The sequence below is a fragment of the Wyeomyia smithii genome, chromosome 2 (assembly GCF_029784165.1).
Source record: "Wyeomyia smithii strain HCP4-BCI-WySm-NY-G18 chromosome 2, ASM2978416v1, whole genome shotgun sequence".
Classification (NCBI taxonomy): domain Eukaryota; kingdom Metazoa; phylum Arthropoda; class Insecta; order Diptera; family Culicidae; genus Wyeomyia; species Wyeomyia smithii.
This window is the reverse complement of record NC_073695.1, coordinates 57468425-57584865: the sequence shown is the minus strand read 5'-3', so window position 1 is coordinate 57584865 and position 116441 is coordinate 57468425. Positions and strand designations below refer to the sequence as shown.

Sequence of the window (116441 nt, the reverse complement as noted above, 5' to 3'; positions counted from 1 at the left end):
AATTGTTTGTCACTCTCCAATTTTAACATGGGGCAAACATGGGCAAACAACAACCATGATGTCAAATAAATTTGACCATTATGTCAGAAGGTCAAATATTTGACCATTAGACAAAGAGTGTACTACAGGCTTTAGTGTACCGGCCAAATTCTCAGAGTTAGAAAAAAGACAGTTTACATTCCATTTCCACAGACATTTGAGACTCTCGATGAAACCTTCAGTTGCATATTCTGAAATAGTATCTTTTCTATGCACCAGGGGCGACTCGTGGCTTTTGAATCTGCCTGTTCAACTTCAAATTCTGAAAATCGCAATTTGAGGAAGCAATCACAATCATGTCCGCGTAATCACGCAAGTCATTCTAGTCGTTACTATTTCAAAGTGAAACTAAAAACCAATAAAATATTGATATAAATTTGCGTCTGGAATATATTTTTTGCCCGACGCCCCCGTGTGCAATGCACAGGTTGCACCTATGGACGAGTCGCCCCTGCTATGCACTTGATGCATGAGCTTCCTTTCCAAAATTAGAAAAATTGCTACGTGCTATTCTGATAGACATTTCGGACATTCGATGCAATCCTAATCCGTTCAGAGATGCCAGATGTTTTTGAAAAATGTCTGCAACTACTCGAAAAACCGGAAAAATGTGTTCGAAACCCAACAAACAATTTTGTTGTATAACAGCTTGTTAAGCTATAGTTCAGCCAAAATCCACTGAATAATAGCTTATTAAGCTGTGAATCAACAAAATTGTTTGCCGGGAATCTGAAAAAATCTATCCGTGATCCGAAAAATTTCGCTCGCGCAGGCAAAAGTTTGTGAAAATCTGCACACATTTTAAGGAAATCTGCGCAAATATAAGAAGACTCTGATAAAAATCTGCAGAAACCGTGGATTTCGTTACGGGGTTTGTTATTGAATAATGCCAAATAATAATTTATTTCCAATCTCAGCTATTTCTTTTTTATTTTTATACACGGTTCTAAGAGTTGACACTATATTGCGAACAATAAAAAATAGTAGGAGGGTGATATCCAAGACACGACCGCATAGTTGACGTAGGACTACAATAATTTTATATTGTTATTTTGAATCTATGTTCGATTTGAGCTTGTTTTACTTTTGTAGTTTCCTTGATTTATTTAAACCAATTTAAGCTCAACATCCTCCAAAAGGAAGGTATTTTGGTTCGGGTGGTAATATCAAGTATCTAGGTCGTCAGCCCAAATTCATCAAGCGACACCTCAAACGACTTGGAACTGAAACTAGTTCATTGGTGGCCATTTCTACTGTTAAGGTCGTCTTTGATCATTTAAAAAGTCAAAAAAGTCATGAAAAAAGAACCGTTCATGATTGGCATGGTTTGATTTTGGCAACAGAAAAAAATCTGGAGTGTTGCCAAAATCGAACGGGGTCTGTATTTTGACTATTTCTTTGCAGCACTCTATCTTAGAAGAAAAAATATTCTCTTTAACATTCACAATGGTCCAAAAACCAAAATTAGGGGGAAACTTGGGTCTAGAGCTCTATAGCAATGTGAATAGAGAAAAACTTTTTTTACAAAGTTACTTAAAACAATTGAAAAATACAAATGCTAATGCCGGAACTCTAATATCATGATGAAATGTATTTGGTTTTCCTCTACACCGCCACCGCGGGATGCAACTAGTATTGTCATATTGGACTTAATTCATTTAGCTAGTAAAATATAATCATCAGTACAGCTCGTTTAACTACCTATTCAAAGAACTGTAGGCGCATTTTGGTTTTCTATTGTCTTTTAAATACCCCATAATCAGTTATTTAAATAAATCTGAAAAAAGCAGAGTGTATAGTTGAAAAATTAACAACGCATTTTGTTTTCCCCGGTGGCGCCCGAAAAATCATATTAAATTCGGATATTTGCTGCTATACGAAACAAGAAGAAGAAGAAGACAATTCAAACGGCAATTCGATTGTGTTCCACGCCCCACTGTGCGTCAACAGCGGCAATGTAGGTTTCACTTGGCTTGACTGCACAAAAATGAATATCGAGTTTTTTTGCACTGATAGACGACGAGTAACCAGCGCTCTGTTCATACATTGCTCGGTGCAGTACTGTTGCCTATGTCATCATATTCTCTTTCAAGACATCAGTTTTATTAAAATTAACATATTTGTTTACAGCAGAACGTAATACTGTCTGATAGTGGAGGTGGTTACGAACTTTCCGAAAAAGCTTCACCTTCAAGACATCAAAATAGTCTAGGCTCATAGAAGCTAACATTAGTTGACCTATTGGGACGGGGAGATTCTGTCAAATTTTTTTTTGCCACTGCTATAGAGGATATCACAGCAGGCAGTTGGTGTCTATTCATGAAGTCTGTGCCAGGCGTGCTCGCATCTGATTGGTACATTGTTGGTAAAAATTCGACCTTGAAACTTTTATTAAATTTTCACTGTTTAACAATGAAGTGATAATGAAAATTGAAGAATCACAAAATTGTCCATCATTTTATCAATCCAACGACATATTGATTAATGTGATCCATCATGTGGTTACATCAGTATAACCGTTTGAAATCTTTCATTCCGACGTTACATCTTGGTTTTATTTTACGCGGAATGTATCTCGATATAGTGCGGTCCTACGTCAAAATTGGTGGGCGAATTTTGGGTACTCGGATAAAGTGGGTGAATTATGGGGTTGTTACCCTATAGGGTAGATGATCCAATAGTTGTGGTAGCACCAATAGTTGCGGCATCGCTTTTAAATTCATCGTTTAAACTATTTAGAACCGAATTGCTTATGCTACATGTCGAAGAAATAATAGATTAAACATAAGTACATATGTTACTACACCAATATATACTGTAAATTCCAAATTACTGAAGAATACTGTATTTTTCAGAAAGTTACCCGGAAGGCACCACTCACTACTCATTTTCTAATTTTGTCCACGAAGGTTTTAAGATATGTGTGTGATTTTAGTACGATTATTACTCATATATAACTATTTTCCCAGATAAAAGTTTATTATGGAAACTGTTTCACAGGTGAAGTTCGTTAATAGATGATCATATTATTTATAAATTACTTCCTCCACTATTGGATCACAGGATACACTATACTCTTATAGTTGCGGTATGTTTCGCAATTCTGATTTACGTTTATCAGAACATATGTCTGTGGGACTACTTGTGTATATTAGGGACAAGCAGGTACTAGGAGACATACATAAATGATGTAACTTATTACTGTTCAATTTTTGAACCCCACCTTCCCCTGCCACCGTGTATTTACCGATACGCTCTCACCCCTAAAATGCTATATTACTTATGTATGACCTCTTAATCGATGCTTACCCACTGCTTTTGGTCTTGTAATTCTTTTAACGAGCCTTTCACTGCTTCAGTCGCTCTTTTAGTAAACACTAACGTCGAAAATGTAGGCGCAAACATGGTACGAAGCAGAAATAATAGACTCTAACTTCCAGTGTTGAGAAGTCACTATTTGTGAAAAAAAAAATCTTCTGAAAATTTCAAAATGAGCGCCATTGGTCTTTCTCTTCTTCTTTTCAATTTCAGCCCTTTTCAAATGTTAGTCTAAAGACATTTTATAAAAAGTATGCAAAATTTGTTTTATTTTAATATAACCTACATACTCTCATTGAATTTTGCCAACATCTGACCAAATTGGCGCAAAATCCGTCTCTTAGTTAACTTCGTGCATTTTTGTATTTACTTGCAAACCGACTTGTCAACCTATTAAAAACAATATGATAAATAGTAAAACAATCAGAAACCACTTCAAGCGAGGCAAATACCTTCATATAACCAAGCAAACACGAATGTTTTATATACCGCAATTACAGGAACACCCATTCACAACTATAGGAACTCTACCGCAACTATTGGAACAAAAGCGTGCATCATATTTTAGGTAATTTAAACCCTCAAAGCGGGTTCAAAGTCAATTTTAAGGTGCAAAATTATCAAATAGAACCCATTTCAACAGAAAATAGTGAAACGGACCAGCCAGATTCGTTTTTCTTAGCCAAAACATGGCTAAACATGCATAACTCGTGCTTAGCTCCTCCACTATTGGGTCATTTACCCTAGTCACTGTATATTTTACTAGTCTGGTGGAGTGGATTTGAGAATTATCTCGCGAAATTCGACCACGAAGTTTCATCTTAATTGGCCCTGATACAAGTAAAAAAGATTTTTAAGCAGAAATGACAGATGTCTTTGAAAATAGGGTGTTTTAGGGGTATGTATATTATTTTTTCTTTTGATAAGAAATTTTAAAAGAAATACATATTCTTCTGACTTTTCTTAATTTAAACAGCAAAACTATTGAAAAAAATCGATTTCGAATTCTAACAACTGTAAGTGGTTTTAAGACATACCCTACCGTCAAGAAATCATGACACAGGGAGGCCAGGTCATTTTTCAAATATCTTCACACTCCACAAAACAATGTCTTTATGCATAGGAAATCTCTAAACCCGGTCCCCGTTGAATGTTTACAAAACTTCCAGTGACACATTAAATCGAGTGCAATTAATCAACCGATTATTAGGCTTCCACTTATTCACACGCGTTCAAATGTTCTCAATATTATAAGGCATGTCTTCACATCTGGCATCCCTGTAGCAGAAATGTCACTTTGCTTACTATCAGGGTTATATTCCCCAAAAGCCAGCAACAGCAATGTCACTCTGTGCACTACTTGCCAGTTAGTGAAAATTTTGAACAAATATAATTTTTCAATTTTAAAATCAAAGAAAATTCGTAGAGATCTTAGACAAATTACGTAATGCCTACTGAAAGGTCGGTTACCGATTAGTATAAGAAAAAGCAGGTATTTTTTCAAATTAAAACCCCCTATTGTCTCCAACTGCTCGAAAAACCGGAAAAATCTGCTTGAAAAATTTTGCTCACGCAGGCAAAAGTTTTCAAAAATCTGCACACATTTTGAGAAAGTCTGCGTAAATATATGGAGATTCTGACAAAAATCAGCAGAAACTATTAAATCTGCAAATATCTGCCAGTCCCTTGGGCTGTCCGCATCTAGGCGAACTCTCATCACCGACAAACTGATATGAATCCTTGAACAAAAATGTACGATTATTCTGCTCAAAAATTCAAATCTAAATACGTTATAACACTAGCGCCACACATACTTGGGTTCGCGCAACAACTCTACCGTACTACAGATGATCAGAGATGCCAGATGGGAAGGCTTGTCTTTATTTGGAAGACATTTGAGCTCGTATGAAAACGTGAAAGCCTAATAGTCAGCGGATTAGTTGAGCACAATTTAGTGTGTTTACTATGATGTTTGGTAACTGTAGAAATTTCAGTAGAGATGTGTTCACATATTAATAATGTGTGATGACATGTTTCATGATGCGTGATGACATTTGAAAAAATGACCTGGCATCCCTGTATATAACTGATCAGCATTCCGTCATATCAATCGTCACGTCGGTTGACAGCCAATTTTGACATAAGCGATCGCTGCATTTTAAAATGACGGTTTTGGATTTTTGATCAAATTTCAGAATCTAGTTTCATGTCAGTTTGTCGGTGCTCTCATATGTAATTGTCAAAATGTGTGTGATGACAAAAGCAAAAAAATTTCTTTCCTTATTTTTCTTATGCAAAAACCAAACAAATATCAGCAGCTTCGTAGTCGCGAATTATTCACAGTACACTAAAGTCGCTTTTTACGCGGGGGATACGTGCCGCGGAAAAGAAAACCGCGTAAATTTCGAAATCCGCGTGAACCGCGTGAATTCCGAAATCGTGAAAATAACGCGTAAAAAGCGACCGTAGTGTACATACATATTAAATAACATACAGTCAGGTTTTTTTACGCGGGTTTTCGAATTACCGCGGTTGGGGTCCTAAAGTTGTAAACGGTTTTCTGATTTTTATATATCAGCTGGAAAAGTGCAATTTTCTGAGCAAAACGTGATTTTTAAAAAACGTTTATCATTTTCCTTTGATTTTTAAATGAAGGATAAAAATCTACTCGAAATGCCTTAAATGACAGTTCTCTCATATACCGTATACATGCGCGAAACGTCATCTAAGACCTTTCGAGCAGTTTTTTTATTCTTCATTTAAAAATCGAAGGAAACGATAAACGTTTTTTGAAAATCACGTTTTGCTCAGAAAACGCGGCTTTTTCAAATGATATATAAAAACTGGCATAGCTTTAGGACCCAATTCAACAAAAAAAAAACCGCGACTTCTACGTGGTATGTATCTCCCGCGTAAAAAAACCTGACAGTAAAGCAAAATTCCCAACAAATGGTCGAATTCGGTAATTTTCTGGAAAGTTTAAAATCACCTATGGCGAAAGTCTTAAAAGGGGTTAGTAATGAAAGGTTAGTAGCAAAATGCTGAAACCCGAAAGGCTGAAAAGTATGCATCATAACGAAAAGCTTAATGCACAAAAGGCTGAAACCCCAAAAGGCTGAATGAACGGAAGGCTGAAACATGAAAAGCTGAAACCATTGTAACTTGAATTATAATCGTTGAAAAATTCGGACACATGGATAGCAAATCTTTATAAGCTGACAGAGTTCAATGTTTGTTTTTAAATAGTTTATTTGACACGGCACGATACAATTTATGTTTAACTGAGCCAAGTACATTTTTATTTTAAATTCTAAATTAGCAGGGAAAAGAGGGAGGCCTTTTTTTTATTCTCGCGGCCGACTACGAGCTAGTGGGGATTTAAGGTGAGAGGAGGGGTGTTACAATTTTGTTTTTAACTATACAGAATGTATTCATTTGTACGTGGCTAACCAGTGATGTTCTGTTTGAGCAGTTTTGGTCTGAGGTGTCTGCGTAAACATAGAGATGCCGAGTCTTCGTTTTAGTGTCTCCAGCCGGGTGTATCATTCTCTTTCAGTTTGTGACAGAAATTGTATTCTAGCAAATAGATAAAAGAAATCAAATTTTAATGCCAGCATTTTTTATAAACCCGTATAGCTGTGTCATGTACTGGAGATCACCGCTTCCCAGAATGTCTCTAACGGGTACGTTCGGTTGTTTTCCTCGGGCCCGAAGGGAATCTATAAGCTCAGACCTAGCACCACAGTATTCGGTACACGACCAAACAACATGCTCGATGTCATGGTAGCCATCGCCACAAACGCAGTGATTACTGTCTACAAGCCCTATACGAAAGAGATGCGTGTTTAACGTATAGTGATTGGACATTAGTCTGGACATCACGCGAATGAAGTCCCGACCTACATCCAACCCCTTGAACCATGCTTTCGTCGATACCTTAGGAAAAATGGAATGCAGCCACCGTCTCAGTTCATCTGAGTTCCATGATGATTGCCAACTGTTGAGTGTTCTCTGACGCAAAATGCTATAAAATTTATCATAAGCAATTGGTCTTACATAAATATCGCCATCAATAGCACCCACCTTAGCTAAAGCGTCAGCCTTTTCATTGCCCGGAATGGAACAATGAGAAGGGACCCACGCTAAGGTAACCCGGTAATTTTTATCTGTTAAAGCACTTAAAAACCGCCGTATTTTCCCCAGGAAATACGGGGTGTGCTTCACAGCCTTCATCGATCGCAGAGCCTCAATGGCACTGAGACTGTCTGTTAAGATGAAGTAGTGGTCAATGGGCAGGGTTTCGATGATCCCAAGAGAGTACTGAATGGCAGCAAGTTCTGCGACGTACACGGAAGCAGGAGCATCGAGTTGTAGGAGGCGGTAAAATTTTCGTGGAAAACACCGAAGCCAGTGGACTCATCTAGATTAGATCCGTCAGTGTAAAACCTTTTATCATAACTAACATGTTTAAACTTATTGGAAAACATTTTAGGGATCTCTTGGGGTCGCAATTGATCTGGGATACCAGAAATGTCTTGTTTCATGGTGGTGTCGAAGAATATAGCATTATTAGAAGTATCTAAAAGTGCGACATTGGAGGAATCGTATGAAGAAGGATTAATATCTTGAGCCATATGTCAAAATATAAAGTCATAAATCTGGATGGAGATTGAAGTTCGACCAACCGCTCGAAATTTTCAATTACTAATGGGTTCATAACTGTGCATCGAATTAGCAACCGGTAAGAGAGATTCCAAAAACGATGTTTCAATGGAAGAATACCCGCTAGCACTTCAAGACTCATCGTATGGGTCGACTGCATGCAACCTAAGGCAATACGCAAATAACGATATTGTATTCGTTCCAGTTTGATCAAATGTGTGTTTGCTGCGGAGCGGAAGCAGAAACACCCGTACACAATTACAGACAATATCGTTGTTTGGTAAAGCCTTAGAAGGTCTCCTGGGTGGGCTCCCCACCAGGTTCCGGTAATCGTACGAAGAAAATTAATCCTCTGTTGGCATTTTCGTGTCAGATACCTAATATGGCAAGCCCAGGTGCATTTAGAGTCGAACCAGACCCCGAGATATTGAGCGACTAAAACCTGAGTGATTGTTTTACCCGTTAATAGGAGCTGCAGCTGAGCTGGGATATGCTTCCTAGAAAAAACGACCAGCTTAGTTTTCTCCGGAGAGAATTCGATACCCAGATTAAGAGCCCATTCAGACAAATTGTCTAAGGTATCTTGCAATGGTCCTTGCAGATCGTTAGCCTCGCTTCCAGTAATGGATACAACGCTATCGTCTGCAAGTTGCCGTAGCGTGCATGAATTTGCAAGACAGTTATCGATGTCATTGACGTAAAAATTATATAAGAGAGGGCTTAAACATGAGCCCTGGGGAAGGCCCATGTAACTAATTCGGGAAGTTGTCGAATCGCCATGTGAGAAATACATTTGCTTTTCTGACAACAAATTGAGCAAAAAGTTATTCAAATTTGGTGAAAGTCCCTGCGAATGAAGTTTCAGGCTTAAAACTTCTACAGAGACAGAGTCAAAAGCCCCCTTAATATCCAAGAACGCAGAAGCCATTTGCTCTTTTCGAGCAAATGCGAGTTGAATTTCAGTAGAAAGCAACGCTAGGCAATCGTTCGTCCCTTTGCCCCGGCGAAAGCCAAATTGAGTATCTGAAAGTAAACCATTTGTTTCGACCCATTTGTCTAACCGTAAGAGGATCATTTTCTCCATTTATTTCCGGAGGCAAGAGAGCATCGCAATCGGCCTATATGAATTGTGATCAGAGGCAGGTTTCCCGGGTTTCCGAATAGCAATGACTTTTACCCCCCTCCAGTCATGCGGAACAATATTTAGCTCAAGAAACTTGTTGAACAAATTCAACAAGCGTCTTTTTGCAGAGTCGGGTAGATTCTTCAACAGGTTGAATTTAATTCTATCTAACCCTGGAGCCTTATTGTTGCACGACAGGAGAGCCATTGAAAATTCCAACATCGAAAATGGGGGCTCTTCCGTAGTTACTAAAAACGCGTCGCGAAAGGTTTTCTGTTCCGGTACAGAGTCCGGACAGACCTTTTTGGCAAAATCGAGTATCCAGCGATCTGAATACTCCTCACTCTCATTCGAAACGTCACGGTTCCGCATGCGCTTGGCGGTATCCCAAAGAGTGCTCATCGCTGTTTCCCTCGACAACGCGTTTACGAACCGCCGCCAGTATCCACGTTTTTTCGCCTTTACTAAGCTCTTCATCTGCCTGCCCAGTGCCTCGTACTTTCGAAGTAGGTTGACAGTGCCGTACTCGCGGTTGTCCTTATACGCCGCGGACCTTCGCGCGTACAGCTCAGAGCACTCTTTGTCCCACCATTTGTTGGGAGGGCGCTGTCTAATCGTTACCCCGGGTATCGGTTTCGTCTGAGCTTGAGTCGCGGCGTCGATTATCAAGCCAGCTAAGAACGCGTATTCTTCCTCCGGAGGAAGTTCCTCGTGAGTCTCGATAGATTCCGCAATAATAGACTCATATCGCTTCCAATCAATATTACGTGTAAGGTCGTAGGAAATATTGATTGAGTTCGGGGGAGTTGAACCATTAGCAATTGATATAACGATTGGAAGATGATCACTACCGTGGGGATCGTTGATTACTTTCCACTGGCAATCTAACGCTAGTGATGTCGAGCAGAGGAATAGGTCAAGCACGCTTTCACGTGCTGGAGGATTAGGTACATGTGTCGCTTCCCCAGTATTCAAAACTGTCATATTGAAGTCGTCGATCAAGTTACAGATTAAAGAAGATCGGTTGTCGTCGTACAGCGACCCCCATAGCGAACAGTGAGAGTTAAAATCTCCCAAAATCAAAAAAGGTGCGGGAAGCAATTCTGCTATATCAAGGAGTTGCTTCTGTTCAATCCGCGCGGATGCGGGAATATATAACGAAACAAGGCAAAGGTCTTTTCCATTCATATTCGTTTGAATGGCAACAACTTCAATATTCGAGATCGAGGGGAGCTCGATTCTGAAAAAAGAATAGCACTTTTTGATCCCTAAAAGTACCCTTCACCGTGTGAGTCTCGATCTCGACGAATGATGTTGAAATCGTGGAAATTAAGTTGGTCATTTGAATTGAGAAAAGTTTCACAGAGCGCGAACGCATCACAATTGTATGTGTTTATCAAATGTGAAAATAAGTCGAATTTGGGGATGATACTTCTGCAGTTTCACTGTAACACAGTGACAAAATTCCTAATCTCTTTCGACGTATTAGTCATCGAAAGATACGATAGCTGAAATGAGGGGCCAAGTTGCTGTGAGTTGCTTCAAAAAGGTTTTCACTGTAGGGAGAAGGGCAAGAAGAATGTTTTGAAGGGGATCTGGCATGTTGAAAGTTTTAAATATCCAGTCCACAATATCAGAGAATTTTATGAACCCTGTTTCTTTTATGTCTTCTGATCGAGAAATGGGTGCACGAGGGGTTTTTGGTGCCCCAGGAAGCGGTGGGTACTCCTGGTTTGATTTGAAATTAAAACCGGGTGGTACTTGCTTCGGTTTTTCTTCACCGCTTCCTTTTTGTGTTGTCTTATTGGTCATTCCGCTAGGGGTTATCTTACGACCTTTGCGAGAAAGATTAGGAGAGTTGAGCATTCTCCTCTTCCTAGATCCCTCTGGCAAGGCATAAGAACACCCTTCGACGGGATCGTCAGATGTACCCTCATCGGTTGGCAAAAAGGAAAAGATGTTTCCTGTCGAGGGTGGCTCAGCCCTCTTAAGCATTTCTGCAAAAGAGCGCTTTGATCGTACCTTAAGGGAACGCTTAATTTTTTCCTCGCGCTGTTTGTACGCGGGACACGCCGAAAGGTCATGCCGAATTCCCTTGAAGTAAAGACACTTTTCAGTATCCTTACTGCAAGCGGTCTCAGCATGATTGCCTTCGCACTTGCTGCAGCGTGCCTTGTTGCAGCAGTAGGTGGCTGTATGACCTAACTGCTTGCAGTTTTGGCAATGCATGACCCGCGGTACGAACAGGCGTACAGGCAGACGAACCCTGTCCAAAGAGATGTAGTTCGGCAGTGCGGATCCGGCGAATGTTACACGGAAGGAGTCCGAAGGGAGGAATTTCTTCTTCCCTTCTTCGATGGATACTGAATGCAATTGCTTGACATCCAGTATCTTTACCTCTTGAATCAGGGGGTTCTTGAAGCAGCCAACCCCGTGACGCAAAATGTCATCGACCGTGAGGCTTCCTTCGGTAACCACACCGTCGATCTCCACGTCCTTGGCAGGAATGTACGCGCGGTACTCCCTTGTAAAGAGCTCGTAGCTAGCAATTTCGTTTGCTTGCTTCAAGCTACTCACGACAACTCGCAGTTTGTTCGGCCTCACCTTCGTAATCTCGGTTACGGCCGAAAACTGTTTTGCCAGGTCTTTGCTTATTTGAATTATATTCAAAGGTTTAGAGTTCAATGTTTGAGTATTAATTGGTTTGTGCAATGGAAAATTAAATTTCGGCTGCGGGGCAGAACCCCCCCTCCCCTACCGCAGAAATCACCTCTGTATAGGTTCGTTCGTTTTCCTAGGTCTACTGAATCGTAGGGGTGATCCCCAGCATACATCTCAGACAATAAAGTCGGCCGTAGGCCGCGAGTGTTATTTTTAGAAATGAACTTTGTGAATTTCAGCCTTTCGTGTTTTTCAGCCTTATGTAGCTTTCAGCCTTTCGTGTTTTCTGTGAAGAACGATGTACACCCCTGCAATGTTGTTACAGTGTCATTCCGTCAGTTTCAACCTTTTAAGTTTAAGCCTTTCGTAGTAGATCCCTTAAAAGTACCACCATAAACGGTTGAAACATTTTGTTAAATTTTTTATATCATCTTAAAGATCTGCATTTTCTAAGTAAATGTGATTTAAAAAATATATTCTGTCGTTGTCCTTCGCTTTTTAAATCACGATTTAAAACTGCTCGAAATTTGCTCGAAATCGCTACAATGACATTCACCCATATACCAACTGTCATTGTCATTCACCTTTGAAACATCAAGTGGTACGGTTGATTTATGTTGGGATCTTGTAAAGAGTGCATATAATTAGAGATTATTAAAAATAGAGGAGAATATCTTTGAGGCGATTTGATTATCAAGGTGTGGAGTACAAAAATATATCGTGATCTGAAGAACAATGAGTGCAAGTGGCAGTGCCTCGGATGAGGCACCGATGGATTTTGAAAACGGGGAACATTCCAGAAGTTATGAGGATAAAAAGCAAAATGGCGGAACCAAAGTTCTAGTGAACAAACTCAATCTTGGCACGCGTCAACAGAAGAATGTGTATATAAACTACAAATACAAAGAAAGTGATGAAGGCCCATACAAAGTCATAGTAGAGAAAAATGCACAAGACAATGACAAATACCAAGGAATTAATAAAATTTCAATCGGATTGATCCTGAAGCAAAATGGCTTTACTAAAGCGATAGTGGATATTAAAAAAACAGCTAGAGCGAAAGTGCTAGTGTATCTTACAGACTGGGAAGAAGCTAATAGAATGACTACATGCCAGAATTTGACGCTCAAACGATACAAAGCATACATACCAAAAGGATTTGTAACGGTGAAAGGAGTTGTACAAGAAATACCAGAAGATATTGATACCCAAGAGCTACAGAGCGACATAGAAACAAACAGAGAAATAGTAGAAATTTTCCGAATGAAAAGATGGGTTACGGAGGGAACGGAAAGAGTACAAATACCAACAAACAAACTAGGAGTTATATTCAGATGCAACAAACTGCCGACTCACGTGAAGATATTTGCGGTCGATATGAAAGTAATACCCTACATTACAAGAGCAATTATGTGCCACAAAGGTTCTAAGGTTTGGGCATTTAGCAGCTGACTGTAAAGGAAAAAAACGATGTCCGAATTGTGGAGATGGTCACGAAACCGTGGAATGCGAGAATGAAATGAAATGCGCGAATTGTAAAGGACCCCACAAGGCAACAGACCAGAACTGTCCAACACGAGCAAAACAAACAGAAAAAAAAACAATTAATGGCTACCAGGAATCTGACGTATTTTGAGGCACAACAAGAAACCCGAGTCCCAACGAACAACCAATACAGTATATTAGAACATGCGGACGAGTTCATGACAATAAAAGAAAGTTACCTAGAGGCATTAAAAAAAGGAACACAGGCACAGAAACCAAAAACACTAAGTATAAATACAGGCACAGGCAGCAAATTAGGAAAAGGGAAACAAAATCAATTGGCAAAAGAACATACGAAAACAATCAATCACGACGACACTCAAAAAAATAAAAAGCAGGAGAAAGGAGAAAGCAGCGATTTTTTCACTGCACCAACAAAAAAGCGTAAAGCAGGAACAGAAAATGGTAATGAAACAATAAGCTTGCAGCAACACCTTGAGCTGAGACAAAAATGGAACAACAAAATAAACGAACTGGTGGCACAAAGAGAGTCATACAAACAAACGAATCAGGAAGTGTTTAATGAATTGACAAATGCGCTTAAACAAAATAATGACGCAGGATATGCCAATTTAATAAACAAGCTGAAAAACATGGCACTAAACCTAGGCTATTTCCAGCGGACCGATGTAGAATCCGCTTGTAGTGAAAACATTCAAGTTAATACAAAATAATATACAGAGTCTACAGAAAAACAAAGTTGAATTATCTAACGAATTACATAATGGCAAATATGACGCAGCCATACTTTCCGAAGTTTGGACTGATCCCGATAAAATAAAAACACTGAATATTTCAGGATATCACAAAATAATACAACCTCGAGATACCGAAGTTGGGGGAGGAGTCGGTATTTATCTTAAGGATATCTACAATTACCAAAGACTAACGCTGTCTACGACAAACATGTTTGAAGTAGTAGGAATAAAAGTAAGCGATATCGGTTTACATATCATTTCAATATACATAAATCCTAGGATCACAGCAGGTGAACTCACTAATAGATTGATACTGATGAAGGAAACAAAATTATTTCAAATCGTTCTGATTGGCGGAGATTTCAACGGTCATAACGAAATATGGAGATGTGAAACAACAAACAATAAAGGTAAAATAATTCAAGAGACACTTTTAGATTCTAATTTAATCATCATGAACAACGGGGCGAAAACATACAGACCAGTATCAATGATTCAACGACCAAGTGCCATTGACCTAACTTTGTGCAGCACTTCATTATACAGTAACGCAGAATGGAAAGTCCACGATCAACCACTAGGTGGTTCTGCTCATCTGATCATCAGTGTTAAATTAACAACAATAAATAAAAAGTTAGACCGTATCAAGATTGATTAGATCGTATTGTTTCATCCCTGAATATCATTGGAGCGACAAACTTACTGAGCTGTACGAGAGGAAAAAAACTTTGAGGAAACAATTTAACCGTTCATCTAACCTCAGTAATTTAACTGAAGTCAAAAAGGCAGAAGCCATCTTCCAGAGAGAAAAAAAATGGCAATAAGAGAAAAGCTAGCTGAAATTACAAAAGACATTGACCCAAGAAATTCTAAAAAAAATTGGAGACTGGTAAGAAGCCTTAAGTATCGACACGAAGACAAACCAAACAACAATATTATAACAACAACTCAGGAAAATGCACTTCAATTCCTACAGGAAAATCTAGGTGCACAAATAACAACACCTGAACCAATTACCGATGTAACCAGAAAATCGACCCGAACACTTTTAACACTTGAACAATGGACCAGCATGCTTCAAGGAAAAAAAAGCACTCTGCACCTGGCACAGATAGAATCACATATGAGATGTTGAGACTACTAAAAACCATTCCAAAATTAAAATTATAGAAGAACTCAACGAAATTTTTAGTTCAGGACACTTACCAAAACATCTTTAAGAGATAAAGATACTTCCAGTATTGAAGCATGACCGGGACCCAAACGATATTACGGCATATCGACCTATTGCGATGTTGCCTACATTAACCAAATCAATCAATAATGGTGTACTCAACATAGTTAAGCAGCAATTAAAAAGGAATAAACTATTACCAGAATTATCCTTCGGGTTCCAATCTGGAAAATCCACCGAAGATTGCCTAGAATACGCGACGAACTATATAATGAAGAGCAAAAGAGAAAATAAGAATTGCATAGGAATATTTTTCGACTTTTCGAACGCGTTCAACACCGTGAACATTGACAAATTAAGAGCGATAATGACAACAATGAACTTCTCGGAAGACGTGTTACAGTGGGTCCAAAACTTTTTGACCAACAGAAAAATAATTATTCAAACTGAACGTGGAACGGTTAATATGCTGACATCGAAAGGACTACCTCAAGGTGACATATTGTCACCAACACTTTTTAATATATATACTACCGAAAAAGAGGACACAATAACACTTCAATTTGCAGACGATTTTTTAAAAATTGTCACTGGGAAAACCGAAGAAGAAGCTATAGAGAAGGCCCAAGCGGAAATAAATAAATTTGCAGATAAGGCAGGAACATTAGAACTACAATTAAACGAAGCTAAAACCAAGGCCATGATTTTTAATACCAAGGACAAAGACTTAAATCTTAAAATCGGAAATCAGACCATTGAAACTGTAAGGAGCTATAAATATCTAGGCATTATAGTGGACAAGACCTTGAGTTTCGGTTCACAAGTCAGAACAATGAAACAAAAAGTCGGAGAACGACAGAAAATGCTTAAGATCGTTAGCAGTATGAAAAAAGGAGCAACACCGAAAGTTATGGTACTGTTTCACAAAGCGCTATACGGGATCAGCAGCGTATGGAAACATATCAAAATCGTATAATGAGCAACTCGAAATATCCAACAGACAATGCCAACGTATAGCCACAGGCTGATCAAAAACAACACCGATTAATACATTAGCAGCATTGAGCAACGAACCACTACTCTGTTACAAAAGAATTTATAAAGCGAAAAAAAGAATAATGAAACATCTGATTAAAAGAGATGCAGTCAGTAAACAATTACTTAAACTAGAACCAGCAAATTCATCACCAGACAGAATGTATACCTTCATAGAGAAAACATTTTTGGAAAACTCAGAAGAAATTTTGAAAGTATATGTAAATATTACAAACGACTTAAAAAAACACAAGATAGAAATAAACCCTACAATACAAGGAATAACCATAAACAAAACAAAAATGGATAAAACAACCATGTACTGTATCGGAGCTGAGCTACTGCACACCGAGTACAATGGATGGAGGCACGTTTACACAGATGCTTCCAAAACACAGGATTCTTGTGGAATAAGAGTTTACGAAGAAAGTACATCACTGGAAATCAGCCTAAAACTAGCGGAACAATGCAGCATCATGACAGCGGAACTACTGGCCATTTGGATGGCTGTAAAAGAAATAAAAGGTATGGAACCACACAAAACCGTTATTCTAACGGACTCACAAGCAGCCTGCTGGCATCTCGAAAACTTTAACAACCTCGAAGACATTGACCAGCTAACGTCAGAAATAGGAAAGATACTTACTGATACTGAAACGGTAGTCCAATGGATCCCAGCACACGTTGGATTGCCTGGTAATGAAATTAGAGACACAACAGAACATGCCTTATTAAAATGTATAAAATACAGTCACATAAGAAATTACTTTGATTGGGAACAATTTGAAAGTATACAAGAAATTGTTGGCGACTTACAAGAAGAAAAACTGAAACAAATACTAAAATTTGTCAGAATGGCAAGATTAGAATTGTAACAATAGTAACGGCACTTCGTTACACTACGAACAGCTGGCGGATATTGGCCCTGACACAAGTAAAAGAGATTTTTAAGGCTGTTCGCACCTACGCGAATTCTCATATGCAATTGTCAATTTATGTGTGAAAACAAAAGCAAAAATATTTCCCTCCTTCACTTTCACAAGTAAAAACCAAATCAATATCAACAGAGTCGTCAGGGCCAATAAGATTTAACTCTTGAGCCATAAACGTCATACCTGAAAAAAAAAACTGTCATTGTAGCGATTTAGAGCGAGTTTTTATTCTTCGTTTGAAAATCGAAGGATAATGATTTAAAGTTTAAAAAATCACGTTTTGCTCAGAAAATTAAACTCTTTCAGATGATATATAAAAATCGAAAATCCGTGAATAGCTGAACAACCCAATTTCACTATTCAGATCCATTCCATACACCAGGAAAACAATCTTTTTAGTAGCTTAACCTGTTTTGAAAAATATTTAACTGATATATGTTTTATTTTCTTGCATCCTTACTTATGATGTTTGACACTAGAAGCCAAATTTTGATATTCGTATTTAAACTCTTACGCGGATGGTACCATTTGGTGCCATCGTATTGGTTCATTACCCTAAAGGCAAAAAGAAACCGTCAAAATGTTCCTTAGTTTGGTACCCCAGCTCCGGGACCGCCCGGTTGTACACCACCACCGCCACTGCCAACCATTCCACCGTAACCCGGCTGTTGTCCACCAGCTCCCATTTGCATCGGTGAATGCATCATCGGATTCGGGCTGGATCCAACTTGAGCACCAACCGGCGATGGTGCAATTTGACCTCCCATTTGTCCTGGACCTGCACCTGGCGGCATTCCGCCCATCGGACCGATCTGCAAACAAGTAGAATTACACTGACGTGCGAAAGTCTCTTGGGAAAAAGCAGTCTACAATACCTGATTAGGCATCTGCCCTGGAGGAGGTTGTTCATTGGGAAGAGTTAGGTTCATAAGCAAATCACGAACAGATGGGAAGAGGGAACATTCACCAGGTTGAAGCACCGAACAATCGACGAATCGTCGAAGATGTGCACTGACAGCACTTGTCAGTTGTTGCGTGACCTGTTCGCGTCGTTCAGCCAGCTGTGTATGGTTAAGTGTCATGTCGTATACCATCGGAAGCAGCATCGTGACTGTATCCTTCCAATCCATATTCGGCAGGTAAGGTACACGAGAGATTTGGATGAAAAACAGAATCTTCTGTCGATGACACAAGATCGTGGTGGTTCCGACCGGTACAATCGGAGTTGCTGACGGAGGCATACGCAGAATGAACTGCACATTCCATTTGTTTCCTTGGCCAAGCTCAGGTAGCAAGTCTAGTCGCATGATTTGAATAAAATCTTTCAACACTTGGGCAGGAAGATTTACCATGCGAGTGAAGCTGGTGACAACGGCCGGACGATAAGGAGGAGCGGCGACACGTTGGTCGAAAAATTGCTCGAGAATCTGGAGATCTTCCGGTGTCCATTGGTATGCTGGTTTGTTATCCATGGGACCCAACGGAGCGAGAGATATTTTCATGTGCAATGATTGCATATGGTTGGGATTCAAGAACACCTGATACTGCAAGTAGTCCGCTTTAAATAGGACGACTCCCGGTTCGTTAGACGTTATAGCTGTAAGCTGTATGAAAGGTAATAGTGAATTACAATTCTACTGATACTAGAGATAGATTTTAAAGCTAAACCTTACATTTTCTTCTTGATGGATAATTCTCTGTAGCTGGCGACGCATGAATACTGAACCGAGAAATCGTTCCAACGGGCTAAGTTCTGGTCCAGGAACTTCCTTCTGCGGATGAACAGTTGCCCGACAGAGCGTATCTAATGCTTCATGTGTTAAGAGCGTTGGTATAGCACCAGCCCATGAGCGTGCCGGCAGAACGCGAGACGTGTTGTGATGAGTTGCTAAAAAGGCAAAAGATTTGGCATTAGTTTGATAGTTCAACAAACAAAAATAACCAAGAAACATACTTTGCGGTTTGTGATCCGGACTTTGTCCTGGGCGTGGTGAAGGTCTAGGCATTCCCGGAGACCCAGGCCAGTTAGATGCCGCCGGTGATAAAGCCGCGAATGGGCTTCCGTCGGTATGAGACTGCATGTATGGCATATTACTGGGTCCAGGAGAATGAGATGCCATTGGACTTGGTTGTGGATTCAACGGCGATGATGGCATCAAACCACCACTTGGCGACGGATGCGGCATGTGCGAGGCTGGTGGAGATGTCATATTGAAATTTGGGTGACTTTGGCTACCCTGACTACCACCGCTCATTCCTTGAGGATGTGGTGAAGCAGGCGTATGTGGATTTGAGCCTGATGGTGGGGTAAGTGGCGCAGCAAATCGTAGACCGGGATCACGAGGACTTTGCGGGCCGCGCATGCCACCGCCCAAGAAAGCGGACCCAACCGAAGCTGGTCCTCCGTGTGGATCTTCCATTGTGATTGGGGACGGTGGGTTGTCGTCTTCGGATTGCGAACGCCTTCGATAGACTGCGGATTCGTCAACATATTTCGACAAAAATCCTTTTAAGCCTTGGGTTGGAGTGAATTCTTCGACAACGTGGCTGCGATCGAAGCGACTATAGGCACCGTCTCGAATCGAACACAAGCCACTACCACGAAAACGAATCTCCAAACAATACACTCCTTGGAAGGAAATCCTGAGTAAAGTCGGTGATTGAGGGATAATACAAAACGATAGAACGGGTATCTTCGGCGACTGAAGAATTGCCAAATGCGGAATTATTGGTAGTTTGGCAATTGAGCTTAACGGTTGGTACGTTTCGTGCAACAGATGAACAATTTGAGCAAGATCGTAATTGTGGTTTAGGTGAGCTTGCAACTGATCACGCATCATCGAGTGGGCATTGATGGCACTGTTTCCTCCAGTGAACACCATTTTGAATTCTTTCGCTTCAATATCCCAGTAAATATTGACGTTAACCTCTTTGTTAGGACCGTATGCGAGAAGCAGACTAGTGTAGCTATAAGATTTGATAGTCACAATGTTATGCAGGTTATATTTGTCGTTCCGCATTTGTTCGCGGAAATCATGCACAAGTGTGTACAGATAGACGATTTTTGACCAATCGTTTAGTATCATATCTACAATACGGTCAACCGAATCTACCGGAAGCATGTCATATTGCAAATATACCGCTCTTCTCATTCCTTGCTCTCTATGATGAGTGCTCGGAAGTGGCGTGCCGTAGAATACCAGTTCAGTAGTCCAAAGTCGGGTCTGGTTACCTTTATTAATCTGAGCTCTCACAGACACCGAAAGTAATCGTCTAAGAAGCGCATTCCACACGTCTTTTTCGATTTTCGGTACGTTGATAACTTTTGGCTCAACCGGAGGCTTTTGATCTTGGCCATTGTTTTGAGCTTGGGCGTTATTGGCAGCTGCCGTTGTTGGGACAAGAGGTGGTTTCGGCTGTGGCAGCGTCAACAGTTTGAGCACTAACGACGTTGCATTGGCTTCGACTTGCAAGCCACCATGTGGTATTCTGCGTCGTGTAAGTTCTTTAGCTAGAGCCACAAATGGTAACTTTTCATCGCACATTGCCACTACGTGAGCCAACTCCGGAATAAAATACGCTGGATAAATTGTTTTCTGTTGTTTGCAAGGAGAACCGCCTTCTCCGCTCAATAATTTTCTTTTCATACCACCGGCTGCCTCGTCTACGTACGTGCCCGGACCATGGGTGGCAACAAATGTATCGAACTCGATTAACGATTGTACCTTGAGATACATTTTTGGAATTCCATCATGCTCAGCTGAAACGACTGCGGACGACGAAGAAGTAGCACCGGCTGTTGTACTTGACACACTCGGGGGTCCCCCAGACGGTACTGAACCAGGACCGGACTGACTGGAAGAACCCACAGTTCCACTATGCGAATGATCTGCATCTTGCGACTGGCTATCTTCAACTGATGAGGGTTTCACCAAAACTAGGAAAAAAGTGTACGTCATTTCATTGGGACAACCATCTCGCTCCTTCAATTCGACAATCTGTAAGCAACAGGAGACGTTATTCGTAAATCACAAATCACACATTATTAAACATTCTTACCAAAATAACATTCGAATGCCGATACAATTGAATATACACCTTGTGCGGATTGATTCGCTCGATCGGATGACCAGCGGGAAACACTAGTGGAAGCCGCTCTTGTGTTGTGGCTGGCAAATGCTGAAGAGTTTTCTCGCAGCGTCGCTGTGTAATCCAGAAGCGCAATTCCGAAATAAGATACTGCAGCTTACTGCGATCATTGTTCAGTGCCAGCTGCATTTCCGGCATGATCGGACAGTCTAGATGTTTAGGAACATGGCAGCGCAACATTCCAGTGTGCGTATCGACAGTAATGTAAATTTGTTCTGCACGTAGGCATGGATTCAGTACCGGAACCGTCAACATAGCGGGTGTACCTTGAATGTTATAATCGACGTCTTTAAGGAAGAGCTGTAATTCAGCTTTTAGATCACTCAAACGTGCGAGCGAACGAACATAAACAGTATGAACCAGAAGACGCTCCATCGAGAGTAGATCGGACCGTACAGCACGATCTGCGATGTCAGCCTCTTTGCTGCCAATCGAAGGAACATGTAATATAGCTAGCTGCTTTGTTGAATCACTTTGGTCAGTTTGAATCATCAGGCGATATCCGAGCTCCGACTTAGGATCCTTATTAGTCAGCTCACGCCAGTATGACACAGTCAGTTTTGTTCCAGGTATGTATTCATCAACATGAATATTATCATCTAAGCGGTCTCGCATCAATCGAAGTGTTTGGGTATATAGAACTTCCAGCTGCAGCGATTGGCAGAAATAATGCAGACAATTATAAACTTCTGCCAATGCATCGGGACTGTCGACAATGCGACCCTGAATTAACTGGTGTATATAATTTACTTGTAGCGTATGAACAAGTGCTTTGCCATCCCCGGTCTCTTTGTCTTCAACTAACACATCGATATCAAGCAAGCGCCAGGGTATATTCGGTCCGTCTCCCATTACGGTTAACGAAACTTCAAACTCGTGATCCACTTTGAAAGTAACTCGACCATTTTCAATCTTAAACTTCCGCAACTGTGGGAGCAAATTTCCTGTGACCAATCGATGTTGAATTACCTGATTCAGTCGTTGCAAAGTTTGTCTTTTCTCCAAAGGAGTAATCGGATCCGGTGGTACAATGCGCTCGCGTATAATCGATGGCAACCGCGAGTAGGTTCCTGTTGTTAAGATCTCTACCGCTGCTGGGATGTGAAAATTAGGCAGTCTGGCATTAACCAATGTTTCACGGGCCATACGGGACATCATGTCAGCCGTGTCGATAAACAGAAGCGACTGCTTATCTAGAAACCCCATGATTTTTGCCGATTTGTCGACTTTGGATGCTGAGTTGGCCCATTTTACCAAGGCTAATAAACGAATGAACAACTGCCGCGTACTAGCGGAAAAGTTGTAGATTTCAATCTTGCGTTCCATGTCCGTTTTGCGGGGCAGGCTAAAGTAAACGAAAAGGTTAATAATCAACTTTAACAAGGACATTATTGAATCGACTCACAGCTCCGCAAGTACCGTTAATTCATGATACGTTCGCTGGATGATAAAATCGATCAACCTTCCAAGGGGAATCAAATTTTGTCGTTGGGTCATTTCCTGTCCTGTAGGAATGAAGCTGGTCACAGCTCCACCCTGCTCAAGTGGTTGCGGTGCCATAGTGAAATCTTCTGCGTTGGAATTGTATCTGAATGACGCTTCCTGCGGATGCAAATGTAGGCAAGAAAGACAGCAAGTTTAGAATGTCTTTTTCTGTGCTAAACACTGTCGATGTCACAGATTTTATTCTATAGTACTGGCGCACACATTATACTACACAATTGACCACTATTAACTTTAGGGTTTGGATTGTAAAAACCTTTTTTTTAGGTAATTAGTGCTGCTTCACGCAAGTTGAGTAAAAACCATGGTAAAAACAACACAGTGGCATTTTCACTTTGAACCGGAGCTGCCAGATTATTTTTCGAGCATGACTTTCGGTCTGTTTTGATATGCACTGATAAAAATCGTTTGTATTTTAAATAATAGACACATAATAGTTCAATACTACACATAGATGGCGCTGTATTAAATGATACGTTTGATACAGGGGGATGGCAACATGCTATCTCTTTCTATGTTGAATGAGTGAAGAGTCTTCCCGACAAAAGTGAAAAGTATATGGAACTATTGCTGGGCGCCTGCCTCGGGGTTTTACTTTTAAACAAAGCCCCGATATGTTGCCTACTGTCAAACGTGTAGAGTTTAGATAGGGCTGCCATCCCCTTGGTTTAATATCAAAGATTCCATTATATTGTGCCTGGATTCATCTAGCTTGATTTTTCCATACTTCCTACATCGAGTGGCACGACTGTTTGTCTGTGGTAAGGCCTTGTTCACAGACAGACGTCCAAGCAAGAACAACATTGATCAAAATTTCCGTGTAAATTTTCAAAGTAAATTGCGTTATACTCGTACACTAGCGCCGCCTGGTGACCTTATCGCTACAATACATTTTTTTTCGCTGGTGCACGAGGCTGGCGGTACTGGTAGCGCTATCTGGTTACGGATTGCTACTACAAAAAACTTTACACAAGTTTGGAACTCAGCTTGGACGTCTGTCTGCGCCTTGTTCTTTGAAATAACTTCGCTGAAGACATTTAGTACATAAAATCAATTTTTCACAGTAAAATCTGAAGCGATCACGATTTTTCGAATTTAGACCACTGTGCATTGTAGGATTTTCAAAAATATTGTTTCACCAATTGTAAATGTCTTGATATATAAAACTTGGAATGTGTAGAAACTGTTTTGGAATTTATTTCATAAAATGGTGGTTGAAAAACGTGCTTTACAACAAGTATTTCGTCGCTTTTATATCAGTTTTTTGTACTGTACGACTTTCAAAAAAGCATTACTCAAAAGTGTACCGTTGACCAGAGATTTTGGACGTCATAACGAATCGAATGGTGTACTCAGATTGTTTGGTACATTTTTTTATAATAACGGTCTGAGGGAGCACCGTGATATTGATTCTTGAAGGGCATAAACAGGGCTTTTAGGCACACTATCAGGAACTGTGTTTACGCGTGCTTACATTTGATGTTTTTGAAGATCAAAATAAGGAAAATTCCGAATATTTTCTACGTGGCCTGCGGCAGACTATGCAGGGTTAAAATCAAATACTCTTCCGGTTTTAGGAAGCTTATATAATAAGCTCTCAATTGTGTGAAAACATATCATAACAGCTATAATGGAAAAATGTTCACAGCTATGATGGAAACATGTTCACAAAAACTGTTCTGCTACATTCTAGAAAGAGGTAACTTTAAAGGCGTTTTTCAACATGAACCGTTTCATATATCAAGATTTCATTGACAAATTATGAAAATACAGATCAAAAACTATAAAACCATGTGCTCAAAACTCTTTACATATGAATTTCGCATCTTGGTAATTTCGGCTACTCCTCTATATGGAGACAGTCTTATGTGCATTGGAAAGCAACATCTACCTAGTTGATTACTGAATACTTATAATGTTATACCCCGTTTACACTACACATATCAACTGATATCAGACGGTTCGTGCTATCGAGGCCATATCACCATCCATATCACCCGATATCCTATACAATGTCATCGGATATCACCTCGGCTATATGATATCGCGAATATCATGTTCGAAAATCAATAGAAACCAAATTTGCAGCAGTACGCAACACGGCGAAAAGACATTTGACGCAACCCTACAAATTTCTAAATTCGTGTTGCATGCGAAAAAGAAGAAAGGAAATATTTTTGCTCTTGTCATCCCGCACATTTGGACAATTGCATATCAGGGTTCGCGTTAGTGCGAGCCAACTAGCTGACATCTCTATTCTAATTATACATTGCTCTTGTTGTCTTGTTTTTGCTGCGACCTGTTTTTGTTTTCTTCTCTCTTTCATTACCAAAGCAAATGTCAAACCATATCATCTGACTGTAGTGTGAACACCGGAGGTGATATCCGATATCATCTGGCGGTATCAGGTGATATCCGGCGTAGTCTGAACAAGGCATTATTTACATACGAAATTCCGTTATAATCCGAATGAAAATTTTATTAGAAGTTGGTTTGTGTTACGTCCATCCCACTATGTTAACAAATTCAGCATTTGTTTGTAGTTCTATACCTATTATTCTGCAAGAGCGTCTACATGTATTTGGTTTCTTTTGTAGAATTTATTTGGCCAATACTTTCACATATTCCTTTTTTGGTTGATTAGACTTAAAACACATAATTTTTTTCGGACTTGAGACGGCCTTTTTAAACGGTCGGGGTGCAACCAAACCAAACTAAGCGCAAAATAACATTATTTTTAGTTATTTTATTAGTATCTTATCGCCAATTGTCCGTGTATTTGCTGCGATCTGCTAGAATGTTTTTGTTTTTCTACCACAGACAAACAGGCGTGCCTCTTCAAAGAAAAATCGTGAAAAATCTTTGACCTTGTTCGAAACGTTACACTTACGCGCTACTATGTGAGCTTACTGCCTACTAACTATTATAAAAACGTTTTTTTTGTCTTTGCTAATACATCAGTGGCATTATTGACGGTTCTTGTCTTTGTTATAGGCGTGCACGTTTGTTTATAGCGACACTAGTTGATATTACAGTCTACTAGACAAAACTTCAAGATATTCGTTATTTTTCTGGTCGAAGAAACCGTCATCGAGTGGTACATGTGTTTGTCTGTGATAATAACCATTATAAAGATAGATTTTTATTTGCACATCCACTGTTTTAAAATAGTGCTTGCACAGACTTTGACTTTGAAAAAATTTTCAATTAAATCATCGTTCGAATGATACCAGTACTTTACGATAGTAACACCAGCACCACCTGCTGTCGTGTTCGCCCTGCGTTGTGTATTTCGACATCAGCGCTAACGAACGTGCATGTGCCAAAATCGAAACTACAATATATGTATGAGATTACATGACAGCACCCCAGGCGGTGTTGTCGCGCGTAAACTATTATTAGATTGAAAATTTGAAATGAACGTTTATTGTGGCGATGGAGTTACTTTCCAATGTTACGTCTGTTAGTCTGTGGTGCTTGGTTTGGTTTGGCTGCATTCCGACTACTAGGTTTACTAGTTTTGTTATGATTTTATGAAAATGGCATTCTTTCAATTCTAGAAGGGAAAATATTTTTTTGCATTTTTACTTGTATATAACTAAGATCACACTTTTCAATATTATTATTAATAATCGTTTTTATCAAAATATCTAATTACTTTAATCTTTCTTCCATGTTGTTATGCGAATTCCTACTAGAAAAAAAGAACAGTTCAAGCAAACAATGCTTAGTTCTTTGGTTAACAAAAAAGAATTGAAACAAATCTAGAACAATATAGCACATAGTATAAAGAGTTCTAAATGGTATACGAAAATAAAATGTGTAACCTGCCGAAGTAGTTGCCGGATTGTAAAGTATTCTAAACCTTATCACTCTTCCACCAATGTGAAAATTTGTTGAACCGATAATATTACACGACAGAACCTAACTTATTCACAAAACCACAAAGCGTTAGCTTAATCTTCCGTAGCTTCCGCGACTTCTTCCGTAATTGAACTGGCCGTTTGTTCAATCTCGCTGAGTGGAGTCGTCATCAGGACCGAATATCGAATTTTCTTATTTTTGAAATAGCTATACGAGTTGTCGAATAGGACGGCATCTGAAAGTGAGCAATACGGCAGAGGATTAATTTTGGTAAAAGTTTTAAAAATAACCATCTACTTACATGTACATCCTGGTTGGCAAGTTATGAATCCTGACTCATCCACCTGGTGGGATGCCACTCGTTTCAGAGGAACCTCGATCTCACTTTCTTGAGTCTTTTTGTTGGTACATTTGATGCCGAACTTGATGTCATGGTCGAAGGTACGAAACTCCCACCTGAAAATAGTTATACCATGTTATTAACATTTTTGAAACAGAAAAAGAAGGTCATAAAATAGAATTATTTATTCTAATGCGCTTCACAAAAGATGTTTTTTCAGAACAGTTCAAAGCTGTCTGAAAGATCAATTGCTAGTATTATACTTGGCATTTAGAATAGATTCAACTTGTCGAAGCACCCTGTTGAACCTAGTTGAAGCATCAATAAAATTATTTGATTTATAAGCCGCTCACATACAAAAAGCACCGGTGCAGCGACGTTTCGGTACTCACTTCAAGAAGCAGCCCACATCCTCGCAGTCGAACGACAGCTTCAGCTTTCCACCTTTTCTTATTTCAGTCTCAGTGAAGGTTAAATTGTTGTTAAAACTATCCTCTTTGGAGGTGTACATTGACTCCGGTACTTTGCCACCCCAGCGGAGTTTACTTATGCATTTGGGGTTTCCATCCTCGTCCGTTTGTGTTCCTCCGAAATACTTGGGAATTTGGGATGCATCACAACGTTGCAGAATTGCAGGTAACCACTTGTTCTGGTCTGACTTATAGATTTTGATCTTGTCGATTGTGTATTCACCAAGGAACTTTTTCACCATGTTATACGCAAATGCGAAAACTTTCGGAGTGTTGATAATGTAACAGCACTTCAGAATTTCCGGATAGTTCGCTTCATACATTTTGATCAGCGAAATAACAACCTCACCAGCAGGTCTCCAGACGTACTGTTTTAGGTTGAAGTTATCCATATCGAAGATCACAACAACTTGTCGGCAGGCTGGATTGTTCATTTTTTTACTCTGTTCGAATGCCAACTTCATGTAGCCCTCCAATGCCTGGAGTGTCATACGAACTATGTCCGCTCGTGAAACTGTATGCAGTAGGCCCCAGATGTCGAAACCAGCGAAGGGGATGATAATAATGGGAGAACCATCCTTGTCAAAGCCAGACACTCCATGCGGTGTTAGATCCAGCAGTATCTGCGGTGTAGGCCATTTGTCGATTTCATCCGCATTCCAGCGTTCCCGAAACTTCATTGACTCACGCAGCATTTTTTCCGATGCCTCCGGGTTCCATGAGCGCGCTGTAGAAAACGAACGAAGGTTGTTATTTTGATATAGCATGCATGGAGAATGCCTATTTCGTGAATAAATTATTGTGATGCTTGTCTAGTCTTCCAGGTATAATCATAGAGATTAGATTGTAAACTCACTCGCGATACAATTAGTACCACGGATGTTCGATTTGGTATTCATATCGAGCGGAAAATTTGCACAATCACCCCGCTAGCTGAATGGTGATTGAAATTATTATAACACGTTCAGTTTCAACGCATCGGGTTAGTTCATTTTTTTGTTCGTTATTCAATAATAAAATAAAATTAAACTTATTCTGATGCACCAAGAGGGATAAAAATAGGTAAAAAAGGCCGAATAAATTTGAAATTCAGAGCCTTGAGAAGCGTACACTATTCGAATCAACTTGTCGAAATGAGCAATGCTTTTAGGTATAATAAATTAATTTTCGTTTATATTTACCTCGTAACCATCGCAGGAGATAATAGTCATCGTGTTCCGGTTTAAGTATATCTGCTACCTGCCTTCGGAACTGTAATGAAGAAAATGGAAAGCATTAGTTAAAGTCTGATATTGACGAAACAAATGAACGAAGGGGAGTTTCTTGAATAAATTTTTGTTTAATTTTCAAAAATGGGAAACCAATAATACTTTTTGTGTGATGAAAAAAAAATCAAGAAAGAAAATCAAAAAAAAGAAGCAGATCTAAACGGCCATCAGAGCACTTCAATTGTATGAACGGTTCTTGGACTAAACGAGGTTGAAGAGTCCGCTGCTTAGGACACTTTCGCTTAGTCTGCAAACAAAAATACACTTTAAAAAATGTTCTAATTTTATATTACAATTTTTGATTCAATGTGCTAAAAAATCACTATTTTAAGTATGGCAAGCTTTTTAAGGATGCCAAGAAGATCAAAAGTCAGAATCTGGTGCCATGACAGGTTCAAATCACGTGTTCAATATTATGAGATTAAATCGTTTGTGAAACCATCAGTTTATTTTTTACTAGGAGCGAAGGTTGAAGCCAGAATGAACAAAACTACAATTCGCTCTGACGGAGTTACGGTGCTGCCACCTTCAATTTGTTTACTCTGTGAGTGCAGAAGATAGGAATTTCTTCAAGAGTGAATGTGATAGCAAACATTTTAATATTTTTCCCTAAAATTCGCATACGGGCAGTTCAATGTGTGTGAAGGAGATGATTTAATTCCGTCAGGGAGAATACGATGCAACTGCTGTTGCTCTTTAGCCTGGTGTTGAAATAAACTAGACTTCACCCCTTTTCACTCTTATGTTACAAAACTCAATCAACAAATCATAGGTACTTAGAACAATTCCTCCCTGATCTCTTCACCCGAGCTAGAGTTCAGAGTCATTTGCTGCTAATTAATAGATACACCACCGCAATATACGCCTCTGCGGAATGGCACACTTAGGTACATTGATGCATGTTTAATCTTTTTTGTTTGTTAAAATTTTGCCCGCGACTCAGCTCCGATAAAGTCTTTTGTGGAATGGTGAATCAAACCAAATGAGTCAAAAAATCAAATCAAATAATGCTGCCTGAAAACACACGGTCTTGCATGTGCAATAACAAGACGTCGAGGTTCATGTGAGATTGCGTTTTCTTGAAGCATAACTCCTGTTAGGCACGAGCAGACTAAACGGTGTATTCAGCAAGCTGGTAATTATTGTCACATTAACCTTCGATTAGATATTGACATCGGTAATTGCATAGTCGCGTTTTATCGCTAGGCGTAGCTTTGTGAGAGGCGGAAAGTATGACTTAAACCATTTTGGAAAGTGAGTAGGAAATTGTTTTCGTTTGCTAAACGGAAATAAGGCGAGAATTTATTTCAATATTTTGGTGTAGTTTTGCACATTGTCCGATCTTTGAATGTGAATTTCATTAGGGGCCATCCACATTCCACGTGGACAGATTTTGACCCCCCTCCCCCCCTTATTAGTAGTCCCCTTCCGTGGACAACTGCCCATATAAATTCTAAAATTTGTGTATGGACCGTGGACATTACACACATCCCCCCCAGGCTGTCCACGTGGAATGTGGTTGGCCCCTTAGCACTGCAGAATCATAGGGTAGCGAACGGCTTTGGCAGAGGTTTACTTCAGCAGGTTTTCTGCCGAAACCGTTCGCTACCCTATATCCACATTGATTCTTTTAATCTTAGAATCGATAACATGGAGTTAGTTCTTAATGATCAAAGGTTCAGTGATTTAAATCACATTCCAAAAGACTTTTCTAACAAAAAACTAGCTGATAATCATACCATTTGAACTTGAACTTTACAGTAAATTCAACCTCCAGCGGCAACCTTGCCAGTTGACACTGAAATTGTTGTAGACATATAATTTTCCAATCAAAACTGGAAGGAAAAATTACACGATTCATAGGCACGTAGGCGCAGCTTACGATGAACGAAATTCCACCAGCAGCTGAATAGACTAAACCAGTTTTGTCGTCCGCAAAAAGGTCCGAAGCCGCAGACGGTGCTAAAACATTCGTGCAAGCGTCACTTGGCTTGTCGGTGGAAATTGACGTGCCGGTCGTGGCTGAGTCAGTCACTCAGTCACTGGGTAAACCACTTCGCTGCTCATTAGAAATCGCGGAGCATTGCCTTGCAACCGCGTACTGAGTGGATTCTTTGAAGATCGACTGCAGCAGGCTTTGAAACTCAGCTATTGGATGCAGTCCTTTACTCTAGTCGCGGAGAAAACGTGAATGCAAACTTCTGACATAAAAAATGTCTATAGTAGGACAACCTACAAATATCCCATATTTCTGTCAAGTAGTTTCGAAACAAGTTAAGTTCGCGATATGTTTCAATGTACATATTAATTTTTTGATCTGCATAAACAACTAGCGTCGATCAAAACAGTGGCATTCCATGGTGGTCTTGAATCATGAACGTGAAAGGAATAACAACTGCGTCTTGGTGGTCATAATGGAAAATAGATTCGAAGTAAAAAAACAAAGGCTATTTAAAAAAAAAAAAAAACAAAGGCTATTTATATTCACTTTCGAGGGGCGCATTCTATGAATGCTTAATCAAAATACAGGTTAGTGGAATAAAGTTCAGTTTGTTTTTACGATAATATCTAGTTTCCTCTCAACTTCCTTCCAAAATTAAGTCATGAGTCATCAGTCAGAGATTGGTTTGTAGCGTGACGACTAAACGACATACACTCAGGATGATTGCAAACGCCACGCTCGTTAGTTGTGGCAAACGAAATGAGCTCTTGACCTTCACCGTGTGCTCCGATATAAATATTCATTTTGTTTTAGTAACGCGGCACCCTACATAACCTCTCCTCTGCTTATTTATGTTTCATCAAACAACAAGTTTTGCGAATTGTTTGATAAACTTTTGAAATGGAATGTTTAATGTACCGTGCATACGTAATTCTGCGAAGTTAATGTTACTTTTACTATAGTGTGAAGTTTGTCAATCATACAACATCATTTCCACTTGTTGAAATTGATTTTCATATGGTTGATTTTTTTTATATTGATTTATCACACGTATCACAGATGGCAAGAATTCACCCAATATAGAAATACATATTCTACAGAAGAGATATGAGATATGTTAATGGGTACACATAACAAAAGTTTATGCAAATCTTCAAAGGTGGGTATAAAATAGGTACTTTAAACTTCGAATTGACATTGAAAACTTCGATAACATTGAAAAATAAATATATAGACACGAACATAACTGTCTCTTCAAACAACGGTTTCTATCGTAACCATTATTATCAGTAAACGGAATTTGGTTCCACCATTGCGTCAGAAAATAAAAATACCATGGATAAGGGTAAAGTAAACACCAAAAGTTAAGCTGCTTAATCTGTTTAAAGTATTAAAAAAATACATTATTTATTTCCCATTGACTACAGCAAATTATTACATCGGAAACCAATTTAAGTCTTCTGTTTGTTAAACGGCATTGCCAGAAGCTAAACCTACACTCAAAATAATTTTCACGTCATAATTACCGGAAAAGTTATGTGAATATTTTCCACTGTCATTTTCACGTAGATTCTACGTGATTGTCATTTGAGTTCATCATGATCTGGTGAAATGATTTATCCTATGAATCTTATACAGCAGACATATGCATTTTATGTGACTTTCACGTAGAATTCAACTACCGGTAAGATGGAAAGCATTCGATTATCTGCTAGCTACTACGATTGATACAACGTAAAATTTCCAAATTATGTTTCCCCACTTCTTAAGAGACGGCAGATAGTTTTTAGAAATTATAGAAATATGTTGCTTGATAAATCGCACGGCCATGCAAAATCGCCGATACGTAAATGAATCAAACGACATAAAAACGGATAAATATTACGACATTTGCCGGCGATAACTATTGTAAGCAGAAACTGTTTATGTATAGGAAACTCCTCGACCATTAACTAAATCTGTGTGAAACCTGTAAGCTCTAGGCTCGATGTCAAATTCGTACGGTTTTTCGAAAGCTCACTTATTGGCAAGTCGTCGAGAAATTCTATTTTATTGTCAGAGACTGAGTTAGACAACAGCTTCGCCATTTTGATTTCTGTGTATTTTCACATAGAGAGTTCACGCGATACTTCTTCTATGACATTCTGTTTGACGTTGCCAAGTTCACGTAGATACTACGTGATAAACATAGTATGCATGTGATTTTCACGTAGATGTTATGTTTGTCACATAAATCATGCAAAATGACAGAAAATGAATAAGTACAGGAAATTTCACGTAACAATAATGTGAAAAATATTTTGAGTGTAGATAAGCTCTCAATCTAACTAGTTATCAGAATCGAGTTAAAATTTGCTAGGTATCGTGCAAAAAAAACCGTGTAAAAAAACCGCGTTATTTGGAAAATCGTCGTAAAAAACCGCGTTATTTGGAAAAAAACCATGTAAAAAACAGCCTAATATAGTCCGTTACCGTTACTGTTACTTACTGTAACAATTTTACGCGAAAACGAACAATCGTGTAAAAAAATCGCGTTATTTGAGAAAACGACGTAAAAAAACGCGATATTTGGAAAATCGTTGTAAAAAAGAATCATGTAAAATAAAACCGTGTGAAAAAAGACTTGTATTTAATCTTAAACCCGAAACTGATGCAATTTTATAGTATCATAGGGGAACTGCTCCATTATTCATCTCATTAAGCCGATATTCACAAAGAATGCACGGATTAAACACCAAATTTTCACGAAATCATTGAACATACTTCCTTTCACTTGACCGTAGTAGAATATATAGCACTCATTTTTTGCTTCCGAACGGTTCGAAACTGCCGTAAAATAATCTACCACCTTTATTTCATTGGGCCGAACTTGAAGGTAATTTCAAGGGGCAATCTTCGTTGTTCGTTCACTGCTAGCTTACAATACCCAGAGTCTATGTTTATAATAAGAGTCCCGCAAAGATGAAACCAAAGGAACCAAATCAGTGTCAAACGAGGGTACCAATCGAGCAATAAAAATTAACAAGGTGATAATGTTAGGAGTGGATGAAAAGTGTTGTAATTGAGCGTAATGAAGAATATGTGTTTTTCCGAAGTTTTACATACACATTTTAATCCAACATTAAACCTGTACACTGGTTCACTTAAATTTAACAAAACATCTCCGGTGTAAATTTTTAAAACTGTGTACCTTGTGAATAATTTCAAAAAATGATATTCGCTTATGCATGGTGAAAAACAGAACTGTATAGTTCTTGGCAACAAACGGCACAAAAACTGTGTTGCCGAAACGATAGATTTTCTCTTCGCGCGACTCTATATACACATAGACTCTGACAATACCATCTTTCAATTCATCGCTCCTTCTGAAGGTAGATAAGCTCTTAATCTAACTGGTTATCAGAATCGAGTTAAAATTTACTAGGTATCGTGCAAAAAAAAAACCGTGTAAAAAAACCGCGTTATTTGGAAAATCGTCGTAAAAAACCGCGTTATTTGGAAAAACCATGTAAAAAACAGCCTATTATAGTCCGTTACCGTTACTGTTACTTACTGTAACAATTTTACGCGAAAACGAACAATCGTGTAAAAAAATCGCGTTATTTGAGAAAACGACGTAAAAAAACGCGATATTTGGAAAATCGTTGTAAAAAAGAATCATGTAAAATAAAACCGTGTAAAAAAACGTGTGAAAAAAGACTTTTATTTAATCTTAAACCCGAAACTGATGCAATTTTATAGTATCATAGGGGAACTGCTCCATTATTCATCTCATTAAGCCGATATTCACAAAGAATGCACGGATTAAACACCAAATTTCCACGAAATCATTGAACAAATAAGCTAAATATGCTTACTTACTCTTATGGAATCGTTAAGCATTGTATATTTAGTAAAATTAGCTAAATTTATCCTGAATTTTGTAAAACAAACCATTTTTCACAACGCTTCCATATCCATCTCAAAACTTGAATCACTGCTCAATTATTCATCTCACAATGCCCCTATATTCATCTTACTGTTAATCATGAATGAATAACATTATCATGAATGAACGTAGCCGCAGCCCGTCGTAGTAGGTTACCTAGATATCCGCTGCAGTTGTTTACGTGAAAAATTGGTAACCTAGGTAATCACTACAGTGCTGTAGATTTATGTCAATTATGTCGGAATAATTCAACATTTTCAGTATGATTTTTTCATATTAACAGAAACTGATTTGGCAACTCTCGATTTTCTTCAACGCAGTGAAAACAGATGAAAATACAAACAGTTGAAGTTTAGAAATTGCAGAAATTCATCTCATATATTTCTGATAATTCAAGCTTGTTTTAGGAAATTTGAGGTAAACATTTCAAAGATTAAAGTATTCTTAGTGTAGCGAGTGATTTTGTTTAGTGATTAAAATGAAAAGTGGTCCGCTAGTTATGAAAAAAACTTTGGTTGGCTGCAGAACGAGTCCCGTTGTAGCCGTATAGAACGAAGCGCGGATTTTGTTTTCTGGGGTAGGTGATTGAATTAAATGAGTTTTCGAGTGCTGATGCCCGACTATAATATCAAATTTAGTGCTTTTAAGTGAGTTTTTGAAGATTATACTTTATGAGGAATCTAATGTAAACTAAGAAGAATCCATTCCATGGATTAGCAGATTAGTTTAAGAAGAAAATATTCGTTTTTTCCTGTTTTCAATTGTGTTTACATGTTGAATGAGATGAATATACGGATTGAGATGAATAATGGAGCAGTTCCCCTATAAGGTTGCGAAAACAAACTCGTTTGAGATCAAAAGACATGAATTCACTAAAACGACGAACCTTTGCAGGAGAATGTAACAAAATGAAATTCGATCAGACATAATTGAATGACAGTTCGTCTTTGAAAGTGGTTCACTGCAGACGTGTTTCAGAGGTAGAGATTTCAAGTGATATCTAGTCTGAAACAAAAAGAGAGTGTTTAGGACAATAGATCGCTGTCTCGCTATTGTTAGCGCCCGATCTTGCTTTTGTGACGGAACAATAAAATGGAAACAAAAATGGTTCATGCAAGCAGTCTTAAGGTTATATTTGGGCCAATGTCGAAAATGCCAACGGATCGAGAGATTCTCGATTTCTTCCGGACACGAAACTGGACATGTGACATGCTGACTGCAATGTTCAGGGAACCAAAGGATTACGCGGTCTACGTAATGTTTCGTACCGAGGAAATAATGAAAACGGAGCTGTTTAAATGCCCACCTTCAGCTACTTTTGTGTGTGAAGGTCATCAGGAGACAAAGGTTACGTTTGCTGCAGCACGTGGTAATTTTAAGTACGTGCGTATTTTCGGTCTTCCGGTCGAGCTGGAAGACAAGCACGTGGCTACTGTCATGTCTAAGTTCGGTAAGATCCAGCACATGGTACGAGAAAGGTATGGAACGGACACTGGCTACCCTATCTTGAATGGCGTTCGCGGCGTCCATATTAATATGGAAACAGAGATCCCATCTCATGTCTACGTTCAACATTTTCCAGCTAAAGTGTATTATGACGGAATGTCAAGCAAATGTTTTGTGTGTGGCGGTACAGACCACGTGAAGGCAAACTGCCCTAAACGTGTATCTGTTAATGCACGGTTAAACCAAAATGGCGGTCAAGGTACTTATGCGGAAATTGTTGCTGACGGAGCGAGACAAGACGTTTTTCCTACTCTTCTCGACGTTGTAAAGGAATCATCAGGTGTCATTCAGGTGGAAGCTAAACCATCCGATGTAGTTGTAAATGACTCAACGAGTGAATTAGCTGGCCCAAGTAAACCGTTAACTGAGCAGGTTCTTCTCGAGCAGTCTTCGGGAGGTGAAAAGGTGAATACAGGGGCAGAAGTCCCTTCATCAACGGATATAGAACAAGATCCCAAATCGATGGATTTCGAGGAGATTAAATCTAAAAAACGATCAAGGAAACAGAAGAAAGAGACGACAACGGCTAATGAGCGATCCAACTCAACAACTTCTGATTCGGATAGCACTTCAGCGAACAAAGTGAGGATTAATGCACCAAGCGATGATTTAATTGTAGTGCAGGTAACGAGGTCTCGGTCTAAACAAAATAAACTATGAACTTTACATACAACATCGCAACCATCAACCTGAACAGTACTAATAATCTTATCTATAAGATGCTTTTGAAGGATTTTTTGCATAATCATGATGTGGACATTGCTTTCTTACAAGAAGTAGTGTACGAAGATTTTTCGTTTGTATCAAACTACAATAGTATTGTTAACATTAACTCTGATAAAACGGGAACTGCGTTTCTGCTGAAAAAGAATGTCGTTTACAAGCATCAAATATTAGACCTCTCTGGGCGTTTATTATCTGTTATAGTAAATGGTATTAATTTTGTGAATGTGTATGCATTTTCTGGTACAAACAAAAAAAAAGCAACGTGACGATCTTTTCCTCAATCAAATAGCTATTCATTTGTCAAAACCGAACTGCAAATTTTCAGTTCTTGGGGGTGATTTTAATTGCATTCTGAACAACGATGATTCTAATGGGGTGGTTAAGAACTTTTGTTATGGGTTGAGAGAATTAGTAAAACAACTACAGTTGAAAGACGTTTTAATGGGGTTGGGGAAAGCGAAATATACCTTTTTTCGTGGGGAAAGTGCATCTCGGTTGGATCGATTTTACGGCCCAGGAGCATTCATGGACTCAGTGCTTTGCGTTAAAAATATTGCAGTACCCTTTTCGGATCATCGAGCTGTCTTTTTGAAGCTTAAAATGGAAGAACATGAATTAAACAAGCGGGGTAGAGGTTATTGGAAAATCAATCCGACCGTGTTGCAACAGAACGAAGTGTCGGAACGTTTCAATATAGAGTATGCGCGACTGAAAACTAGACAAATTTATGCAGATAGAAACTCGTGGTGGAATTTTGCTTTCAAAGCCAAAGTGAGAAATTTTTACAAATCGGAAAGTTGGAAATTAAATCAAACTCAAGCAGCGGAGAAAAGTAAACTTTATTCGTCGCTTGAGGCTCTGATAACAAGAAAAATAACTGGAGAAAGTGTAGAAGATGGAATTGCAGTGGTCAAATCCAATCTGATGGAAATTGAGTAACTTAGAATACGAAACTATGAACAGAAAATTAAAGAAACCTCTCTTGCGGAAGGGGAACGACTGAGTCTTTTCCATGTAACAAAGAGAATCAATGCCAGAACATATGAAGATAACAATGATTATCCAAAAGAAATGCAGGATATTCCAAAAATGCTTAACAATATTTACAGTTATTATAGTAAACAATTTTCAAAAGAACCAGAAAATGATGTTATTGGACTTGATAATCCATTGAACAACATAGTTTTGTGTTTAGATGCAGATGATAGTGATACTTTAAAGGATCCTATTACTGCGGATGAAGCCTTCGCTACTCTGAAAAAATGCTCCAAGAAAAAATCTCCGGGTCCGGACGGACTCACGTATGAGTTTTATCTAGAACATTTCGACATTTTAAAAGACGATATGCTCACGGTATTCAACGGTTACCTTAGTGGTGTAATGATATATCCAAAAGAATTTAGTGAAGGTATTATTACTCTTATTCCAAAAAAAGGCAATCCAGCTTTATTTGAAAATCAACGTCCAATCAGCTTGCTAAACACGGATTACAAGCTGTTTACTAAAATTTTAGCAAACAGAATAACAAAAATAATCGACAAAATTATAGCTCCGGGTCAAAGTGCAATTGTAGAAGATAGAGGTTGTATAGATAACTTGAAGGATATAAGACGATTGATAACAAGAGCGATAGAATCCAAAAAAAATAAAGGTTTCCTGTTGAGTGTCGATTTCGAAAAAGCTTTCGATAAAGTGAATCACAATTGGTTGTGGAAAACCATGGATAAGTTCCAGTTTCCGCCAGAAATAACCAGGTGCATACGTATAATTTATATGCTAAAGCTACATCAAGAGTCCTTTTCAACGGATTTCTGACGCCGGAATTCGCTATCGGTTCATCAGTGAGACAGGGATGCCCACTAAGCATGCTCTTGTTTGCACTATATGTGGAACCGCTAATAAGATCTATTAGTAGTAGGTAGTAGCTGTGGTGTTCTTGTATATGGCCAGTTCATGAAAGTTGTTGCATACGCGGATGATTTGAACATTTTCATCAAAACGCAAGAAGAGTTTGATTTGGGGATGCAAATGAAAAGTCATCATTTTTGCGAATAAATAATATACATTCTGGTCCGCAGTTAGTTAAAGAAGTAACCGAAGTTAAGATTCTTGAAGTTTTCATTAGCAATTCGTGGAATAACATTATAGAGAACAATTTTAATAAAATTATTAGAGATATGAACTTCTTGTTCCAATGTCATCGAATGCGAAACCTAAATCTATTTCAGAAAACATGGCTCACGAACTCCTTTGTCCTTTCAAAGTTATGGTACGTTGCACAAGTTCTGCCACCAAAAAACAAACATCTTGCACAAATAAAGAAAGCTGTTGGTAAATTTCTGTGGAACGGTCAAATGTTCAAAATAACAAGAGATCAACTATACTTAGATCCCGGAAAAGGAGGATTGAGACTAATTGATCCTGAGTCTAAGTGTCAAGTGCTGTTTCTCAAGAACGTCTTATGGAAAAAAAATGAGGAAGTTAATGAATACGAGAAATATGTTTTGGATTACCGAAATAAAGCACAACTAACGCTTAATGCGAAGGAATGGTTGGAAAACGCAAACCGGATAAACGAAGAGTCTATTCTGAAAACCGCCAAAGCAATATACTGGAAGTTGATTGACGATAAACACATTACTGTTGGAGCAGAAAATCGATTTCCTGGAATCAGGTGGGATATTGTGTGGGACAGTTTAAACCAAAATTTTTTACTGTCGGCTGATAAATCAAGTGTTTATAAATTAGTGAACGATATTATTCCGAACAAAGAAAAACTAGTCGAATATAAAATTGGTAATGTAACCAATGCTGACTGTGAAACCTGTGGTGCTCCAGATAATAATTTACATAGAATTCGTGAATGTAAAAAATCAGACGAAATTAGAAAATGGGTTAAAAATATCATGCGAAAAAGGATGAAAACAGAATTTGAACATTTTGACCATTTACTTCAATGGATAATAAACGTCAAAAATCAGCAAAATTGCGCAATATTATGGCTGGGAATGCATACATTGGCATGGTGCATTTCAGGGGAAGCGAATGGTAGTTTATTCTGTTTCAAAAAATCGATAAGAGATGCGAGGTGGAATAATCGGAAAACTTTTAAAAAATGTTTTGGGATTTTCTTAAACTGTGGTTAAGAAAAGTTTTGATTGATTTTGTTAATGTAATGGAAGAGAAGACGAAAATGTTAGAATGTAAGTTAGATTAATGTAGGTTAGGAAAGTGTACAGAAAAAAATGAAAAAGTCTTTGTTATGTTGTAATACTGAAATGGGCAAATAAACGAACTATTTTTAATAAAAAAAAATGGTATGAAACCTGTTGTATGATTATTCAAATCCATGAAAAGGTGTCGCTAAGGCACACAGTAGATTGCATGGCATAGCTCAAAAAAGCTATAACCTGGTAATCTTTACGGCTGCCGGTAATTAAAGACCAACGAGTGAATCTTTAACGTATCTCGAAGGCCTAGCGGGCTTTGGCCGAAAAAGCAATTACACGGCAATCAGTATTAACAGCAGTTAGCACTTTTTACTATACTTTTGGCACAATGCGTACAATTTCATTCAACGGCTACCTGTGTTCAAATCAAAGTAACTGCATACCTACTACATTAGTACGGGTGTCAACTAAAATTTTGGATTTTTTTCTACTGCTGTCGAAAGAAGATAGATGGACTTACAAAAAAAAACTGATTAATTTCTCATTTTCAATATTTCTCATTTTTAACGAAAAACAAACATCTAAGAAAGGTCTGTAAACCGGTTTTTGACTCAGCTTTTTCATTATGCCGGAGCAAACGTGATGTATGGCCTTTACGTCGACTTTTCGAATGTATCTCTTGATTATACCAATTAACTGTGATTACACTAAGGCAGATTTGTTGGGTTGCGTATTATGGTTACAAGTGGGTTGAGAAATAGATTTTTTTTTTCGAACATTCGTTCTGGTTCACATCTTGATTAAAATCAGAAACAACTGAGTTTGAACTATGATTTAGATAAAAAGAACGAAGTCTTTTTATGTTCATTTCTTTGGCTGGTCTACCACAACTTTCCAGACATTATTATTGTTGAGGGCTTTGCTTTTCTCCTAGAAAGGTATACCAATCACTGGCAAAACCAAAGCCGCAAAAGTGGTCTAAGGGGCCAAATATCATATACCACGCGACTTCCTTCGACGAGCTGAGCATTTTTAGAATGTGTGTATATTAGGGAAAGAAATAATTAAATGTTAGCTCCTATGCACTTTTCGTGGTCCTTATGGGTCCTATAACAACTGTGTAACTTTTAGATTTTTAAAGTTTTCATACGATTTTATATAGGAAAATCCACTGTTTCCAAACTTATTCTCTAGACATGTCCAGTTGGCTCCTAAAAAAATATCGATACAAGATATTTGTAGGAAAATTTTCCTGGAAAAAACTCTTTTGTAGACCGTATGGTGCTACGATGCGTGTAAAAACGGTTATTCACCCCAAACTGATTGAATGTCTGAAGAACAGCCCACCATTTAATTTTACTGTACAATTCGCTTGTGCAATGCTGCTTGTTACGACTCCATTTTAAACTGCATAAACCAAAAAAAAAAAGTGACATAGGAAAAACTCACTCGACCTTTCATATACAGGTCGGACTGGATTATATATAGTCTCCGAGTTTTTTTACTTTATATAATCGAATTTTATGTATAATCGAATCAGAGAAAAAAAATGAATGGTTTGTTGTTTTCGAATAAATAAGAAGTATTTTAATTTTTGACTCATCCCCCTTAAAGTCAGAAAACACATTTCTTACAAAAAAAGATGTTTTTTGTAGTTATTCCTGATGTAATTGCAGTCAAATGTAAAGAAAAATGTTGATCAGTGTATATTGATCTGTCGACTCGTTTGTATTTAATTTCTTAAATTTAGAAAAAAAGAATCTTTTAAATTTTTTTTTGAAATTATTTTATTTAGGTAGGGGAAATGCTCCATTATTCATCTCATTAAGCCGATATTCACGAAGAATGCACGGATTAAACAACAAATTTTCATGAAATCATTGAACAAATAAACAAAATACGCTTACGTGCTCTTATAGAACCGTTCAGTATTGTATATTTAGTGAACTTAGCTAGATTTATCCTGAATTTTGTGAAACAAACCAACGCTTCCATATCCATCTCAAAACTTAAATCACTGCTCAATTATTCATCTCACGATGCCCCCATATTCATCACACTGCAGTGCACTGTTAATCATGAATGAATCACATTATCATGAATGAACGTAGCCGCAGCCCGTCGTAGTAGGTTACCTAGATATCCGCTGTAGTTGTTTGAATGCAAATATGGTAACCTAGGTAACCACAGCAGTCCTGTCCATTTATGTCAATTATGTCGGAATAATTCACCATTTGCAGCATGAATTGTTTGAACTTTTGATTTTCTTCAAGGCAGTGCAAACAGATGGAAATACATACAGTTGAAATTTAGGAATTGTAGAAATTCATCTCATATATTTCTGCTTATTCAAGCTGTTTTTTGGAAATTTGAGGTAAACATTTCAAAGTATTCTTAGTGTAGTGAGTCATTTTGTTGAGTGATTAAAATGAAAAATGGTTCGCTAGTGATGAGAAAAACTTTGGTTGGCTACTGAACGAGTCCCGTTGTAGCCGTACAGAAAAATGCGCGGATTTTGTTTCCTGAGGTAAGTGATTGAAATTAATGAGTTTTCGAGTGCAGATGCCTGACTATTATATCAAATTTAGAGCTTTTAAGTGAGTTTTTGAGGATTCTACTTTATGAGAAATCTAAAGTGAACTAAGAAGAATCCATTTCCATCCATTAGCAGATCGATTTAGAAAATATGCGTTTTTTTCTGTTTTCAATTGTGTTTTCATGTTGTATGAGATGAATATATAGGCTGAGATGAATAATGGAGCAGTTCCCCTATTTTTATTTCCTCTATTTTGAAGGTTTTTAAAAAAATATTAAAATTTTAAATTTTTTTAGATTTGTTTTCTATTTTTGCCTTTCTCCTAGAAAGGTATAGCAATCACTTGCAAAACCGAAAGTATAAAAGTGCTCCAAAGGGCCGAATGGCATATATCACTCGACTCACCCCGACGAGCTGAGCATTTTCTGTATGTGTGTGTGTATGTGTGTGTGTGTATGTGCAGATTTTTATTCTCATTCACTTTTCTCAGAGATGGCTGGACCGATTTTCATGAAATTAATTGCAAATGAAAGGTCTTGTTGCCCCATAAGACCCTATTGAATTTCATTGTAATCGGATTTTTAGTTTAGAGGTTATGTTTAAAAATGTGAAAATCATAAAACATTAATACCTCAGAAACTACAATACCGATTTGAACAAAATTGGTCTCTAAAGAACGGGCCTAGAAAACCCTTAAGTTTTGAATTTCATAAAGATTGAACTTGTGGTTGCAAAGTTATGAAAAGAAACGTGTTCTGAAGACTGTTTAATCTCACTCATGTTTCTCAGAGATGACTGTACCGATTTTTATAAAATCAGTGTCAAATGGAAGGTCTAATTGCCCCATAAGACTCTATTGATTTGTTTTGCAGTCGGACTATTACTTTGCCTGTTATGTTTAAAAATGTGAAATCCAGCTATGCAAAGGAACATATTCCGAAGACTACTTGGACTCACTCACTTTTCTCAGAGATGGCCGACCCGATTTCCACAAAATTAGTGTCAAATAAATGGTCTAGCTGCCTCAGAAGACCCTATTGAATTTTACTGTAATCGAACTGTAACTTCATTTGTAATGTGCCGACTTGTGAAAATCACGAAACTTCATTATCTCAGAAACTACACAACCGATTTGATTATTATCAGATGAGCGGGCTAGTTAAGGGTTAACTGATGAATTATGATTGAACACTTGGTTTCAAAGTTTGGTTGCCCTACACGTTCCCATTTCATTTGATTATAATCGAACTTAAGCAACCGTTATGTATTAAATTGTTAATAAAACAAAGAAAGTCTATTATCTCAAAGATTACATGACTTATTTGAACATAACTAGTGTCATAGGAACGAGGCATCTCTCAAACTTACAAATAACAAACTTCATAACAATTTGATATGTGGCTCAAAAGTTATGGAAAGAAGAGAAATTCAAAGACTATTTAAAACTATACCTGCTTTGATCAATATATGTGGCCTCAACATAATTTAAATGTGGTGTCGAACTATTTGAACGTTCCAAGTTCATTGATTCCTTGCGGTTTGTTTGAATTCTGCAAATGCACGACGTATCGGCCATAGGATATGATCAAAGTCAAAAGACAAATCGTTTGAAATTATTGGTTTTATCGAAATGACAACATCCTCGACTTTTGGCTTCTGTACATCGCCCTAATTCTAAATATATTCATATTGGGTGGTATTCGGCCATTTTCAGCAAATTTTCTGGCATCAATCTGACACCGGAAATACTCATATTGGGAGGCATTCAGTTATTTTGGTTGTTTTCCAGAAACTAACAGCGGTCGTCTTTAAATTCAAAATGGTGTCAAGGGTCAATGTTTGGATTCTATGCATCATTTCGATTACGGAAATATCCATGTTGAGTATTATTTGGTCATTTTCGGCTGTTTCCTATAAGTTGCCATTTAGCAATTCAAAATGGTACCTGAGTTCAATTGTTAGCTCATTGCATCATACTGGTTCCAGAGATACTCATACTGGATGGTATTTGGTTATTTTGGGTTGTTTTTCACAAACCGGAAGTCGTCATCTTGGATTTCGAAATGGTATTTAAGATAATTTCTGGCTTCTGAGCGTCATTCTGGTTGAAGAAACACTCACATTGGGTGTAATTCGATCATTTTCCGCTGTTTCCCAGGAACCGGAAGTCGCCAACCTAGAATCCAAAATAGGGTCTTCGAACGATTTCAGCTGCTGTGTATCATTCTAGATCCGGAGATACTCATGTTAGACGGAATTCGGCCATTTCTGGCTGTTTTCCAGAAACCACAAGTTGCCATCCTACAATACATAATGGTGTCTGGGGTCGATTTGTGGCTCCAGTGCATCATTACGATTCCGAAAATACCCCCCTTTTTGGGTGGTATTTGGTCGTTTGCCGCTGTTTTTCCGAAACCGGAAGTCGCCATCTTAGAACTCAAAATGGTATCTGTGGTCGAATTTAGCTCCTGTGTATCTTTCTTTATCCAGATATTATTATATTGGGTGGAAATCGTCCATTTTTGGCTGTTTTCCAGAAACCGGAAGTTGCTATCTTACAATCCAAAATGTTGCCTGAGGTCGATTATGGAACATATTTGTTACCACTAAAAACATTTACCTGCCAAATATGGTTCCATTTAGTTGATTAGTTCGCGCGATGTGCAGAAATTTGTGCATAAACATGTGCTTCCATAAGAGGGAGGGGCGTCGAACCATTATGGACATATTTATTACCCTTTAAAACATCCACATGCCAAATTCGGTTTCATTTGCTTGGTTTGTTCTTGAGTTGTGCAGAAATCTATGTTTCATTTGTATTGGACCCCTCCTTTCCAGAAGAGGGAGGGGTCTCAAACTATCATAGGAACCTTTATCGGGACCAAAAACCCCTACATAGAAATTTTCACGTCGATCGGTTTGGTAGTTTTCGAGCCTATATGGATCAAACAGACAGACAAACCGGACTGCATTTTTATATGTATAGATTACAACATCAATATTTTAGAACCTAAAGAGTGAATATACATTTATTGGATTGAAGCGTTCATGTAAATCTATTTTTACAAATAAAAGTTTGATTGAGAAAGGCTGGGTCTGACTGCTAGGTGGATTAATTTAGTTTTTTTTTTTTTATATTATCAAGCGCTACGTGTTTCATAGATGTTCTCTTACGACATACTAGCTCTAGATAAGTTATATTTGAAATAAAAAAAAATTTTTTTCTGCAATATATGATCGAGTCTGAAATTATATATTATCGAGTCCGACCTGTACATACAATAATTTCTTTCTGAGCATGTTTGTTGTGGAGTAAGAGAACACCAAAAAATCGTAGCGCTAGCCCCGGAATTGTCCCGTATACTAATACAGACGAACTTCGATATAAGGTACCCTCGTTACAAAGTACCTTCGATATAGCGTCACTTGATATAAGGTTTATGAATTTTTTATCAACAAACATCATAAAACCTATGAAAAGGTTGAAAATATTCTTAAGGTATGTTTGGCAGAATGATGTATTTTTCAAATATGTAAAAGTGTTCAGAATATTGTAGGTCTCTGAAACCACACCCAAAACAGTTGATTGGTATTTTTTGATTTTCAAACATTTAAGGAATGTGTGTATAGAACTATTTCTATGTGATCAATATTCAAGAGATAGAATCAAAGCGTCTTCAGCAAAAATTTTCTGCATAACATTACCTACAACTTTGCTAAAGACTTAACTTTGATTTCATAAGTTTTAAAAAAAATTAAATTCATTGCACTTTTAGGCAGATTAATCAAAAATCTATTTGCATCAAAAGTTTCTCCTCAAGATAAACAAAAACTTTGTCGAATACACTATAGCATTTAAATAGTATTTTCACACGCAAAAGGTCGACGATCACGTTTTTCACGTTTTAAACCAGTGTGCAAAGTGCAACTTTAGGCCACCCTTATGTGTAAAGAAAAGTAAGTTTAAACGGTCAATTTTAAATGCAATGTAGAAATGCAGATTCCGAAATCCTGAAGGACGAGGAAATTATTGAAAAAGTTGTCAACCCGTAAGCAGATATTCATGGTTCTTATACAGCGGACCAAAAATAAATAACAACGAAATAAAGAAAAAAAGAAGCAGTTTCAATCAAAAGTCTGTATGAATGTAAATAAATGTTGAAAAAAAATTAGTGATAATAACGTAACGGTTTGATTTTTTTCTTTTTTTTCTAGATGACATACTTTTTGGAAATAAACTATCACACGCGGCTAAAGGTCTCCTAAAAAGCAAAAAAACTATGTGTTTCAAATTGTACTTACACTTGTACAAGCTGATTAACACTCATAGTTGGATTCTATTTCCAAAATAAACTATACGTAGACAAATGACAACAAAATGAAGTATTTGAAGACCAATTGTTGAAAATGACTGTCAAATAAATGTTAAAAGTCACTGTCAAATAAACAGAATAGCATGAGCCGTTTCCGGTCCAATTCTGGATAAGTAGAGAAAGACAATCGTACATACCCAGACAACCAGAAGTCGCATAAGATTGCACGGATTACCTCGTATAAAGTTCTATGGCACATCGGTATCGTATGGCTGTATGAACAACGTATGTGTTTAATCGCATATGGTGTTATTTTGCGAACTTCTTGCGATGAGTGTAACATTCTCGCATAGTAATACACATAAACTCATATCATGCCTGTCCAAACTCGTAGTAAACTCACAAAGTGATGATTATACGTATAAAGCAAAAATCTCCAGTATCACGTCGTATTGCAAATAAATTTAGTCGCAAAAGCTATCATTTTGTATCACCGTTAATGACTAAGTTCATGAAAACAAGCCTAGATAACTAATAATCGCATATGATTGCACGGGTTACCTCGTATAAAGTTCTATGGTACATCACTATCGTATAGCTTATTGAGCAACCAAGTGTTTCATCGCATATGGTGTTATTTTGCGAACTTCTTGCGATGTAACATACGATGTAACATGTAACATACTCACACAGCAACACAGATATACTCATATAATGTATATTCAAACTTTTATTAATTCCACAAAGTGATGAATATAAGCGAAAACCAAAAGTCTCATGTTTAGTCGCAAAAGGCATCATTTTGTAACACCGTAAACAACTAAATTTATGATAACTAGATGCCGCTAAGTTTGCACAGCTTACATCGCACAAGATATTATGATAGATCCACAGACTAACAGACGTAACACTGGAACCTAGCTCCATCGCCGCAAAAAACGTTCATTTCAAAATTTCAATCGAATAACAGCCATCGCGCGAAAACGTCGTCTGGGGCGCTGTCATGCAATCTCATACATATTTTGTAGTTCCCCATTTGACACATGCAGTAACGCTGGCGCTGATGTCGAAATACATGACGCAGCGCGAACACGACAGCAGATGGTGCTAGTGTTACTAACGTAAAGTACTGCAATCATCCAAACGATGATTTTATTGAAAATTTGTTCGAAGTGTTATGTCTGTTAGTCTGTGATAGATCATTAGCTTGTATGAGCAATGTGAATGTTTCATCGCATATAACGTTGTTTTGCGGAATCTTTGCGACAAATAGGTAATAAACCCGGATTCAAAAACCAATTAACTTTTCCAATACTTGGTTAAACTCGCAGTAAATCCACACACTGACGAATATGCGCGAAAATCGAAAACCATCCGCATTACAGCGTATCACATATGTATAAATTTAGTCACTTCCCGCCGCTGCTGCTCTTCAAAAAATTAGCCACAGAAAACATCTGCGGACAACTCGGATCAATGATGCACTACTTAGCATAATATCTTTGTTGGAAACTTGCCTTTAATTGTTGTTGAAGGCAGTAAAATCACTCAATTTTGTTTAAACAAATGACACAGCTCATCGAGCGGCCATGACAATTCAACCGAAAAGTAAACAACGAACGTTCCCGCAGAAATTTACAAACTAACTCGCAATACGAGATCTAATTAGATTCATGCTTTACGATGTCTTTTGGTCATTTATACGATGAAACTAGAAAGTTATTACCAAAACTCAAAGATTTCCGACAGCGACACCACGGAGAAGAGGAAAGAATGATGCTTGACAATCTAAGAGTCCGAGGTTCGAGTCCGGATGGATACCCAAATATTACAGCATGTGTGCCCAAAGGAAAAAGAAAATAATTGTAAAAATTAAACACTGACATTTGTAATTTGCTATTCCTTGTAACGTGAATAGCAAGGGATAAATAATGCATAATTGCTACTCTGTTCGCTGTATTTTTTTTTATTTGAAGGTGATTTAATCGCACATTTTAATAAACAAATACGAAGGAATGCATAGCGAACATCGCATAAATATCTGAAATAATTTGCTAATGTTGACTTGTGATGTCGCATAAAGTAATAAAAGAACCCGTAGTGTATATTCATATATCGCTTATAGTTTCGTTTCAAATCGCAAATATGAGGTGGTAGAGTGACAATAAATAATGGAACAGCTCGTATAAGTTATCAAGCTTTAACAGTTAAAGTCGCATATATGAACTTTTTTCATCGTAAAAGTTTTTTGATATTTTGGGAATTCATGCATATCGCCTCCACTTTTGCGCGCATAAGCAACATTAGCAGCATCTTGTGCGATGTAACGATCACGTATAAATGCACGTACAATGCGATGACTGTTTGCATTATACGCGTAAATTGGTTGTCTGGGTAACTAAGTACCAAATTCATAAAAATAGTTTTTTCCAGTGACCAAAATTTATTTCTCGTTGTAAAGACAACCATACTGCCCAATCCAACTTATTTTGTTTTTGTTTGCCCTTCACTTTGTATCGTATTCACGCTTCCGTGTGAAATGCGCCTTTTACTTTCCATATTTTGTCGTAGTCGTAGTTGTAGTAGTAGCTCCCATTCAGTGTATAAATTGGATCGTGATATAAAAAAGGAATAAAAAAATACCGTCGATTCGGTAGTGCCGAGTCAGTTTGCTGTCCAGTTACGCCCTTGAAGACACACCGCGACTTTACATATACCTATATTGAAGAAGCGCGCGACCAAATCATTCGGAAGTTCAACTTTTTTGTCGTTTTTTTAAAGGCCAGCTTGATATTTTGGATATTTTTCACACCGTTGTAGCCGGCAAGGTTAAATGCTGGTTGGTAGCATGTCGACGTTTTTCTTTATGATACAATTGTGCAAGCACGCGGTAAGGTATATAAACTATTTTGACCGAGGTTTTCGCAGCTCTGGCAATTGTTTTTACAATTCGTATTGTTTGGTAAGAAATGCATATCCTATGCAGCCAATTAAATAGGTTGAAATACTTTTCCTAACTGTAAGATTACAATGTTGGTTAAGATGTCTTATTTGAAGAATTCATAACCCGAGAAATCATATCAATCAAGACAACCGAAAAAAGTCGAAGCACACAGGCTCTGCACAAACTCGCTATCTGGTAGAGACTAAAACCGGTTAAATTAGATCGGTTGATACAATGCTTTTACAATGTTTATGACTAATTGTCCTTAAAACTGGTTTGTATTAAGATCTAATCGTTTTTTATGTCGCTCAAAGTCACACGTTTCTATGTATACATTTGTTTTGTTCGCTCTTTGCTTTTCCCGAGATATTACATAAACATTAACACGCCCTTGAACTTGCACTGGTTGTGCATATCGCTGTTGAAACGCGTGCTAAGCTAGTTTACTACTTTAATCGATTTTGGTAACAAGTTTAAGGTGGATGTTAAGAGTGTATAACATCTTTGATGATCTTATTGTGAGTAGTTCGAAGAAAACTTTGTGCATATGCTAGTTTTTGGCCTTGTCGCATGCAATTAAACAGATAGCAAAAAAATAATCCACTATTACGGTGAAGGTAGAAAGATGAATATCGCTTAAAACATTCGCTTTGTTCAATCTCTGCTAATTTTGCATGCATCGCGCTTGCTCGCTTAGGTCAGCAATAATGTGCAGAGCCATTGAATGATGTTTTTCACACACAACTTGCTATGTCTATTGACTGTTCCTTCACTAGTGGGGAAATTCTGCACATGCATTTTCTACTGCAGATAAAGCAACGCCAGTTGTATGACCGTGACTGCGCGGTGTTTCTATAACCTCTCTATACATGTTTATAGAGCCCCTTCGAATGTACCTATTCGTGACACAAGTTACGTGTTTTGTTACTGTTACATTAGGAACATGATTTCAATACTAGTTACACGATTTGTTATCACAGATCTGGGGTATTTCTCAATATTAGGTGAATTCTATTCTTCTTAATTGTTTGCGACTCGCGTTTTTTAAAGCGAGAACAATTTTTGCATGATGAAAACAAGTTGCTGAGGTTTTTTGTTAAAGGGAGGTTTGTTAGTAGCTTAAGTATTTATTATAAATATTAGTAAATAATGAGTTTTTGTGGCCACAAATGGTGACTTTTAACACTGTTAGAAATGTGTAATTTTAATTGTTAGGATTTGTTTGCTTTCGCAATTAGGACTTATCATTCGTAGGGATTCGAACCTACTTGTCAAATAAGGGAAGTAAACCTACAACTAACTTGATTGCTAACTTATTGGCTATAAAGAGAGCTTATCGTAGCAATTGAGGATTGCATTGATTTTTAACGAAAATTGGTAATAATTCTATTTGACATTGTTTCAAATGTTTCAACATCAGTAAGTTTATGTAAATCAAGTGTACCAAAAAAAGTTTCAAAATCATTTTCAGAATTTTATTCTGAATCCTTTGGAGCGTTTTCTTCCCTGTTAAACAACAATTTGAACAGATTGGTACCAGATTTTTACCAGATTGGTAAAGAATTGCTGATCTAAAAATGTTTTTGTAAATCAAAAGTTTATTATTCAAACAAAGTTTAGAATTCCTGTTAATGAGCGGATATAAACATCTCGTATATTTGATGCACTTGGCTTGTATACTCTCAATGTGCTCTTTGAAAATAAGTTTTTTATCGTACTTAACCTTTCATCTTGACAACGTGATTATTGTTTGGCTTGAGGAAAGAAGCCCTAGTTTCATGAGGAAAAATTATCAATTGAGTTTGGAAGCAATAGGAGAGATTTCCACTTTTGCAAGTAGGAAGAGAAAATATCCAAAACTTCTCTGCAATGGACTGCATATGACACGAAGACTTCTTCCTTTCACGGAAATGCTTGTGTCATCGCAGAACAATGACTTTGGGCATCCTGGAGGTAAATCAGGAAGATCAGAAGTAAATATGTTGTACCGAACTGGACCTAAGACTAAAACTTGAGGCACACCTGCCCTGACGGGAAATCTATCTGATTTTGAATTCTGCAAAATTCGATCAGTTAGATAATTTTTTAGAATTTTGATTAGAATAATTGGAAAATTAAGAGTTAGCGATTTCGCAATCAAACCTTCATGCCAAACACTGTCGAAAGCTTTTTCTGTGTCTAAAAAAGAAAGCTTCAGTGGAATAAGCTTCAGGTTTGTTAGCTCGTATCATATTAGTAACTCTAGGAATTTATGAGTAGTGGAATGACCATGGCGAAATCCAAACTGTTCATCTACAAAAAATGAATTTTCATTGATGTGTGACATCATCCTGTTAAGAATAATTCTCTTAAACAGTTCACTTATTGAAGAAAGCAAACTGATTGGTCGATAACTTGAAACCTCAGCTGGGTTTTTATCCGGCTTTCAAATTGGAGTTATTTTGGCATTTTTCCATAACTCGGGAAAATATGCAATGTTGAAACAGCTATTGAACATTTTTACTAAAACTACTTTTGTGCTCTCAGGGAGATGTTTGATAAATATGTTAAAGATTCCATCGTCGCCAGGTGCTTTCATATTTTTGAAATTTTGATTTTGAAATTTGAAATAATTGATTTAATCATCTCATTCAAATTAGTTTATTAGTTTTTATTAAATTAGTGATGAAATTAAATCAAATTGACGTGTGACTTCATTTTCAATTGGACTCGCAAAATTCAAACTCGAATTATGAACACTCTCGAACTGCTGAGCAAGTCTTTGAGCCTTTTGTTCATTGGATACAAGAAAACGTTCACCAAAAAACTGGAATAGGCCTTGAAGGTTTCTTAAGAATATTCGACAAATCTAGCTAATTATTGAAATTATTTTTAATATGAGTTTTATTTCCTTCCCAATCAGCATTGTTATAATTAAAAACAGAGCTCTTAGGGTTAGAAATTGATTCACGTGATATAGAAAATGTTATTGGAAGATGGTCAGAATCACAGTCAGCATGTGTGATCAATTCACTACATGACTTTGATCTGTTAGTACCAAATCGATTGTTGATGGATTTCTTTCAGAAGAAAAACATGTAGGACTATTTGGAGACAAAATAGAATAGTATCCTGAGGAACAATCATTGAATAAAATTTTGCCATTGGAATTTTTTTGAGAATTATTCCATTGTCGATGTTTAGCGTTAAAATCGTCGATTATAAAAAAATTGAAAGATTTCTGGTAAGTTTTTTAAATCACCTTAAAAATATTTTTTGTGTTCGCGAGTGCATTGGAATGGTAAATATGCTACGGCAATAAATAAATTCCCAAGTTTAGTTCGAATTTCAATTCCAAAAGTTTCAATTACTTTTGTCTCAATATGGGGAGCATGATGTTTGATTCCGCGATGGATTACAATTGCAACTCCACCGCAAGAACCCTGAATTCTACCATATCTAGGAACCACGTAATTGGGATCATAGTTTAATTCAATGTCTGACTTCAAAAAAGTTTCAGTAATAATTGTAATGGGCACATTATTCACTGTTAAAAAAATTAGAAGCTCATTCTTATTGGCTTCCAATGAGCGACCATTCCAATTCCATTGTTCTCCTTGGAGAGCAGCTTGTCTGAGCGTCTGTTTCCCAGGTTAGGGGTGGCTCAAACAACGATTGATCTGGAGCGGACGGCTGAACTATGATATGCGGTGTCTCGTCAATTACACCCAAGACGGCAGCACCCGGACCCATCGCGAGACTAAGCATCGCAACCTCAGCAAGGTAATATGCTAAAATAAACATACTACGAACAATCCAGAGAATGATACGAATCGATACAATCGGTATAGACCTAGGCAAACGAAAAAGGACTACGGTTGGAAACTTGGCACTTGGAATGTTAAGACCCTACTCGAACCGGCACGCGCGGGTATCTCGGCCAAAGAGCTGCGGAAGGCGGAAGTGGTTTCGTGCAAATGAAGCCGTTTATGCGTATTGAGGATCAAGGGCAGATTCTTCAATTACAGTTTTATCAGCGTGTACGCGCTGACAATCGATAAAACTGACGACGTAAAGGAGGAGTTCTACGAGATCCTTAAGAAAACGTATGGAGAGTCCCCACAAACGACATAAAGATTGGCACAAGACGGACGAGAGGATTTTTTTTTGTCCCGTTATTGGTAGGAAAAGCCTTCATTTCACCACCAACGACAACGACTTGAGTTAAGTGAAATTCGCCACGGCCAGGGGAATCGCCATCTGTAGTACCCATTTTAAACGTCTGAACATTCGGATGCACACCTGGAGACACTCCAATGGAGAGGCCTGCTCCCAGATCGACCAAATGCGACGGCCGGCACTTTTCAGACGTCAGATGTGCGGTCCTTTCGAAGGCCAAACATCGACTTGGATCACTATCCCGTGGTAGGCAAAATTCGTGCCCGGTTGTCCTAAGTATTTAAATCGTGATCGACGAGAAATATACGTCTGGACATCCAGAAGATATCAGCGGAAGGAGATGCTGCAGAATACACTCGGCAAGTTGATAGACGAATCGATGAACCAGCTGGAGTGAACCTGAACGAGCAGTGGAAGCACATCCAGGATGTGATCAGCAAAACAGCGCAAGATGTTATATGCATGACAACGGAAACCACGCGTAGTGGGTGGTTCGATGCTGAGTGTCTAAAGGTGACGGAAGAGAAGAACCGAGCCTACGTCAACACGTAGGTAGCAGCTAATCGTGTGACGCGTCAGATGCGGGAGAAACACCGGAAAGCAAGGACTGCGGAAAAGAGGCTTTAGCGACGTAAGAAACGTCAGCACTACGACCGCGCCCTAACGAAGCTGGAGACTTGCTTCACCAGGCACGACACGAGGAGCTTCTATAGAACGATTAACCGGACCGTACCAGTACCTGTCATGTGTAATGACAGAGCGGGGGACCTGATTTCCGATGGTGGCCATGCGTTAGAAGCAACATTTCGAGGTGGTGTCGACTAGGAGAGTCGTTGAGGGAAACAGGATAGAAATTGGGGACGACGGACAAGCTATGGACCCACCAACATTGGACAAGGTGAAGAATACTTGCAAAGAGCTGAAAAACTACAAAGCCGCCGAAATTTTCAAAGTCGGGAGTGAGCGGCTATGTAGTGCAAATCACCATACTATCCTAAGGGTGTGGTCTGAGAAACAACTACCTACGGACTAGTTGGAAGGACTCATATTCCCTATATAGAAGAAGGACAGAGACTCGACTGTAGTAATTATCGAGGCATAACTCTCCTCAATTTCGCTTAAAAAATTCTCTCCCGTATCCTGTTCCAGTTACTGGGGCCGTTACAGGAAGCCTTTGTTGGATACCAATCAGGTTTTACAATGGACCAGATGTTCACCTTGAGGCAGATCCTCGAGTTTGGCAAACATTACTTGCAGATACATCATCTGTTTATAGACTTTAAGGCGGAGTACGATACAGTGAAACGCAACGAGCTGTGGCAAATTATGCTTGAACATGATTTTCCAAAAACCCAATTAAATTGCTACTTACGACTCTTGACGGTTTCACATCATGCGTCTGGACAGCGAACAAATTTTTGAACGCGTTTGTGCCGTTAGATGGTCTGAAGCAAGGTAACGGGCTCTCGATCTTGCTGTTTAACATATGTAGCTCTAGAACAGCGGTTCTCAACCTTTTTTTGTTCGCGTACCCCTTGGCGATATTTTTCATATCGGTTGTACCCCTGGCTTGGAACGTTTTCGCAGAGTGGGAGAGAGTAGTGGTAGATCATGTTGTGGTAGTCTTGTTTTAGGTTTCAAATTAAATTATGGTTTGTTTGATTGCTGCATTCATGTTTTACGAGCAAGATCTAAAAACAAACGAAGTATTTTAGAGAAAAATTGCGTACCCCCAGGGGTACGCGTACCCCAGGTTGAGAACCGCTGCTCTAGAAGATGCAATGCGAAGGGTAGGTGTGCAGAGGAGCGGCACCATCATTACGAAGCCTCACATGATTCTGGGCTTCGTTGACGACTTGATATCATTGGTGTTACCGTAGAGCTGTCGAGGAGGCCTTTACGGCTCTCAGAAGGGAAGCTGCGAGAAATTGAACTCACCATAAACAATACCAAAACGAAATACATGGTGGCTGGCAGAGAACGTGGTAGATCTTCGGGTTTTGATGCTGCGGTGGAGATGGATGGGATATGTTCTTAGGTGAGCCGAGAGGTAAGGAACGGATTGTGTCAGCGAATAGGGCTTATTACGAAAAACGATTGCGTAGCCGGCTTAGGCCCCGTAGCCTACAGAACCGTACAAAATTGACGCTCTACAAGACGGACTTTGATACTCCCGGTGGCGCTCCATGGACATGAATCGTGAACGAGGAAGGTAAAGCTTCCCAGAACAAAATTTTGTCTTGATTTTCGCTAAATTCATAAATTGATGAATTTTCACAGAAACTAATGATCTGGCAAAGAATTTGCAGCTGTGAACGGAAACACAAGGTTTTTAAACACAAACAAGATGATGAGCTCAACGGTATACAAGTAAGAGTGCCTCAAAAAGCGAGTTCTACTGTTTACTAGGGCACACTGAGGTCCTGGTAAATTTTGGCCGGATTTTGCAAGCTGCCAATACAGTTGAGAGGTAGTTCAATGGTAATTTCATTACAAAGGATATCAACTCATCCATTTGTCCCCAATTCCGCTCAATCGAAAAGTACTGGGTAAACAAGAGGAAAATGAAGAAAACTAAAAAAGTAATGTGGAATGCTCTACTGATGGCGAAAAATTGGAACAAACTAGCCGCTGAGGTGGGCCAGGTATATACAGAAAATGATGGTAAAAATTTCAAAGGAAGTTCGCGGTTTCGTTCGATATTTTTCTGATATATCTTTCTCAGAATGTACACTAGAAAGGTATTTTATACCTTTATTTTGACTAGCTCACAGATACCCTGAGGCCGAAGTTATATCAAAAGCAAAGCGACGCGAATGGCGTCTATTCTCACGTAAGGATAAATATCAACAATGAAAAATGACGCGCGTCAAAACACATCCCGAACTGTTTCGCCGCATTTCAATCCACTTCCGGCATAATATCGGCTTAAGTCAGATCAACTCCAAAACAGAGCTAATTTATTTGTTCCGAGTTTTAAATGGAGCACGCTTCAATTTAAAACGGAGGAGCTCTGCATCCGTAAGGTTTTAGAAAAGGCTTTGACAAGCGAGTGGTCATGGGTTAGAAATCTAGTAGGACTAGGCCATTCGATGTTAAAGGACTTAAGCATGAATTTATTCTCAGGCTCCTCGATTTATCCTTCATGCTAGTAGAATTCTACAATACTGATTTCCTTCTGCTAAAATAGCCCGAAGGACCCATAGTTGAAGGACACATAGTTGAATGGAATTAGATTGGTGGTACTTGGCAAAAGAAACGAGGCCGGTATAGTATCACAGTAAGCGTAAAAGTTTTTTACATAACGTTTATTTGACACGACACAATACATAAAATGTTTAACGGAGCCAGGTAAAAAGGGAAGAGTAGGACGATACACACAAGCACGAATAAATAAAAAGCATGTCACTTGGGGTTGGGGTGATAAAATGGACACCCTAAGCTATTTCCCAATTTCCTCCACAGTTTAACACTACAACTATGAGTCGATAGCGCACATTAACTGAGCCACTAAAGGTTAATACAAAAAAAGAAGAAGAAGAAGTGCTCAAATAAAGTTTTTTCGTAGTTTTCATGAGCATTTTCGAAAGTAGTTTTTTGGGGGTAAAATGGACACGTATAGGTAAAATGAACATAGGAAGGTGGTAATATGAACACCTTGGGCGTGAACATTAATGATCCCTTTACAGATAGTAAAATGTTGTTCCATAGTACGTAACACACTTATGCATTCACCAACAGTTCAATTTTAACCGTTTGTCATAGAATTAATAACAATATATGGCCTTATCCGCAAGAAACTGAGAAATGGCGGAAGCTTTTTTTACGGACATTCCGCATTCAACGGTACGTTTATCCGCGGTCATCTGTTTATCGGTCCGAGTTTACCTTTGCTTTTTTCTGATATAAACACGAAGCATCTAGATTTTTCAATGGACTCTAACACATTTTTTTCACCATCACCATGGGCTGTCCATTTTACCCGCACATACATATTATTGAAAATACCTAAATATATCCGGAAAATCATTTAAACAATTACTAACCTTACAGATATTTGCAGAAAAATCTCACAATTCCCTACTAGTGGTATTGCTTAAAATAGAAGTGTGGAATACAGCAGGCACTTGATTAATTTAATTAAATGATATTTATTTCTTCTTATATAGTTCCTTAACGTTATCTAATCAAAAATCCTCTTTATGAGCAAATGTGTTTACTGATAAACTAAGAAAAGGAAAGTTAAGATTTGTAGCGGGCTTTACTATTCTACTCATCTCTGCTCACCAGCACCGGACGATTGTAATGCTTGTAATCAGAGTGTATTAATAAATTTAAAAGTGTCATTGCACTTTCTATCAGATGCAATAAAGGTGTCACTCTAAGATTAGATATTGTGGCCTTATCAGTATATGTTTTGAGCTCCTAACATTATATGGCTTGATTTTACCAACACAACTACAACCAGTGAAGCTTATCTGTCTGGTATCACTTTATACCCTTCAAACGTACGATGGTTGCATCGTTGAGTCGAACTATTCAAGGACACTGACCAATCATGTCGATTATTGTCCCAGGGTCAACATTTTTTGTTCACAAATCTCAAATCAATCTGGATGCATGAAAGCTGTATTCATCACAGCAAAGATACACTATAGGCATGTTTGCGTTACAAATTATGAATATCACGCGGCGATTTTTTTACGCGGAGCATGTGTGTATATGCCATGTACGCAAAATAAAAAAAAATCAAATATTTCAATCTCACTGATGCACTTACCTTCATCAGAGCGAACCTCTCGTCATCCTGCAAAGCTGGTGTTGGAGCCATCGCTGATTCAATAATTTTCTAGCTCTGTATTTAACTTCTTCGTTGGTACTCTTCAGTCAGTAGCTTTCCGCAGGGGTAAATGGCCTAATGAAACAGCAGAAAATATGAAAGCTTTTGCTGATAATCGTGCAGCTTGCTCGCCGGCAATCGATTTACCTTCATATATTTGTTCAAACAATTAAGTGGGTCTTGTGTGAAACCGAAAACTGTTGCTCGATTATCAATTTTCTAGATTGTTGCTTGGTTGTAGATGTAATTTACTAAGCAATTGACAAGCACGACAAAGCTGTAATTCATTCGTAATCGGGAACCGTTTCCAGCTGAGATACCGTAAATCGATTGCTGATAGCGCGATAAACAGCTCCTGTAGTGCACCTCCGGTTTCAGTTTTGAATGTTTTGGAATTCAAATGTCATGGGGGTCGATAAGCTATCAGCAATGCAGACACAGTTGCTAAACTAAGCCGTATGTAACGAACTAACTTTTAGTCCGCAAGATTTGGTAACTCCGGAAAGAACACACACGCGCCTTAGCGCAATCAATCAACGAACCTTCACACCTGTTGTTGATGCTGCTGTCGGTGGTCGCTTCACGCGCATCGACCAGCCGGAAAACTGCGAATATTAATTAAACCGCACTGAAAACTCGACGAGTAATCGGAGCACTGTGTAAAGGAAGGTGTTGAGTAAAAAAGTGCAGTTAACCCCCTTAGAGGTTTCCTCAAATAAATAATGCTGGTAACAGAAAAGAGAAATTCCGGAACGTCACTCGCACCGTAGGTCGACCTTAATCTCACAACACTACTGTTTTAAATACACTTCGACACTTACTACCAAGTTCGGCCGCCGGAAAGTTGATTTACTGTTTTCATAAACAAAAAAATGAAAGCGCGAAGCAACAAAATCGTTACGTTTTTTTATCCACGTACGCGATGTTTTGACTCAAACCGCTCACGCGTTCATCACTACCTGTGAATAGCTCTAGACTGAATGCGTCAGGCGCAACTTGCGGAACTTGAGCCGTGCTGTGAGCTGCTAAAGGTACAAAAATCCAAGAGAGCCTCTCTGTAGTTTGTTTGAAACGTTCGTTTCCATGGATATCTCGTCGTTGATGTGCTATTTGATTCCAACATCTTTTTGTTAAAACACACACTTTTTTAGTACGATCTAAATTGTGGAAACAGAGCTCTTGTTAAAATTTCACACTTCTGATATCTGAAGATCGAATGCCATATATTATTTGATGTCGATCAACCCAGGATCTGGAAATCGAACAATAGGCAGCTATTTATGTGAGACCCATGAGTCCACTAATATTATTCGTTCATAGATTGTGCATAGGCTATCGCGCAACATGAAAGTGAATTTCACGCTTCAATGGCGATGTTTTATTACCTTAAAAGTGTTTTTCATTTGTTCAGTTGCGGATGGATAGTTCCGTAAGAGATTTGGTTTGGGGCTTTTACTCTAGAACGAATACTTCATACTTCACGAATTGAACGGCGTTTGGTTGGTTGTGATTAACTGTCATTGCTTTAGAATACTTTCTACAGATTCTTTTCATTTTTTTCTGTCACGCTAGCCGACATGTAAGCCGGAAAAAAGCAGCCGCTTAACGCCACTTGTAAGCGAGAGATTCAGGCAAACTAAGAAACTATAAGTGGCTTTGCGTTCGGGATAGACGAGTGTTGTCAATTGTTTTAGCTAATATTTATACTATATCTGAGAACGTTAAATACAATCGTACGCCGAGAGGCTTATGCAACTGCACAAATGAAACATATCGCAGGTGTATGGTGATAGCTTGAATCCTTGGTCCTGTTTACTTTTACATTAACACCTACTTATGTTGCTAATCGTTGTAAAGTCACTTTGTTTGATTTCTTTTTTGGTTCTGATTTGCATGATGAATCTTTTATTTTACTTTCTCGCAAATGTTCATTAGATATTTATTCATTTTATTCAACATTTATCCAATCAACATGAACAAGGCGCCGTACACAATAACGTAACGCTAAAAGTTTTGATTTCAGACCCCCTCCCCCCTTTGTAACGATAAATAACGTTCGACATGACTCCCTTCCCTAAAATTACGTAACGCTGATCAGCCTGACCCCCTCCGAAATTTTCAATTTCGAGCAAACATCACAGTTACGTAACTGTCTCCACTACCCCCCCCCCCCCCTCCCCCCTACGTAACAATAAGTAACGCTGACTTAAACCCCCTCCCCCCCTCATGCGTTACGTAATTTGTGTACGACGCCCAAGTTTCAATAATAAATGATCATCCATACATATTGGATACATTTACTTTGAAACATTTTGTTCACACTTGTTCAAACAAAATATGAATGGCGCGTCGTCAAATTTAGCGCATTAGGCAGGTTAGGTATAACATTACTGTTACGCCTCTAACTGATCATTTAAGTACAATACCAACTGAAGTATATGACTGGTGTAAAGTTCTAAATATGCTTACTTTGAATATTATTAGGTGCAGTTATTCCGATAAAGTTGAGCTTAGTTCTAAACCGTAATTGTCGAAATATTGCGGAAAAACTTTGTGAAAAATCTAGATAAACATTTCAAAAGGTCCTATCTGATTTCTTCGTTTTTTTTTCGTTTAGAAGGCTAGAATGATCCCTTCGAAGGAATTCCCTTCGATCAAAAAATCGATCAAAGCAGATAGGACCTTTTGAAATGTTTCTCTAGAAATATAAAATTTTAATCCATTCGTTGTTTTGCTTTCGTCTCGATTAGACGCAAATTGTTTATCTCCGTGTGAGTTCGCAAAATAACAATACACGAGTTATCGTACGGGTGTTTTTTTTTGTAGATTAGTTCTTGTGCTGCGCGATAACAATAGCCGGCAGTTTATCGGCAGAAACATCTTCTGCACACTGGTAGGGGCAGGCTACCCTGCCAGTGATCTGATACGCAGCTGATATATCAGCAAGAATAATTCTCCCGCACCGCTGTTACCCCGCTAGCAGCACGGACCACCATACGATTGAGCGAGTGGAAGTCAACTACAAGTGGCATCTACAAGGTCACGTGTAGGATACGGCCACTGTGTCACAACACGAAGCTGGATCGACATTGTTTGTTCTGCGGAGACGCTCGATTAATCCTACTATCAGCCGTGAGGTCGTGACTTAGACGTTCGGTGAAGTATTCACTTTAGAATTTTTATCATTATTATTAATAGTATTATTATTATTGTTATTATTATAATTTTTTATTATTATTATTATTATTATTATTATTATTATTATTATTATTATTATTATTATTATTATTATTATTATTATTATTATTATTATTATTATTATTATTATTATTATTATTATTATTATTATTATTATTATTATTATTATTATTATTATTATTATTATTATTATTATTATTATTATTATTATTATTATTATTATTATTATTATTATTATTATTATTATTATTATTATTATTATTACTATTGTTATTAGTATTACTGTTTTTTTTTTATTTTGATCCATTGTAGTTTGCAAAATTGTTTTTAAAATTTAATATCAACTACTTGATCCCCCCCACATTCGAATATTTATCGTTTGTGTGCGGTAGAGCGTAACGCTCCCGCAAAATGGACGACATGCAGGTGCAACTATTCCTGGATGTGGAAACAAATGGGGAAGAGATTGAGATCTCCCCCATCATTTCCCCTTTACCTTCCCCGCTACCTAGCCCCGTACCAAGGGTACCGGCAACACGAGTGAAAGCTTACCCAGATGCTTCGAAAGGTCCGTCCGTAGTTTACTTCAGGCCCATAAAGAAGCCTCTAAATATTATTCAAATCGGCAAGGACCTGGCATAACAGTTTTCGGACGTAACCGAAATTACAAAGGTTAGACCGAACAAACTGCGAGTTGTTGTAAGTAGCTTGAAGCAAGCAAACGCAATTGCTAGCTACTAGCTCTTCACGAGAGGGTACCGCGTGTACATCTCTGCCAAGGACGTGGAGATCGACGGTGTGGTTACCGAAGGAAGCCTCACGGTCGATGCAATTTGGCGTCACGGGGTTGGCTGCTTCAAGAACCCCCTAATTCAAGATGTAAAGATACTGGATGTCAAGCCATTACATTCAGTATCCATCGAAGAAGGGAAGAAGAAATTCTTCCCTTCGGATTCCTTCCGTGTAACATTCGCCGGATCCGCACTGCCGAACTACATCTCTTTGGACAGGGCTCGTCTGCCTGTACGCCTGTTCGTACCGCGGGTCATGCATTGCCAAAACTGCAAGCAGTTAGGTCATACAGCCACCTACTGCTGCAACAAGGCACGCTGCAGCAAGTGCGGAGGCAATCATGCTGAGACCGCTTGCAGTGAGGATACTGAAAAGTGTCTTTACTGCGAGGGAACTCGGCATGACCTTTCGGCGTGTCCCGCGTACAAACAGCGCGAGGAAAAAATTAAGCGTTCCCTCAAGGAACGATCAAAGCGCTCTTTCGCAGAAATGCTGAAGAGTACTGAGCCACCCTCGACAGGAAACATCTTTTCCTTTTTGCCAACCGATGAGGGTACATCTGACGATCCCGTCGAAGGGTGTTCTTATGCCATGCCAGAAGGATCTAGAAAGAGGAGAATGATCAACTCTCCTAATCTTTCTCGCAAAGGTCGCAAGATAACCCCTAGCGGAACGACCAATAAACCAACACAAAAAGGAAGCGGTGAAGAAAAACCGAAGCAAGTACCTCCCGGTTTTAATTTTAAATCAAACCAGGAGTACCCACCGCTTCCTGGGGCACCAAAAACCCCTCGTGCACCCATTTCTCGATCAGAAGATAGAAAAAAAACAAGGTTCATAAAATTTTCTGATATTGTGGACTGGATATTTAAAACATTCAACATACCAGATCCCCTACAAAATATTCTTCTTGCCCTTCTTCCTACAGTGAAAACCTTTTTGAAGCAACTAGCAGCAACTTGGCCCCTCATTTCAGCTATCATATCTTTCGATGACTAATACGGCGAAAGAGGTTAGGAATTTTATCACTGTATTACAGTGGAATTGCAGAAGTATCATCCCCAAATTCGATCTATTTTCTCATTTAATAAATACATACAATTGTGACACATTTGCGCTCTGTGAAACCTTTCTCAATTCAAACGATCAACTCAACTTCCACGATTTTAACATTATTCGTCGAGATCGAGACTCACACGGTGGAGGGGTACTTTTAGGGATTAAAAAGTGCTATTCCTTCTTCCGAATCGACCTCCCCTCGATCTCGCATATTGAAGTCGTTGCCATTCAAACGAATATGAATGCATAAGACCTATGCCATGTTTCGTTATATATCCCTCCATCCGCGCGGATTGAACAGAGGCATCTCACTGATATAGCAGAGTTGCTTCCCGCGCCTTTTTTGATATTGGGAGATTTAAATTCTCACTGTTCGCTATGGGGGTCGCTGTAAGACGACAACCGATCTTCTTTAATCTGTAACTTGATCGACGACTTCAATATAATAGTTTTGAATACTGGGGAAGCGACACGTGTACCTAATCCTCCAGCACGTGAAAGCGTGCTTGACCTATCCCTCTGCTCGACATCACTAGCGCTAGATTGCCAGTGGAAAGTAATCAACGATCCCCACGGTAGTGATCATCTTCCAATCGTTATATCAATTGCTAATGGTTCAACTCCCCCGAACCCAATCAATATTTCCTACGACCTTACACGTAATATTGATTGGAAGTGTTATGAGTCTATTATAGCGCAATCTATCGAGACTCACGAGAAACTTCCTCCGGAGGAAGAATACGCGTTCTTAGCTGGCTTGATAATCGACGCCGCGACTCAAGCTCAGACGAAACCGATACCCGGGGTAACGATTAGACAGCGCCCTCCCAACAAATGGTGGGACAAAGAGTGCTCTGAGCTGTACGCGCGAAGGTCCGCGGCGTATAAGGACTACCGGGAGTACGGCACTGTCAACCTGCTTCGAAAGTACGAGGCACTGGGCAGGCAGATGAAGAGCTTAGTAAAGGCGAAAAAACGCGGGTACTGGCGGCGGTTCGTAAACGCGTAGTCGAGGGAAACAGCGATGAGCACTCTTTGGGATACCGCCAGGCGCATGCGGAACCGTGACGTTTCGAGTGAAAGTGAGGAGTATTCAGATCGCTGGATACTCGATTTTGCCAAAAAGGTCTGTCCGGACTCTGTACCGAAACAGAAAACCTTTCGCGACGCGTTACTAGTAACTACGGAAGAGCCTCCATTTTCGATGTTGAAATTTTCAATGGCTCTCCTGTCGTGCAACAATAAGGCTCCAGGGTTAGCTGTCTCTGTAGAAGTTTTAAGCGCGAAACTTCATTCGCAGGAACTTTCACCAAATTTGAATAACTTTTTGCTCAATTTGTTGTCAGAAAAGCATATGTATTTCTCACATGGCGATTCGACAACTTCCCGAATTAGTTACATGGGCCTCCCCCAGGGCTCATGTTTGAGTCCTCTCTTATATAATTTTTACGTCAATGACATCGATGAATGTCTTGCAAATTCATGCACGCTAAGGCAACTTGCAGACGATAGCGTTGTATCCATTACTGGTAGCGAGGCTAGCGATCTGCAAGGACCATTGCAAGATACCTTAGACAATTTGTCTGAATGGGCTCTTAAGCTGGGTATCGAATTCTCTCCGGAGAAAACTGAGCTGGTCGTTTTTTCTAGGAAGCATAACCCAGCTCAGCTGCAGCTCCTACTAACGGGTAAAACGATCTCTCAGGTTTTAGTCGCTAAATATCTCGGGGTCTGGTTCGACTCTCAATGCACCTGGGCTTGTCATATTAGGTATCTGACACAAAAATGCCAACAGAGGACTAATTTTCTTCTTACGATTACCGGAACTTGGTGGGGTGCTCACCCAGGAGACCTTCTAAGGTTATACCAAACAACGATATTGTCAGTTCTTGAGTACGGCTGTTTCTGCTTTCGCTCCGCCGCGAACACACACATTATAAAATTAGAGAGAATACAATATCGTTGTTTGCGTATTGCCTTGGGTTGCATGCAGTCGACCCATACGATGAGTCTTGAAGTGTTAGCGGGTATTCTTCCGTTGAAACATCGTTTTTGGAATCTGTCTTACCGGTTGCTAATTCGATGCACAGTTATGAACCAATTAGTAATTGAAAATTTCGAGAGGTTGGTCGACCTTCAATCTCAATCCAGATTTATGACTTTATATTTTGACTATATGGCTCAAGATATTAATCCTTTTTCATACGATTCCTCCAATGTCGCACTTTTAGATACTTCTAATAATGCTATATTCTTCGACACCACCATGAAACAAGACATTTCTGGTATCCCGGATCAATTGCGACCCCAAGAGATCCCTAAGATTTTTTCCAATAAGTTTAAACATGTTAGTTATGATAAAAGGTTTTTCACTGACGGATCTAATCTAGATGAGTCCACTGGCTTCGGTGTTTTTCACGAAAATTTTACCACCTCCTACAAACTCGGTGCTCCTGCTTCCGTGTACGTCGCAGAACTTGCTGCTATTCAGTACTCTCTTGGAATCATCGAAACCCTACCCATAGACCACTACTTCATCTTCACAGATAGTCTCAGTGCCATTGAGGCTCTGCGATCAATGAAGCCTGTGAAGCACACCCCGTATTTCCTGGGGAAAATACGGCGGTTTTTAAGTGCTTTAACAGATAAAAATTACCGAGTTACCTTAGCGTGGGTCCCTTCTCATTGTTCCATTCCGGGCAATGAAAAGGCTGACGCTTTAGCTAAGGTGGGTGCTATTGATGGCGATATTTATGTAAGACCAATTGCTTATGATGAATTTTATAGCATTTTGCGTCAGAGAACACTCAACAGTTGGCAATCATCATGGAACTCAGATGAACTGGGACAGTGGCTACATTCCATTTTTCCTAAGGTATCGACGAAAGCATGGTTCAAGGGGTTGGATGTAGGTCGGGACTTCATTCGCGTGATGTCCAGACTTATGTCCAATCACTATACGTTAAACACGCATCTCTTTCGTATAGGGCTTGTAGACAGCAGAGCTGCGATTAATCCAAGCAACATGCTGACTATGACGAGAGAGAAAATAACATCGCACTCGTTTATTTCTCTCATGAATAGCCAGCAACCATCACAGTAAGCGTGGAGATCCGACAAGTGATTCAATATCTTGTCTCTTTTGTTGCCATTTTCGGGTTCTAATTGTCAATCGTCGTGAATATACAGAGTTTACTCGGAAATATCACTGCAATGCAAATCAAGGTGATTTTTGGAATATCAAAAATCGTTCCCGGAGCGTGATTATGTCAATGCCAGCTTGAAGTTTGTTGCATCTCTTTCGTATAGGGCTTGTAGACAGTAATCACTGCGTTTGTGGCGATGGCTACCATGACATCGAGCATGTTGTTTGGTCGTGTACCGGATACTGTGGTGTTAGGTCTGAGCTTATAGATTCCCTTCGGGCCCGAGGAAAACAACCGAACGTACCCGTTAGAGACATTCTGGGAAGCGGTGATCTCCAGTACATGACACAGCTATACGGGTTTATAAAAAATGCTGGCATTAAAATTTGATTTCTTCTATCTATTTGCTAGAATACAATTTCTGCCACAAACTGAAAGAGAATGATACACCCGGCTGGAGACACTAAAACGAAGACTCGGCATCTCTATGTTTACGCAGACACCTCAGACCAAAACTGCTCAAATAGAACATCACTGGTTAGCCACGTACAAATGAATACATTCTGTAATATAAAATAGTTAAAAACAAAATTGTAACACCCCTCCTCTCACCTTAAATCCCCACTAGCTCGTAGTCGGCCGCGAGAATAAAGTAAAGGCCTCCCTCTTTTCCCTGCTAATTTAGAATTTAAAAAAAAATGTACTTGGCTCAGTTAAACATAAATTGTATCGTGCCGTGTCAAATAAACTATTTAAACTCAAAATAAAATTTTAATTCTGTCAACCAACATTCCACCAAATCACTTTTAATATTCACTGAACTGCTCAAACTATGGAATAAATTTTTCATTATTTTACAATGTAAAATTTACATTAAAACCGTAATTATATCTTCCGGATTGAAAGTGAGGCTAAGGCGGATCCGTCCTCTTTCTAGCGCTGCTTCAAAAGTAAAAAAGGCACAGAGTTAATCCCATCAGCGATGTCTTACGAGGGCACAACGAGTAATGATGATGAAGTTTCAGTCGAACTTTTTGCAACTACAACTCCAACCCTCCAGCTATTTTTTCGGAACTGTTAAACTCCTTGCCATCGTTCGATATACACTTGCCACGTCCAACTTTCACCGCAGCCGAGGTTACCATCGCGCAGAAATATCTTGACACGTTAAAAGGCCCTAGTTCGGACAAACTGCCCCCTGTATTCATTCAGCGCTGCGCGGAAGTACTTGCATCACCACATGCATGCCACATCTTCAACCTGTCGTTATCAGAAGGTATATTCCCGGAGGTAATGAAAATGTCTGCTGTCACGCCCATTCACAAAGCCGGAAGTGCTCATAACGCCACTAACTACCGACCAATCTCGATTCTCTGTTGTCTCTCCAAAACGCTCGAGCTTCTAATTCACGATAAATTCTACGCAGCCGCTAAGCCCATAATATCCCAACACCTACACGGCTTTGTCAAAAATCGTTCTACTGCTACGAAACTCATGGCATACGCAAGTTTTCTTAACTCTAGTTTGGACAAACGCTGTCAAGTGGACGGTGTCTACGTAGACTTTGCCGAAGCTTTCGATAAGGTACCCCACGAGCTGACGCTGAAAAAGCTTGAGAAGCTGGGCTTCCCTAACTGGCTTAACTTGTGGTTGCGCTCCTACCTGCAGGACAGATCTGCTTTCGTGAAATATAAATCCGTAAAGTCAGGCCGGTTTCTAACACCGTCTGGTGTGCCGCAAGGTAGCCACCTTGGTCCTTTGAATTTCATTCTATTTGTGAACGACTTGACCAACCGCCTTGACTCTCATCATTATTAGATGGGGAAACTTTTGAATTAGTCGATCTGATGTATGCCGACGATTTGAAGATATAACGAGTAATCAGTTCTTCGATCGATTGTGCCGCTCTGCAGCAGGACATCGACATCGTTACAAGCTGGTCTATTCTGAACGGGATGGCGATAAACGGGACGAAGTGCAAGGTAATCTTTGCTTTGTTAGAATGCGGACGCAGTGGCGTTCGGAGTATAAAGCGAATGGTTTGAGTCAGGATCGTGTCCTGGATCGTGTTTCTTCAATGAACGACTTAGGAGTGATCATGAACAGCAAGCTCAGTTTTAACGAGCACATTGCAGCGACTACGAGTAAGGCTTTCGCTTTGCTCGGTTTCATGCGCCGACACACACGTGATTTCAGCTATACATCGCACTCAAAACGCTTTACTGCTCTATTTTTCGAAGTGTCCTCGAGTACGCTGTTCAAATTTGGGCTCCCTACCACGAAACCCAAATTGTTCGCATAGAGGGAATATAGCGATGTTTTCTCCGTTTCGCACTACGACGACTACCTTGGAACGACCCACAAAGATTACCGCCGTATGACCAGCGATGCCGTTTAATTAGATTAGAACCCTTGTACCAAAGACGGGCATACTTACAACAAATGTTTGCTTTCGGCGTGGTATGCACCATATTGACTGCCCGGATCTACTGCAACAGGTTAACTTCTGTGCGCCAGCGCGTCGATCACGCCAACGCTCGTTATTCCGTACAACTACGCACCGGACTGTATTCGAACAAAATCACCCACTGGAAAGATGTTTCGCCCTACTAAATAATATTAATGTGTTTGATTTGATTTGAATGTAACTAGACATCGTTTTAAAATAAGTGTTAGGTATTTAAAATAGGTAGGGATAAGTCAGTCTGTACAGCTTGGCCTAAAGACGTATTAATGAATAAATAAAAATATGTGTGCAAATATATGTTGCGGATTTGCATAGACGGTCACGTTCTCCAGTTTTTGGCTTACGCTTCATGGTTCATGCGTCTGCGCCAAACACCATTTGCTAGTTTGCCGCCAAGGATTGAAGTTTAGTACGGGTTTGCAGACTACAGGACCTCAGCTGGTTACGCAATCCGTAGAAGGCCCTGTTTGCAGCTGCTATCCGCCTTTTTATCTCACGGCTAACCTCGTTGTCACATGTCACTAGTGTACCCAGGCAAAAACATCATATCAAGAAGACTAGGAACTCTACCTGAGATTGAGAGACAGTTTTGGCAGCGCAGTCTTTCGATTAAAAGTGGAACTGACGGATGCTAGTGTGTGTGCTGGCGATGCGAATGCAAGCCGATCGCACAGGTTGGACCACCACATACGTCAACTTTGTCTTCGCAGCGATGCAAACTTTCACCTTTAATAGATGGAGTGTGCTGTTTGATTTGACGCTTGTCATTTGTATGGGATCGATCCAGAGATGCCAGTCTTCTTGATATGATGTTTTTGACCCAGGTAAATAAATTCGTCGACTACTTCAAAAGTTTTCCCATCTAACACCACCTCAGCACCAACATTCGTCGGACCAGCCACCATGTATTTCGTTTTGGCAGAGTTAATGATGAGTCCTACTCTCGCAGCTTCCCTCCTGAGAGGTCCAAGGCCTCTTCCACAGCTCTACGGTTGATTCCAATGATGTTGATAACGTCCGCAAAACCGAGAAGCATGTGAGACTTCCTAATGATGGTGCCGCTTCTTTGCACTCCATTTAACGTCACGAAGGAGTCCGATATCGCACCGGCTATCCTGACGCATAATATAGAGCCTTCAAGGGCACGCATCAGCCCAACTAGTTTTGTTGGGAAACCATGTTCGACCATAATTCGCCATAACTCATTTCTCTTTACTGTATCGTTCGCTGTCTTGAAGTCTACGAACAGATGGTGCGTCTGCAGGTTAAATTCTTAAAATTTATCGAGGATCTGACGCAGGGTAAACATTTGGTCCGTAGTCGAGCGTCCCCTTCGAAAATCACATAGGTAATCGCCAACAAAGGTCTCCGACAACGGTCTCAGTCTATGGAGAGAATTTTGTAAACGGTGTTGAGAAAGGTTATGTCCCGATAATTACTACAGTCCAGGCGGTGGCCTTTCTTATAGATTGGACATATGAGACCCTCCAACCAGTCCGAGGGCAGTTCTTCATCGGACCACACTCTCAGCATGATCCGGTGTAAAGCACGATACAGCTGTTTGCTCCCGACTTTAAAAAGTTCGGCTGGAATGCCGTCCTTACCAGCTGCCTTGCAATTCTTCAGCTCTTTCACTGCTTTCTTAACCTCGTCCATGGATGGTGAGTCCACAGCTTCGCCATCATCTTCAATCACCATCCTGCTCTTTTCGGCTACGCTGTTTTCTTCACCAATCAACACCACACTAAAGTGTTCCTTCCAACGCCTGGCCACTTCCGTTCTATCGGTAATCAGGTTCCCCTCCCTATCGTTGCACATAACAGGGGTCGGCACATTCCGGTTTCTGATTCCATTTATCTACTTGTAGAAGCTTCTCGCATCGTGCCTAGAGAAGCAACCTTCCGCCTCCGTAAGAATCCTCTCCCGATGCTGTCGTTTTTTCCGGCGATGCAGTCTTTTTTCAGCAGCTCTAGCTTCCCGGTATCTTCCTACGCTCTGACGAGTCACAGCCGTGGCTAACATGTGAACTCTGGCGCGGTTCTTTTAGTCCGTCGCTCGCTGGCACTCAGCGTCAAACCACTCATTGGACGTGGCTGTCGCAGATGTACCCAACACTTCTCCCGCTGTGGTGCTGATTCAACTGTGGATATGCCTCCACTGTTCATTCAGGCTACCTCCAACTTAATCCTCGATCCGCTCATCAACCTTCCGCAGGTACTTCGTAGCCACTTTGCCAGTTGATAGTCGCTGAATGTTCGACGGTATCCTCCTTGTCGTCCTAGATTTTAACACGTTTGACAACCCGGCGCGAATCTTGGATACCACGAGATAATGATCCGAGTCAACGTTTGGTACTCTAAACGACCTCACGTCTGTAACGTCTGAAAAGTGTCGACCATCAATCAGAACATGGACGATATCGGAGCAGGCCTTTCCATTTGGGTGTCTCCAGGTGTGCTTACGTATGTTCCGGTGTGCAAAATAAGTGCTACAGATAGCCATGCCTCTGGCTGCAGCGAAATCGACGAGCCTCAGGCCGTTGTCGTTCGTATAAGAGTGCAGGCTTTCTCTAACAATCACGGGGCGGAAGAAGTTCTCTTGCCCGACCTGCGCATCTGCATCCCCGATGACGATTTTGATGTCGTGTCCTGGGCACTGATTATACGTTTTTCCCAGGACCTCCTAGAACTTCTCCTTCTCTTCATCGGGTTTATCGTTGGTCGGTGCGTACACATTTATCAGGCTGTAGTTGAAAAATTTGGCCTTAATTCTCAACACGCATATACGGTCACTGATCGGCCTCCATCTAATGACACGCTTCATCTGTTTCCCTATGAGTACGAAACCGACTCCCCTTTCTGCTTTCACGCCGCCACTGTAGTAGATGCGGTACTTGAATGAAGTGCCCGCAATAGGATGTACTGCCCGGAATTCGCGTTCTCCCGTTTTCGGCCACCTCACTTCCTGTATAGCAGCAACCTCGACATTCACCTTTTGCAGCTCTCTCGTGCCGGTTCGAGTAGAGTTCTTACATTCCGAGTACCGAGTTTCCAATAATCGGTGTCCTTTTTCGTACGCCTAGGTCCATGCCGATCATTCCGTTCCGTATTTATATCTGGATTGTTCGTAGTATTTTACCTTCAGTATGCTGCCTTACTAGGGCTGTGATACCTAGTCTCGCGACGGTGCTGCCGTCTTAGCTATAGCTGTCGAGGCACCGCGTTTCGTAATTCAGACGCCCGCTCCGGGTCAGACGCTGTTGTACGCCGCCCCTAACGTGGGGATACAGCCGCGTACGATCCCCCTTCCCAGTCAGCATACGACCATAGTTTCCACCGGGGGTTGGTTACCCGATCTCCGCTAAGGTTACTTTTATCTCGGTTGGCACCTCGTGGAGGTTGGGATAGGAGTTGCTGGACAAAGATGAATGACCACAATGGGGTCTCAAGTGACACGTGCCCAGCCGTTTACCAACTGTTGCTCGTATCTATCGTGTGGTAAAATGATACCACATGGAAGAAGGGATAGGAGTTACTGGGCAGTATGTTCTGGACCACATTGGTTTCTTTTCAATGCCAACTAGTACGGGTTGTACTGCTGGTATCCTTTTACCATTTTGGTGCTTCATTACAAGTTTGTAATTCTGAATATGTAATAAAAATTATCTACATTCTAACATTCCTTCCTTATTGTAGGTTTCGTGCGGCACTCTGGCACAACTCCAAATTAATAGTTTCAAGAGGAATGAGGTTGAAAATTTGGTGTTTAAAATTAACTTTATCGTATTCAAGAAAACTATGAACTCGGTAAAATCTCTTTTTTACCATCTTTGGAGCATGCTTTTGATTTGAATTCCAAGGACACATCAGCTTATAACTCAGGTTTTTTTTTGTGAATTTTGAAACGAGTCTTTGTGAAATAGAACAACCATATTTGACATCGTTTGACTTCAAAATGGAAAACTTTTGAGTTGTGCCGACCAACGACATCCCCACCTGACTGTAAGGACGTGGCCGGTCTATAAAAAATCGGGTCATTGAATGATGCACAGTGAGAAGGAATTATCACTCCAAGTAGTTGTTTCAGTTGATTAAATGTGCATCTTGAGTGGCTCAGACCCATCACGGAGTAGCAACCATTGATATGTGCAGTCGGAACTAAGCTAAGCCTAGCTAAGCTAGGCTGAATATGTAATAAAAATTATATCATAATCCATTTAAAATTGTTAGTTAAAAGTCATGTCTGTGCAATTCCTAACATGAAAAATTCGTTTCAATCTGTAGCAAAAATATAAGATATTTTCTGCAGAGCAAAAAACAGGTTAAGCTTTCACACATTTCACAAAAATCGGATTATTTTACACCATTTATAATTTTTTGCACGAATTGGTAAAGTAGCTATGTTTCTTGATCATGGGTGAAGTGATACCTGATTGGACTATAGTAAACTGTTGGGTTCGCATTACCTAGTGGCGCACTGTCTGTAAAAGAGTGCTTATTTTTGAAATTCTTTTTATCAACGCACTTTTATCTAATCACAATGACGCGCCTGGGTTGAAGTTCGGCGTTGTTTCAACAACGAAAAAAAAAAGATTTGCTTAATCGAACGTACACAGCATTATTTCCAATAGTGGACTTTGAATGCGAATTGCGATTCTCACACAGTTGGTCACTTGTAACCTCGCAGCTCACTCGAAAGTTTAGCGCGTATTGGCCAGTACAGTCTTCTGCGGCGGGTAAGGACATGGCTCAGAAGAATAAAACGTTGAGCTTGCAGGAGCAAGTTGCTGTACTCGAGCAGAAGAATTGTTTGCTCGAAGCAAAGATAGTGGAATGTAAAAAATTGGTAAGTTTGGTGGTTTTAATAGAAGCGTAGTGGAAAGCTTGAATATCTAGTATCATATCGTTGCTTGTAGTAAGTAATTATAACACATAAAAATACACTTGAACGAATTTCAGAAAAGTCTATACTCGCAAAACCTTGACATGTTAGAAGCCAATTTAGATGCTCTACAGAATTTGTTATTAAAATGCAGAGATGAATTACTGGCCTACCGAGAACAATGCTTAGGTCAACGAGAAAACAATGATCCTGTGAACTCTGGTCTCGAACGTGAAACAGAAGCGCTCAAAGCTCAGCTAGAAACCTACAAGAACGACCTAGCCGTAGAACGAGTGGCGCACCAAGCGCTGCTAAAAGAAAATTATCAACTTGTCGGTTCACTGCAGCAACTACAGCAGCAGAATCCGAACCTGATCGTCGAAGCGTTGGATGGGTAAGGGCTAACCTAATGATTATCACGTTAATTTTTACAACTTCCTTCTCATACCGTTACAGCCACACGGAACAAAGCCAACATGGAACCAACAACAGCAGTTGCAACAAGGAGATGCTATCGCCTCTAACAGCTCGAGTAAGTCAGCATGACGAGCATTTAGAACGGTATACCTCCCACTGTTCACTTTGCAACATGGTGTTTATAGATTTTCAGTCTCTCGAAACCCACATCGATGATTGTCCGGCTTATTGACGGTTAATGAGATGGTTAAGTTGATGGAATAAAGTATATATTTATATAAAAAGCCGTTTAGACTAATTACCACATAAAAGTACCAATCAGGTGAAACGCTTTGCGACGGAACGCCCCTATCAAAATACAATGATCACCTAATTAAACAGTCACTACCACCATCGTGCTGGGTTAGTTCCATTTTTAGTTACTTCCTTATCAAGAAACGATAATGTCACGGATTATCAAAAACGTTGAGTAATAAATACTACGATTGCACTTTATTTATTTGAACAACTGAGCAAATAAATACATAGAAAAACAAAATGCACAAAGCGATAACGAACGCGCCCTCAACAAACTATTTTGAAATGGTTGATAGTACATAAAATAAATATTATAAACGACACGTTTTAATAGAACCGTCTTCTTTCCTTGCCTTTGAAATGGTCTCCTAAACAGAAGCGTGTCGAAACTAGTCCAATGGCAACTACAAATCTCTAAGAATATGACATGTTTCAATCCCTAAGTTTCGGATAACTTTGTAATAATATCAATCCCCATCGTCAATATTCACGTGATTACTGTCGGAGCGTTACGGCCGGTAAAGGTTGCTAGCTTGGAAATTTCGAGCGCAATATCAATCAGCGGTTTGAGCATTTGAGCGGCCTGCCCTAGGACGTTCTCCTTTTCATAGGAATCGATGTACAGTCGAACGGTGGCACCGGAACTACCGGTTCCGCTGAGACGCATTACAATACGACTGCCGTCGGTGAACACAATGCGAAGACCCTGAATCAAATCAAGGATTTAAAACCAAAATGTCTAGGAACATGGAATACAAATCATATTACCTGTTTCGTTGAAACCGATTTGTCAATCGGATCGTTATAACTGAAATTATCACCCAACTTGACTGTGTAACCCTTGCCTCCAGCTGAGAAATTCTTTCCGATAAAACTGGTATCGGTTATAGTCTGCTCCAGGGTAGCCATCATTTCGTTACACGGAGCCAAATCACACTCTTCATAATCGTAGCGAGTGAAATAATTTCTGCCGTAGCGTTTCCAATGTTCGACGCAAATTTCCTCCACACTCTTTCCCGTATTTTGCAGGACAGAGATCCACGCAAGTACAGCCCAGATACCATCTTTCTCGCGGATGTGATCAGATCCAGTACCGAAACTCTCCTCACCACACAGGCAAAGTCGTCCGGCATCCATCAGATTACCGAAATATTTCCAACCAGTCGGAACTTCGAATAGTTCCTTGTTAAGTGCTTTAGCCACCAGATCGACAGCGGATGCCGTTGGCATACTTCTCGCTAGTCCGGTAATTCCATTCTTTTTGAAGTATGGAATGCATTCGAGGTAGTGTGCGATAACGGCCAATGAATCACTTGGAGTTACGAAAAATGCATTTCTACCAATGATCATGTTACGATCACCGTCTCCGTCAAAAGCTGCTCCAATGTCATAGTCCCCAGCGCGGACGGTGTCGACTAAATCCTTGGCGTAAGTGAGATTCGGATCTGGATGCAGACCTCCAAAATCAGGCAGAGGAGTTGTGTGAACAACACCATTAGTGGAAGCACCTAAACAGTTGACGAAAATTTCGTTTACGTAGCTTCCGGTTACACCATTCATCGAGTCGATCCTCATTTTCAACGGCTGGCCATTTCTAGTTTTACCACTAACGTAGTCCTTCAGCTTGTCAAAATCGAAAATCTCCTTCATCAACCGTACGTAATCTGTGACGGAATCAATCACTTCTACGAAGAATGGTTTACCCCCAATTTCGTAATTATTTACACCAATTTTCGTAACATCGATAGCTAAACCTTCGGCAATTTTGTACTCTCGAATCTCTCCAGAAAGGGCATAAATCTTATTCGTAAACTGATCAGGTGCAGGTCCACCATTTTCGCAATTGAACTTAATACCAAAATCATTATCGAGGCCACCTGGATTGTGTGAGGCAGTCAGTACAATTCCTCCAAGTGCTTTATGACGACGTATCAAACTCGACACGGCCGGTGTTGATAGTATTCCATTCTGTCCCGCAAGAATGCGAGCCACGCCGTTGGCAGCACACATGCGAACAATCAGTTCACATGCTTCTCGGCAAAAGTATCGACCGTCTCCGCCTACGACTAGGGTAGACCCAGTTAGCGCTGAGCCGTTGGCGTCCAGAATGCATTGGACGAAATTTTCCGTATAATTCTTTTGGGTGAATACTTTGACCTTTATTAGGGGACAAAATACATTGTTATTCAATCAGTCAGAAATACAATGTAGCATTACCTTTTTGCGAAGGCCACTGGTACCCGGCTTTTGGCCTTCAAAGGGAGTAGTCGCTACCGTGCTGACTGTGATGGCCATGATTTGCCGAATTTCACACTCAAGTGTTGATATCCCTTTACGAATGCTTATCGGTGAGGCGTTAGCTATAATTTTTGATAACGAACAACCACTTCTACTGTTGAAAGCTAGCGAATGAATGGAAAAAGCACTGATTTGAATGTCGCCTGAAGGTCGTCAACTCACAACAGAGCAGCAAGAGCGAAAGCGAAATGTCACTTCGCTCAACCGAAAGATCGACTGATAACGGGAAATAATAACAAACATCTCATATACTCAGCGTTGCCAGGTCATTTTTTAAAAAATCTGGAAAAGGCAAAATAAAAATCTGGAAAAAATCTGGCAGTCATTTCGTGGGGTGAAAGGTTAATTTTTCGGATAAAAGTCTTGGTGTACGCAAAATTTGAGGTGACAAAATTGCAAAATTTCGCGCCAAAATTGAAGTGATGATCTTATTGCGGAACAGAGAAAATAAAATCTGGATAAAATCTGGATCATCCATGAAAAATCTGGATAATTTGACATCAAAGCTGTTTACCTGGATACATGTCCAAAAATCTGGATAATCCAGCTAAATCTGGATACCTGGCAACGCTGCATATACTACATAACGAGTTTTCATACATATTCGTTAGCTGACCTTCCCACTGAGCGATTATTAGATTTTCGATAAAAAAACTCATGAATGTTTTGCAAGTATCATCATGTGCTTTATTAAAACAAAATCATCAGCAAAAACGGAACACCGGGAGAATTTATTATCATTCGACACCTTTTTTTCAATCCCTTCGGAATTTACCGAATTTACAAGATATGGGAACAGAGATGCCAGATTTTTATTATCAGCTCACACACAGAGTTGCCAATAAAAATTTAATTTGAACTGGTAGAATCCTGAAGAAAAAACTGGAAAAAACTGGATTCCAAATAAATTTACAAAATACTGAAAAAATAAATTGTGAGAGAGCTTCTTTATGATGGTTATTGAATACAATATAAGTTTTGAATACAGCAACTTCGGGCTTATATTTTGTTGAAATTGTAGACTGAACTGTAGACTGGAAATATTCATTTACAGGAGCAAAATTTGAAATTGCGCAACCAGTTTATCACAAATCCAAGAAAATAAAGCTTTTATCGTTAACTATAACTTTTAACAAAAGAACTGATGCAACGTTTTCTTACGTTACATCAGTGAATACGAACAATTTTTGAACTGCTATGCAACTGGAATCAATTTGAAGAATGCCGCCTGCATATAATATTTTTGAGATGGATTGTTTTTATTTTTATGTAATTGCAAATATTTCTTTTCTTCATAATCTGATAAAATCTATTTGTTAGTTTTAGAATAACTTACTCGTCTTACTGAACTTACTCGTCTTTTTATCTCAACCATGCAATACAATCCTTAATTTGGTCGTGTTTCATGCGAGAAGATACAATACTGAAAATGCTGTTAAGAATTGCTACAATGACTTACCAATCCACAAAATTTACGTTCTAAAAATATTTCCAAACCTGTCGGAGCTTGAGTGCCCAAAAAATCTGGATAAAACTGGCAAATATACAAAAAAACTGGAAGATTTCGGGATTAAACTGTTTGACTGGATCACTTGAAAGAAACTGGAAGAATCCAGTTTAAACTGGAACATTGGCAACTCTGCTCACACACACACTTATAGCAAATATCTTTATTCCACTGCGTCCTGGCAAATCTGCCGAGCAATAAAATAACGACATTCCGATTTACGACGCAAGTAAGAAAGAGATGCCAGATAATTGTTTACGAACTAAGCACATGCGGTAGTGGGTTGAAGTTGACAAATTTTAATTTATCCCCGCAAACTTCCCAACAGCTGATCAAGCTCGGCGAAGTTTTTAACGAATCTCGCGTAATTTTTCAAATCGACCTATCTAACATTTGCATCGAACTGAGAAAATCAACTTTGAAAGTTTTCACTCAACATTTTGAATCCTATTTTAAAACGAAACAATATTTATTTTAATGGATACTTCTAAACAGTACTTCTAACTAATGTTTTACATTACTGCGTTGAAGATTCTAATAAGGTTTGAAAATAAATGAGTTTTAGGCAAAAATATAGTATACAACGCTTTGCTTCTCAGCCAAACGTAAATACGCCCTTTTCATAAGTCATAATGTCAACTAGCGCTTGACATACGTCTGAGCGTAACGGTATGCTGTGAGCTGGGGCGTTATTTACGTCAAAATGTGTGAGATTCGTCAGATTGAAAATCGTTCGTTATACGTCATTTTGTTTGCGTCGTTCGGTGTCTTTAAAATCCACTTGCGTTGAGTAAAACATATACAAAGTCAAAATGATGTAAGTGATGGTCGAGCAATGTTTTTTTGCGTCGGTTTCGTCGATTTTATGAGAGCGTATTTGAGATGGAAATTCGTTTCGCAAAAGCAGGGTAGTTCGGTAGTTTTATCAAAATTGTTTAAAAGTGTCGAAAAGCCAATTTTCGCAAATTTTAGTAATTAAAGCTCCTTCATTACATGTTGTACGATAACATAACATTAAAAGCTCGTTTGTTGACATTTTGCGATTTACGCTGATTTGAAAAATTACGCGAGAAATGTCAGCAATATATTTCGACGAACATTCAGCGAAAATATCGATCTACTGTAAACCAGCATGTATTATTGACATTTTGTTCACTGAAGTTCTTGAAAATCCTGCCGAAATCTTGTAGAACATTTCGCTGTTGAGTTCTCGGCAATAAAATCTAAGTGTGCAACTAAACTTGAGTGATCTTAGTGATCTGAGTGATATATAACGACACGGTGTGTTTTGCAATTTCCACTCACTGTGCTCAGTGGCTCAAGTATAATGGATACGTTAGCGTGGCGTTGACGTTATTTAATTTGACAGAAAATGTATGGGCTAACTACAAACAAACAGACGTGCCACTCGATGACGATTTCATCGACCAGAAAAATAACGATTATTTAGAAATTTTGCTTAATGGGCAGTAATACCGCTAGCACAGACAAACAGACCTACCACCCTGCCCCTGTTTTATTCTACATTCAAAAATCGAATGACAATTATATAAAATTAAAAAAGCACGTTTTGCTCAAGAACTTACGCTCTTTTAGCTAACATTAAAAAATCAGAAATCCGTGAATAGCTGCCCAATACAGCCCAATTGCCGCAAACGCAGGAGCCAGTATCAGTGTTAAATGTTAGGTTCCGGTCAGTGGCGCAGCGTGACCGGGTGACACCCGGGGCGGAAAATTTGAGGGTCACCCTCTCCCCCTGGGTGTCACCACCAGATTGCAGTGAAATCATCTTGTTATCAAAATTATGTTAGTTAGCACGTTCGTTATCAATTGGGTTGTTTAGCTATATCGGTTTTTTATATCATCTGAAGGATCTGCATTTTCTAAGTAAAACGTGATTTAAAAATTTTCTAAGTAAAACGTGATTTTAAAATTTCTATCGTTGTCCCTCGGCTTTTTAATCACGATTTAAAACTGCTCGAAATCGCTACAATGACAGTTTACACATATGCCAACTGTCACTGTAACGATTTAGAGCGAATTTTCATTCTTCATTTAAAAATTGAACGATAATGTTATAAAGTTTGAAAAAATCACGTTTCGCTTTGAAAATTATACTCTTTCAGGTGATATAAAAATCGGAAATCCGTGAATAGCTAAACAACCCAATTGCACTAAATCTACCCATTTTTGAAAAATTGGTTGAGATCACACTCTTAGGAGCAAATTTATACAATTTTTGATGGTTTCATCTCGATCTCCACCTAATCGATAATTTATCTCACGGATGTCACCCTTTTGAAAGTAACATGTAGTGATACGTAGAAGGTGACACCCGGAGCAGACATTAACAAATCACGACGCAAAATTGGATAAATATAACCTAAGCTTGGGTAGTTTTGCTACTAAGTGCAGCTTGCATAGCATTACGCAATATTCAAACGCCCCTCATCTCTGAAAACAAAACATACACATGCGTATTTTTGACAGAGTTTCTGACAGCTTTCGTACACGTATTTTGAAGTGTTTGCGGTGTTGGATTCAGATTGAAAAGCGTTTCTCCTTTCATTTCTAGTGTGTTTTTCGTACGGTAGACGTGTAAGCCTTAGGAGTAAAATCACCGAATTGTGCATTTCTTGAGATTATTACGCTGTGTTCACACTAGTTAATCGTAAGTAAACATACTACATTATAGTGTTTATTAGTACCAAATAAACTTACGTTCGAAAAAATGGTAATATTCGAGCCCTTCAATTAATTTGCATTCTATACCGACAGGCACAAAATGACTAAATTGTACGCTGCAGCTTTAATCAGCATATTTGCTTTGAGTTTCCTGGTGCAGGCAAATGAGGAGAATTCAGCTCGTTTATTGGTTTCGAAACAAATTTTGAATAAATATCTGGTAGAAAACCGAGACATCGTAGTCAAGTACACCCTCTACAATGTTGGTTCTGGAGCGGCGGTGAATGTTCAGCTAGGTAAATATGTTTGTCTCTTGTTGCACTGTAAACTCATTAACAATATGTTTCATTTTGCAGTGGATAATGGATTCCATCCAGAAGCATTCGCAGTTATTGGAGGTCAGCTGACGGCGACAATCGATCGGATTGCCCCTCAAACGAATGTCACTCACATTGCCGTAGTGCGACCAAAGGCCTATGGCTACTTTAACTTTACCGCCGCTGAGGTAAATTACCAGCCCACAGACGAGGCCACCAATCTGCAGTTCGCTGTCAGCTCTGAACCCGGCGAGGGTGCCATCGTGGCCGAAGCTCAATTCAACAAACAATTTTCGTCGCACTATTTAGACTGGTTCGCGTTTGCCATTATGACTCTACCATCTTTGGCGATCCCGTACGCGCTGTGGTATAGTTCTAAGACGAAATATGAGCTATTGGCCAAGCCCACAAAGAAAGCTAACTAAACACACGGTAGTTTGTAGCAGCTGTTTACTATCTCGGAGCAGATTTTTACTGCTTGGCTTTGTGCTACACAAGGAGAGCGGTCAAGTTCTCTTAAAAAGACTAATTAAATTCATAGTAGGGACGCATTTTTGTTCAGTTTTCATCGTCAATACGAGTAGAGCATTTTTCACCAGTCGAAAACTTGCTTTCGCAAGTGATATTGTTTCGTCTTGTCGGAGCGGTAAATAAAATAGAGGAAAAAAGTTAAATTATTTTTTATTTCAAGTATTGGAACACGGTCATAATCGTTCTATATCCTATGAAGCTCATTAAGATCGACGGTTGCTCAATTTTTTAACGTCATTCGTGTTTTTCTCTTGTTTCAGTTCAATTCTGAAAACAAGGTGTAACCATGCAGGTGAAAGTTTCAGTCTGCTTTAGGAAGTCACTTGTAAACTTTTCTACTTTTAATTGAGTCAGTTACATTGAAGAGCGAATGCTGTTCATTCCTGGTCACGCGCAATTTTGTCTCACGTGGTCTCTGTCGAAGGTGCAATGTGTTTGAGTAGGGGGAATAACGGCAACACCTCGTAATAAACCAACGGCAAGCTATACAAATGGGTAATCTTTGTCGACTGCATGGTGCTTTGACTGGATTCTTGACGCCGAAGTTAACATAGATTACACTTGTACTTAGAGCCGCGGAAGGTTAAAACGAAAATGCAAAAAGTTATTTCGACCAACGTGATTGATTCAGCTTGAACGTGATATCTGTTGGATGAATAAGCTACGGAAAACTAAAAATAAAAATTTTCATTTCAGGGAAATTGTACCAGTTTTATTTTATAGTCATCCAATCGTTTGTCGATGTCTTGAGAATTTAGTGTTCAAACTATACCATTAACGAAGGTAATCTGCCTGTATTGTATAGACTTTATAATTTATTCGTGAATTGAAAATCGTGAGGGCATTCATATTTAACTCTACAGTAAACAGGATTGCAATTGAAGTTTCTGCGAAGACCTATAAATCGTACCGGGTTTAGTATAGGTGAAATCTTAAATGACAATATTGGCACTGAAAAAGTGCTTTTGTATCTTGTTCGCAGCAAGGCTGAAGCAACATAATCCTAGGGTTGTTCGTGGTTAAATAAAAAGGCATGTGAGTTTTTCGCTGCACCAGTGGTATTTTCGTCTAAGATGTACTACACGACAGTATTCAAATTCGAATTCAGCATTCGAATTCCTCCTCGCTCAATGTGACATCTTTTCTTTAGTTTTCGCAAAATGTACCCCAATAAAGTGAAGTAAGTGTAGGTCATTTCATTCACCCATAGTACGTTATGCCGTTAGTATGTTATTGCCACAAAAGCTCAAAAACTGCTGGTCGCAGTACGGCCCATACAAAAAAAAACATGGTACCTACTCAGACTTAGACTTAGTTTCAAAAACGTTTTTGCAATGACGTATCTATGCAGCACTATCATCCTTGACTCATGGGCGCAGCCTGGTTTTAGAAATGTTGTAGCAAAATCAATTCTATTCGAACTGAACCTCTACCTCTCTGTTCGATCAGATTTAGGTAGTTCGAGTGGATAACTTTTTGATGGGACGCTGGGTGTATCGCTGGGTAGGAAAACAACCAGTGTAAAACCCACCCGATATCGAATCTTTTACGACCCGACTCTTTTATTTTCGATCAAACAGAACAACTGGGTAAGGAGGTCAATCTTTATTAGTCAATCACACTGATCGACAAAATCGAAAAAAAATAAATGTTCTAAAACTCAAGCTGGAAAAATAAAAGAATGTAGCATTTTAACCATTTCTGTGAGTTTTGGTGCCCCTAGCAAAGATCCGCCAAAAGGTCACAGAGTAAATGCTTAGCAACATCATTTTTTATCCAGTTTGAGCTCTCTTTTTGCTCTGTCGACCAGTTGTCAACAAAGGCAGGGCCGGCGTCACACAATTTTCCCGAGTGGGTAGTAAAGAATGGGGAAGGTTCATGGGTGACAAAGGCATAGTCAGGAGCGAAGGAGGGAAGGGTAACCTACTGATACCTGAACAAATCTTTCGAAAAATCGACAGAGCATTAACAATAGGGTTTTCACAGACAAACAGACGTGCCACTCGATGACTCGATCGATCAGAAAATAACGATAATTTTGAAATTTTGCTTAGTGGTCATTATCAAAGACGAAAACCATCAGTAATGCCGCTTGTGTTGATTTAAGCAAGCGTGCATACCCAAAAACCATTTTACGAAAACAAGTTAGGCGTCATCCATAAATTATGTAAGGACTTTTTTCGAAAATTTCGATCCCCCTCCCTTCATAATAAGACTTAGTAATATTTTGCATTAGCCCCTCCCTCTCTCGAATCTTACGTATGATTTTCCTTTTACAGACAAAATCATTTTTAAGAGGAAACATTTCTCTTACATATAGCGTATTCGTAGAGGATAAAAACAAATCAAATTAATTCAGTTAATATCATGTTAAAGTAAATAAAATTTAATATTAAGTAGAAATGAAGTAAAGTACATAATCATACAGCGACGGTAAATTCACTGCTTTCCCAGAATTCCACTGTTGAGATCGCAGCGAGAAATATTTCAACTAATTTAATTTTTTGAGGTTTACTAATTTTTCTTTAGTGTTTTTAAAATTTTTTAATTTTACGTATGATTTTCCTCTCCTCCTTCGTAAGCATTCGTAAGAAATTTGGATACCCCTTCTCCCCCTAAACCCTTACGAAATTTGTGGATGACCTCTTAGTAGGCAATAAGCTCACATTGTGGCGCATGAGTGTAACGATTCGAATAAGGACGAAGATTTGTTAGTTTTTTTTTTTTCAAAGAGGCACATCTGTTTGTCTATAGGATGATAATGGGATGTATAAGAAAAATTTGATTTACGAATTTCGTTCAGCAGTAACGTTTGCATTAAAAAAAGTTTTCACGACTTTGTACTATAAGTTTCACATCCCGGCCAGAGCGGCTTTGAATTCCCCTTCTCGCTGATTCTCAGCCGAAGTAGCACTTTCTTGGGAAGCTTTGTATGTGAAATGAATTTAACCTCAGAACTCACTTTCTTCGTGGGGGAAGTAAAATACGAAGTGCCCTGCCAGTCGTTGCCATCCAGGATGAGATGGATCTCGACACGTCCATCACCACCGCCATATCACGGTTCGCCGGAAAACTCAACTTGACCATCTTATTCAACCGATGCCGCTGGCTCATTGCCTGCAGCTCCGATACCAGCCGCTTCCAAAGTCAGGGACAGCCGCTTCCTGACATTTCCACTGTTTGGCCGGTTGCACTGACCCCCCGGCCAAGCGCACACAGCGATGTAGCCACTTTTCCTTCGACCTTCTCTTCAGCATCTTTTAGAGCTTCTTGTCGCTCAGGGTCTTTCGATGCTCTAATTGTTGTCCAATAGTGCCAGAATGTTGTAGATACAAGAACGGGCGTATTTGGCGTCCACAAAGTGCCACAAGATGTCCGGAGTACCTGTTTTCGCCATTACGGTGAGAGCTTGAGTCAATTTTTTCTGCTGACCCATGGGTTACTATGATTGGTGCAGCATGGGTACTTTTGTCAGTGCGTGTAAAAATAAACCAATGAAAATCGGCAATTTTTGTGTATTTTAACACAAAACGTTAACGTTAATGGGTAAACGTTAAGACTCAAAAGTTTTGTCTTCTCGAAAATAGTCTCCAACAAAAAGCTTAATCGGACCTTTGGTAAGGCTTCACTTACAGTCGTGAAAGTCTCACTCTTTTGACCAACGAAAAAATGCCCAGAATGTTGTCGAAATTAAAATTTTTTTTGATAGTAAATCTCGTCGAGATATGATGTTATCTCAGAAAAAATTTATTGGAAGAAAAAAATCAACATGGAAACTTTTACACTGGGAGACTCGAGCTACACCAGAACCCATAGGAGACTTTTTCAGCTCGAACATTTTCTGAATTCCAGAAAATCGAAGTTGCGGGAAATAAAATCTGGGTAATAAAAATAAATTCTCGACCTTGAATACATTTTTATGATAATTGGGATAAAAAAACAATTTTCAGTTTCCTGCGTCTCTTTTTCATCGGTCACAAAAATGCAACTTTGATGGCTTCGAGACTCTACTTCCCGAAGTCCGATTGAGTTCAAATTTTGCATGGGAATTTTTTTAAAGAAGACAAACATTTAGAATCCTATCCTCAATGAAATTCGAAAAGTCGATTTTCGTTGGAACCCTAATCAACCAAAAAAAAAAAAAAAAGAAACCCTAATCTATCAAAAAACTGGTAGAGAATATAAAATATAATTAATTTAAGACTAAAAAATTGCTAACAAGCAGTAACTACATTACTTTTCATTTAGGAGCCAAGATCCAAAATAATTTGATCGTTTAGAAAAAAGTCGGAAATGAAGAAGACGAACTTAAAAGAGAAAATTGCTCGCCGGGTTAGTTAGTGGCTTACGAGAAAACTCATTTAAGCCTCTGAAAAAGTTGCTAGAAGCGCCAAATTTCCAAAACCAAAAAGAAATTGGTAAAAAGCTTTAATCTTTAAATTTTTTTATCAAATTTGGCCTCTTGGGCAAAACCTGCGTTGACCAGTGTTGTTATAGGAAACATGATCAACAAAGATTTGACCCTTATAGGATAGCTGAAAAATCACGTGTTGGATGGTACAATCTCACCTCGGCATAGGGTATACTCACTTTTACTTTTATGACGACAGATCGTTAAGATCTTATGCCGAATCCAGAATACACCTTCACGAAACACGGTCTTGGGCCGTTTGTCTCCAGTCCTCCCTAACATCCGCTGCTCTGGCATCCCTATCAACAACACACATCCAGCGCGTGCGAGGTCTTCCTCGAAGTTGTCGGCCTCTATCCGGTTCTCCGCAAAATATTATCTTTGCCGGTCGCTCATCCACCATCCGTGCTACCTGTACCTCACTGTAACCTGCCGTGTTTCATCAGTTTGCCAATATCAGCGTGTTTGCATACTCTCTACAGCTCGTGGTTCATGCGCTTCCACTACAACCGGGAAGAAATGGATCAGTATAAGGAGAATGGAATTGATATCATCGAAAAAGCTATCAACTCACCATATTGCCCAGATTATCGTCCAATTGAAAAATAATGGACGATAATCAAGATGGAGTTGAAAAAAAGGGGTAGAACGATAAAAAAACTAACTGATTTACATAGATAGTGGAAGAAAATGGCCGATCGAGTTAACAGTTCAACTGTGCAAAAGATGATGAATATTTTTTTCTGTATTTTTCCTTCAAATGACCATATATTTGCTGCCAAATGATATATCAGGATTTTTTCTAAGTGTTTTTTGACGAACATATCTTCTATTTTGTGCGACCAAATGTTAAACGGATCAAGCTTTATGCCCGATCTACAAAAAAAAAAAGGTTTCCTGGACTGTAGAAATTATCGGGGCATAACTCTTTTCAATGTCGTGTATAAAATTCTTTCCCGCACTCTGTTCTATGGACTGAGACCGTTGCAGGAAACCTTTGTTGGCGGATATTAATGTGTTTTTGAGAGGGGCACTACACATTTCGATTCGACAATTCTTCGATTTATTTCGAGAATTCAACTTGCAGACGCATCATTGGTTCATAGACTTCTGGGCAACGTACGATTTAGTTAAGAGAAATAAGTTATGGCAAATTATGCCATATGAATATGGCTTTCCAACAAAACTGATCAGATTGACTCGTGCCACCTTTGATTATTCCACATTACGAAGTTTTGTGGACGATATCAACATCTTTGGTATTAACCGTAGAGTGGTGGAGAGGCCTTTGGACCTTTCAAGAAGTAAGCTGCGAGAATACTGCTTGGCATAAACTCTGCCAAAACGAAGTACCTGGTAATCATTTGAAGTATTTGACGAATTTAATTAACTGAGTATATTGGTGACGTAAGACAATGAGGATAGCCGTGAGATAGAGGTGGATAGCGGCCGCAGTCATCTCGGATTGCGTAGCTAGCTGACGTCCCGCAGCCTGCAAACTTGTACGGATATAGCGTCATACTCACTATATTTACATACACGACATGCAAAACACATCTTCAAATATACCTTAATCAATTGCCAAAATACCCGAGCAACTAACTTTACTCTAAACATCTGATCAAAAAACACGAAAATTCATTATTTTTCGACCTTCGGTCCTCCCTTAAGAATGGTTTAAAGCTCAGATCTCAAAAGTTCTTGTTCAAACCTGCATGCACTGTATAACCTGAAAACAAAAAAGATAACAGGCATTGATCCTATGATAAATCAATTTAGATTTAAGCATAGTTGATGTTTTCCCACCGGTACGGTGGCCACTGGCGATGTCATCTAGAATCACCACAATCAACGGCTTCGATTACTGTTCAAAAGAGCGAGTAATTTCCCTGGATGTTCATAATTACTAACGCAATAATGAAACACAACTGATGCCGCAGGTTCCTAGCTTGTGCAGCAGAGTTATAATGCATGCTCGGTGGTACATTGAGATTGTATGCTGGCCTGACTCCGGTTGTTACGTTGTTCAGAAAAGAAGATTAACAACGTCATTAATCGGCCGCTCTAGAAGTGTCTCAATCTGGTTCCCACAGCTGATAGGTTTTACAGCAGTTAGAACTAAGAAATCGACCCCATCGATATAAAAAGCAGCATGTTCTGCTAGAACGACACATAAACGTTGCATACTAGAGTGAAAGTGCAGTTGGTGTTTCGTGGCAAAACTATTTCACTGATCTTCTCCACTAGTCGAAACTATGTTGAAGCCTGTGAGTATTCTGTGGCAGTGTCGTTTGTGGCTCGCACATGTGTGTCTGAACTATGGCTGTGGCCAACCGATAACAGGATATTAATTTCCTCTTTACGATAGATGGGTTTGTTAGATGATAGATTTTTGGTTATTTATAGTCTTAAGTGCTCAAGTGTTATCGAGGAAAAGTTTACATGATAGACAGTTATATCAGAATTTTTTTTTTCTGCCAAGCAAGTTTGAAATCCTTCATAGACAATAAAATATACGTTCCTCCTTATATTTCGATACAACAGTTGTTTATAATACATGCTTTTACCACGTATTACTTCTAGCTAATATTTTTCAGTTGGATTGCTCTTGCTGCATGTAAACCCGCTACTTTGCTGGCTCCGGCTACAGTCCTCGAATATGTACCAGCAGCAACCTTCTCGCTGGTAGCTTCTTATCGTCTCGGCTATCCGGCGTACGTAACGGAAATATCCTTGCCGGTTGCTAGCATCAGCACAATTACCGAGTACGGAGCACCAGCACCAGCATCAACCGCACCACTGCTGGTGCCATTTGCAGTTGATAACGGGTTTCAAGCAGAATTACCGGTCGAGTTCTACTGATGGACGGTTGGAGTGGTTTAAGCGGATAATTGACCTATGGATTCGATGTGAGAGCTGTGCAACAAAGCGGTGTGTAATTCGATGAATAAACGAGTTTGATGTGTATTCCAGCATTGAAAGAGTTATTTATTCATTTATTATAGGTTTATCATTCGTTCATTCATAATTTTGTATTGAATTGAATTGGGTCAACTGAACCAATTAAGCCTAAAACTTCCGAACTCAAAATGATGGACTATTACTCAAAAAATCCACCCTCTGTTCCACCGATGGTTGCTCGGTTATGCTTAGCAAAACCGCATTTATGCTCGTACATCTGACCAAACTCTCCTGGAATTGACGTCAAGATACCAGTTTAAAACTTCACATCGTCGTTGCTGCAGCCTAGGTGCATATTCCTGCAGCTGCAAGCACCAGCAGTCACCAATAATAGACCAATGTGTTAATGTGCTATTATTTCTCCCGCAAATTCACATTGCACCTTTTCCGAGCTACACGTGAGATCAGATTTCACGTGAACCTTTATAGGGTCAACTAGTGTTTTCAGTTTTCTTCTGGCTCGTAACCATGCAACGGATTTCTTTTCCTAGTTCTCGGCGTTCTATTCGAGGGGAAAAAGTTTACGGGCTTCTGCCTTCTGCTGGAGGGAAAATTAACGTGACGTGGTTCGTATGCTTATGAAAATAACCACACTGCTGTTTTGAGGCACTCACGGACTGCATGGTGACTTTTTAGAAGCTTCTTGGAAATAAAATTCACATTCTGTCGGACGACGCGACGTGTAGCATGTAACCAATGAATTTAATAAATATAAACATTGAGAGTTTTTTTTTTCAAATAGATTAATAAGCAATATTGTCATGTTTTTCCTTACAATTCTTATAATTTGAACCAGTCTTTGGAAATGGGAATTAAATGACAATCTTTTCGAAAACTTCAAAATAACGCTATTTTATAATATTCAAAATAATAAATTTTGTGTTTTGAAACAAAAAAAAATCTATAAAAGGAAATCTAGTATTTCTTTCTTTTTTTTAAGGAAAAGGCTAAAAAATCTAAAGGATTCTAAAAAGCCTCTATAGGTCAACCGCTTTGTACTTCTCGACTCAACTCACTAACCGATTATTGCTTTCCTTTTTCTCTGTGTGCATTTTTCTTAAAATCAATGTCCTTCGACCTCGAAGGCGCAAATGGTCTTAAGTATTCCGGTAGGGCAAAATATTCGAAATATCGAAACCTGCACCGTGCTACATGCACTTAAAATGTCGAAACAGAAAATTCGCTCGATGGGCTCGACTTAACTTATGAAACAATTGAAAATCGAAAAAATCATTTTACTGCAGTTTTTAAAAACGACTGTGTTGTGATATCAGCAGTGCCGGATTTAAGGAGGGTCCCGGGGGGACCGGGCCCCCCGGGACCATTCCAATATGAAACTTTCCTTCAGTGTTATTTTTCGCGAGCGCCAATATCACAACTACATCCATAAAAGTTCACCTTGGATTCTCTTGGAATGACACACATTAACACGCCATTTGAATCGAACCAGCGCGCATGGGAGGTAAAGCAGAAAAAGAAAATACCCACAAGTTTTTTTAAAGCATTGATGTTGATTACTTATTCGAATCAGGGATACCAGATGTGCTTTGCAAAATGCAGATTTTCAGAGTCCGTGTGCAGATTTTATTGTCCTGCAGATGTGTGTAGTTTTTTTCTACTTTCTGAAGATTATTGTCAGAGTCGCCTTATATTTGCGCAGTCTTTCTCAAATTGTGTGCAAATTTTTGCCTCTGATCCAAGTCTCGTACTCGTCTGATAAAAAAAACGGTTTTGTTTTATTTTGGGGCCCCCACCTAAAACTGGACCATGGCCCCCAAAATCGTTAATCCGGCTCTGGATATCTGTAAGTTTTACTATAATTTCGTCAATTTCTACCGAAATATTTGCATAATTTTACACTAACCGAACCTGTATAACTTTTTGCGGAACAGTTCACAGACAAATTGTAAATCTGGCGGCAACCGTGGAATATTTTCTACTGGTGCTGCGGATTTGTTTTAATTGCTGATGTGTGTAAACATAACCTGTTTGAAATATGGAAATTGTTAATGATGAATTACTGAAACAGGATTTACTAGTCGTTGATATTTTTCGTAAGTAATCTAATTAATTTCGTTTAATTTAACGCGGTACCGGCAGAAAATTAGACAGAATGTTCGGTTGGAAACATTACCAAAAAAACTGTGAAAATTACCGACTTGTCTGTCGGTGGCTTTACATGCTGTTCGGTAATTTTCGGAAAAACCGAAGATTTCGCCTAACGTTCAGCTGTTGAGATTCCGGTGAAACTTTACCGAATTCGGTTTTCAAGTGTGTACATTGATGCTGTAGTACTTTCATTAAATTTTACTCCGTTCTCTACGTTTAACGTTTACCCTGAACTGCGTTTAGTTGAGATAAATTCAATAAATTTTTGGCATTTCTAAACTTGTTTAATCAAATTAGATTAAGTTTTGAAAAGGTTGAAGAAATTGTACGAAAATTTGAAAATCGAATTTGTAAAATCAGCGTCTTGTGATTAATACTTTTTATTTCGAATTTTTAAGTAATCGATTTTTCCCCATTTCACCATCATATTTTGGAAGCTGTTATTTTGCTACACAGTTTGGTTTGGTAACCATGACAACACTGCGCGTTGCTATTGTAGTTCGCTCTAATACCTCTGCCAGTGGTATGGCAATCACAATCACAACTTTGTTTTTCGAATTTATTAGTGCGTGATTTTGATTGCACTACATAAAATACGTACGCATTTTTACACATATTGAAAGGCAGTGAACCGTCAAATAAAGCGTTGAAAATTGCCTAAATAGACGGGATAAATAATTCGAAATTATGGTGCAATTGAAAAAGAAGAAGTTGTGAATTATTTTGTAGTTTTGTGGCACAATTATGCAAAACGTTTAATTTCAAGTGATGAACAGTGATATTCATATGAATTGATTAGTTATCAACAACGTTTTTTTTTTCATCTATATATGTCTGAGGTTAGTGGTAAAAAAGTTTAATTCAGTTGATGCTGCCGTATCGTGGGGTATACAGGTGTGAGAAAACGTGGTGAGGGGATGGATTCCAATTACGCTGCCATACTTGTACCTTGAACCGTGCATTCTAAAACTACACACAAACAGATAAACGAATTTTCCTGGCACAGATATTTGTTATCAAATATTCAACTTTCCTTTCATCAAAAGTTAATACATCTGTATGCGAAAATAACATGTTTGTAAGCAGCCTGGTATGAAATATATGATAAATGTATGATAACACTGAAAATCTGCGAATAACTTATAATAAATAATATAATATGGGTATTCATGTCGAGCTCGTAAACAAATACCCAGCCGTAAAAATACTCACCTCCATTGACGAGTAATGAAAGATACACAGTTTACGGCTGGGTATGCGTATACGAGCTCGATGTGAAGACCCTTAATATAAACTTGACTTTATATAGGTTTTTGTTAGGATAGCTCATTTCGTATCTTTGTGCTTCAGCAAAGAAAATCAACTTAACTTACCAAAACAGTTAAAATACAAATTACTGTTTCCATAGAAAGAAACTACAACGTTTTACAAGTAGGTACCTTCTTGGTAGCGAAAATCTTTCCTTTTGGTTTTCTCTGAATAAGCCTGTGAAGGGCAGGAGACATATCAGAAAACCTTAAAAGGAGGCACGTGGTATACCCACAGGAATTGCCTATAGTAAATGAAGATAATTTTCAGCCGAGCCCCAAACGGTGGAAACTTTTTCACTCTTTTATTCAATTATTCATTGTCTGTTGATTGTATATCATTATAAAAATTAGAATATTATCTCAATATTTTTGAACGCATGACTGATTAGACGCTCATTCGTATGTGAAATATGAAAAACCGTTCTATCTCAAATGGATCAAATGTGAACTGAAACAAAACAGAAGTATATAATGAAAAATGAATGAATCCTGAAATCCCCTATTGGATTGCGAAAAAAAATCAAGTCGGCTAAAGGTATAAGCAGAGAAAGCGGATAAACATCTTTCCCCTTTCTACGGTACAATGAGTAGAATGAATTCTCTCATTTCAGCTTGAGATCCCAGCATCCTGCGTCTGCTGGGCAGCACCGTTGGTATACAAAATTCATTCCAATCGTTCATGTCCTCCGTGAGAAACTATAAAAGGAAAGGCACGCATCCATTTTTACTCACTTCCCACAACCGAATCAAGTTTGCTCGAACTCTAACTGAACTAGAAGTCATTTAATTAAAACCTCTGAACTGTATGTGCTTCAGTTTGCAGTTCAACAAAAGTGAAATCAAGCAAAATGATAGCCTGTGAGAAATTGGATAATAATAACCTAGCGCCAAATTTTGGGATTACCGCCGGAACTGGAAATAACAACAACAGCAGTGAAAACATCTTCATCGACATTCCAACACCGTCGACAAGGAGTATTTCACCGCTTTCATCCACATCTCCGGGGAAGGATAAATCCTATGGATTCTTTCAAAACATTTACAGAAAAATCAGTTTAAAATCAAGTGACGAGATCAGTAACATGAATCGTGATGAGGATTCACGAAGTTCGTCCGTAGATTCGTGTTCCTCGCTCAGTGACCGCCTGCAGCCGGTGGCGAAACGACAGTCCAGTCATTGCGTGAAATCAACAGAACAAATCCTAGCGTTGGAACTTTCTAGCACTTCGAGTGATTCTGTAAGCAATTCTTCCCGTGATGCCGACAAATCAACGCGCACTTCGAGGCGCTCCTCGATGCGAAAGCTTTTGGAGAATTTAAACATTAATACACCTGCAAGGACCCGATCGCTGTCGTGCAGTAGTACCTCGGTTAACATACTTAATCAGAAGAGCCTAAAACAAAAAACGGAATCGAAATCATCGCTATTCAATACCAGCAGTTCAACGGCTCTCGCGAATAGTACACCCAGTAAACCACCGCCGAAGAAAATTCTCCGACGGCCAGTTTCGTACACTTACCTGCGAGGAATCTCCGGGCTGCCCACACAACGTGTTCCCAGGTCATCAATCTGCTGCAGTTATTACGGACGCTAAAGCGGAACCTTCGAAGTTGTAACCGAGAAATCGAGTCTCAAGATAAATTTCTCAAATATCATATCAACACACACTGTAAAAAAAAAACCGAGCAAGACTTTTTTCACCTGATAGAAGAAAACTAGACCAGTTGAACGAACTTAGTGACTGATTTATGCACTCGAACGTGTTAACTGAAAATAGAACTTGATTGGCATTCAGTACCTTTGTAAGTGATTTTCGAAAAAAAAAACTGATATTTTGTCTGCCACAGTTGCTACCATTGATTGTGAGGTTGATTACGTTAAATAGTTTGTATATACTATACCAAAGTAACCGAAGTGGACCCTAGGCTTAAGCATTTCGACATAAGCGATAACCTGTACGATTAAAGTGCCATTATTCTGATAAAACTTTTAATTAATTTATTAATTAAGTATACGAACGCGAAGGTAAAATGCAATTCGACCAATTTATTTGCCGTAGGAACGGACAACTCTTAGTTTGGAGACAAAGTGCTACTAACTAAGCTTACTGATAGTAATAAAAATGATAATAAACTGCATCTTTAGGAGTAGAGCAAGCGGTCGACGATACGCCGACACAGCATTATTTCCACTTAAGGTAGAGAAAGGATACGAGCTACGCTATAAGCAACACCAAAATTCTAAACCTTAGATCTGCGGATTTTCGATTGATCCGGTAGCTGTGAGTGGTTGAGTTGTTACTTCTTCCTGCATTGAACAATTCTTAGTGTTGTGTTTGCTCAGTTTGAATTTCTAAGATAAGATACAAGCACGAAAATTCGAAAGTAATTATTATCCTGTAGAAATGGTTTATAGTAGAATATTTTCCACTGGTACGAATAAAAATACTCTTTGAAATTGTTATTACCTAACTCGTGTCTATTAGTTGATTCGTTTTTCAGGTATGATGACAGCAAATAACCGACTTATATTTTGGTTTAAAACAAAAATGATTCGTTCGCATTATGGATAGTCCTTGCCGATTCGGTTGAAAATTTGGATGATAATTTCTTATGAATGCGTCATTTCATACTACTAGCTCGCCATTTTGAATTGCGCATATGCAGAAAATAAGATTTATTCTGGAATACTTCTAAATAGATCTTGTTTCAAAACAAAAGTCTCAACGTTTTTGATGAAGCTTTAATTCATTACAAGAAAATATTATATCTTTATTGCAACACAGTTTTTATGATTTTAGAATGCTCACATAATGTCTTTGCTGAAGTTTGTATCGGTCCAGTTTGTTCCGATTAGATCTGTCTCTAGTTTGGTTTGGTCACAATTTCAATCGCAGTTGAAATAGCCCACAATATGCTATCCTTTATTCTTTCTTTGGGGGTGTTTTCTTTTCTCAATAACTTAAAAAATGCTGGTATGAGGGCAGGATGTACAAGAACAAGATTCGAACGAAATCGCTTTTCAAAAAGTACTGAATTTTTGTAATGTCCGAAAGAAATTTTTTTTTCAGCATAACAATCATACTAATACATTAGCCAGTTGGTCTCGAGGTATGATGCTGGCCCAACAAGCCAGTTGCCGTATGTTCGAATTCCAGCTTGAAAGAGACTGCGTGTGTTAGTAAGATCCTATCCATGCAATTGGGTTGTTAAGCTATATCAGTTTTTTTATATCATCTGGAAGATCTGCATTTTCTGCAAAATGTGATTTTCAAAAAATTTCTATTGTTATCCTTCGGTTTTTAAATCACGAATTGAAACTGCTCGAAATCTGCTCGAAATCGCTACGATGACAGTTCGCCCATGTACCAACGCAGCTTATTGCTTTTAAAGTGAAATAGCAACTAAACTAAGAGAGTTAGATGCTTGGGGTCAAAGAACAACTTGTAGAGTAGGCTTCAATGTTTAATTTAGTTAACTTCAAAATTCATGTTTATCACACATTTCAGACAGAAAATTGCAGTTTAGTTCTCAAAAAACATTTGATTTCTCATTTGTTCCTTTCTAAGTGCTGCCTAATTTTTCTAGTTGGACGTTTTTAAGAGACTATTGATTACGAAATTTTCTCAGCTTTCCAACGAAACTAACAGAATTGAGCTGGGTAGGGGTAGGTTATACGTGGCCGAGCAATGGCGATTTAGGACCAGAGCGCTAATTATAGTCTAGTTGATCGGTCCAGTTCAGTTTCTTATCCAGAATGATTCCAAGATACCCCGTTTAATAGCGGAGAAGTGATTGAATGCACTCTTTGCTTTGTAAAGGGTATAATGGCAGGGCTAATTTTCAGTTTTTTTTTTCTAACCGTTTGCATACGACTAGAGAGAGTTCCATTACATTTTCCTCGAACAATAAGGATTATGTCATCAGCATAACAAATGACTTTGAGCCTAGTCGCGATAGCTTGGTTAGGACAACGTGTTATCGGAAGCTCCCTCGATATCAAGAAAAGCGCAAACCGTTGCACAGTGGGGCGACTTCATACAAAGGCTGGCCAAGCAAATAAAGTGTCGATAAATAAGACATCTCCCAGATGGTCTTGAGGTACGATGCTGGCCTAACAAGCCAATCGTCGCAGGTTCGAGTCTCGGCTCGGAAGAGACTGTTAGTGTCAGTAGGATCGTAGTGCTAGCCCCACAATCGTCCTGTACACTAAACAGTCGGCTGCGAAGTCTGTGTATAAGTAAAACAGAAGGTCGAGTTCCGAATCGGAATGTAGCACCAACCCTTTTGCTTTAAATAAGACAAAAATATGGTATTTACATAATTTTGGGGTATTGAACACGAATCTGGCATACATTTTTGTTTTGGGGCCGTCCATAAAGCACGTGACCCAATTTTTATTGATTTTTTGGCACTTTTTCCCTCTACTTCTTATTAAATAGAATTATATGATCATTAACCACAACCTACGCCACAAAACGTCCTCCTTACTAAAAAAGATTACGTAGTTTTTGCACGACCTAAGGGGTCAGCCAAGGCAACCAAGTTTTTCGGAAAAATATGTTTTTGTCATTAAAAATCAAACAACATAGGTAGAACAAACTAATTATAAATCAAACCAATTATCATCTTCTTCGTCATCATCATCTTTCTCTTCTCCTTTTTCTTTTTTATAACTGTGATCAAATTCATCTGGAAGTTTTTTACGGTTACTTTTCACCTTTTCATAATACGTGTTAACTATTGTATTTGTTTGGGCAACAAATGGTGAGTTGACAACCTGGAAGGAGCGTCAACATAGCTTCGGTCCTCACAAGTTCCTATCTCACACCTCCGCGAGTCATATGATTACACTAGACTGCTGGTTGGAACATGGATACAACTGGTTGGTGTTGCCTGGGCAATGTTGTCATCCGACACTAGCTAAGTGAGAAGGTGCGACGCGATCATTGGCGCGTAAACCATATTCCGGCGGTAGAGGAAATGCTTCGCCAACCTGAGCGTCTGTTCACCAAGATGGTGCGGCTCAAAACAGCGTCTGATCTCCATGTTAGGAGCGGCTGATCAACGTCCTGGTGGCAGCGTGGGACTCTAAACAGAGCTGACACGATGGTCCCCCGGCGAGACAGGGGGTTGGGGAAGGCCCAACAAGCCGCCCCGGAAAACAACATGTTACAAACAACGTAAGAGATAATACGGATCGGAACAATCGGCATAGACCTAGGCAACGAAATAAGGACTACGATTGGAAACTTGGGACATGGAACTGCAAATCGCTCTGCTTTCCAGGATGCGACAGGATAATCTATGACGAGCTACATCCACGCAACTTCGAAGTCGTAGCGCTGCAGGAACTTTGTTGGACAGGACAGAAGGTATGGAGAAGCGGGCACCGGGCGGCTACTTTCTACCAGAGCTGTGGCACAACCAGCGAGCTGGGAATCGGCTTCATAGTACTGGGTAAGATGCGCCAACGCGTGATGGGGTGGCAGCCGATCAACGCAAGGATGTGCAAGTTGAGGATAAAGGGCCGGTTCTTCAATTACAGCATCATCAACGTGCACTGCCCACATGAAGAAAGACCCGACGACGAGAAGGAAGCGTTCTACGCGCAGCTGGAGCAGATCTACGATAGCTGCCCGCGACGGGACGTGAGAATCGTTATTGGGGACATGAATGCTAAGGTAGGCCGGGAGGCAATGTACAGACCGGTAATCGGACCAGATAGCCTGCATGCCGTGTCTAATGATAACGGCCATCGGTGCGTAAACTTTGCGGCCTCCCGTGGTATGGTAGTCCGAAGTACCTTCTTCCCCCGCAAAGATAACCACAAATCCACCTGGAGATCACCCGACCAACAGACAGAGAACCAAATTGACCACGTTCTAATCAACGGCAGGTTCTTCTCCGACATCATCAACGTTCGCACCTACCGCAGTGCGAATATAGATTCGGACCACTACCTAGTAGCTGTGTGCATGCGCTCAAAACTATCGACGGTGTATAACACCCGCCGAAGTCGAACGCCGCGACCAAATACTGAGCAACTGCGGGACGCCGAGGCTGCACAGGAATACGCGCAGCAGCTGGAGGCAGTGCTACCCACGGAAGAGCAGCTTGGCACAGCTACCCTTGAAGATGGCTGGAGGAGCATCCGATCCGCCATAGGTAGCACTGCTGTAGCGCTACTAGGTACAAGGGCCCCGAATCATAGAAATGACTGGTTTGACGGCGAATGCAAACGGTTAGTCGAGGAGAAAAATGCAGCACGGGCGAGAATGCTGCAACACCGCACGAGAGCGAACGTGGAACGATACCGACAGGCACGGAGCAGCCAAAACTCAGTCCTCCGAAGGAAGAAGCGCCAGCAAGAGGACCGAGATCGCGTAGCGATGGAAGAGCTGTACCAAGCTAACGACACTCGGAAGTTCTACGAGAAGCTGAACAGCTCCCGTAAAGGCTTCGTGCCGCAAGCCGATATGTGCAGGAGCTTGGACGGCAACCTCCTTACTGACGAGTGATCGAAAGGTGGAGGCAGCACTTCGACGAGCATCTAAACGGCGATGCAGTAGAGCGCGAGGACGGTATGGCAACTGATCTTGGTGCACGAGCAGAAGACATCAGAATTCCAGCCCCCGATCTTCTGGAGGTGGAGGAGGAGATTGGTCGGCTGAAAAACAACAAAGCTGCTGGAGTGGACCAACTTCCCAGCGAGCTATTGAAATACGGTGGAGAAACACTGGCTAGAGCCGTGCACTGGGTCGTTGTCAAGGTTTGGGAGGAAGAACGAGTACCGGAGGAGTGGATGGAGGGTATTGTGTGTCCCATCTACAAAAAGGGCGACAAACTGGAGTGCTGCAATCACCGGGCAATCACTCTGTTGAACGCCGCCTACAAGGTACTCTCCCAAATACTTTGCCGTCGACTATCGCCATTTGCGAAGCAGTTCGTGGGGCATTACCAGGCGGGATTTATGGGTGCCCGTGCCACCACGGATCAGATATTCGCGGTTCGGCAGGTTATGCAGAAATGCCGCGAATATAACGTGCTCACACATCATTTGTTCATCGATTTCAAATCGGCGTACGACACAATCGATCGGGACAAGCTATGGCAAATTATGCACGACTACGGTTTTCCGGACAAACTGTCGTGGTTGGTCAAAGCGACGATGGATCGAGTGATGTGTGTAGTTCGTGTTTCGGGGGCACTCTCGAGTCCCTTCGAAACCCGAAGAGGGCTGAGGCAAGGTGATGGTCTCTCGTGCCTACTGTTCAACATTGCCCTGGAAGGTGTCATTAGAAGAGCGGGGATTAACACGAGTGGCACGATTTTCCAATAGTCGGTTCAACTGTTTGGTTTCGCCGACGATATTGACATTGTGGCTCGGACCTTTGTGAAGATGGCGGATACGTACATCGGACTAAAGGCTGAAGGCAAACGGATTGAACTGGTCATCAATGCATCGAAGACGAAGTACATGAAAGGAAGGGGTTCTCGTGAAGACAGTAACAGTATCAGTAACCTCCCACCTCGAGTTCAAATTGGTGGTGATGAAATCGAGGTGGTCGATGAGTTCGTGTACCTGGGCTCACTGGTAACTGCCGACAACGATACCAGCAGAGAAATTCAACGGCGCATTATGGCAGGAAATCGTGCATACTTTGGTCTCCGGAGGACGCTTCGATCGAGTAGAATTGGCCGCCGCACCAAGTTAACTATCTACAAGACGCTGATCAGACCGGTAGTCCTCTACGGGCATGAGACATGGACTATGCTTGTGGAGGACCAACGCGCCCTTGTGTTCCAGCGGAAGGTACTGCGTACCATTTTCGGTGGACTGCAGATGGAAAACGGAGTGTGGAGAAGGCGAATGAACCACGAACTGCAGGAGCTGCTTGGAGAGCCATCTATCGTCCACACCGCTAAGATAGGCAGGCTGCGGTGGGCTGGGCATGTTGTAAGGATGTCAGACGACAGCCCGGTAAAGATGGTTCTTGAAACCAATCCGTCAGGGACGAGACGGAGAGGTGCACAGCGGGCAAGGTGGATCGATCAGGTGGAAGACGACCTGCGGACCCTACGCAGACTGCAGAGCTGGCGAACTGCAGCCATGGACCGAGTGGAATGGAGACGACTCTTACGTACAGCAAAGGGCACACCACGGCTTGGGACTCAGGCCCGGATTTGAGGGGGGGCAAAGGGGGCAAATGCCCCGGGCCTCCCGATTCAAGGGCCCCCCCTAGTTCTTAGGCGACCTTTTTTTTTGCTCGTCACCTTTCAGAACGTTACCTCTAAATGTTTTTAGAAAAGAGGGCCTCACAAACAAATTTGCCCCGGGCCCCCCACCGTTTAAATCCGGCCCTGTTGGGACTGTTTGGTAAGGTAAGTATTGTATTTGTGGAAATAAGAAGATGATTGAATGTATCATGATTAGTATTTACTAGACTATTTTGCGAGTGAAATGTTCTCGGACAAATATAATTATTTGATTATTCTTCTCTCGAGCCTCTTCGGTTATCCTTCTTATAGTATGTAGTATTGCGGTTTGATTGATATTACTGACATGAAACATCGATTTGATTTAACCTGATTTTTTTCTTGGTTGTTTCATACTGTATTTTGGACCCAGATCCCAGCCGATATGAAATAAAAATCATGCACTCAGACTAGTGTATCCAACCATGAAGCACATATCCACATCTTTTCAATGTTATTAAACTCCGATATAGCAGCTTTACAAGTATAAAAACGTTGAGCAGAAGTTGTATTTGTTAAGCAATTGACGCATTTGCATCAATCATACGAAATAATGACAACACGTATTTTTCTAACTTCTTCTCGATAGTTTTTTTGGTTTTTGCTAAAATTTAAATTTTACCCTTTATGGATTAATGTCGACATCGCAAATTTTCATCAATGGAGTGTTATGTGTTAAATTAAATTTAATCACAGATATAATTTCAAGTTTAAAAAAAAAATCACAAGAAGGTTGTATGCAAAGCCACGACCGCAAGGTTGAAGTAGAATACTTTTACAAGAAAGATAACCTGGCTGCTTGCGTGTCAGTCATTTTTTCTAGTAAATAAACGTTGACCGTTCATTGGCAGTATTGTAATTTCTTTTTGTCTGATATTTTGAATGAAGTTCATTGGATATTTTTAAATTTTGTGCAAATGAGAATTTGAAGTGCTGCCGAATTGTAATATGCACATTTAATACGACATCATTAAACGGGAACGGAACAAAGGCTACGGTTATGCAGAACGCGAATGCCGGCGCGATGCGATTCGCCTTACCGTGGTGAAATGTACAGCCCATTTTAAGGCGCAGTAGAGCTATACATTTCAACAGATTTCGTCTTGCCGAATCGCATCGCGCCGTTATTTGCGTTCTGCATGACCGTAGCCAAACACTAAGCGACGCAAACACGTAATAATAGTCAGAGTATGCATGTAGATGTAGATAATTAACTTTGGATTATAGCGCAAAACGAGAAAATATTAACTCTTCAAATAATCATTTGTGTTCTTCAAATTTCAGTTGTTCAATTAAATATCCGATGAAATGTTTGTTTATTATCTGATGAAGCTCTTATATAGGCCAAATGATGCATTCCCAATTAACTAGGTCCATAACTCTGCCGACCGTGCTTGGGAAAGCGCGGTATAACGACCAATCAGAGGTCGAATTTTGTGTTTTGACAAGGCTTAAGAGTTTCCAATAGTACAATAGTTCGAATGATTAAATTGCAATTTCATGCATTTGGTAGGAATATTAGAAGATTTTCTAATCGATTGCTGCAAAAACGAAGGAAATCCATCGAGAACTAACCGATTTATTAGCATTTGAAATTTTTCTCACTTTTTTCAGTTTTAGATTTTCATTTTACATCCCTATGTAGCCGAACTTCCTGAGAGAAGTATTCTAATTCATAATTAAATCTTCATTAATTCACTTGTTGTCCTTATAAGGACAATTGTTCAATTTATCATAGGATGTAGTGTTTATCTTACATCTCTGTGTTACCTTGATAGTGAGGACTAAGTCGCACGGTCAACACAATGAGAAAGGTGTTTTAACATTGAAAACTAGACACGGCTTTACTGGAGGAAGTGTTGGCAAATGCATCTATCGCTAATACCACCGCTATCATACGAAAGCGCGTCGTTTCATGTGGGGAATATCAACAACGAAAAATGACGCGCGTCTAAGCATAACCCGAACTGTTTCGCCGTGCTGCTCCCATTCACCTTTACATCGGCCTTAGGGAAGTATCGGCTGCATCTGCATCTACCGCTGAGGCTGTCACTATACTGCTATTGGTACCAAAAGCTATTAACTCTTCAAATAAGTGTGTTATTTGTTCTCAAAAGAACAATTGTTCAATTCAAATCGGATTTACGCAATAGCATCTCTGTAATATTACCGACAATAATATTCTTCTGAACAAACTGATACAACTTTCCTATTAGGCCTCTGCCATAATAGACGCGAACCGATTCGCTCAGCTGTAGGTTAATGTACAGCCATCAGTAGAGCTGTACATCAACCTACGGCCGAGCGAATCGGTTCGCGCCGCTTTTCGCGTCTACTATGGTAGAGACCTTAGAGAAAGTTGCTGGCTGATGTATTCACTTCATGCAAGCCTGCTGCTGATGCTTCCCGCTACCACACTGAAACAGCATTTTAGTGAAGGGAGTGTCGTTGCATCAGCTGACCCTGCTACTATCGATGCTGATATACCCGCTGCAACAGCTACGCTATGCATAGCCATGCCACAGTTGTGGCCGCTATACGCTGGCCCAACTGCTGAGCAACTGCAACGCTATCCGTAGCCATGCCACAGTTGTGGCCGCTATACGCTGGCCCAACTGCTGAGCAACTGCAACGCTATCCGTAGCCATGCCACAGTTGTGGCCGCCATTGGTATCCGCTGCACTTGCATCTGCTGTCCCTGCTGCTATCGATGGTGAGATCCGCTGAAACTGCTACGCTTATTCGCAGCCATGCCACAGTTGTGGCCGCTATTCGCTATCGATGGTACCCACTGCTCGCTCCCGCTGCTGCTAAGGGAGGACTGCTGTCGTCGCTGTTCAGAACTACTATGAGCGGCTTCGACTAAAACAGGCTCTTATATAGGGATGAAAATAGGAATGAATTATTTTACGTACGTGGTGGAATGATATAACTTGAAAAAAATGTGTGACCTAATTCTGGTTCAGAGCGATCATTTGATAAGCTCCACCTCTTTTTTCAGTTTCTAAAGTTTTTCCTCGGTTTCGTAGCACGGATGCACAAAAATGATTTCTTGTGAACATTCTGTCGAGCCGGACCGATAGCACTCTCATTGAAGCAACAAAATAACATGTTTTGTGTCGTGTTGTGCAGCTTGGTTGAAGAAAATGTTCCCGTCCCCATGTCGCATGTAAGCAGATTATTGCGTTCAGTAGACAGTAGAGTGTATCCAGCGAATAAACACCGATGGTGCTCTCACACACGCAACGGTTTTAACCCGTATCTTATTGCGGTTTGTAACATCAAGCGATTTCGTTTGCTCGCTGTTGCGTGTAGCATCATGTTGCAACTTGGCAGCTGGGAGACGACGAAATTCTGTTTATGCTGATTGATTGAATCGACTACATAGTAGCTCTGCATAGTCGAACTAACTGCTTTTGTGAATGCGTACTAACAGGGCAGTTTATTATTCAATGTCGGTTATGCTGATCGCAGCCTTTGCGCTGCCCCTACAGTGGGGGGTTTACTAAATAAAGTGAAAATTAGACAACTACAACAGAATTTGATTGCATCCCGCACAGAATGTCTGCTTGTGTTGATGCCAGAAAATTATTAACCTTCAATTATTTTTTTATTTGCCTTGAAAAAAGCATGTTGCGGTTCAAAATCGGTTGCTAATTACAACCTTTGAGCTGCCCTAACATTGGGGGAACACGGACAACATGCACTGTGGAAGCTATTTCACATTCAGTAAATTACACGGGTGCGACAAATTTAAATTGCTAGGATGCAACACAGAATACTTGCTTGCGTTGACAAAAATTATTAACTTTCAATGACTTGTTTATTTGCCTTCAAAAAGGCATTTTGATTTCCAAAATTGGATTTCCTGATGGCAATCTTCATGCTGCCCCAACACGGGGGGAATAATGGCTGTCTGGCGACACACGCTGAGAAAAACCACGCTGCTCCTGAGACGTGGTGACCAACCACAGGGTTAGTGCTGCTGCTAAGGAAGGACGACTGCTGTTGTCGCTGTACACACGCTGAGAAAAACCGCGCTGCTCCTGAGACGTGGTGACCAACCACAGAGCTAGTGCTGCTGCTAAGGAAGGACAACTGCTGTTGTCGCTGTCTAGAACTATTATGAGCGGCTCCGGCTGAAACAGGCTCTTATATAGGCCAAATAGCATGTTTTCAATTGCAAGGTATATGATCCTGTCGACCGTGCTTGGGAAGCAATCATATAACTACCAATCAGAGGTCGAATTTTTCGTTTTGTCAAGGCTTGACTATTTTCAATAGTACAATAGTGTGAATAATAAAATTACAATTATCTTATTTTGGGAAGAATCTTAGAAGATTTTCCAATCTATTGCTGCAAGAACGAAGGAAATCCATCGAATACTAACCGATTTATTAGCATTTGAAATTGGACATATATTTCACTTTTTTCGGTTTTAGATTTTCATTTCACATCCCTATGTAGCCGAACTTCCTGAGAGAAGTATTCTACTTCAAAACAGTAGAAGCGTCCTTTGCGTGATGGAGATTCACTTGAACGCAGCCAATGCTGCTCACATTGTTGACGACGCGTCCTTCATCGGATCTACTTGCCTTCAGCGGTGGTGCTGGGTTGGGTTGTCTGCGTGCCCTCAGCAACAGACTATCGTTGCAGCAGACGGTAGGCGACAAAAGTTCGACGTGAGTTTAGGCGGTGGTATACGGGCCGCGACATCTGACCATGCTCACGCTTACTCGTCTTACGATTTTTCGGCGGAACCTTCTATGCTATCGGAAGTGTATCGTTCATGTGGTAGCGGTACACTTCCCTCCGAACATATCTTTCCTGCCAATGCACCAGAGCATTTCGCGCCTGTGTTAGAGAACTTTCTGCCAACCTGCCGCCTGCGTGCTTTGCCGTACTTGTAGTACAGCAGGAAGCTCTGTGCCGCTATAAGGTTAGCAGATCGATTGGTGGTCCACCATCAGTTCAACAGTCTTTCCAGTAACGTTATGATGACTTGCTCGCCATGCACGTGTGGAGAAACCGTCGTTCTGGTTTTGGAGTAGACGGAGAATTCTCTCATTTGTGATGTCCACACGGTCCTGGTATTACCCTATGAATCTTAGGGCCTTTGGCAGGCCTCTTCGCGGGAGTGACATTAGCTTAGCAGTCTCTTCAGGCGCCGCCGTTGTGATTGGGAAAGACGGCTCAGGAGCACGAGATGACTCAGGATTTCCTATGTCATTCGGCTGCGCCACCGTCCGTCCACGGTCCGTCGGGATTTCCTCTTTCCCGCTAGGCGAACCCAGGATTAGTGATGAAACCGAAGGCCCTACATCTAGCAATTCGCCGTTAAGGTTAAAGTCCTCCTTCAGTTTCTTCTCCTCGGTTCGGCATGTTGCATGCAGCCTTGTAGGGCTTGTTAACTTTATTTTTTCCGACAGAGTAAGGTTGTCGGTCCCGGGTTTGAAATTTGTTGTTTGAGCCTAGTTTTGACCTCACGAGTTTGCCACGAAAGAAGGGGAATCCTCTGCGTGCTACGGTAGCCTAACGCAGAAGGCTAGAATACTGTGGAAGGGCGCCAGGTATTTCGTTAGCGACTGGGAATTTTTCCGTAAATGATTTGGGTTTTAAAGTAAAGTATTTAGTTTTGTTTTTCATGTAATTCGTTTTATGAATGAACAATAAGGGGGTGATGTACGAATTTCGACCTTTTGTAAAGATGAAGTTTTTATCAATCGCAGAAACGAAGAACCAATAAATTCGAATGAACAGTGTTAGTTATAAAATGCTGTTCATGCTGTTGTTTGCTATTTCGAAAATCTTTTTAAAACCAATAATATTAATAACCTTTTTAATTTAATATATCAATATATGACCAATAATATTAATAATCTTCTTCGTTCTTCGTTGAAGTTATTAGCTTCGCGCAAACATTTTATTTCTGCCAGATTCATATCTTTATAACATCGAAAAACAGCTCAGTCAGACAAATTAAAACGTTTTGTTCCCTCTGACCATCATTAACACTTCCCAGTATAGCGAGATGAATCACGGGTTAATCACCGCCTTATTACCATGGCGAGACAACCTAATCTAATATGCATCAGTTTAAAAATAACAATAACTTGCTGATGCGAAATTTTCAATTGGCAGAAATCGGCCTCATAGACTACAAGCAACCCTCCGATTTGCTACAATATTTTGCCAGCTTTTGAAAGCATAGAATGATTGAATTCGAGAATAGGCAAAAGCGCCAAACTGCAGGCTAAAAATAGAACCAATTTGAGAGCGAGATTTGGAAACCATTTGTTACAAAGAACTGACGAACAAAATTATATTGTTTCGTACTCTACTAGGTATCCAAATCGATAGGAGATTTAATTGCTCTTAAATTGGTCGCACTGCTTTGTTCTCCTGCGATGAGACTAATTTGGGTGAACATTTAGCCACAATAGGAAGGTGGGCTCTGTTTAAGATCTGTTATTCAGAGAGTTTAACCCCCCTCACACTACGGAAAATATGGTGAAAATCTTTGCTCTAGTATCGGTGTAAAATTGGCTTCCAATCATTCCTCCATATTTTCAGCCCCATTTAACACCTGAGAGAAAGTGATAGTGGGGGTGAAGAGGAAAAAGGAATTTAAATTGAATTCTATCTTTAGACAAGGGCAGGACGATATTAATAATTACCTTATAATAAAAATATCGCATTCGGAATGGTTGGTTAGTGGTTCGGAACCCCCAACAGCGTATTTCAGTTTGAGCGGAGTGGTGGTTTCTGTATCTGTCACTTTCATAACAAAGCACCGATATCAATGTTGATATTGCCAAAATAATTTTTTGTTTTGAAATATAATAACATTTACAGAGTACTTTAGTGTTAGGTATCATGGAACAAATGTCGACAAATGCGTTGTAAAATTGAATTTACATGCTACATTCCTCTGTTGACGATGTTATCGACGAAGACGGGACATTGTAGAAGCCAGCGCTACGAAGTGTAGTTTGCTCGTTAAAGTTGACAATTTAATGCGGCTTAAGCTTTATGTAGTTGATTGAACTTACTGCTAGATGGATGTTCGTTTCAAAAAGGATTCTCAATGGGTTTCGGTAATATAGAAGCTAGAAGCGACGAAACGGTCAATGTGGTGGCGGCGGGTGAATATTTTTAGACATGCTCCATTAGTATTAATTTCGAAAATCATTGCTTTGATTGAGTGCTACCTGAGGAATTCTGCAAATAGCTTGACTCGTCACGGTACTAAAAGTTTTGAAAGCAAGCTCATACCAGCAACGCTTTTAGGCTGTTTTCATCAAAATAACTCGGAAAAGTTTTCTTTCTAACTTTTCAATTTTTGATTCATAGCTTCGGCTTTAAGCTATGGGTTTTTAATTTTTTCGATTGATTTTTTTGTATTCTGCTATAAATTTTAATTTTCAACATATGATCTTCAGAAATAAAGTTTTGAGATTGTGGATATTCCGCTTTAAAGTTTTGGACATTAGACTCTTGACTTTAAACGCAGGCTCCACGACTTTCGGCTTTCAATAATGTTACCAAGAATCTTTTATTATAATATAACAACAGAACAGGAGTAATTTCAATGTACCTATCAGATGCTCTGAGCGAAGCGCTCAAATTTACTTCAGATTATCCCCTGGGAGCCTTATTACTGTACTTTTCTTCACTCGGTCGGGTATTGAAATATGAACTGTCAGAACATCAATCCAATTACACACCATCCGCTACGCCATCCGAATCGGCGGTAGCGGTTTCGTTTCCTTTTCCTAGAACTTGTATATCGTGATTATGAGTGATGAGTGGAAATCGATTCCCTCCGCATCAGAGATCCCCGTCGTGGCCGATTGTTGCAACAATTTTCTCAAGGAGTTTCGTTTATTAGTGCTCGACTTGTCTGCTTATTCCGTTGTCACATCCTAATCATCCTCATCATGGTTTCCATCAACGACGGCAATATGAACAATTTTGCTGTCATCTAGCTGAGTTCTATTTATATCCAGAGTCACAATATATCATCTTTCCGGCGGAAAGGATTTATCTCCAGCAGTTTTTCTCTTGGTGAACATTCCAGGCGGTCGGGTTCTCAGTAAGACGAATCTTCTATGGAAAATGATAGCTTACAGATTCGGAGAGTCATATTTCATTCCATTCCATAAATATGTTATATCTAATTTCAAGGTAAACATTTTCAATTTTCAATTGCGTTGCTAATTTTTGTTTACTCAATTAATCAAGTAAGCCTGGAACGGAAGGTCAACCTTCGTTCACCTAACACAGAATGCAACTTTGCTTCAGTAAAATGCCACTTTAGTGTCGATTCACTGAACAATAAACGGTCGGCCGGTGACCGGGATTCACGAAGCTCGCCAAATGGGGTCAGCCTGTTGTTACTGATGTGATGACGTACATTCGTATGATGGTAATCTATCTATCCATCCCTATTTGCTGGTTTGTCGTAGTTACTGTTTTTACCGGGCATTCATTCACTCGGGCGCGAATGATTTACACACAATGCTGTAAATTTCGCCATTCACTAGTTTGTTCCTGTTAACACATCGTCCCCGTCCTTACCGCGTTCTTCGATGAGATGCCAAGGTTCAGTAAATAATACATCAGTCCGCAGCCCAAATGCGGAATCTAGGATCAGAAAAGCCCCTCGGAAAGAGGTCACAAGCTAACTGCTACCAGTGCTGACTGGTTCCCGAAAAGTGGGACAAGATTCTTTCTGACGTCATCAACGCTCAATGCTATCCATCGCGTCATCCCTTCGAACAAGGGAGGGACCGACACCAGTCTCTCGGTCGGTTTCCCTGCGCTGCCTCTTTTTCATCCATGAGCAAATCTGTGCACTGTTTACCCCTGCCAGGACGACAAGCTCAAGAATGTGGGGGGGGGGAGTGTGGAGGCCTTTTAGAAAAAAGAAAACATTTCCAAATCAAGCATCCAGCAAACGAAATCGATGTTGAAGGCGGTTGCACTCAAATGGCAGAAATAACCTGTAAATTAGGTCAACCGATGTCTAGGTATTTTCTTTTTGGGAGGAAAAACGGCAGCTACAGCGCCATGCTTACGTTATGCCTGCTTGCTGGCGATAGGCGAAGTGAGTGGCATCCATCCGAACAAATCAGCCCAAAAAGGCGAAGATAAACATAGAGTAACTTCCACCGGACGAGGATATTAGAGATCTATTTTTAGATGATATTTTGCGACTTCAATACAGGGGTTATCATAGTGTTTACGTAAGTCGTAAATTTTATGTTCGGTAAATATTTCCAAAGAATTTTGTAATCTTATTGATTGTTCTCTTCGCGTTTCTATGTATTTTCTAATACAAATAGGAATTTTTGATCAGATAAGGGCACGCACAATAACAATATTCCCCGTCGCATCCATTTATTTCGTTTTACAAAAATCTCACACTACAGTTATTGACATCACAGTATAAACTATTTGGTAACGGAATCATGCGCGACTCAACATTCTTCACAGGAGTTTCTACTTGAGTAGAACGGTACCTGAAGGAGCTAGGGCAACGACGGGAGGATCGTAGGCCGTGTCGAACACCACCGGAGCGGTCAGATATGGGGTCGAGTAAGCTGCGATCAATGGAGCGACGTCTCCATGGAAAGTTCGCTCGTAAACAACCGTATCGAGCGGGCTGGCGGCGACGTAATCACTGGCAATAACAACATCCGGATCTGCCAGCACTACGGGGGCACTATGTGTAATAATGTACTCGTCTGGTTTGGGGTTCGGCCTGGCCGAAACGCATGCAAAAGCCAATACTAGAACGACTGGAAAAATCTGCGAAACGAGAAAAGGTAATTATAAACAAATCAGCCCTACTTGCATTGGATTTGATAGATTAGCTCCCATCTCACCGTTATTTTGAACATTCTGCCGACGATACTGTCTTCCGGTGCCAAGGCAGCGCAATCTAGAAACGCAAATTGGTTGATAACAAATGATGGAATGATTCCTTCCTCGGGACTTTTTATACTGGTTGTAATTCCGTATCAAATTAGCTGCTAAGAATTACGCTCCAAGCGGGGGAAGTATTATTGGCGCATTGAGAGATATTCTCGGCACGTTCTTAAGTTGGAGTACCTTTTTCGTCAAACGGTTCTTCGCGTCTGTATAGAACAGTAAAGTGCGCGAACAAAAATTGTCACGTTTTTGAGCTAATGCCACCCGAAGATCGGTGAACCGTACACATTTATCGAAACGTCATTTCAGCGGAAGGGCGTGCGTAAAAAATGAGTTCCGGAAATTAATTACACTTGGATTATTATAAAATATTAATGGTTCTGTGCAGTGCATGGAATCGAGGAATTTTTGTGAAAAAATATTCACTCCAACCAAACTTTGATTGTTGATTTTGATATCGGATTTGATACAATTGACAAAATATGTAAAAATTCAGATGACTCAGTTCCTGAAACTGTACAAATGTATTTTATTGTGCATGTGTCTCGACCCTGAGTGTGCATGCAGCTGTATCAACGCAATTATAATTAAGGGTAGGGCCTACTCTGGAAGGTCGAAAAATAAAAAAAAATTGTGATTTTTTTTTATGTTTAGAGTAAAGTGAAGTGTTCGGGTATTTTGGCTATTCATTAATGTATATTTGAAGATGTATTTTGCATGTCGTGGATACAGTCGTTCTACAATTAAGGGTCAGTCAACATATTGTCTGAATGTTCAAAAATGAATATAAAATCGGAGAAAATATCAACTACGAATGTTTTGCTATCTAATTCTGTGTTTTGATGTATATTTCGACCGACCATCAGTTTCTCTGCAGTTGATGTGTGTAAATCGGTTGAAAAGAAAAATACAACTTACATAGCAAAAGACACAATTATGGGTCACTTTTGGCATTCAAGATCATTCAGCCTATAAAATCACAAAAGTTATTTTATTGTTGTAATAGCTTGATAATAAGTTATTCCATTCAGTCGTGATTTATTATCATGCAAAACTAATAAAAAGAGCCAAAATATGCACTGACCCACAATTGTGCACCGCAAAATGTAACATTACTACAATTATGGGTCACTTCGTTCAATGCGCCGAGCAAAATTATTGTTTTAGTGACATTTTCAACTTTCAATCACTTCAATCGTTTAAATAAGGTTACAAGCAGTGGTGGGCACCATTCCGCTAATTCGCTAATCGCTAATTAGCGACGCTAATATTCAGTTAGCGGTTTAGCGATTTCGCTAATTTTTGAACTGGTCAGCGAAACTGTTAGCGTCGCTAAAATTTTAGCCTTCGAAACGCTAATCGCTAATTCGCTAAATTTCGTAGGGAAGCGACAATAGAACTATTTAGAAAAACTGTGAATCGCTGATGGCGTACGTAAATTGCTTCAAAAGATGAAAATACTTTACTGCGAAAGTTATTTTTGGAACATATGTTTCAATCAAAAAACGTTCAGTTGTCTTAATTGTCTAGAGTTCCTCTCTTTACGACACAAGTGCAAGTCAGTCTTGTTACCCTAGAATGGAGTTACAGTCATCGTACAAGCCACAGCAGCATTTTAAAGAACAAGCTCAAGGTCTAGATTAAATTTCGGCACTACAAGAACTTTTGTAAATTGCAATGCGCTTGAAGTTATGACAACTTTGGTTCTACTTTTACGATCCAGATAATAATTGGATTTTTATGAAAACATTCCCAAAAGTAAGGGGAAAGGGGGGTAGTTTCGAACGGAGGCAGTTTCGTACAGAGTTTAAAAAACAAATGGTGCAATTTTCAACCAAACTAAATATATAAGTAAGTTGGCAGCCCTTCCACCAACATCTACCATATAGTTTGATAGTTCTTGGTTGTTTATTACTTACGAAAAAAAATCCAGTGCCATTTTTCATTCATGTTTTCAATTGTTCGAGCTTGAAGTTGTAAGTATTTCTCTAATTTCTTTGTGAACGATTTAAACATTTAAGTACACCACCTTAGTTTGTAATTAATATGCAATGAAAAAACGTGAAAACATCGGAGAAACAAAGATCTTATTATTAGATAAAATTAAGATTTGTCTTCGGATGGTGATGGGGCACATTCGGACATTTACCTAATGTGTGTTTGATTATTCTTTATTAACAAATATCGATTTAGACTGATTCTCAGTCCTAAAAATGGTTCGGAACTACGAAAGGAAAACCGATAGAGCCAGCATCAACGAAGATGAGCTGGGAAGAGTTTCTAACGGAACAATGTCTTTGAGACACGCTTCTGATACCTGCGGAATTAAAAGAAGTACCCTGGTCTGTCGTCTGAAAAATCAAAGAAACGAAAAAACGGAAAAATCAGAAAGCTTCTCGTCCAAAAACTCAGATCAACAAGTAATTACGAACATGGAAGAAACATTTCCAGAGAAATATTTGATCGAAAGTTCCCTATAGATTGACGTACCGTAGCCAAGGTGATTGGAAAATTGATTCTCAATGTTCTGGAACCTATCTTTTTTGGGTACAGAGTTACGGAGTATTTTCTATAAAAGTTACTTAGAAGTTAATTTTTTGCACTCAACTTTTGTTAGTTACATTTTACAAGAAAACGTTGTTCTAAAGAAGCATTTGGGCATATAAAACACACGTTTTTGTTGAAGACCACACATCCCCAGGACTTTTCCTTACAAAGTTATAGCTTGTTTTAGCTTATTTTTTCGATAACTTTAAGAACGTTGCTGAATAAACTACAGGTCGGACTCGATTATCCGGAGACTCGATTATCCGGAAACTCGATTATCCGGAATTCGATTACCCGGAATTTTAGACTCGATTATCCGGAATTTTTGTTTTTTGGTGTCCGTTTTCAAATTTTATTCCGAAATTTTGCCTTTACCATCCCTTCTGGCATATTTGTTACCATTTAAGTAACTTCTGGCATGTTTGGGACATGTTAAGTGAAAATAATCAATTTTTTTTTTTGCTTCTCAAGATTTTACCGCTTTTCGCCTCAGAAATAATTTCTGGTTTCGCCACTGCATTATACAAGTGAAATAGAGAAAAGAAATATTTATTTTATGTTCGTTAATCGCAAAGTTTCAGTATTTTTTGTGTGATTCGATTATCCTGAAAACTCGATTATCCGGAATAAAAAAATTTCTGAAGTTCCGGATAATCGAGTCCGACCTGTATTCTTCTATCTCTTAACACAAAAAAGTTAATTTTTTTATTTTTAGTATAGTAAACTTTTCATACTTTTTGACAATTTGCGATTATGCAAACAATTGATGTGAATACACTTTAAAGCTAGGATAAAGGTAAAAGGCGCTATAGAGTTAAGTTGGTTGCGGCTAAATTCACGAGATTGAAAAACCACCACATGTATAACTAATAATAATTTATGATGGCGGGATTTCGATACCCCTGTCTACTTTTTCATTTTGGAGATATGATTTTTCAAACAAAAATGTCACTAAATTAGAAACTATCCATGAAGCACCAAGCGTCTCCATTTAAAAAATGGTTACTGCGCTGCCTCTTTCAACATTTGATATTTTCCCTCACCACAAAATTTGATATACTGCGTTAAATTTTCTTAGCAATCCAACCTTCAATTTGATATAAAAAAAATCACAATCGATCAAACGGCTTAAAGTTACCAATTTTTGAACATGGAAAGAACTGATTTTTGGGCCACACAATTTATATTAAAACAAGGTGAAAATTTTGCTAATACATCAGCACTCCAATTTTTCACATTTTGTTTTAAGAGAAGAAGAACATTTAGATTTACTTTTTGGTCCCGTGGTTCTGTGGTTAGCGATGTCGGTCGGCTAGCTCTCCCACACGGTTGTGATATCGGGTTCGATTCCCGATCAGGTCGAGGAACTTTTCGAGCTGGAAATTTTCTCGACTCAGCACTGGGGTGCGGTGTATCGTTGTACTTAGCCTACAACATGCAAAATGGGCCGAAAACAATATCGATAACGAATTCTCTCAACTAATTTAGTTGATCGATACCGCATTAGCCCCCAGGCTAGCGTGCGATATTATTTATTGTTCCTAAAAAATTGCAAGAGCCAAAGTCAAGTTAACATGAGACGCCTTTTGGGAAAAGTGTCTGAAAAAACATTGAATCTAAAAAAAAGAAGAAGGTTGGTTTTGTAATGCCTACACATCCACAAAATATCATTGAGTTCTGAAAGGGTACTGCCAACCTCAGGTCGAGTTCACGCGAAGCCCGTTATGTTGTCAGTGAACTTGATCCGCTACTAATGTCATTGAACTTGATAGCTGATATACTCGTCTCCATCTATCACTGGATGGTTTTTCTTACTGAGAATTACAAAAATTAACAGACTTACTTGCCTCAAAACATATTCCGCAGCGAAAAATTAATTCATACTCAATTGATTTTAATTAAATGCACCAGAAGCGTCCTGTCCTGACCGTGAACGAAACTTACGACACTCGCTTGACTTTATCCTGGCAGTAAATACCTCGCAGTAATATAAATAATATCAAAGATTGAAAAACAAAAACAAAACTCAAATGTGTCATGGCCGCCGCATCTCGTCACAACGACGATGATTCTATTTTTAACTTGGGTTCAAAATAATTTATTTGTCCCTAGTCAAAGTAATTACTCTATAGCAGCATATAATAATTTAGTTGCGTTTGGTAGTCTTGAAGGATACGTTTTGTAATCTAGTGACTACATGTTTCGATATCATCGTTAAGCTTATCTACGAGTATTTGTTATCTACAAATTCTATCGCAGACATGTAACAACACTGGAATTGAGGGACGGTTTGTTTTTGAATGAAAGTTCAAGTCTCAATTGCGAACGCTCTATACCAATGACCCCCGCACACTTTCAGCTGCGTGCTTGTCAGTCTTCAAAAACTAATACGTGGGAGTAGTGGGATGGAGATGTTTTTCATTCAGTTTAACCACGCGTCACGACATTCGTTTCTTTTTCAATTCCGA

General features: G+C 39.5%; 7 protein-coding genes across 10 annotated transcripts; 3 read left to right on the top strand and 4 right to left on the bottom strand.

The window, feature by feature from the left end:
- Positions 1-17598: 17598 nt before the first annotated feature.
- Positions 17599-23175, bottom strand: LOC129723134 (mediator of RNA polymerase II transcription subunit 14). The gene is made up of 6 exons (XM_055677127.1): positions 22742-23175; positions 21247-22681; positions 19142-21185; positions 18861-19075; positions 18063-18791; positions 17599-17999 (listed from the first exon to the last, which is right to left on the bottom strand). Exons 1-6 carry the CDS (start codon positions 22894-22896, stop codon positions 17775-17777), a joined length of 4803 nt encoding a protein of 1600 aa, XP_055533102.1. The 5' UTR covers positions 22897-23175; the 3' UTR covers positions 17599-17774.
- A 3250-nt stretch (positions 23176-26425) lies between these two features.
- Positions 26426-59820, bottom strand: LOC129723160 (SEC14-like protein 2). Of its 2 annotated transcripts, XM_055677197.1 has the most exons (6): positions 58992-59820; positions 58785-58919; positions 28695-28764; positions 27436-28240; positions 27005-27159; positions 26426-26938 (listed from the first exon to the last, which is right to left on the bottom strand). In XM_055677197.1, exons 2-6 carry the CDS (start codon positions 58833-58835, stop codon positions 26796-26798), a joined length of 1224 nt encoding a protein of 407 aa, XP_055533172.1. In that variant the 5' UTR covers positions 58836-58919; positions 58992-59820; the 3' UTR covers positions 26426-26795. The 2 variants fall into 2 exon arrangements, with proteins under 2 accessions (XP_055533172.1, XP_055533173.1); XM_055677198.1 differs by lacking the exons at positions 58785-58919; positions 58992-59820 and adding an exon at positions 58051-58113.
- A 14219-nt stretch (positions 59821-74039) lies between these two features.
- Positions 74040-75410, top strand: LOC129723167 (uncharacterized). Of its 2 annotated transcripts, XM_055677208.1 has the most exons (4): positions 74040-74351; positions 74465-74781; positions 74844-74919; positions 74990-75410. In XM_055677208.1, exons 1-4 carry the CDS (start codon positions 74250-74252, stop codon positions 75041-75043), a joined length of 549 nt encoding a protein of 182 aa, XP_055533183.1. In that variant the 5' UTR covers positions 74040-74249; the 3' UTR covers positions 75044-75410. The 2 variants fall into 2 exon arrangements, with proteins under 2 accessions (XP_055533183.1, XP_055533182.1); XM_055677207.1 differs by having other exon boundaries at positions 74041-74351; positions 74844-75410.
- LOC129723151 (phosphoglucomutase) lies at positions 75280-77599 on the bottom strand. The gene is made up of 3 exons (XM_055677159.1): positions 77319-77599; positions 75870-77258; positions 75280-75807 (listed from the first exon to the last, which is right to left on the bottom strand). The coding sequence occupies exons 1-3, from the start codon at positions 77394-77396 to the stop codon at positions 75589-75591; spliced, it is 1686 nt and encodes a 561-aa protein (XP_055533134.1). The 5' UTR covers positions 77397-77599; the 3' UTR covers positions 75280-75588.
- A 3821-nt stretch (positions 77600-81420) lies between these two features.
- LOC129723168 (translocon-associated protein subunit beta) lies at positions 81421-82582 on the top strand. Its single transcript, XM_055677209.1, has 3 exons — positions 81421-81577; positions 81685-81887; positions 81948-82582. Exons 2-3 carry the CDS (start codon positions 81692-81694, stop codon positions 82331-82333), a joined length of 582 nt encoding a protein of 193 aa, XP_055533184.1. The 5' UTR covers positions 81421-81577; positions 81685-81691; the 3' UTR covers positions 82334-82582.
- An 8917-nt stretch (positions 82583-91499) lies between these two features.
- LOC129723165 (uncharacterized) lies at positions 91500-95672 on the top strand. 2 transcript variants are annotated; one of them, XM_055677204.1, is made up of 3 exons: positions 91500-91615; positions 91704-91865; positions 94047-95672. In XM_055677204.1, exons 2-3 carry the CDS (start codon positions 91808-91810, stop codon positions 94823-94825), a joined length of 837 nt encoding a protein of 278 aa, XP_055533179.1. In that variant the 5' UTR covers positions 91500-91615; positions 91704-91807; the 3' UTR covers positions 94826-95672. The 2 variants fall into 2 exon arrangements, with proteins under 2 accessions (XP_055533179.1, XP_055533180.1); XM_055677205.1 differs by lacking the exon at positions 91704-91865 and having other exon boundaries at positions 91564-91615.
- A 15195-nt stretch (positions 95673-110867) lies between these two features.
- LOC129723172 (uncharacterized) lies at positions 110868-111484 on the bottom strand. The gene is made up of 2 exons (XM_055677212.1): positions 111381-111484; positions 110868-111303 (listed from the first exon to the last, which is right to left on the bottom strand). Exons 1-2 carry the CDS (start codon positions 111393-111395, stop codon positions 110995-110997), a joined length of 324 nt encoding a protein of 107 aa, XP_055533187.1. The 5' UTR covers positions 111396-111484; the 3' UTR covers positions 110868-110994.
- Positions 111485-116441: the final 4957 nt, after the last annotated feature.

What these genes read in the sequence shown, in the direction of transcription:
- LOC129723134 (XM_055677127.1), bottom strand. Translation starts at nt 22,896, where the DNA reads ATGGCACCGCAACCACTTGAGCAGGGTGGAGCTGTGACCAGCTTCATT. An exon ending in GGCATTCGAATGTTATTTTG is followed by an intron (nt 21,186 to 21,246) that starts GTAAGAATGTTT and finishes TGTTGCTTACAG; the next exon opens with ATTGTCGAATTGAAGGAGCG. An exon ending in CAGGGCAGATGCCTAATCAG is followed by an intron (nt 18,000 to 18,062) that starts GTATTGTAGACT and finishes ACTTGTTTGCAG; the next exon opens with ATCGGTCCGATGGGCGGAAT.
- LOC129723160 (XM_055677197.1), bottom strand. Translation starts at nt 58,835, where the DNA reads ATGGCTCCAACACCAGCTTTGCAGGATGACGAGAGGTTCGCTCTGATG. An exon ending in TCTCCTGCGATGGTTACGAG is followed by an intron (nt 28,241 to 28,694) that starts GTAAATATAAAC and finishes CGTTTTCTACAG; the next exon opens with CGCGCTCATGGAACCCGGAG. An exon ending in TTGCCAACCAGGATGTACAT is followed by an intron (nt 26,939 to 27,004) that starts GTAAGTAGATGG and finishes GCTCACTTTCAG; the next exon opens with ATGCCGTCCTATTCGACAAC.
- LOC129723167 (XM_055677207.1), top strand. Translation starts at nt 74,250, where the DNA reads ATGGCTCAGAAGAATAAAACGTTGAGCTTGCAGGAGCAAGTTGCTGTA. An exon ending in TAGTGGAATGTAAAAAATTG is followed by an intron (nt 74,352 to 74,464) that starts GTAAGTTTGGTG and finishes AACGAATTTCAG; the next exon opens with AAAAGTCTATACTCGCAAAA. An exon ending in ATCGTCGAAGCGTTGGATGG is followed by an intron (nt 74,782 to 74,843) that starts GTAAGGGCTAAC and finishes ATACCGTTACAG; the next exon opens with CCACACGGAACAAAGCCAAC.
- LOC129723151 (XM_055677159.1), bottom strand. Translation starts at nt 77,396, where the DNA reads ATGGCCATCACAGTCAGCACGGTAGCGACTACTCCCTTTGAAGGCCAA. An exon ending in CCAGTGGCCTTCGCAAAAAG is followed by an intron (nt 77,259 to 77,318) that starts GTAATGCTACAT and finishes CCCCTAATAAAG; the next exon opens with GTCAAAGTATTCACCCAAAA. An exon ending in AATCGGTTTCAACGAAACAG is followed by an intron (nt 75,808 to 75,869) that starts GTAATATGATTT and finishes GATTTGATTCAG; the next exon opens with GGTCTTCGCATTGTGTTCAC.
- LOC129723168 (XM_055677209.1), top strand. Translation starts at nt 81,692, where the DNA reads ATGACTAAATTGTACGCTGCAGCTTTAATCAGCATATTTGCTTTGAGT. An exon ending in GGCGGTGAATGTTCAGCTAG is followed by an intron (nt 81,888 to 81,947) that starts GTAAATATGTTT and finishes TTCATTTTGCAG; the next exon opens with TGGATAATGGATTCCATCCA.
- LOC129723165 (XM_055677204.1), top strand. Translation starts at nt 91,808, where the DNA reads ATGGAAATTGTTAATGATGAATTACTGAAACAGGATTTACTAGTCGTT. An exon ending in ACTAGTCGTTGATATTTTTC is followed by an intron (nt 91,866 to 94,046) that starts GTAAGTAATCTA and finishes TATGTGCTTCAG; the next exon opens with TTTGCAGTTCAACAAAAGTG.